Here is a 122,670-nt window from a genome sequence, read left to right as displayed (position 1 = left end):
TTTAGAGAAATAGGAGATTGAGAGAAATATATCTGGGAGGAATCTAAGGGAAGAAAAGTGAGAATGAGAAAGGTGCATGAGGAGGGGGAGAAAGAACTGGGAAAAGCATAGGAAAGATTTAGAATGAAAGGATATAGTCAGATGCATAGCTTAAAAATAATGCACTCAAGATGGCCAACAAGAAGTATGACAGAAAAGGGGAGGAAGAAGTAGAAGCCAAGAAAGAGTAGGAAGTCAATTCTACAAGCAGCAGATTTCATTAAGCCAAGTTTCCTGTGGTTTTATGACTTACAATGAAATTATCTTGTTTTCTTTTCTTGGCCTTTGTAGTAAAAGCAAAAAGGAAGCATAAATATAAGCACCCAGACCCCGGGTCTAATCAGAGCAACAGTGCTTGGCAAATCCAGAAACAGCAAGATTATTTCTATTCAAAAAGGAAGCAACCATTTTCATTAACTTATTTTTATATGTGTCTGTATGTAAATAAAGTCCTGCTATTGCAGGACAATAGCAAACTTTTACATTTGTTTGAGAAATTCTGATTTCATTAGCAAACTTGCAAGGTATTACTGAACATCAGGGAACAAATACAAGTACCTCCTTGTCTGAGGAGAAACCATGAAAGCCAAAAAAAAAAAAAAAAAAAGAATCTGAATTTCAGAAATAATACAGTCAAAAGCCCTCAGAATAAGAAATTTTAGAAATGCAACATTTAAATTAGCGAAACACAATTAACCCAATTAGTATAAAAACCTGTTTCATATAAAGAAATACTACAAATGATGAATCACATGATGAACTGAAAGAAAACAGAAATGGTACATGGCCTACTGTGTACTAGTGATAGGCAGCTGATAAGCTGATCTGCACATGTCTAAGAGAGGGCATATCCATGTAAATGAACTGAGGTGCAGCTCTGCCCTCGGTGGTAGGCTGATTGGTTTTCTACACTATGCTTGGCACCAGTCAGCTTGTAGGAATGTTGTAACACTGAGACCTTGATCACTCTGACAAAATTGGTTGAAATTTTCCAGAAGGTTCCAAAGCTATTGCAAGACTCAGCCTGACAGAATGTGCAACAGAGTAAACCTTGCTTCCTTAGGTAGTTGAGGCTGGAACTGTAGAAAAGCAAAAAGAAATGAGAGATTTGTTATATAGGTAGACAGTTGATTGGCACTACATTAAAGCTAAATACAGTTTAGCTTTATACTAATTTGTACTGCGAATTAGATTTGCTTCTTGGATGGCAGTACATAGCATTTCTAATTTGGACTAGAAGTCCAAAATAAAGGACACTTTCATTAAAATAAAGCCAATGACAAACTAAAGGTACAAATTGGGAGATACAAAACACAACATAAATCTGGACAAAAAAGACTGTACAACGAATGTGGCAGAAAACATTGACGCAAGTCTATGTTCCTATTTCAGTGTCCCAAATCCACAAATGCTTAAGAAAGATATACACTAAAAAATCAAGAATCAGAAGATTAAGAACTGATGACAAATAGTACTCAGCAATAAAAGTGGGCAGTTACGTCAGTAGCAATATATTTCAGCAGCCTCCATTAAGTTGGAGTTAGAAAACAATGACAAATAGTTTCGAGGAATCAAACCTCAAACAGAGAATGAATTCCTATAATGAGCAGGACTGATCTGCTCTGATACTGACCTACTGTGCCTCTCTTTCACATTTTGACAGTACCTATATGAATGAAATTTATGCTACTGAAACTGAAGTGAACTGAGGTTGGCAGAGGAGAGAATAACTTGGAGCAGGATACTTCGTCCATGGAGGAGTGCATCATTACTTGTGCTCAAACTGGTCTTATCCCACAACTTTTACTATTTTTTCTTTTTTTTTTTTCATGCGTTAAGGAAAAGTTGGTGTGCAAATCAGCATTTTTCATTCATCAGTTTGGCACACTTTTCCGATGCTTTCTCAAAAATAATAACTTTTATTGGCCACTCAAAATATATTGTACAAGCACCATGTCAGCTGCCTCTCAGATTAGTTATGTCATTTGCTTCACTTATAATACATCTCTTTGAACTATTGCACAGTTAATAATCACATTGCATTAAGCAGTATAGATATTAGAGAATAGTTCTGAACAAGTTAATTTGGTCTTTTCACTAGTCACTTTTCACTAGAACACGTTGCGTCTTCCAGCTTTTGCTGTCACAGTGGAGTATGTGACACAGACTGGCTCCCAGACAGCTAGTGAATTCAGTTAGTTACATGCAAAGGAGTAAGCTATAGCCCGTAGAGGACTGCAGTAGCCCTGGGCTATTACATAGCAAAGGAATAGTTGTTTCCATTAATTCCGCATTGATGTTAACTCATCCTGTATTATAAGAAATAAACATTGGAATAGCATAAATGCACTATTTTTATTTAGAGAAGAGGAAAAAAAGACAAGACAAGGATTTAACAAAACTGACTGTTTATCTTCAGTCCCCCCAGATAATGAAGCAAGTAATGGAAGACATTATTATTAAATATTTAGAAGCTAAAGGGGGTATATAAAGCCAACATATACCTGCTGAGTACAAATCATGTCAAGTCATTTAATTTCCTTCTTAATGAGTAATAGACCTTGAGAAAAAGAGAAGTGGAATCTAGCAGGATTTCAGGGAGGTTTTTGATGTTTTCTTTTGTGGGATTCTCATTCATAAACAAACTTATGTGTCTAGAAAACCACAAACAAAGGGAATTTATGGTTTACAGTCAAACTAGAAAATTATGTTAAAACTCTCTCCTGGATCAATGCCATTAAATACTTTCATTCATAACTTGGTATGTTTGTTAAAGTTCTAGATGATTTCAAGCTGAAGGATCTGCAAGCACACAGAAGGCCAGCTTGAGAATTTAAAATTATGTTGATGAATTCAAAGAGTAGTCTACAAAAAGAAGACATATTTCAAGTTTGGAAATGAGAAACTCTGATCTAAGGTAAGAACAGACACTGTGTGGGTGGCACACAGGCATTATTAATTTAAAAAATCATAAAGGGGAACAAGGTAAAGATTCTACCAGTGTGTGTGTGTGAATCTCCGTGGATTATATTCCTACATAGAAGTATAATATTAGAGCTACAGTTTATCAGATTGCCAGAATGGTGACAGTTATCACGAACTGCTGAAGAAGTTAGCGAGGTAGAAAATTATAATAATGAGAGTCTTCAATTATTTGCTGTCATGCAATTAAGAACCCCAGTATTCAGGAAGCAGGTGTGCACAGCCCATCTCCAGATGGTAAAGGTTATAGACAAAATGAGGTGAGACTTCGTCAACAGTAACATTCGAATTTTGAGAATAAAAGGAAAATTTGAATGAAGCAGATTGGATTGGAGATTTCATAGCAACATCATGTTACAGGTCAAGAGTCAAAGAATACTCTCAATTAAGAAGATAGCAAAAGCTTTTCAAACAAAACCGGCACTAGTATGGTCAAGCCACAAAGGAAGATATTGAAATACAGAAATAATTTCCAAAAATATGTAATAGTGTGCAAAAGAAGAAAAAAAAACAAAACGCAGCCAAAAACCAAAACAAGCCCAAAACAGAAGGAGAAGGTCTATGAAGTCAAATGGGAAATCACAAACAAAACACTGTTTTGAAGAAGCTAGCTAGATGTTCAACAGCATCTTAAACGCACTGAAAAGAAGCAGCTCACCAGACCATCAGTGGAACTGATCAGTGATCACAAGTGGCACTCAACAAAGATAAACTGTATTAGAAAAAGCTAAATTAATTCTTTACATCAGTTTTCACTAAAGAGAAGGTCAGGGCAGTTCTTAACGCCGTTCTTGATGAGTGATGAGTCTGAGGAACTCTGAATTCACACTATTAATAACAGACGTTTCAGAACAAGCTAATAAAATTTTCCAAACTAAATCACACAGACAAGATGGGAATCATCCCAGAGCTGTAAAGAAATCCAAACATGAATTGCTAAGTAGTAGTTCTGCCGTACATAACCTGTGGTTTAAATCAGCCTCTTAGGGCCAGAGATCTGGATACTGACAGTTGTGACACCAAGCTTAAAACAAGCTCCAGGAGAAATTCTGGGTACTACTGGCCCATAAATCTGATCTGTATTTTCAATCAGTTTCCTTTCTACATAATGAAGTACTATCCTAGTAGATGATACATGGATAAATATAACATACTGACATGGAGACAGCAGAACTTCTATTGGGATGTCATTCTTTACCAATCTATTAGAGATCTGTGAAGGAAATAACAAATGTCATCTGATTGATATGTTTTTCATGCTATTATCAAAGGCTTTTAAATAAGTTACTCTGAAAAAAATATATAAAAACAAGGTTAAAAAAAAAAGGTACATTTTGCAATGAGAAGAAACTACCAGTGGATACCCGCTAGGAATACCAAGTAGAATCTCTGGTGTGTAAAGCAGACATAACCATATAGAAAAGGAGTGAATTGTGAAAGAACAGAATTTTCAGGTGATGGACTATTATGCATGCTAGACAAACATAAAACTGCCTAAAAAGGAATCCAGAGGGATTTCAAGATACTGAAGGACTTTTCAGTAAAACCAACCAAAATTAAGTCATGACAAGTATAATACCAATATGTGAGGTAAAAATACCCTAATTATAAATACATAACGGCTGTCTGAAACTGTGATATCTATTATCTGTCAGGAAGAGGTCTGTAACCACCGGAGGTGGGAAAAAAAACAACAAACAACTAATTAAAAGCATGTTAAAAATTCCTAGGAATGAGAAGGATGAAACAGAAAATCCCATTATGTCACTATGTCAACTCATCTCGATCCGCCTTTTGAACACTTGATACATTCTGATTGTATGTTTTCAAAAAAGGTGTTATAGAATTTAAAAAATCCTGCAAAAAAGAGTAAGTCACTGAGATGAACAGGAGGAGAAAAAGCACCGAGACTTTCCATGCTTGGAGAAGAGATAATAGAGAGGGATGTGTTACAGGTCTATAAAATTGTAAATGTTTTGAATAAGTGCCTATTAATTATTTCTAACCTCACCAAAATTATCAGAACCTCCATGAAATTATTAGGCAACATGTTAAAAAATGATAAATCTGAATATAAGACATCACTAAATTGTTGCCTTCATTGCCACAGGATAGTTTGGAAACTGAAAGTACAATTTCCCAAAGTGATGAATAAATTGATGCAGAAGAAGTCTATTTGTAGCTGTAAAACATGATGGCCTTCAGTCCAGGCAGCTCTTAGGCTGAAATGATGAAGCAGAAGTAGGATCACTGTTAGGCTTTTTTGGGATTTTTTGAGTACTGGCTTCGGTTGTGAACATGATTCTGGGTTGCGCTGCCTTACAGTCAAGCATGGAGGCCACAGGTTCTTATGAAGTGCTTATGATTTTATAGACAGAAGTTCCACAGAAAAAATTCTTGGGGGTATAGCGTATGACAAGCAGATCAAGAGTCAGAAATGTCATACTTTTACAGAAAATTAAAGGCATCAAGTGGTGAAGTATAATCATGTATGTGAAGGAATATTTTTAGCATTTCATTTCAAGAGACATGGTCCAGAAGAAACCTGTGAGTGTGAAAAATGCCCGAAGACCTGTAAGAAACATAAAAGCATTACAGATCTTTTAGACTGAAAACTTCCAATACGTAAAAGGTAGTATCAAAGAAGGAAGAAAAATTGTTCACTACGTCATAAGAATAAATAATAAAACGTAGAAAGCTCAAACTGTTGCAGAGATTTAGGCTAGTCGTCCAGGAGGATTTTTAAACAGCAAGATCCCAAGCACTGGTGTAGATTGCCTAGGGAAGCGTAGGATTTTCATCATCCTAGGGCTGTAAGAAAGACATCTGCTAGACCTATACAGTTTAAGTCAGATCATTCAGACTTATGGGGGTTAGTGGGCTACATATATGTTCAACATCCATTAGAGCCCTACTTTTTTCTCACATTTAGGAACGTCTTATCTGAAATATGTGTGATAAATTCACACTATTTTGACTGCATGCTGGCATGCAGCTATTCATGCTGTCTTTGTGTATATTTATTTTCTTTCTCACTCTATCTCTAATCATCTTTAATTTTATTTACATGCTCAACAACTCTTCCTCCCAGTCAAATTTCTCTCCATTAACTTGCCACTCACTGCTTAGTGTTATTCCCTGTATTTGTCACATTGCCCTAGCTCATTTTTCAAACAGCCAGTAGTGATTTGTTCTTATTTGTATAAGGACAAGTTTAAATTTCTTTTTACTTACTTATTTTTAAAAGCACAATATATGACAATTGAGCATGTTATACTAAGATCAATACCATCCCCTTATTCAGTATTTCTCTCAGGAAATATTCCCTTGGTAAAACACTCAGGTCAAGTAACCCAAATATTTTGCTTAATCATGCTTGGTGGAGAAGTACTTCTTGCTTTAAATCTAGTGCAAGCTGATGGCAGCATTTAGACACTAAGGTTAGGCTTGCAGGATGGGCAAAAAAACTCTGACGCCTGGGCTGTGTCCACACTTTATTAAATGCTTACTTACAAACAAAATACCAAATGAGTATTGACAGATCACTGCAGGACAGTGTTTGTGTTGTTCTGTGTGCCCACATCCATTGAGCAGGTAGGACTTTTTGTAGATCCTGGGTCACTAGAGCAGAGCACACGCATCAGTATGCTCCAGGCAAGTGTACTTCCTATTACTCATACTCACAGAAGTAATAGTAGAGAAGTCCATTAGTAGAAGCAAGATACATAATGCATCAGAGGAGGAAATGGGCCTCCTGCCTTCCTTCACAACAAAAAACCCGAGATAACTTTTTCAGAGTCTTCACCATCAGGTACTAACTCTGTGTGCAAGACCCTTAAAGGTGATCAGTTTTTCAAAGGTATTTATCCCTGCTTTCTGAAAATCTAGCCCTAAGAGACCAAACAAAACAAAGGAGAAGGCGTACAAAATCCATATCTATGACAATTTTGATTATTCAAAGGAATAAGCATTCAGTCAGAGCTATCTGCAGAATTAAGATCTGAGTGGGCAATGTCATTTTTACAAACCATCATTTAAACCAGCAAGGCTGTGGTTTTGTGCAGAACTACTCGGTGGGTAGCAGTTCTGTACCTGTTATATTCCAAAGTGATTATTTCTAAAACCAAAAATATTTTTCTTTCATAACTAGACAAAAGCCTTCAAATGGCTTGGGATAAACTCATTTTCTAGACGCAGAGACAAGGAGTCACATAATCTTCAAGCACTGTGAATTAAAATAGGATTGGGCAGAGAAATGTGCTGCTTCATACTTCCCGTTAGAGTAAGACAAGATGTAGCAATTAACGGCAGAATAACTGTGAGGGAGTTTACTCATGCCTGATAGAGCAGATCAGGAGAAACCAGGCTAACTGCATCAGTATCATAAATGAGCCATCAAAGTTTGAAACTTTTTATCATTCCACCTAGAAATCTACTAGAGAATCAGAAGGACTTCTTTTATAGTCATCCCTCTCAATGAACATAATCCTTTGACATGCTTAATGCTCCTTGATTACGTGTTCTGTTTCTCCCTTTTGTTGATTGGCAGTGATATTGTTGTGCCAGAAGAGGTTTAGAGTTTTCGTAATTCACTCCGTTGTTGCAGCCAACTAAGACCAAGGTCTTTGACTGTCTTCTCTTTGATTCTCGGAAGTTGGGTTTATTTAACCTCATTGTTTTCGCCCCTTTAAAAAAAAAAATGCTTTTCACTTAGATTTCCTGTAGATGTTTATGGCACCCCTTGCTGTCCGGCTGCACTAGCCAACCCTGTGATCAGTGAAATACAGTATTATTAAAGAGCTGCCCCAAACAACTGTCTCATTCCTTTCATATGTGCCCAGGAAAATCATAAGTGTATAATCTACCCCAAACCAGTGTTCATGTTAACTCTAAAAGGTGATAAATATTTTAGTTATGTTTTTTTTCCTGCTAGTCCTGACAGGTTTTTAACTTCATTTGCTGTTGTTTAATTTTACATGATTTTAACAGACTAATAGTATGTCAGTCCTGGTGTTGCCTGATTCTGCAGAAGAATACTTACAAAGGATGTAAAAAGGTACCAAATCTTTCTCTGAAATGTCTGTTCATTGTTGGAGCTATGTAAATAGGCATTAATAAATAACAAGACTAAAAAAAAATGAGAAACAAAGGAAAATAAAATTGCTGCTTTGCTCTGTGGCTGCTTAACTTTTCCTCACTTATCATAATTCCATGTACTCGCTGCTCTGTGTAGTTAAAACTAAGAAAATTGTCAGAATTTTTTTTTTTAAGAGAAAAAGATACCTTTGGGTTTATAAGGTAGATTATAAAGTATGTATAGAGATAAGACAAATTTCAGAAACTGATTTTACAGTATAAAACAGCATTGCCTACACAGTAAAACATGTTATGAAGTTATTTCCCATAACTTCTATAACCTAAAATTATTCTACAGTTTAAAAATTAGGTTCTAAATATCATTTTCTGAAGTCCTGGGCTTAATTCTGCTAGAAGTACTACAGACAACTGCTGAAGATATAAACATAAAAACCACATTAAAAGAAGACTGGTCTTACAAAGCTTGTATTCACCCAGTGCCCATAATGCACTGAGCTCCTTTAATGACCAATTCTTCAATAAACTTTTTTCTCCTCATTGTACAGTGTAGCCTATGCCCTATATATTGTACACAGTTCAATTCCTGCCTATGGTGATTCCACAGGATTTCACCTACCTTACTTAGGTAAGCCAAGGCTACTCATCTGAATTCAGAGTCAGTGTAAAAGATCCAAAATTGTAATACAAACCCCCAGATTTCTTTAACTGCTTAAGATTATGTTACTTTTAACTGCTTAAAATCATGTTACTTATTCTCTCATCTTTCTTTGCATTTGTCTGTGCTCACTCACAATGCCAAGGACCTGTCATCACTTTTTATTCTGTGTTAACAAATTTCTGGAGGAAAGAGACAGAGCTGACTTTAGGTCCCCATGTTCTTGGCAGAAATGCTGAACATTATGGTAGTAAATGCTGTAAAAACAACACAAGCATAGTATCTTTTACCTTTCCTTAAAGATATAAAAAAAAAAAACCAAGACTCCGGACTTCTTTTTTTTTTTTCAGTGGCTGTCTTAGGTACCACACTCCAGAAATGTCCAGGCAATGCTTTCCTGCGCCCCTGACTTAGATGCACACTTCCTGGCAAAGCAAGGGTCTCAGGAACCTTCAGTTTAACTCTTTCATTCAGCAATCCAGTGCAGTGTGGTAACTGCTGTGCAGTCCAGTCTGTGGTGCTCAGGCTCTTTTGCACTGTTAAGCACACAGGGTATAAATTTTGGAGGAAAGGAAGGCATGTAAAAGTTAGCCATAGCTGGTTGTAAACAAGATTCACAAAACTACACAGGAGCAAAAATTGCTTACAATTTAATCTAAATGTGTCTGCCATATAAGTACTCTTTTCAAAATTGCCTAAGTCCCAGACAATGTAATAGATATAGTTTTGTTGCAACACTTGAAAATTAAGATGTTGTGTACCATAAATTAAGATTATAGTGTTTCTTAAGGCCTTATTCCAATCATCATTGTGATTTCTGTAAATTCATAGAAATCTGGGGGACTTAATACCTTAACTTGTGTACCTAATCAACTGAGTTCAAGAACTTCCCTTTTTAAAAAACCCTTGCACACACATTGCATCAGAAACAGGGTGTTCTTTCTTTTCTTCCTCTGCTCTTCCTAGTTTTTTTGGGGGGTGGGGGGGTTAATTCCTTTAGAAAGAAATTTTCCTCCTCAAGAGCACTTCGTCTTCTGGACCCGAGTTCTAGTTTTAGCTCTGATTAAGTCTTCTCTGCTATCCTGCAGCAAATCTGCCACTCAGCCTTCATTCTTCAGGAAGCTGTAGACTATAATATACACACAAAGACCTTCTCTCTCTCCATCTCATACAAAAAAAAAAAAATGGGCTTTTTCCTTCTAGCAGTAGAAGGTGACTGAATGCAACCTCCACTGGTTTCACAGACTGAATGCTACTGTGGGGTGGGGAGAAGGGCGCCAGAAAGGTTGGTGCTGTTACCAAGGTAAGGGGAAAAGGGGCACAGCAGCAGAATCTGGGTCTGCTTTAGGCTACAAAAGCAGGAAAGTATATTCAAATGTTTGGAAAGTGTTAGCTATACAGACAGCCTTTCCCATCCCCTCTGGGAAAGAAGAGCAGACATATGGAAATGTACTGCGTGGTAAATTCAGTTTGTGGGCAGTCTGTTGGATTACATTGATCGGGGACAATAAAACAGTTGCATATGTTTGATTTGCTACTTCTTGTAAAATACGTCAAAATGCTGACACACAAGTTGTCCTTGTCAATATCCACTAGATAACAGTAAGAAATGAATGGATATGAATAGGAGGGTTCTACTGCAACAGAAACAATAGTAGAAGCAAGAGCTGGTATCTCCATTGTCGTGTCACAGTTGTCATATCAGGAGGTAAAGTTTGTATGCACTATAATACCTCATTTTAACAGTGTACTCATAAATCACAGTTTTCCATTTAAAGGAATTTGCATTACATTTTCAAGTGAATCGATAAGCAATCACTACTTACTGGATTTACTCTTTTATTTTTTTTTAATGACACTGTTAAAGTTCTTGGAAGTGTTTCAAATGACAGATGGTGAATGTTTTTCAGTTCTTTGTTGCGCTCTTCACAGTCTAGCTCTTTGGCCTTCATTGTAGAATCAGAACAACTACTATGTGAGCACGAAAATGGCAGCAGAAGTTTTAGCTGCATAATTCAAAGAGAAGCAGAACTGTTCAAATATTTGATATAATTAGGCACTATTATTATTTATTCATTCAGATTTTAGTAGCAGGAAACTTTGGCTTGTACCAACCTAACAAAAATCAATTCCTTCCCAAAAAGAGATGAAAGGTAGTAGAACCACAAAAGAGGGGCTGCTGACAGAGACGGGACCAGGAAAGAATGAGCAGTGGTCCCAGCACACTAACCTGACTGTCCTGCCTGAGGAAGCTGTGAGTGCTTCATCCCTGGAACTGTTCAAGGCCATGTTGGATGGGACTTTTAGGAACTTGGTCTAGTGTGAGGTGTCCCTGCCACTGGAACTAGATGATCTTAAGGTCCCTTCCAACCCTAACTAGTCTATGATTCTATGATCCTATGATTCTATGATTATTCAAAATAAGAACTTTGAGAAGGGACTTGTAGCTGTCAGAGGGGTTCCAGATAGGCACAAAGATTTCCCCAAAAGCATGCAAGACAGCTGGATCATAACAAGTAAGGTGCTTCTCTGAAACCTCAATAAGCAAGTGCTGTAGCCTGCAGATGTAGATATCTCTATTTTGATAGGGAATATGAGAAAGCTGGCTGGAGAATAGTGCTAGCAGCAATAAGCAGCTTCTGAAGTAGGAGAAATGTGGAAAATAGTCACATAGCCAATGTCACAAAAATGTTCTTGTGAAAGAATGCGATCAAGAAAAGTCAGGATCAAGATTAGGAAAATAAAACAGTATCAGAGGGAAATCTGTGATGTTATCTTACAGTACAGTTTTAGCTGTGATGCTCACTGGTAGAGGATACACAGCAGACAGAGGTTTAAAGAAATAATATTGCAACTCATATATATAACAGTTGCATATGGAGTCAAAAAATGAGGTTGTATGCTGTGAGATAAGATCACAGTATCACAGTATCACAGTATGTTAGAGATTGGAAGGGACCTCGAAAGATCATCTAGTCCAATCCCCCTGCCGGAGCAGGAACACCTAGATAATGTTACACAGGAATGCGTCCAGGCGGGTTTTGAATGTCTCCAGGGAAGGAGACTCCACAACCTCCCTGGGCAGCCTGTTCCAGTGTTCCGTCACCCTCACTGAGAAGAAGTTTCTTCTCAAGTTTAAGTGGAACCTCTTGTGTTCCAGTTTGTACCCATTACCCCTTGTCCTATCATTGTTTGCCACTGAGTAGAGCCTGGCTCCGTCCTCGTGACACTCCCCCTTTATATATTTATAGACACTGATAAGGTCACCCCTCAGTCTCCTCTTCTCCAAACTATAGAGACCCAGTTCCCTCAGTCTTTCCTCATAAGGGAGATGCTCCACTCCCTTAATCATCTTAGTTGCCCTGCGCTGGACTCTCTCCAGCAGCTCCCTGTCCTTCTTGAACTGAGGGGCCCAGAACTGGACACAATACTCCAGATGCGGTCTCACCAGGGCAGAGTAGAGGGGAAGGAGGACCTCTCTCGACCTACTAACCACCGCCCTTCTAATACACCCCAGGATGCCATTGGCCTTCTTAGCCACAAGGGCACAGTGTTGGCTCATGGTCATCCTGTCGTCCACTAGGACCCCCCAGGTCCCTCTCCCCTACACTGCTCTCTAACAGGTCATTCCCCAACCTATACTGGAACCTGGGGTTGTTCCTGCCCAGATGCAGGACTCTACACTTTCCCTTGTTATATTTCATCAAGTTACTCCCTGCCCAACTCTCCAGCCTGTCCAGGTCTCGCTGGATGGCAGCACAGCCTTCTGGCGTATCAGCCACTCCTCCCAGCTTAGTGTCATCAGCAAACTTGCTGATAGTACACTCAATTCCCTCATCTAAATCATTGATGAATATATTAAATAATACCGGTCCCAGTACTGACCCTTGAGGCACTCCACTAGTTACAGGCCTCCAACTAGACTCAGCCCCATAGACTACAACTCTCTGGCTTCTCTCCTTCAGCCAGTTCGCAGTCCACCTCACTACCTGATCATCCAGTCCACACTTCCTCATTTTAGCCGTGAGGATGCTGTGGGAGACCGTGTCAAATGCTTTGCTGAAGTCAAGGTAGACCACATCCACCGCTCTGCCATCATCCATCCACCGTGTTATTTCCTCATAAAAGGCTAAGAGATTGGTCAAACATGATTTCCCCCTGGTGAAGCCATGTTGACTGCCCCTCATAACCTTCTTATCCTTGATATGCCTTAAGATGGTACCAAGGATAAGGTGTTCCATCACTTTCCCAGGGATGGAGGTGAGGCTGACCGGTCTGTAGTTACCCGGGTCCTCCTTCTTGCCCTTTTTGAAGACTGGAGTGACATTTGCTTTCCTCCAGTCCTCAGGCACCTCTCCCGTTTCCCAAGACTTGGTAAAGATGATGGAGAGTGGTCTAGCAATGACTTCCGCCAGTTCCCTCAGCACCCGCGGGTGCATCCCATCTGGACCCATGGATTTATGGATGTCCAGATTGCTCAACTGGTCTCTAACCCATTCCTCATCGACTAAGGCAAACCGCTCCGTCGACCTGACTTCATCTAAGGTCTCAGGGGTACAGGGCTCTTCAGGACTGCCCGCAGCAGAGTAGACAGAGACAAAGAAGGCATTCAGTAACTCTGCCATCTCTTTATCTTCTGTCACCAGGGCACCCATCCCGTTCATCAGTGGGCCTACATTGCCTCTGGTGTTAGTTTTGTCTGCCATGTATTTAAAAAAGCTCTTTTTGCTGTCCTTGACCCTTCTTGCCAGGTTTAATTCTAAGGATGCCTTAGTCCTCCTAGCTGCCTTCCTACATCCTCTAGCAGCAGCCTTATATTCCTCCCAAGTGGCCAGCCCCTCCTTCCATGACCTGTAAACTCTCCTCTTCCACTTGAGCATACCCAGCAATTCCCTATTTAGCCACGCAGGTCTCTTGGCCCTCTTCCTTGACTTCCTACGTGTCGGGATGCTCCGATCTTGAGCACGGAAAAAGCAGTCCTTGAATGTCAACCAACTATCTTGGGCCCCTTTACCTTCAAGCAGCCCTGCCCATGGGATTTCCCCTAGCAATTGCTTGAAAAGGCCAAAGTTTGCCCTGCTAAAGTCCAGGGTTGCAATTCTACTTGGTATTCTACTAGTCCTGCCACACAAGATCCTGAACTCCACCATCTCGTGGTCGCTGCAACCAAGGCAGCCCTCAACCCTTACTGCTTCAACCAGATCCTCCTTGTTAGTGAGGATGAGATCCAGCAGCGCTCCTCTCCTGGTCGGCTCATCCACCATTTGCAGGAGGAAGTTATCATCCATACACTGGAGGAACCTCCTGGACTGCGGCTGGGTTGCCGAGTGGTCCTTCCAGCAAACATCAGGGAAGTTAAAATCCCCCACGACGACCACGGCCTGTGACTGTGAGGCCGCTCTCAGCTGCCTGTAGAAGGCCTCGTCAACTTCCTCACCCTGATCCGGTGGTCTGTAACAGACACCTACAACAGTATCCCCCCTGCCAGCCTGCCCCTTAATTCTCACCCACAGACTCTCAACTCGCTCATCATCTGTCCCTGGACAGAACTCGGTGCACTGTAGTTCCTCCCGCACATAAAGAGCAACCCCACCACCCCGCCTGGCTGGCCTGTCTTTCCTGAAAAGGACATAGCCTTCCATGACTATATTCCAGTCATGTGAGCTGTCCCACCACGTCTCTGTAATTGCCACCAGATCATAATCTCCTGACTTAACACAGGTTTCCAACTCCTCCTGCTTATTTCCCATGCTGCGCGCATTGGTGTACAGGCATTTCAGGGAGCGAGCTGAGCACACCGATTTCACCCTAGGATTGTAGGAGGCCTCCCAGTCTTCATTAATTCTGGAGCGCTGCCCCACTGGGTGTTGATTACAGGGGGTACAAACTGTAGAAGAGAAAAAGTTTGGGGGAAAGACTAAAAATCTTGTTCAGCTTGAACTATCAGTCCAGTAAATACTGCAGACATATCCGCTATGCCTTAAACTGTAGAACATTGATATAATGATGAATGAGCTCCATATTGAAGCTTCCTGTGCTGAAAATAATTATTTAAATCCAGTTAAAGAGAGGCATTACCAAAACACCTAAGAGATTAAGGAGAAATATTACTGTCAAAGTGTCATCTTCTAAGAGCTCTGGAATATCTCCTCTAAGTATTAAAAATAATTTCTAGTCATGAAACAAATGCTGAAGGCCTAATTTTGCATGCCTGTTTCAAGCCAAGCTCATAGACATCAGGAAGATTAAGTCAGTGGAAAAGTGCCCAGTAACATTTTAGTATAATAACTCTTGTTATAAAGAGCCAAAATGTGTATTTTTAATCGCCTGTTTTAATAATCTTTTAATAAGATGTTTTACTTGAAATAAATGTGATACATAATGTTATATGAAGCTGAATTAACCAGCATCTTTTAGTTACAGTTGTGCTGGAAGAGGAGTTCTGAGTACATGTTTGGTATCAGAGCTGTAATTCTGACCAGTTCCAGAATATAACTGGAATGAATGACTTGGAATGAGCCCATTGCTGAATATGCCCTGCATAGGCCTGGGAGTATGCACAGGTAAACTATCTGCAGAGTCAAGACATAACAACTGTCACATCGTAGTGGCCACCTTTGCTGAAGACTGAATAACACCACCTCCTGAATATGCTGCTTTTGTGATTTTAACTGTCCACAGTAGAGTGCATTGCTGCTCATAGGAATGCTTAGTAATTCCTGATAGTTGGAAACGTTTTTAGAATTAGACAGTAACAGCTTGCCAGATAATTAGTGAATGTCAGGTTCACAATTAATATATTGTATTTTTAGAACATCTGAAATCTAATGTTTGTCACTTACGTCTGCTCCAAAGGGAAAGGTAATTTATGTTAACAAAAGAAAAAAGTAGGAAAAAAAAAGAAAAACATACACAGGAAGGAAACAGAAGATAATCTACAAGTAACTGTGTTTTCTTGTACATCACTGTGTACTGGGATATTGTAGTTTACCAGCTACTGAGGCAAACAGAAGCACTCCAGAAGTTTGTTGCTTCCAGGCCTAAATAAACATAGTATCTCTCGAAAAAATGAAAGCAAATCATCCAAGAGGCACCTCTTATTCATGGCATTGCTGAAACACTCTGGAGAGATTCAACATGAACATTACAGAGCAAGGACAAATAGCCACCCAATTCCAAACCATTTTAAATATAACTGTACACTATAAAATGGCCTATCTATTTTGTCTGGCTTTCATTTAAGGTCACTGTCAGATAGCTTTTTACCACTCTGTATCTGCATGCAGAGACTGGACACAACTGCAGGCCTTATGCTTCGCTGATCCACTGAACATACAATACCAAGCTGAGTGGAGCAGCTGACACACCTGAGGAGCAGGATGTCATTCAGAGGGACTTGGACAGACTGAAGAGGTGGGCCCATGCAAACCTCATGAGGTTTAACATCAAGTGCAAGGTCCTGCATCTGGGTTGGGGCAGCTCTCGGCATCAATACAGACTGGGAGATGGAGGGATTGAGAGCAGTCCTGTGGAGAACTTGGGGATGCTGGCCAAGGAGAAGCTCAACATGACCTAGCAGTGTGTGCTCGCAGCCCAGAAAGCAGACCATGTGCTGAGCTGCATCAACAGGAGCGTGACCAGCAGGTTGAGGGAGGTGAACCTGCCCCTCTACTCTGCTCTCATGAGACCTCACCTGTAGTACTGCATTCAGCAATGGAGTCCTAAGTGCAGGAAAGACATGGACCTGTTGGAGTGAGTCCAGAGGAAGATGTTCAGGGGGCTGGAGCACCTCTCCTGTGAAGACAGGCTGAGAGAGTCGGACTTGTACAGCCTGGAGCAGAGAAGGCTCTGGGGAGACCTTTTTGCATCCTTTTAATATATAAAGGGGGCCTACAAGAAAGATCAGGACAAATGTTTTAGCAGGGCCCGTAGTGATAGGACAAGGGGTAATGGTTTTAAACTAAAAAAGAATAAATCCAGACATGTCCTAAATATAAAGAAGAGATTTCTTGCAAAGAGTGTGGTGAAACACTGAAACAGGTCGCCCAGAGAGGCCCCATCCCTCGAAACAGTCAAGGTCAGGTTGGATGAGACTTTGAGCAACCTAATCTGGTTGAACTTGTCCCTGCTCATTAGAGGGGAGTTAGACCAGATGACCTTTAATGGTCCTTTCCAACCCAAACCAGTCTATGATTCTATGACTCCATGATCCTGTGAACAGAATACTTGTTGGAGGTCAGTAGTGGTGATGCTCAGAGCTCGAAAAGGATTGAGAAGCAGGAAGACAGAAATCCTACCTCCTATCCACACCAGAGAGTATAACCAGCTGGCATAAAGTATGGTATAGTAATATACACTGGAAATGGTAGAAGTAGTATAATGCACACGTATTTGAGCTAGGCTTAGCCCCTGTACCAGGGGTGGATTTCAGAAGGCGGTTTTTGAAGGGGAAAATCTTTCATTACCTCCACCCTCAGTTATGTGGCGCAGAAGAGGCTATGTAGCCCCTGCCTGTACTGCATCGTCCTCTGTGCTGTGCTAATAGTCACATAAGAGGAACAGCAAAAACCTTAAGGATCCCTGGGAGTCATTGTAACAGGGTAAATATGGTGGTGAAGATCCGCACAGTTCACATTGCAGGTCAACGTGTGTGTGCTGTAGCACATAATGTCTTCACAGATAAAAGACAGCTGATCGTGTATTTGCAAACTACAGATTTTTTATGCATAAATACATTAACTGACATTTATGCCAAATATATTACATACTCATGTCAAGAGAATAGAGCCCATCTGTACTGCAGAGATGTAATTAGCATTAATTAATATGTTCACATTGTCTGGTGTTAATATATTTTGCCCTGAAGTCATAAATATGGCATGGCATTTAGTAAGGCAGTATTCATGAGCCTTCATCTGAATTCCAAACATTTGGATTTTGTGATACTTTTAGTGCCCCTGTTATTAACTGTTTCTTGGCATTTGTGGAAAGGGAGTTTTGTTAGTTGCCATGTTTGAAAAACTGCTGTTCTTCATAAGATATTGTTTACTCAGCAATTTACACTAGCATAAAGGTAGACAGTTACAATTATCTTGTGGTACAGACACAGTAATGGAGAAACTTGTATTTTACAATCATGGAGCAATTAACAGCAAATGTTTGAGGAGGTTATTAACAAGCTAGAATAAAACCTGCTCATCCGAGCCATTTGCTAAACAACAGCTATGTATTAATTGAAAGGATGTTGCGAGTGATTTGGGAACGAATGTACATCATCTACAATAGCACAGGTTTTACCACCTGCAGAGATCCTCAAACCAGTGAACCCACTTGCATGCCCTGTTCATGACCAACATGCATGTGTGTACAAGGTGCTCCTGTTCTCAACAAAAACCTTCATAGGCACATGAGACTCTCTGTTACAACTTCTCTTTCTGTCCCTGCAAACCTCACTTCTGGTTTTAGTCATTCTGACTATTAGTTCATGAAAGACATCCAGAGTACTTAGGACTGAATTTCTTTGGTGGATATCCTTCAAGTGAGTATTAATGCCCTTCAACAAGTCGTATTGTGTGGAGCCACATGTACTTTTGCATAATGTTCTATAACATTTCCTCCCATGCCTCCATTTCTCGAGTCCTCTTGTCACTTGTTTACTTTTAGCTGTAATCATTTTTTCCCTTTGATGCTGCTGCAAATATTGACAGTAGTTGAAACTGCAGGATAGGCATTGAAGTGGATAGCTTGCACAGAATCACTGGCTGATTGCCCAGGTAACTGGAAGTACCTGGTTCAGGTACCTCAACGGTAGCAGCGTCCATAGATCCAGCAGAAGCCATGGATATATGAATGGGTTAACTAGTATTTTAAGCTGTCCAAGTGTTTAAGAGCCACAAACACGATTCAGCCTCTAGAAACAATATGGCCATGCTCTAGCAGTGACAAATTTACCCTTGGATGAATCAAAGGTAATTTTGTCACATTTTAATTGCATGCCTTTCAATATACAGCCTGTTTATTTCTCATGCTTTCAGATGCAGTTTACTTTATGGTAAGCAGCTGTCACAAATGTGATTTGATCCAGTTTTATACATCAAGCCATTGTTCATGTGTCCATTAGTGCCATAACCTTGATGGGATTTGGCTGAAGCTTTTGAATGGTTATTTAGGGTGTGACCCCCATGCAACTTTTTCTTGGCAGTAATGAGGCCTTCACCAGCATTACACATTTATTTACTTCAGTCTTAGTTGCACTGACCCAGTGATTTGTAAGGCTGCTTGGAAAACTGGACCAGCTCACTGACAGAAATTAATTTGGCAAGAAGAACTAGTCTGGTTTACCACAAGAATGCAAAGAAATTATCAGAGCATGTGTGAAGAACCAACAGAGTATGGGAAATCATTATATGGATACACTGTAAAGGATTAGGTGCCCTAGTAAGTCCATGCAGATATACATACTGAGGTGGTACCAGCAGGGACTAGTTTAATCCAACCACTAAGATTTTGGCCTTGCTAATCAAACCACCCCTTGGAAGTGTATCATCAGAAAGTGTGGTCACTCTTACTTTAGCAAGACTGGTGTAGGTCACTAATCTCTAGGCAGAGTACATAAGCTGCCTGGAAAAATGTTAGCTCAAATTTATCTGAACTGGCTCTTTAAGAAAAGGTAAACATTAAAACAAAGCTTCTGAAGAAGGTCATAGGAAATGCAAGACTTGATTTTTCACCTCTTTTTTCATTTGTGACACAATATCACATTTAGAAAGTATAACAATTTTTTTTTGCAAATCATAAAAAGTAGATGGGAAAGACAGAGACAGGTTGTACCTTCAGTGCAGCCAACAATTTTTTTATATTGGAAAAGGAATCTTTGCTTCCTCTTAGCAGAATCTTCACCATCATCATCATCATCATGATCTTTATCAACATCTTCACATCATCCTCAGGGTTTAAATAGGGAGAAAGTCCTTAAAAACAACACTATTTTCCTTCTGTCTTGAACAGAGTCCACATGGGTAGCACTTGAACTTAGTGACAGTTCAAGCCGTTGGACTGGGAAACACCTGTGGTGTAATTTTATTGTTGTAACATAGCTAAGATACCTCCCGCATGAGCTATGTTAGCTTAGCTGCTCAGTATTATTATTGGCCTCTCTGTGCACAGTTATGATTCTGTCTTGCATCGATATGTTGGTATCAGTGTCTGCGAAATCAAGATTTGAAGATATTACCAGGAAACCACATACTGAGTATGTAGAGTGTGTCACATGCAGAGCTTGTATATGCAGAGCTTGAGGATTTTTGCCATTTGAATTTAATTTTAGTAAACCCCATATTTCAACTTAGTAATTTTGTTTTTGCCAAGTTTGAAGTATCGTGTTAAACGGATTTCTGAGTTACCCGAGAAGAAATAACAAGTGAGCAATTTTCTGAAAGGATAAAACCCACAGGGTTCACACAGGATTCAGATCATTAAAAATTAACTGGGTGGATTTCCTTTCAGCTTTGGAGAAATGTTCACATCTGAGTGAGCAAAAAAGAATTTTCAGCTTATATAGTCACATTCTGGAAAAATTAAATCACTGAAAAAGAAAGAGTAAAAATCCAGGACACCTTTATTTAAAGGTCGGTAAGTGCAACACAAACATTGCAATAAATCACATGCAGAAAATGAAATGCTGCATATCAGCTATTGTGAGTAGTCCTTTTTCAGAAAAAGATACATAAGCTTGTGCATTATTTGAAGCTTATGGTAAGAAGCTACTGATACTTACATATGCAAGTGTATGTGAACTGCTGCTTTTACAAGGAGTCACAACTATCTGGAATTTTATTCAAATGATCACCTTTTAGTTGCGTGTCCACTATTGCAAACAGTGATTTCTACTGTAGAACATCAAAATCACCAATGTAATTGTAAATGTAAATGATAGAAAACACAATAAAAATAAATTTTAAGTACATCCATGTGCAAGATGTTTACCAAAATATCTTCAAGTTTCTGTCCTGATAACCAACAAATAGGCAAAGATGTTCACAAATGTGATTTTGTTTGTCTTACACTGCAGAAGGCTTATACTGGAAGTAACATTCAATCTTTACTACTTGAGTAGTAAAAACTATCTGCTATACAGGAAATCATTTGTTTAAAGAGTTTTCAGGGCTTTTGTTTGATGCTTTCAGTGTAGAAACAGCAAAAGCCAGAAGTTTCTTTGCCAGAGAAGATGAGTAATTTTGTGTGTGTTCTTTTAACATCGTCTCCTAAAAATCAAAAGCTATATGGGTAATAACAGGCCTAGACTTCAGTGTTAGGCACCAGGCCTCCTTGAAAAAGATGGTTGAAAAAGGTACATGTTAAAAGAAAGAAGGTAAAGGGCTTTTGGGTTTTGCCAGTTAAGAATGCATTTTTTCCCTACATTTTAAATGACATTTTCAGAAAGGAAGCAGAGAGTGTGCTTCCCAAAGGAAAAGCCTTGCTTGACAATTTTCCAGGGCAGTTGGGGTCTTTTTATTAAACAGAAAACAGAACTGGTGAGGAAAGCGCACAAGCATTGTGTCATTTGAGAGTGAACGTCTGCTGCCCCTCTGTGGCTGTTAAGGGTCTCTTGGGGTTTTCAAACAAATGTTGTTAATATCTAACTAAATTTGCCTGATATAAAGAATTAGCACAACACACAACATATACGTGTCATGTAAATCCTATCTAATTTCCCAAAGTTGAGTCTAGATCATAAACAGGTCATGTTAGGACTATTTCAAACGTAATACATATCATAGCAGTAAGCAGAGCAGCAAGAAGCAGAAGCTGTAGTTGTGACATCCTAAAGTTAGTGAGTCTCTAAAGCACAGGGTGAAGTAATATCATTCTTTGGTTTTGAAAGATGCCTGCACATTTCCAGCTAGTTTGTATTTCACATCTAAAGGGGAATTTGAACACCCTAAAGCTCATTTGCTTTTTCAGCTTTATGCACTAATCTAATAAAAGTTATCTTTTCCTATAACCTCGTCCATTAATACATAGACACAGTTTGCGAGATTTATTTAGTCCCTGGCATTTCCTGTGTTGGAGTAGGGATATTACCACTATATATATATTGATAGATAGATATATATAGTATAGATATCCCCCTATGTATCCAAAGAACAGATATACACCTCTTTGCTAGCCTAATTTGCACAAGAACAGTGGAGGAACCAAACTGTCAGCAAGGTGTGCAAGGGCCTAGGTGGCTCCTGCAAATCGCTGCGATTGAGAGAAGAACCTGGAATCCAGACAACCCTTGAGACAAGCAGAGTCCTGGGACATACCCAAGAAGTACTCTGCGTGGTCACTTGCAATATGCTTGAATGATTACCTCTGGTTTATAACTCGTCTGTGAAAAAGTCTCTCACAATTACTCATAGTTCACCTTAATGAGATTAATTCCTTCACTGCTTTCTGAATGTAATGAGAATCAAAAATGTTTTTCATTCTGCAAGAAAGGGCTTGGAGGCTGAGACAATCCACTGATTGTTTCTGCCTACAAGCAGCCTCTTTTCCCCTACTACAACGTGCAATGTGCAAGGCTCAGACAATACCAGACACAACATGACTCCAGGCCAGCTGGCCACATTTTTGTGCATATCCACCACAGGAGTCAAACTCATTCTGTGGTGGGAGCCAAAAGGACATTTCCCATTACAGTCCATAAATCAGGACTGCAAAGTTAAACATAATTTGAAGTTTATGGGGCATAAACTCTTACACTTGGCTTTGCCTGGAAGCAGGTCTTGATGTATTCCATGGTGTTGTGGTTTAAGCCCAGCCAGCAACTCAGCCTCACACAGCCACTCACTCACTTGTACCCCAGTGGGGTGGGGAAGAGAACTGAAAGAGTAAAAGTGAGGAAACTCATGTGTTGAGGTAAAGACAGTTCAACAGGTAAAGCAAAAGCCATGTGCACACAACCAAATCAAAACAAGGAATTAATTCACCACTTCCCATGAGGAAGCAGGTATTCAGCCATCACCAGGACATCAGGGCTCAATCACATGTAACAGTTACTTGGGAAGACAAACAACGTCGCTCCCAACATCCCCCCTTTCTCCTTCTTCCCCCAGGTTTATGCTGAGCATGACACCATATGATGTGGGATATCCCTTGGGTCAGTTGGGGTCAGCTGTCCTGGTTGTGTCCTCTCCCAGCTCCTTGTGCACCCCCAGCCTGCTCGCTGGTGGGGTTGTGTGAGGAGCAGGAAAGGTCTTGGCTCTGTGTAAGCACTGCTTGGCAGCAATGGAAACATCCCTGTGATATCAGCACTGTTTCCAGCACAAATCTAAAACACAACCCATAGTGGCTATTATGAAGAAAATTAACTCTACCCCAACTACGCATAGCTGCTGCTATCATCCAGGAAAAAAATCTTCCAAATTTTATTCTTTCAAGGCTTTTCTTAGTACTATTTTTCCAAAAAGCTGGCTTACTTTGCTGATTTTACCTGTGAAAAATCTAGAAGGTCTATCCTCAGCAGTATAGGCTTGGAGTTACTAGCACCTCACATCTCAGGACTATCTGTAGATATTCCTGTCTAATTTTTAAGATAATTATAATATAGAAATACTATTCTCAAAAACCTGGGTGTGAAAAAAGAACCATACAGAAATCCTAGAATGCTCTGTCCTCCTGTGCAAATGCAACAGTAATATTTTGAATGATGGGTGATATTATAGCTCTCTTCAGGTTCTTTAAAATCATACAATGTGTTCTTATGCTGAATGCTGGCATAGTTTATGCTTATTTCTCATATTTAGCTGCCCAGCTGAATTTGAGCCATATAAAATCACCATGTGCTTTTATGAGAGCGTCGTGGTTGAAGCCCAGCTGGTAACTCAGAACCACACAGCTGCTCGCTCATTCCTCCCCTTCTTCCACCCTCCTTCAAGCAGGATGGGGAAGAGAATCAAAAGAATGTAACACCCATGAGTTAAGAACAGTCCAGTAACTAAGGTAGAGCACAAACCACTACTGCTGCCACCAATAATAATAATGATGGGAAATAACAAGGGAAGAGAATATGAAACTAAAAACAGAAGGGAAAAAAAAAACCAAACAATAAACACAAGTGATGCACAATGCAATTGCTCACCACCTGTCCACCAGCTCAAACCTGCAATCTGGGCCCTCCGGGTAACTGCCCCCAGTTTATATACTGGGCATGACGTGCTGTGGTATGGAATACCTCTTTGGCTAGTTTGGGCCAGGTGTCCTGTCTCTGCTTCCTCCTGGCTTTGCTTGCCCCTCCTTTCTGGCAGAGCATGAGAGACTGAAAAGTCCTTGTTTGGGGTAAACATACTGAGCCATAACTAAAGCACTGATGTGTTGTCAGCATTGTTCTCAGACTAAAGCCAAAACACAGCACTGCACCAGCCACTAGGAAGGAGAAAAATGACTGTTAGTTACATCTGAACCCAGGACAGAGTCACACACAGTTCTTGTAAGACCATTTTCTGATTTGCTACTGTATTTCTTTAAAACATGCAGCTCATAAAGGTGTTTATTGCAGACAACATAGATTTCACAGTCAGGTTCCAGTCTAGGACAGCTCCTGATCAATATCCAGGTAAGAAAGGTTTCACAGAGCCTTAGGTCTCCCTGTCTCAGATTGTATTGTCTAGTTTCTGAAAAACGTCAGCATCCTTTTAAAAGCCAGTACTGCAATAGATTTACAGAAAAGAACCTGCACAGTATTCAAATTGCTATCCCATACCATGAGCATGAAGATAAATTCCTTTAATCTGTCTAAAGCATGTGAGACATTCCCATCATAAAATTCCATTTGCTCTTGCTTTATGGAACATCTTTTTAAAAGAAAAACAGGAGGAGCTGATAGCTTTAGAGAGCACATCTGTTGCTGAAGTCACCATAGCAAAGATACTCTGCATCCTCTGTGCTTTAGCAGCATAGGGCTGTGTGACACATTCCTGAGTTAACACAGAATAAGGGGCCCATAGAGAAACAGCAGGGACTATTAAATGCCAATGAACATCTGCAGTCATTATGTTTACTTTTCAAACACGTGCACAGAGAACATCTGTAGTGTATATAGAGAAGTGAGAACATATCATGTCATCCTGGTTATTTATCTAACACCACAAAAGGTATAGCTACAACATTACTTGGGTGTTTTGACACAAGCCGTCACTCTTTTACCTCACTGCTGTTGATGATAAGCATTACAAATCCAGGGAGTGCGATGATTCCTAAAAGACCAACCTGTTTCCCAAGCCTGAGTGACCAAAGAGATTCTGTCCCAGAAAGGTGGGTAGGCTGTTCCTTGATGATTCTCCAAATTCTTATTCAAGAACAGTATTCTTGTGGTGTGCAATAAAAGCTGTGCAATTTTTAGAATATGCTCTCTTCCAAAAGGATAAGCAATTTTTAATTTTATTGCGTTTTAGTAATATTCCACTTAACTGTATATGAAGCTTTATAATCACTTAGATTAAATCCCAAAATAAATGTTTTGGCTTGGAAAGTTATAGCCTAAGGGATAGATACACCATGTGTGCAACTCAGGCCATTTTCATTAGCTGCAAGAGGCTGAAGTGCTTACAGCAATTCACCAGATGTAAGAAGCAGTTCACCTTCCTTAAGGTATAAGTGGATTCAGTTTCGCGTGAACACAGCCAATACCAGTGATGCACTAAAGAGCTGTCAGGCTGAGTGAAAAAGCAGAATACATGATTTGTAGGTTCTTAATTACCACCCTGTATCCCGCCTTCTCAACTGGTGAGCTTTTTGTCAAAACTTTGCATTTTTCAGAATCCAGAGGGAAAGAAAGATTCAGTAACACTCTGCGTTTCCGGCAGTAAACTTTGCCTCAGCATACTATTAGACAATACAATCTATAGTAGAGCTTATACTTCGGGATACAAACAGTTTTTTTATTAAGCAAGTCTTTTGGCAAATACCCTCCAGCCCTTTAATTAATAAACCATGCTGAGAATCAAGCATCATGTTCAATTCTATCAGCATAAAATGGCCTTGGCACAAAAGCAAAGAAATTAGACGGGTAGGATTTTTTTTTTTTTAATTAATAAACTATTCCATAGCCAAAAGGACAATAAGGCTTTGAAATAAAAAAATTCAATACTTGCATTATTTATAAATGCAATTATACCAATGGAATAACAGGCTGTAAAGCTCCTGTAAAAAACAGTCTTTCAGAAGAGTGTATGGAGTTACAGATTTCTAACTATGGTACCCCTATAGCACAATCTTTCTTTTAAAAGTCTGTGATGTTTCAGAGCAGTGGGCTTGGCCAGTTCATCAAGCTTTTCACTGTATAAGGAGAATATCCCATTAGTTGCTACTTAGATGACATATTTCATATAAGTTTGCTGTGTGTATTTATGTCTCCAGAAGGCTCCAAACTTCTCTTCCCAAATGTGTCCTTCACAGGGCAATCCTGCATCTCCTTGCATTCCCCTTCCTTCTTTATTATAAAAGGTGTCTAAAAAGACAAACAGAAATAGAAATCAAGAATTACAGACATTAAAAAAGAAAACCCCATACAAACTCAAAAACGGATCACCTACCTCAGGAATCAGCCCTGCAGCAGCTGTTTTTAAAATAGCCTAGACTCAGTATTCAGGGTTAAAGGACCTGGTCTCTTGTTCCTGCTTTCTTCTGTGCACCAGGAAAGCAGTTCTTCACAGTTCTTACTTTTGTTGACATCATATGGGTTTTTTCAGCATGGAAATTTAACCATAACAAGTGCAAAGTCCTACGCCTGGGTTGGAGCGATCCCAGGCACAGCTACAGGTTGGACAGAGAAGAGATTCAGAGCAGCCCTGAGGAGAAAGACTCGGAGGTGTTGGTTGATGAGAAAATGAACATGAGCCAGCTTCAGTGTGCGCTTGCAGGCCAGAAAGCCAACTGTATCCTGGGCTGCATCAAGAGGATCATGACCAGCAGGTCGAAGGAGGTGATCCTGCCCCTCTACTCTGCTCTGATGAGACCTCACCTAGAGTATTGTGTGCAGTTCTGGTGTCCTCAACATAAAAAGGACATGGAACTGTTGGAACAAGTCCACAGAAGGGCCATGAGGATGATCAGGGGACTGGAGCACCTCCTGTATGAAGACAGGCTGAGGAAGTTGGGGCTGTTCAGCCTGGAGAAGAGAAGGCTGCGTGGAGACCTCATAGCAGCCTTCCAGTATCTGAAGGGGGCCTATAAGGATGCTGGGGAGGGACTCTTCATTAGAGACTGTAGTGACAGGACAAGGGGTAATGGGTTCAAACTTAAACAGGGGAAGTTTAGATTGGATATAAGGAGGAAATTCTTTCCTGTTAAGGTGGTGAGGCACTGGAATGGGTTGCCCAGGGAGGTTGTGAATGCTCCATCCCTGGTGGTGTTCAAGGCCAGGTTGGATGAGGCCTTGGGTGGTATGGTTTAGTGTGAGGTGTCCCTGCCCATGGCAGGGGGGTTGGAACTGGATGATCTTAAGGTCCTTTCCATCCCTAACTATTCTATGATTCTATGAAATTTTCTTGTCAGTAGAATACACCAAACCCCACATCGTAACATCCCGTGGTGAAAAGTCATAGAGGTTTTATAGCAGAAAGGCATTTCCTTGTTTGCCTTTATTTTTGTCTTTGAAGGCAGGTCTTCAAGTAGTCACTTGACAGGACCAAGTGAGGAAGGATTCACACAGCAATTGTGTTTCTGGTCACTTGCAATTCTTGCATAAGTACCATTATAAACTTGAAGAAGTCTGATAACCCAAAAGCAAAAATATGGTGGAAAGTATCCACCTGCTGGGAAACATGGGAGATCCACCCAAGCCATACGAGATCATAGAATCATAGAATGGTCAGGGCTGGAAGGGACCTTAAAGATCTTAGGTGTATGTAGATGTTTTATATTTCATACACAGCAGTCATAAATTTACTTTCAGTGTTACTTAAAGGAAGATGCTTGTTAACTGAAAGTACTTGTGTCTTCATGAGGTTACATGTGTGTTGGTTTGACTTAGGCTGTCCGCCAGGCACCCACCCAGGTGCTCTCACACTCCACCTCCTCAGCAGCACAAAAGGGTGGAAAATAAATGGAAACAATAAGGTGGAAAAAACAATAAGGTGGAAAAAAAAATGCTGTTGAGTCAAGATAAGGACAGGGAGGTCACTTACCAACCACCACCACAGCACACTCCACTTACGGGAAATTAGTTTAGTTGATTGCCAGTTAAAACAGATTTGAGTAGTGAGAAACAAAGACAAATTAAAATGACACCTTCCCCCCCACCACACCTTCTTCCCAGGCCCAACTTCACTCTTTCATTCCCAACTCTCCCATCCCCCATAACCTTCAAATAGTGCAGGGGGGTGGGGAGTGGGGTCTGTGGTCAATCCAGAACAGCTCCTCTCTGCTGCTCCTTCCTCTTCATACTTTTCTCCTGCTCCAGCCTGGGTCCTTCCCAGGGCTCCAGTCCTTCCAGAAATATCCACCTGCTCCAGCATGGTCCTCCATGGAATGCAGAGGAGTCCCTCTGCTCGTTCACTGCAGCACATCCTCCCTTCCTCCTTCTCTCACCTTGGTGTCTCAGGGCTGTTCCTCTCACATTTCCCCTCACTCCTCACTGCCATGCAGTGCTTTGCCATTTCTCAAATACCCTTTCCCAGAGGCCACCACCTTGTCCCAGGGTCTAATCTGTGTCCTGCAGTGGGTCAGTTGGAGCCAGCTGGAACTGCCTGTGTCCTGCATGGGGCAGCCCTGGCTGCTCTCACAGAGGCCCCTGCAGCCCCGTGGGTACAGACACTCAATGCGTTACATTGAAAACTTATAGTTTTGAGAATTAGTAATCTCTTCTGCTGCCAACAGGAGTAGCTTCCTTGTTTTCTCACAGGAATACAACTTTAATTCAGATGGTGGCACAATGAAAACAGCTAGAGAATTAAAGGGCACAAATAATGAAAGATGGAAATACCAGGCTTCACATCATGTTGCCTGACAAGATTAACAAAGGAAAGTAATGAGGAAACAAGTTGATGTATGTTGTTTTGAAATCATAAGAAAATTATATGGTTACATGATCTAGACATTTATCAACCAGAATCAACACTGCTAGAGTGAAATATGAAAGCATGAAGCACAGTTCTGGTGTGGTGGAAACCAGCAGAGAATTTGCAGGGCCTATACCAAACTGTAGTCTGGAGCTTGAGCAGATTTGCTCCTGCCAGCAGACCTAGAACAGGAAAGAGCCATGGATGAAACATCCTACAAGTGGGTCCATAAGAGTGCAAGTACACTGTGTGTGACAGCTGGTCCTGAGAGTCCTAGAGACTGGACTTATCTCTCATACATCACCTGGGAAAAGCGCAGGAAATTCCAAGATGTCTGTGCTAAATATATGACTTTTTATTTTAATTTCTATCTAAAAGAAGAACCTTTGCAGTCTTTGTAACAGTGAGGCACAAGCTGTAGAAAGGCTTGATAGAGAACTGCTCACCGAGCACAGAACTGTGTTTCTGTTCATGGACACAAAAAGCTGTGCAGCACTGGGCATTTCAAGTCTGACTGCAGCTCTCCATCACAGTCATGACACTCTAATTCCCAGCCTTTGCTTCAACATTCTGCAGGTATTAGGAGACATTCATAGGAGTTTTATATGAATAAACACAGCAGGCATGGGGCCATCATATTAGTAGTGATATAATTTCCCAGAGGGAACCTCTGCAGATATCACTGCTATTACAGGTGAACAAATACATAGTGAATAAACGGACAAGCATCTTTCTGTTCAGGGGTTGTTGAAAAGTAGCTTACAGTTTGCTCAATTATATTTGTTATTTAGAGTCACCCAGTCACTCGTTCATAATTAGATGAATGAGTTTTGCTGTGAAGGTTGTTCACAAGCAAGCAGTTCATACAACCATCTGCAGTTTGAAAAGTTTCCATTAGTTTTCACTGCTCATGTGGGTTGCATACTAATGGATGTGACTCCTGCCAGTGTATCACTCTTAGAATCCAAAATACGACATGAAGATTTTCTTACCAATTCAAAACATAGATAGATCAAATATTCTCCAGTATTTTGCACTTCAAAATTAACATTTTTGTGAACATTCCTGTGTTCACAAAATACTGCAGAGAATGATTCCAAAGCACCAGCCACACAAATTTCTCTTAGTTTTTTTTGCTTTTTAGTGTCAATATATATTTAAGGATTGAATGTGAGGTGCTTTTTGAAACCAAATGCTAAATTTTAAGTAAAACATGGCATAAAAATAATTTAAAAATATCTGAGCAGTGGTGTATTTTCACTGCACTCATTATCTGCATGCTGTAGACACAGTTAAACCCTGATGCACTCAAATACAGTGCTTTGACAATTAAAATGATCTATTTTTTCCCTCCCACACAGTTTTTTTGAAGCTGTCAGATGCCTTTTTCTTCAAGACTACGTGATGTCCTATGTTTAGGAATGAACAATTTGAAAAATTTCTGAAAGCAGGGAAATGTGTAGTTTTTAAGGTCACATTATTTTCAAAGCTTAATATTTGAAGTTAAAATCCGGAGACCCTTCCTCCTTGATGTGAGTCATCAAAGCAAATCAGAAATGTAGATGAGGCCCTAACCAGACCTAATGTTATTACAATATGATGGGAGAAAATCCCTAATCTATGAAGTAATGTAAAGTACAGGTGCTTTTCATTTTCACATTTGTCCTTTTCCATGATACAGAATAATCCATCTGTGGTAAGAGCAGAGGTGATATCTAGGAGAACACCATTAAGAAAGAAAAATAAGAAATTCAGCACCCAGTTACCAAGGAATGAATGGTCAGCCTCTCCAAGAAGACCGAGGATTAAAATACATCAAAAGTAGATTCCATGTCACTGCTCTACTATTCTCCAGAAAAGCTCTGGAAACATGTTTTCATGACATCAAACAACATTGGCAAGAACCTTACTAAAATGAAACAACTGGCAACATCAAAGCAAAGATGAAAATGGTGTTAGCACAAGTGTGGTGTAAGTTCTGCTGCTCCGTACACTCACGCCATCTGTCCAGGAAAAGTGAACACATAAACAGCAAACCTAAGCCTGAAGAGGAAGTCACAAAAGTCAATGAATGTTCAAACTGCTGTAACTTGTGTCTTCTCTTATTCAAAAAGTACCCTCAGAGGGACAAGAGGTTTATCTCACAGAACTTTCTGTCCCTCACCTTCAGTATGGAAAAACATGGGGGGAAAAAGCAGATATTCAGCGCTTGAACTAACAAGCCCCAAGATCTGAAATTAACTTCTTTAAAAACAATAGCAACAGAAAAGTGAAACAAAAATATGGTGCTAAAAAGTTCTACACTATGGTTGAATATATTTCTCAATAAAACAAACTTGTGCATGTTTCTTGTACAGAATGAAAGGTAGGTGACAGAAACTGTTTTCTTTCCTAGAAAATAAATGCTCAAAGAAATAATACATTATAAATTAAACATATTTCCTTTTAACTCTGGTAGAGACCTTAGGAATGCATCATATTCTGGATTACATTTTGCTTAGCTCTACTGGGTCAAAAACATAGTACAAAAATGTTCCCATTCCGCTTTCCGTTTAGTGATACAGCTATTTCCAGGGCTAGTACTAAACCTGGACAGAAGGAGCCTCTTACGACGTCTTATCCTGGAAGAGGGCAGCAGTAGGCAGAACAGGTCCGTATGTAAGTGTTTTCAACAAATCATTTGGGACCCAAACAGACAACCTAACCAACCTAGTTCTTTTAGCAGAATCAACTGTGCCTAAATCATTTCTCACAGTTGTTTAACCTCTTCTTTCAAATCTTGTCTAACTTGCTTAAACCTCTCAGCCAAGACATACTTAAAAATCCCTAATACCACAACTGCCTTTGGCAAACTTTCTTGGGGTTTATGTATTCTGACTGCTAAAAGAGATCCTCAATGTTAAATCTAAATTTCCCTTGATGGCATTTTTGCCTATTTCTTGTCCAGTCTGCACAGGACATGGAGGATGCTTTATTCGCTTCCTCTCTACTTGTTTTATATTTTCTCTTTTCCATGCTGTACGACTGCTTTCCTTTCAGACTCTGTTCTTTAAGCTAAAATGTATCCCCCAAAAAATTAAAGGGAGAATTCCACCTTCCAGTTCCATCAGAAAAAGAAATGTAAGTCTCAAGAAAAGCTGTGATGGCGTCTTAGAAGCTTTAGCACTTTTCAGCTGGCAGATTGTTATGTCTTGCATCCTGGCTGGTTGCTTCCTCCGTTTGAAAAGCATTTGTTATTTTAGAAAATAATTTCTTTTATTTCTTCATAAGTAAAAAAAATTTTTTAGTTCTCTGGCGAATTTATTTTGTGTATTATGCATCTTTAATTAGCAGCTCTCTGCTTCAAAACATATGTTTCTTCAGATTATTGACGTTAATAGACCGGAGTATCAAGTTTGTCATGTCACAATCTGTAGCCATGAAAAAAAAGTTATTGTATCACAAAGGATTATACACTCTAAAAATAGTCAAGATTAAAAGACTTGTCAAGAAAATGACATTCACCAAGATACATAGGAAAGAAAGCATCTCAATTATAAACAGGTTTAAAAACCAGTATTACTGTTACCTTCTTTCAGTAAGAAAATTAATCTCTAAAATAGATCTCATCTCATGGAAAGTCTCCTAAAGCTGTGACCTATTCAGGTGACAGTTTAATCTATAAAGACCATATTTAAGCTTAAATAAACCATTTTACTGCCACTGTAATAGACCAAGAGCTCATGACCATGAGTTATGAATTATGAAGGAGAATAACTCACTGGAGAATGAACCATAATTTCTTGAATTGCATTAACTCTACTGCTTGTATTTGTGCAAGTACAATTCTCATTATAGACTGTTCAGCACAGAGTCAATTTCCTAGCACCTAAACTTCATATTTTCCATCACACTTTTCTGTATAACCCACAGCCTGTGACCTTTTGCATTCTCTCAGTAGGTGGACTTAACTCATTTTGAGAGCTGTGGGTGCGTTACCACCTTTGGAGGACTGCTACTGACATTGCATTTTATAGCAGCAGGTTGGAAAGGACCTTAAAATCATCTAGTTCCAGCCCCCCTGCCATGGGCAGGGACACCTCACACTAAACCAGATTGCTCAAGGTCCTGTCCAACCTGGCTTTGAACACTGGCGAAGTGGCAGGTAAGAGCAGGAACAAATTGTTGCTGCTGCTGGAGACTTTGAGGGCTGGTAGTGAGGTAGGCTGCAACTGAGCTATGGTTTATGCACCCAGTGCTGTAGATAGAGCTATACCCTGTGCAATTGGCCTCTGGCCCTCACTAGCAATGATTCTGGGTTATTTAAACTGTTATCCTGGAAGATTTTAAACCCTTATTTTCAGGGTATTGCTCTTGGCATTCCAAATTAATTTCTTCTTTTTTCTCTTGTATTTCTTCACAGCCAGTTCATATTGCCTTTGATCATTTACCTTTCTTTCCTTGATGTTTTCTTTAAGTTTTACCCAGTAAAGGTTGCTGATTACAGCCTAGTAACTGGACAAGGTTATTGTGCGTGTTGTGCCACAAGGGGAGCTCTGGGTAGGACAGCCGACTCTAAGAAGGGAAATTCAGTCCCTCACCTTACGTTGGTAATAATATTGTATCTCATTTCCTAGTAGAGTGTTGTGGTTTAAAACCAGTCAGAGGGCTCGTTCACTCACTTCCCCCCCTTCTTGCCCTCTCCCTACTCCAGAGGGACGGAGAGGAGAATCGAAAAGAATGCAACTCCCATGGGTTGAGATAAGAACAGTTTAGTAACTAAGGTATAACACAAATCACTGCTGCTACCACCAATAATAACAATGATAAAGGAAATAACAAGGGAAGAGAATACAACACCTCACCACCAGCCAACCGATAACTCGCCCCCCCAGCCTGACCAAGCTCTGACCGATACCTCCTCCAACCTCGCAGTCTCCCAGCCCTTCCGGGTAACTCCCAGTTACATCCTGGGCATGACGTGCTGTGGTATGGAATACCTCTTTGGTCAGTTTGGGTCAGGTGTCCTGTCTCTGCTTCCTCCCGGCTTCCCCTCCTCCCTGGCAGAGCATGAGGCTCACAAAGTCCTTGGCCAAACCAAAACATCGTTATCAGCTCTGTTCCCGGGCCAAAAGTCAAAACACTGCACTGCACCAGCTACCAAGAAGGAGAAACATGACTGCTACTGCTGAACCCAGGACACAGAGTGATGTAAAAAATGCTCCTATGTAAAATGCTCAGCTATGGCACTAGATATTGAGTGCATATTCCCCAATAGATTGTGTATTTAGGTAGTATTTGGAACCCTAAAATAAAGAAAAAATCATAAAACTTATGCTTTATCATCTTTTATGTTAATATTAATCATCTATACTAACCATTTATACTATGCCAATCATCTTTTATACTAATATAATAAAATAACTTTGGTGTATTTTACCTTTGCTGAGCATTTGCTATTTTGCATAACTTCTGCTGAGATTAATAAGACTGAAGTTATATATGGCATTTGATTTTTTTTTAAACATCAGATAAAGTGTGACATATTGCAAGTACTGTTGCCATCTTTTTAAATTAAAGTTGAACCTACACTCCTGCAGTTTGCTTCAGCATGTCCTATGGAATTACCATCCTTCAGAAGAAGAGATGTGACATCTGATATTGCAGAAAGGATGACTTCAGATGGCTGCAGACAGAATGTCTTGCTATGACAAACCAGTATACAACCTTCACTCATTTTCTGTCATAGAAGAGTGACAGATATTGATAAGGACCATGCCTTCACTTATCAAGAGCACTACTTTTTTAAGTGACAGAAATGGGGGGGGGGAAGAAGGGAGACAGTTTCTAATGAATTCTTCATGCCCTGCACCCTCTGTCTTGATTAGCTGTATTGGGTCTGGCTTGGATAGAATTATCTGTCTTAGCAGCCTGCATGGTGCATTTGATCTGTGACTGAGACAGTGCTAATAACACACCAGTGCTTTGCCTATGGCTGAGCAGTGCTTGCACAGTGGGTAGCTACTGGCAGGCAAGAAACTGGGAGGGGACAAAGGCAGTACAGATGGCCTGACTTGGCCAAAGGGATATTCCATGCCATGTGATGGTGTGTTCAGCAATAAAAGTTCAAGGAAAAGAGAAGGAAGGGGGGACACTTGTGTTCACGGTATTTGCCAAGCGCTGCTTTCTGGGAAGTGAAAAGTAGCAAATAAACACTTATGCAGCTTTTGCTTCACCTATTAATTGATGTCATAGCGACATCAACTTGATGGATGGACCACTCGGTGGATAAAGAACTGGCTGGATGGCCGCACGCAAAGAGTTGTGGTCAATGGCTCAATGTCCAGCTGGAGACCAGTAACGAGTGGTGTCCCTCAGGGATCGGTGTTGAGACCGGTCTTGTTTAACATCTTTGTCCCTGACATGGACAGTGGGACTGAGTGTGCCCTCAGCAAGTTTGCCAATGACACCAAGCTGTGTGGTTCGGTTGATACACTGGAGGGAAGGAATGCCATCCAGAGGGACCTTGACACGCTTGTGAGGTGGGCTGATGGCAACCTCATGAGGTTTAACCATAATAAGTGCAAGGTCCTCCACCTGGGTCGGAGCAATCCCAGGCACAGCTACAGGTTGGACAGAGAAGAGATTCAGAGCAGCCCTGAGGAGAAGGACTTGGGGGTGTTGGTTAATGAGAAAATGAACATGAGCCGGCTTCAGTGTGCGCTTGCAGCCCAGAAAGCCAACCGTATCCTGGGCTGCATCAAGAGGATCATGACCAGCAGGTCGAAGGAGGTGATCCTGCCCCTCTGCTCTGCTCTTGTGAGACCTCACCTGGAGTATTGTGTGCAGTTCTGGTGTCCTCAACATAAAAACGGCATGGAACTGTTGGAACAAGTCCAGAGAAGCTCCACGAGGATGATCAGGGGACTGGAGCACCTCCTGTATGAAGACAGGCTGAGGAAGTTGGGGCTGTTCAGCCTGGAGAAGAGAAGGCTGCGTGGAGACCTCATAGCAGCCTTCCAGTATCTGAAGGGGGCCTATAGGGATGCTGGAGAGGGACTCTTCATTAGAGACTGTAGTGACAGGACAAGGGCTAATGGGTTAAAACTTGAGCAGGGGAAGTTTAGGTTGGATATAAGAAGGAAATTCTTTCCTGTTAAGGTGGTGAGGCACTGGAATGGGTTGCCCAGGGAGGTTGTGAATGCTCCATCCCTGGCAGTGTTCAAGGACAGGTTGGATGAGGCCTTGGGTGATATGATTTAGCGTAAGGTGTCCCTGCCCACGGCAGAGGGGTTGGAACTAGATGATCTTAAGGTCCTTTCCAACCCTAATGATTCTATGATTCTATGATTATCTCTTTATCTCAGTCCACATGTCTTTTCACTTTCTTTCTCTTTTCTCCCTATGCAAGGGGAAAGGGGAGTGACCAAGCAGCTGGGTGGCTTCTTGGTTGCTGCCTGGGATCAACTCACCACATGAGCTCTTTTACCTAAGCCAGAGAAACTCTTGATACTGGGCTTCAGTTCAACACTGGGTTTATTTCTAGCAGTAACGTGATAAAGCAATAGGTACCAGTATATGTGCTCAGCAAGACACTTGCAGGTGTGTCACAGAGCCAGCATTTAGATGACTAATTTCTTGCTAATCTTAGCAACAGTGAATATTATACTCTCATGAGTTAACTTCTGCTGAATTCTTTTTCTCTAATGAACACAATGCAAATATGCTCTGCATCAGCAACAGCAATATAAATCTGCTTATTTCACATACTTCTTCACAATCATATACACTATGTTTGTGTAAAAATTTTTTGCTACTAACTTCTACTGTCAAGTTCGCCTTTTTCACAATGTCCTGTAGCACTGTATCTGAGAATATGTATTCATTTACTTTACATACATATGCCACATGCTCTCTACTTCTCCCTTTCAAGGTGCCAATTCAATAGAGCACTATGCAGTGCATTTGCATATTTTGCTACACTGAAGTATCAGGTGCTTTTTAATTCTTCACAGCCATTGTATACAGCATCAAGTCAGCATGCTGCAGCAGGCACCTGACATGCAGCAATGATTACTTAGTTCCCAGATACAACAGTTTTACTGAGGAAGGCAATTTTAAGTAGATGTCTTACTATTGTGTGGTTATGCATTTCTGAAGGGAAATAAGGCATCTTTTCTGCTTTGCACTGTGTTGTTTTAAGCATGCTTTTCAAAACGACAAAGAAAAGCTTCAACAAATTAGCAAGTGTAACCCATTATCTTTTAAATCATGGTTTTAAGACAAGGCTTTTGGGGCTCAAACTCTAGTATTTGAACAACTGAGACTGTCAGTACAGTCCTGCATCACACAGCTGCATAAATAAGGAAGACTTAGTGACAAATGCATCATTTCACAGATTATAATCTACTTTATGTAGTGCCACCAAAATATTGCCTTTATGCAGAATGCCCAATTAAACTTTCCTGTTTTATCTCCACTTAGGGTTTTCCAAAGTCAGTCTTGACTACCTTAAAGGAACATGTCCTCATGTTTGGTTTTTTTTTCTGAATAGTACTCCCAGGGAGTGATAAAACTTGAAAAATGAATAGTACCCTGACTCATCCAGAGAGAAGGTTGTAAACTGCCTGCTGGGTCATAGCAGATGGGACTAAAAATGGGGAAAAGTGGCTCAATACAACGTGGAAGTAAGGGGAAAGTTCCTTTGTTCTTGAAAAGGAGAAAGATAAAACAAGAATGACTTTTCCGTTGCATATATGCAACCCTGCTAGGTTGATTGAGGATTTAGACATACTGACACCTAATCTGTGATTTTTGGAGTCTTTAGACAGACACAGATGCTGAGCTGTTCTGCTCAGATAAAATGGGAGTTCACCTTCTCTTATCTATTGGAAATGTACATACCAAACCAGGTTTTTGCTACAAATCATAGTTTGTAGTTTGTATGAGGCATGTTTAAGCTCAATAAGGCAAATATGTGTAAACCCTATCCTGGGCTGCATCAAAAGGAGCGTGACCAGCAGGTCAAAGGACGTGAGACCTCACCTGGAGTATTGTGTGCAGTTCTGGTGTCCTCAACATAAAAAGGACATGGAACTGTTGGAACAAGTCCAGAGGAGGGCCATGAGGATGATCAGGGGACTGGAGCACCTCCTGTATGAAGATAGGCTGAGAAAGTTGGGGCTGTTCAGCCTGGAGAAGAGAAGGCTGCGTGGAGACCTCATAGCAGCCTTCCAGTATCATCCCTTTAGGGATGCTGGGGAGGGACTCTTCATTAGGGACTGTAGTGATAGGACAAGGGGTAATGGGTTCAAACTTAAACAGGGGAAGTTTAGGTTGGATATAAGCAAGAAGTTCTTTACTGTAAGGGAGGTGAGGCACTGGAATGGGTTGCCCAGGGAAGTTGTGAATGCTCCATCCCTGGCGGTGTTCAAGGCCAGGTTGGACAGAGCCTTGGGTGACATGGTTTAGTGTGAGGTGTCCCTGCCCATGGCAGGGGGATTGGAACTAGATGATCTTAAGGTCTTTTCCAACCCTAACTATTCTATGATTCTATGATTCCATAATATTTCTGAGGAGGATACTAAGATTCTTTGTAAATCTGTTATTTATGGGCTTAACTATGAATGTAGATCTCAAGTTTAGACACCACTGTTAAAATATTTTGGCTTTGATGCTTGAAATTGACCCAGCAAATCTTAGTCCCATTACATGTATCATATGAATTTCACTTAAAAGTCACTATCAACAGTTACTTGTTGTCACTATTAATAAAATAAAAGGTATTTACTTGCTGCTCTACAGAAAATAGGGAACAAGGGCTTTTTTTCTATAAAAAGTAACATACTTAACCATTTTCCCCTGAAGGATCAAGTCAATAAACTCTAGACAATTATAGCCCTTATTTAAGAAGAGCAAAACTGCCAATACTGCAAGTTTCCTTGCCATCAGTCAGATTTACAGTGCTTCATATTCTTCTTTTCCCAGGCACTGACATTATGTAATGCTGTATTGCTAGCTGGGCTTTGTTTCATTTAGCAATCTGCAGTATGAAATATTCTCCTAATAGCCTTCATTACCACGACCAGGAAAAAAGCACTTCTCTTTGTGGCAGTCCTTCAGCACAGGATGCGTTAAAGCTATGTGTATAACTGTGTGTGCGGTGTGTCACTACTTACTCATCTGAAGCAAAGATGTCCAGAAAATCAGAGCAGAAGCAGACCCTGAACAATAAGAATATGCTACAACACTGACACCTGTTGGTAACATGTGTGGCAAACTGTAATGACATCTTTACAGTTCCACATTTTCAGAAGACCCAAGAGCTCAACCTAAATTAATACACCTCTATCTGCAAATGTAAGTCACCTGGATATGAAGATCAGCTCTGAGGCAAAAGCCTGAAGACTTGATCCTCAGCCTTTCTGGAAGTATCTGCTGGTATCTGTATGAAGATGAGGTCTAATATCAGCTACAACAAATCAATGAGCACCAGTGAGGGTGGCATGCCTAGAGGCTGTTTCACCTCAGCATATCACCTGTAGTAAACAACACATTGAACACTGAACAGTTCAACACACTGAACTCCACGTCAGCATATCACCTGTAGTAAGAAACATGTCCTGCGAAGCACTGAAAATATACCATAATTTGTGTTACTAAAGTTTTCTAATTTAGATGGCTGTAAATGTAAGATGGAACCTCGAAATGAAATACCAGTCTTCAGGAAAACAGCAACTGAAATGACAGCTGTTTAAGTAGCAATGTGATATCTTTTTTACTGCTTCTTTCCTGTACAAAAGTGAGATGAGTTTGACTAGAACAATAAAAAAGTGAATCTGTACGATGGCATTCCTCCTACCGCAGCAGTGCTCTGCACTTCTATGTGAGCTTTTTTATGAGGAACTGCTAAATGAGGAGATAAGCTCTACAGAAAAACAGAGACAACTGGATCTGCTTGGGGTCTAGCATGGCTCCTCTGGATGTCCTTACAGAAGATAAAGACAATAATCAGCTCCTATAATTACTTTCCAGAGCAAATATGTGTGATTTGAGAACTAGAGCTTTCCAAGTTCAGCACCTAATGACAAAGCCAACCTTCATGACCCTTTTCCCCAGTGTTTAGCAGTGGTACATTAGTAACAGCCATCTAAACTCTTGCTGACCTAAGAGGCAATGTTTCCATATGTGCCCTCTGTTTTCTACTGTATGACTCCAATATTTCTAAGAAGAAGCAACATCAGCAACAAATTGAATGCTCAACTGAACTGGCAGCAAATCCTGTAGACAGTCAAAGTTACAGAGTAGTCTTGTTTTCACTTGTCTGGTGATTGGTAGCCTCCTTTTCAACAGTTAAATAATTAATTCAGCCTTTAGCACATTAAAATGCAATTCCTCTTCCAGGGTAAATAGGAGTTCAAAATCCCCTCCAGTTCCCAGTTGTGTCATGTATAGGCTCCCATGCTCTCTCAGCTGCCTGTTGGCTCTTCTTTCCTTGGAGGAATGGTCTCTTGACCAAAGGACATTACCCGATCTCCTCAACACTGTCTTTACTCTTAGATGTGCACTTCTGTGATGCATTTACAGGAAAGAAAAGGAGGGCTAGGATCAGCATAGATACTCAAACCTGCAGAAAGCAAGTTAGACTTAGTCAAACCGAACTGTCTTCAGAACAAGACCTATGCCTGATGATCCTTGAGGGCTGTTTATCACAGCTAGGTAATGCTTTACACAACGGAAATTGCCTTTGCCAGTCATTTGTATCTGAGATGCAAAGTACAAAATGGGTAAGATTCACCTGCATGCGAGGTAATGAAGACTTACACCAAAATTTTCTCTGTTGCAGTTCAGCCTATTTCACAGTTCTGGAGTATCGTACCTGTGAATGATACCAGGCAGTGAAAATGCTGAACTTTATTAGGTTGAATGGTGAAATTATGTAGCCACTTTTATTTTTACTTTCTTTACAGTAGATATATTCAAGTTAATATGGATCCAGTGTGGTCTGAGTCACAAGGAAATGTAGGATTCTTACACCAAATCACAGGAGTCAGTAACATTAAACCTGCTACTCTCACCTTTCTCAGTAAAACAAAAAACTTCATGCAGTGGGTTTTAGCTGTGTGGCTGCCATGTCCTCCAGATCTGCTGCAAGGATTGCAATGATAAGTCAGAGCAGTTTCCAAGAGAATGCTTTGCTCCCCCAAACCCTTATGGCAATGCAGGCTGGCCCTACCATCTCTGTTTACCCTGAGATCCTATTTACCTCTGTGCAAGACTCTGAGTGTAGAGCTCTTTACATTAGCTCCAACATCTATAACCAGAGAGTTGTTTCCTGGGACTTCATATAGCTCTTGCACCAATAAGGGGTTGAGACATGAGCCAGGAACAGTCTCAGATCATTTGTTCAAATCTGCCTCTTTTGGAGAGGTTAACTTCCTTGCTGATGCAGGCCAACAGGTTAACAGCAGCCTACACTCTCTCCTAATTGGTATGTGGCAATTCCACACAAAGATCTTAGGGTTTATTCTAGACACCTCTCCCTAAGGGACCATCCCCATGTCCCTATTATTCACAGCAGAATAAGCATTTAAAATGAAACAGGGAAAAGATAAAAATACCCTCCACCCAACTCATAACATCTCCCATTAAGAGTACCTGTGGATTGTTTGCTGAGAAAACACCCTCAAATACCCTGACAATATTAGCAGATTTTATGCTCAGCAGTATTAGTACATATTTGCGAAACAGCTACAATCATAATTCATCTACAAATCTAATTGGGGAATCTGGAGATTAACCCACTGAAAATATTAAAACCTAACTCTTCTGTAGTTCCTGCACAGCCTGCCAACTTCCTCCAACATATTACAAACAATTTAATGTTAGTCTTTTGCATAACCACTTTTACCACATTTTATTGCCTCAGGGCTTTGGGTTTGGTGTTTGGTTGTTGGTTTTTTTAGTAAAGGAATTATGCAAGTGCTGTTGTAAGGCCAAAACATGTAGTTCATGCTGAACTAAAATAATTGACTTGTGAGTGACAAAATAATTATATATATCCTAAGTATTTAGCTATTTTTATATATTATAATTACTGTCTTTGCTGCATCAGGAAGAATGCAGTGTTCTCAAAGATTAATAACATCAGGTGAGTGGATATACAAGAATGCAACTTTCTTAGAAACATATTCTCCAGCAAATTAAAAAGTTGGCTGCCCCTAGTCAGTAAACTTGTGTTGCTGAGTGTTTGGTGGGGTTATTAACCTTACTTATTTTAAACTTTTGATCAGTCTTCTTCACAATCCGTAGCAGTTTTTTGCTAGTGATCACTCCAGTCTTTAAGTCAGAATCATCATTTCAGAATATAATATTAAATGTCATAGAATCATAGAATCGTTAGGGTTGGAAAGGACCTTAAGATCAAGTTCCAACCCCTCTGCCATGGGCAGGGACACCTCACACCAAACCATACCACCCAAGGCCTCGTCCAACCTGGTCTTGAACACTGCCAGGGATGGAGCATTCACAACCTCCCTGGGCAACCTATTCCAGTGCCTCACCACCCTAACAGGAAAGAATTTCCTCCTTATATCCAATCTAAAATGTCAATGTTGTTTTGTTGTTGCTATAAAGCCACAGCTGATAATAGCAATGAAGCAAGTTGAGGGTGTGTAGGTGCTGCCCTGGGATAACAGAGATAAATTTTGCATGTATACCTGCTGCATCATGCAAATTAAAAATGAATTTGATGCAAGCACCAAAGAATTTCACATATTTTGCAGTCATGGATATTGTAGAAATTGGGGCAATGGATTTACAGAAAAAAATCAGGAAAAACCCACATTGAAAAGTGATATGCCGGGATTTATGAGATCAGGTTTACAATCTGAAAAGCAAGGTGAAAGGATATTAACTATTTAATACTGCTAAAATCTTGGCTGCAGATACATTGTAAGAGCCATTCAGAGATTTGGCTGATTCCTCATTTTATGAAATATAGGCTCATATGGGCAGAATAGTATCCTACAAACATTTCACCTCTTTCAGAAAAATCAAACAAGGCACAAAAATATTTTGTGAATGCTCTTACATTAATTAAACTATCCAAAGCAATGAATAGAATTAGCAGTGGTGATCAAGCAATTACCTGATTTAAAATAGATGAATCGTGTTTTGAAAATGGTATAATCATGTCAACCTAAAACATTGAGTCAAATTTCAATGAACAGATCCCAGCTTCACTATTATATTATTATATTAGTTTTAATGAAATGAAAAAGGACTAAACTCAAATAAAAAGAGGCACAGCACTGCCTCTTTTTGCAATAAAACAACTACAAAGGTGTGGGGGTGTCAGCTTCTGATCTTCTGCATGAGACCTACTATTGATAAGAGGAATAGTCCTTTCCATTAGAATTGAAATAGTTTCATATCATGAGCCAGAGGAGAGAATACTGGGGACCTTGGGGAGGTTTCCATAATCCAAATTCACATATGGACCACAGCTGGTGGATCCATTTGTTTCCAGATATAGATCCTGCTCCCTCAGTGGCAGCAGTAGTAATTTCTGCAGCTTCTGTACCATAGCAGCAGTTCTCTTCAGCCTTCCCTGTTGCACTGTAACAAGAATGTTGGATGAAGGAAGGATTCCTGCTCCTTTATGATGCATGTTTCTTTTCCCTGTAAATGTCTTTCCCTTGTCATGATATACACTGATGCTGTTAAAAACCCTCTTCTAGTTTTAAAATAAATACACCTGAATTTAAGTAACAGCAGTGTGTAAAGCGTTCATGGAACACCCTAAATACCCCATGACTTCATCCTAATGTACACCTTGAGAAGTTTGTCCTTTGCTTTGAGTTTCTGTACCTACACATGCAGTTTGGCACAAATCAAAGTCAAGCAACATGGCACAAACTGCTCTAACAGCCCTTTTGCTATAAAACCACAAGCATACCTCCTGTTCTGGGGCAAAACAGCCTCACCCAGAAGCTGGTCTTCAAGAACCTGGTGCTAGGTGCTGCTTTCCCAGATCTCCTCCGCACAGCAGCAGGTACGCTGGCCAGGAGCCACTGCTTTTCAGTGCAACAAAACATTGCCAAGCAGCTAATTAGTGGTACCTTGCTACTGTAATGGACACTGCCTACTCCATCATGCTTTTCAAGGTGGAATGAGTGGAGCAGAGGCTGAGAAATTCTGTTTCGCATATAAAAGACATGCCTCCATGATTGGCAGCATGTTCTGTTTTGGGTGGGATTTTTATTACTCATTTTATTTTATTATATTTTATATATAATATATAATATTATCTTGGTATGTCTAGGTTTACCAGAAGGAGGAAACTTCGCTTCCCTTTTGGTAACGGCATTCTCTCTCTCCTCCTGCTATTCTTGTAGTGCATTCTGCAGCGCCACACCATGGCTACTCTCTATCTCTCACACAGAATCACTATGCTGTTGTTATTAAAGATTTACAGTATTTATAGCAACGGGATTTACCTGACAAAACAAGAAGGATTTGGGTTTTCTGAACCTGCTTTTTTGAACAGTTGTCTCACTAGTCAAGTTCATTGGCATCGTATCTTCTCTGGCAAAACTGCAGTCATTTTGCCTGGTTGAGGACCTGGCCACAGTTAGCTGCATCTATGCTGTTGCCAAATGGGATTACTGCAATACATTATACATGTGGCTAGTTCTGAAGACCACCTGGAAGCTACAGCTAGAGCAGTATGTGGCTGCCCATGAGATTAACAGCATCAGCTGTGAGGCACATCGACTTTCCAAACACTGCACTTTCCACCTATTTGCATACGGCTGCAGAGGCAGTGAGATGGCGCTCTGTGAAGTCCTGCATGAGGCAGTCGTAGGCAGCCTGCCTCTGGCTCACAGGTAGCATTTTAGAGGAACAGAGCTGTGATAGCTCTGTGTCTGAAATGGGAAAGATAGGGTACTCTCACTGCAGTCTTTGACACAACAGTGTTCTCATCTATCTGGCAGAGCCCACAGTGGAATACACAAATTTTTCTCTAGCCTCTACTGTAACAATTGATTTTTAAGCTTTACGTGCAGAGCAATTATGATCCATGTATACAGCTTGACACAGACTGGTGGAGTGGCGTATTAATAATGCCCCTAGTAGCAGCAGTAGTATTGTTCATTGTATGTATTTTAAAGACACACAACATTTAGAGATCAGGGCACAATCTATTGTGCTCACAAATGATAAACACCACTAAGCAGCAAAAAAAGAAGCCTAGCTTTCTCTACATTTTCTTCTATCAGAGATCAAGTAGCTGGGCTTCTTTGGCCCTGCTCCTCATGTGTCCCTGCCACAGCTCACATAATACTTTCCTGACAAGCCTCATCCCTTATATCACTGATGGATTTATATTCTGCTGAGCTCAGTTGAGTACTTAGATAGATAGCCAGAATCTGATCTCATTACAAGTGTCTCAGCATAACTAACTCCAGGGAAGTCAACGGAACCAAGTTACATTTACAGACTCGGAGCCAAATTTTTAATTCACGACCCAACATCTGTCATAACCTCCAATTTAAACCCTCTATGGACATGACCTACATTCCTAAAGCTTACAGATGGTATTTTAATATTTCTATAAAAAGCAAATTCTTGCATGCCAGAGAAGTGTACTCAGATCTTCTCATCTAAGATATCTGACACACACCCAAATTCCACAGGGAGTGTTTATAAGGGCAGCCAGTTGGAGCTAAGACAAAATGAAAGGGAAAAGAAAAGAAGGCAGCTATGACAACTTGAAATGTCAACATGCAGGCTAGCACAAAGCTCAGTTCCAAAACTAATTGGAAAGGGGAACTCAGATCTTTTTTCCACATTTCCACCAATTCCTGTCTATTAAACCTTTCAGTGACCTCATCAAACTGTGCTTGTCATGAAAAGTCTGGCATCATCAATCCTTGCTCAGAACAGCTTTGGAATGATTTTCCATGCAGCTTTTCATGATGGAGTCTAAAATATGTGCTGCTTCACATTTAAACACAGACTGAGTTCTCCTGTTTGGACATACTTTTTCCAATTTGGCTTTTTCTCCCTGCATTTTACACTGCGAAGAGCATTGATTAATGTGAGTGTTTTAGCTGTAGTTGTTGTTTGTGTATAAACTTTTGTTAAAACAAGTACTGCAGAATAAATGACCTTTATACAGGCACCTATTAAGGCACTAAAAGGCTTGGCTACATTCATCCCAGACGCTTATACATAACGTTTGGAACAATAAAGGGATCAGCAGCTGCAAGGGGTTTGAATTGAATTCTTTAACAATAGAAAAGTTTTTCAGGCCCAAATACCAGCAAAGAGAATTTTTTGCAGATAATCCAGGAGAAAGAAAATAATAAAAAAAAATGCTAGCCAACTTTGCAGCAGTTAGCATAAGGGTGCCATCTGAAACATGTCAGCTTAAGAGTTCCCCATAGCACCATTCTTTTACACAACCATAGTATTCAGAACTGTTTCCCCAAATAATCCCAGATGGCATGCCACAAAATTTCAATTCATTTTAAAAGCCTTCTTTGCTGTTATTATGTGATTGAAAGTGCAAAAGCAAGTTGCCATTCTCATGGCACTATTTGCATTGGCTATTATCCCCTAAAATCCCCTTTAAACAGCTACATTGTCAGCCCATAGGACTCATTTAGAACTACAAAAAAGCCCAGATTAATTCGATCAAAGGGAGAGCCAAGTACAAAATGCACTTTTCAAACTGTATCAGAGTAGGTTCCTTTTACAGATCTCTGCATGGCTAGAGCAATGCAAAAAAAACCCTGCCTGAAATAAAGCCTGAGCACTAACAGAAATAACAGCATGTTTCACATGAAGCTTCTGGGGCTCTTCCAGGGTAAATCTCTCACTACAAATGATTAGAATAAAATATATTTAAATATAAGTCTGTAAATTAAGTAACAAGCACCAGGTCTTGCCTGTTTGGCTTTCCGCCGCCACTTTCAGGAAGCACCAATGTATTGCTTGGATAACTTAGCCAGCTAGAGACATTTCTGAAGTGTGTGTGCAATGGAATTTTAATTAATTAACAGTGAGCAATAAAACCTCCAAAAGGTGCAGATAATGCACCCCAGAATTATTTTGTGGCTATTGCAAAAAATCATCATCATTGGTGAGGCAAAGGAAAAAGAAAAAGCTGCTGGTACCATTTCTGCAAAATACTCTGTTTTGTAACCTAAGGTGGACTCTTTTGAGTCAGGCATAACGCAGGTCCATAGACATACAGCCAAAGAGTCTATAGTGGCTTTTCAGTCTCACCTGGGGTTCTAATGACAGGCAGCAATGCTGATATTTTTGTTTCTCACAGGAGCTCCTTTGGTGTCTCTGCACTGTCTCACTCTCAGTCTCTACTGGAGCTTGCTTAGTGGTGCTGCCATCAGTTTTCTCACCCTCGGTCTGAAGCAGTTTCTTCAGCAGCTGCTTTTATGTACAGAGGTGAACATTTTACAGAGTAAAGAACTGCAGCACAAAGGTAGAGCAACTGAACATGTGCAGCAATATATGCCATTGCCTCTTAAAGGACACATCAGGCCGAGAGAGAAAGGCTGAAAAGCTGAGCAGCTGCAACTAACATTAAAGTCATTTGCTGTAGGGTGAAACTGGATGAATGCTTTTGTTAGCCTCTTCCACTGGGGTTTAGATTTTTGAGCAGTACCATTTTAATATAGCAGTTCTGTTTGTTTATTTACTTCTTGTATTTTATGGAATAAGTGTCTGTGTGGTGTTAGTAATAAATGCTGTGTAGCAAGAAAGTGTTCCTGTGGAGACAGAAATAGCTCCCACAGTGAAAAAAGGCCTTGAAAATCTGTGCAATAAATGTATATTTGTAAAAACTATTAAAGCACTGACATACAAACCTTTTTTTACTGCTTTTAATTATGAAAAATATTATTCTTATTTGTGATCTTGGGAACAAGGAAAGAGAAAAAGTTAATGTAAAATCAATTATGTATTTTAAGGGTGCCCATATTTTAAAAAAGCATGCAGTTACACTGTGAAAGAGTACATATTCAATTAGAGACACAGTTTGAGGATTTAAAATCCTGTTGGTTTTAAACATTTGTATGTTGTTCGACATATTCAATGGAAATAACTGCCAGATCTTGTTAAAGTTAGTCATAATGATGTGCTCAGGTACAGAGAAGTGCTTCAAATAGGCTGCTTTATCCCCCCAAAATAAGATAACTTCAATCAGTATTTGTCCCAGACATCTCTTTAACATAAGGCATATGAATTACCACACTATTGCAACACTCCCAGTACTAAAAAGTTGTTTCAGCCTGCAGAAAAATATAACAATTTTATGGAATTAGCTGCTAATCCTGTAAATGTGTGTTAAAACTCATTAAAAACCATGAAGTCTTAGAAACGTTTTAGGATCAGGTGTGCATGGCTGGATCCAAAGACGCTTTTAGATATCCAACTATCTGTAAATGGGTGCAGAATCCCTTCCTGACACGAGTCAGCAATGAGTGTTCACAGTGCTGAGACAATCTGCATGGGCCCAGATCAAGTGTGTACTCAGAAGGTGTGGTGTGTTTGTTCATATACATTCAGTACCATTTGTTGGTACTGAATGCCAGGGTAATTTGGGAAAAAACACCCAGCTATTGCACACATGTGAGGAAAGTCTGCTTCTCCAGGCTCTCCGATATCAAGCATTGGATTTCATTGTATATGATGGGATGCCAGATCTTCCCCCAGTCACAGTTTTGGCTGACAAATCTCAGGCATGTGGAAAGGATACCTCATGCCTTACCACAGTACCAGTATAGTTTCAGATGTTCCCATTATTTACTGCTTTTATTACAGAGACAGCACCCCTGCATGAGCATCACCTGAACAGTGCAGCTCAGGTGCAAAGAGCAGGTACCAAAATATTTACTATAGGCTTTTCAAAAAGCACATGCAGTTGATCTGCCTCTGCTTTGTCTTGAAATCTGTGATAAAACTTGCTCATAGGAACATCAGGGTTTTCTGGTGTGGGTTTTTCTTTTTTTTCTCCATTTGATGATAAAATGAAACCATCTCTAAACACTTTTGAAATATATTTATGTTTCAAAAGTAGACCTAAAACATCACCTCAAACAGTCTTTGGAAAGGGAGATGCAGCCTTGGTCCCCTGCGGGGCGTGGGCTCAGACCTGAAATGCCCCTTCAGCACCTGGTTATGGTGTATATTTACACTCTGATTTTTCAGGCTGATTTAAAGCATAGTCTCACCTCAGGTACCTTACAATAAACCAATGTATTGAAACAAAAGTAAAGCTGCTGTGAGAGGGTTCTCATTAAAGAAATTACTATTTCCTAACTAAAGTTCTACAGGGAAGGAGAACTTGTCTTACCACTGCTGCTATTTACTTCTTCTTAAGTCAACTTCCTAGTAAAGCACTTATGGAGCAACAACACCCTACACTTCTCAAAGAGGCTGATACCACAAGAGGATGTGTTGTGGATCTCATGACCTGGTTGCATTTCTCACCTGGCTGGAAAGCCTCCATCATGCACATACTCCTTTACACAAAATGCCAGCCACCTCCTTGTACCTCTGGGGGCAGCTGAAATAAGAGGAAATTTGCCCCTTTCTCTCTGTGCTTCCTTCTCATTCTGGCCAAAAGACTGCTGTGAGCAAAGCTGGCTACTCTGTGGTGCTGTGAGGTGTCTGGAGCTGTGGCATCACAGAGCGATATGCCACCTTGTTGAGGCACATGGCTTCACCACAGAGCAGCAGCTATCTCATTGCGGGGGAGGGGGGCACAGCTTCAGTATCCCTACACAGCCCACAGAACACAGGCTGTAAGGAGCTCCGCACAGCCCAAAGCACATAGGAGATGTGAGGATATGGAGGAGACGGTTGCCGCTGTGAGGCTTAAAAGTTAGGGAGAGACTTTTTAAAGAGACCAGGGAAACTCCAGTTGACACTGCTAAGAAGCCTACCACCCAAAAGCAGGTGGCCAGCTGCTTGTTGAAGAAAGGACTGCAAGCATGTCATTTGGTCAATTAGCTCACCACAGCTGCCAGCACATTTAAAGTAGCTTTATTTAATCAGTAAAACATTGCAGGTGGTGTAAAAAGCTGTTTCTTGGCAGAATTTAAACCCATCAGCAAAGGCAGATGAATAGCAAATGTGTAATGTGCTCCTCCTTACCCCTGGTAGGTGTCCAACAAAAGCAGTCTCCAGTCAGTAGCTGGAGAAAACAGCCACCAGCAAGTTATACATCTGAGGGATGTGAAATAGCAGCACTGACAATGGCTCAAGTTTCCTAGCAGTGTAATTTGCAGGGATTTCTGTTTCTGCAGATGAGAGCTGCAGCTTTAACCTGGGGCAAAACATCCTATTTTTCTGATTTTGCTTTTTTGCCTGAGATGGGGGCAAGGGAGAAAAATCCAATATAGCGGAAAGCAAAGGAGAGCGGGAGTAATCCGCTGAGGAGCACAAGTAGAGGCTAAGCCAGGGCAACGGCATGAAAAACATAAAACATGAAAGAAAGCTTTTACTTATTACATAATCTTGATGACTGTGTTTGTGCATTTGATTATTATGATATTAAGCTACATTTATTGTATTTACTAGATAATATTCAGACGTTTGCAAGTTTATTTTCATAAGAATAATTTCAGTCTATTTATGGTGTAAGGACAGAAGCACTCCTGCCTCTGCACTTAGATACTGAATTTAGGTAAATTTATATAGCTAGGTAATGAATAGAAATTATACTAATAAATTAGGTATGCTTTACATTTTATTCGGGGGGGTATTTTTTTAAATCCAAATTTCTTATTTTGAAGTATGCAATAAGTAAAGATTCTATAGATGGCTGTGTTATATTAAAGAAAAACTGTTGCTTTGGTTTGTTTGTTTTTTTTTTCCAGAAATTGGCAGAATCTGTGATGTGGTTCACGTTGGAAATATTCCTGTACAAATATAAATCTTTGTAGAACACATACCCATTTCCTTACCAGCAGCTGTAAAACCCAGCACTTACATAACTGATCTGTGGGGTTTCATTAATGACTTATTTTCTGTCTTCATGCTAAAGCCCTGGTAAGGGAGGGGTTCAAAGGAAAGGTAGAGAGGGGGTCAGGTGGGAACAAGTCAAGCCTGAAAAAAGAGTTTAGTGATGTGAAGAGAAAGAAAGTAAATGGGGGTAAACGAGCATTTTATGCTCATTAGCTTCAGAAGTAATTTCAATCAAAATCAAATAATGCAATAATAGAAAAGCTGAGAAACCTTATGACTTTAAAAAAACTTAAAAATTAAAAAGAAACTTCTTCTCTGGGCAGCACAATGGATAACAGTATTCAATTAGCAGAAGGTTAATGGGCTCCAGCTGGTGTGTCCTACCAGTCTGTGGGCAGATAATAAAGGAAAGGGGAAGAGGGGTTTGAAAGGGTGTGTTTCCTTTCTGCCTGTCCTGGTTGCTCTGTGGTTTTTACTTTGATTGTGTGGTTCCCTGACTGCCTTGTGGACAATAAAGCATTCTCTGAGGAAAAGTCTCTAAAAGAATTTGGGATGGAAGTTTACTTTCTTTCTCTGCAGTAACTCACGCAGACTAAGGGCTTCTCGGTGCATTGAAATATCTCCTAATGGCTGCTGCTAGAATTAGATATTGGACTCCAGTAAATTAAAGGGCCTACTATGGAAGTTTATTTGTGTTTATAGCAGCAAAGGCCCCGGCAGCTATACAGGGTGTTGCTGCTCAGAATTTATTTCCATAGTGGTGGCTTCTTTTGACCATGTGTGAAAATTTAACTGACTACAGTTTAAGACTGAAAGTGTAAACCGTACCATTTGCAAGAGTTGTGTTTTGCAATACAGACCTACTATACAACACATGCGACTGAAGCAACTGTCGATGAAAACCGACGGGGCGAATAAACTTTGTGTTTGGCTGGGGCAGAAAGAGGTTAAAAATCTGACCTGGAAACAAATCTGGTGCTAGCTCTAATTCACAACCACAGTTTTTGGTATGGGAAAATGTTTAATGCAATTTAAATGCTCCCTCCAACAAGGCATCCATTTTAGTAAATCACAGACTTTCTGACCAAATAGCCCAAACTATTTCTCAGGTTTGCTTTGATTATAACATGTTTTGGAGCTGAATTTAGTTGGGGCTATTCAGCCTGGAGAAGAGAAGGCTGTGTGGAGACCTCATATCAGCTTTCCGGTATCTGAAGGGGGCCTACAAGGATATTGGAGAGGGATTCTTCATCAAGGACTGTAGCAATAGGACAAGGGATAATGAGTTAAAACTTAAACAGGGGAAGTTTAGATTGGATATAAGGAAGAAGTTCTTTTACTGTAAGGGTGGTGAGGCACTGGAACAGGTTGCCCAAAGAAGTGCTAAATGCTCCATCCTTGGCAGTGTTCAAGGCCAGGTTGGACAGAGTTTTGGGTGATATGGTCTAGTTTGAGGTGTCCCTGCCCATGGCAGGGGGTTGGAACTACATGACCTTAAGGTACTTTCCAACCCTAACTATTCTGTGATTATATAATTTATTCCAGAAGTATCCATGAAGTTAGAAAGGGGCCTTCAAATGAACTTTTGCCATAGAGGAGATGGAGATCTGTTTAGTGGAAAACAGTGCATCCATAAACATACAGACACCTGTGTGGTACTCTGTGCATGTGCAGACTGGGCTGGCAACACAACACACAACCAGCCAGCTCTGGTACATTGTCCAAAGTACCAGAGCTGGCTGGTTGTGTGTTCTGCTTTAAATCTTTCCTCACCTCTTTCATCAAAATCATGGGAGGGTGGGGGTGACACAGAAAGGTGATGGATCTTGTCAGCTGGCACAGTAAACACAGGGATAGAGCAATTTCCTGTGAGATTTTGCTCACAGGAACTGAGACCAGCACACCTGAAACACTTAGGCCCTGAGCAGCTGTCCTAATTTGAAGCCATGTCCATCTGCCTGGGATTGCATGAGTTACATCTCCTATTCACAACAACAGTCTGGGCACAGCATGTTCAGGGCCACCTTAAAACAATCCAGCCAGCGTTACAGCTATCAACCCACTGTGAAAAACAGAAGTGATCTTGTCACAGGGGGCACAACAGGCTGAGGGTATGTCAGTGCCCCAGGGTAAAGGGCAAGCCAAGGTCATTTTAAACTAGATAACTCACATTACCTTAGACGCCTTAGTTGCAATAGCATGTTTAGGCTTGGCTGATTTATCCCGCTTGGAAGTAAGTGCTAAGACTGCAATGACTTCTTATTCTGGCAGGTTGGTCTCTGTATCCCAGCTATGACCTGTCCAACACTTAAATGAATATAAACCAGAGGAAGAGATAAGTTAGGCTAAGGGAAGAATATAAACCTTTGGCAACCTGAAAAGAGATCAGTCACAGGATGAGTGAAGATATTGTAAAGGTACTTTACTCATGCTAGGTATGGATTTGTTTAAATGATTCAAACTGAGCCTAAGTGATTTCTGCTTCCAAGGGGGTCTGTAGCGTACGGGTTGATCAATGTATTAGTTAGTGGGCCACGCTAGCTGTGAGCTGGAGCTCGTTGCATTCACGCTGTTTGTCCTGGCTGCAAGGAATGTGAGCTGGCGCGGCTCCTGCAGGGGCGCTGCACAACACCACCATCAAGTGGTCTCTGCACCACAATACAGCAGTGTGCCAAACCCTGCTGCCCTTTCAAAATGGGAATAATGCTGCCGAGTTTTCCAAAGATACAAAAATCAAATGTCTCTTCAGCTCCAGATGGGACTTCATTGTAAAAGAGTGTTGGTGTTTAACGTCTTGTCTTTTATGGCATACTCCTTAACCGTTGCTCTTTCAACAAACATGCCAGTGAGCTTATTTCTCAGAATATTTGAAGAGTAAAACTACTTGTGATTAAACCAGCTTCACAGAAAACTTTCTATTGATTTGCACATATTCTAATCAGACAGGTGCTTTCTTAAATTATCGTTTTTTCTCATTTCCCCATTATTTATATCAAATTGCCACACTTAAAATTAAAGTTAAGAACGTGTAAATGAATGAAAGGGAGATAATGCGGTCTCAAGACATGGCAACCCGCAGTTTCACTACTGACCCTTCTGTGATTTCCTGCAGAGAAATACGGCTACAAAATTTATCAAAGTTTTTCCTATAGAAGCCTATCCACTGGTGGCCCACCCAGAATTATCCTCTTGCTTTTTGTATTTGAACAGGCTTTGAATACACTGTTGCTGCTGCTTAGTGCTGTGATTTTTTGGTAGCTCCAGTTTCCTTTTTACCTCTTCCCCTGTGACAGTGCTTTTTTTCTCTCTGAAATGTATAGCACTGAGCAAGTAATTCAGAATATTTCAGATCCGTGCTAAATAAATTCCTGATAGCATGCATAGGAATACATATTAATATGACTCCCCTTTCCAAAACTTCCTAGCTTCTGTCTTTCCATAGGGTAGAATACCATAAAAGGATCTATGCAGCAGTTTTGTTAGGCCAATTAAAAATCCATATATGCCAGTAGGAATCTAGGACTTGACATGGTTCTGCATAGCCTAGATGTTTTCTTGGAAGTTAGCTGGAATCTGTTACTTAACAATTTTCAGCAGATGGGAAAGTTGCCACCATTTTCAGTGTAGATTGCCCGCTCCTCCTGGTGTTTCACTAATTTGGCCTTAATGTCCTGGTTTGAATCTGTAACACATGCTGAAAACAGATATAGAGATTATTTAAATGTACGTCTCTAAGCTTCTTGAGTTGCATTCTCCACCATTCCCTCTAAGGTTCCTTACTGTGGTGGGTTCACCAAAGCTGCTCTGTCACTTCTCTCCTCAGCTGGACAGGGGAGAGAAAATAAAATGAAAGCCTTATGGATCAAGGTAAGGGCAGGGAGAGATCATTCACCCATTACTGTCATGGGTAAAACAGACTCAACTTGAGGAAAATCAATTTAATTATTACAGATCAAATCAGAGTAGGATAATAAGAAATAAAACCAAATCTTTAAACACCTACCCCACCCTTCTCTTCTTCCTGGGCTTAACTTTACTTCTAATTTCTCTACCCCCTCCACTCCCGTGGGAAGGGGAAATGGGAGCTGCAGCCAGTTCATCACATGTTGTCTTTGCTGCTTCTTCCTTCTCAGGAGAGAACTCCTCACACTCTTCCTCTGCTCCAGTGTGGAGTCCCTCCCACAGGATTCAGTCCTCCACTGAACTCCAACATGAGTCCTTCCCATGAGCTACAGTTCTTCCCAAACTGCTCCAGCGTGGGATGCAGTCCCTCGGGTACAGATTGCTCCACTGTGAGTCCCCCACAGGGTCACAAGTCCTGCCATCAAACCTGCTCCAGCATGGGCTCACCTCTCTTCGTGGGCCCATAGCTACTGCCACGACCCTGCTCCAGCATGGGCTTCCCATAGGGTCACAGCCTTCTTCAGGCATCCCTCTGCTCTGGCATGGGGTCCTCCATGGGCTGCAGGTCTATATCTGCTCCACCATAGACCTCCATGGTCTACAGGGGCACAAGCCTGCCTCACCATGATCTGCACCACAGGCTGCAGGGGAATCTCTGCTCTGGTACCTAAAGCACCTCCTCCCCTCCTTCTTCACTGGTATCTGCAGGGCTGGTGCTCTCACATAATTCGCACTTCTCTCTCCAGATGCAGTTGCTGTTGCACAACAGTGTTTTCCCCTTTTTAAATAGGTTATCCCAGAGGTGCTACCACTATTGCTGGTGGGCTTGGCCTTGGACAGTGGTGGGTCCCTCTTGGAGCCAGTTGGCATTGGCTCTGTCAGACAGAAGGGAAGCTTCCAGCATCTTTTCACAGAAGCCACCTCTGTAGCACCCCCACTACCAAAACCTGCCATGCAAATCCAATACATTTATACATGGACAACTTCCATTTTGTGCAAATTTAAATTTCTGAATAGTAGATCAATTGGTCTAAAATTTCCTGGGAGTTCAGTATGTCCTCACCTAGACATCACAGAATTATACAAGGGAAAGGATTAGAAGGGATTCTTTTAGCCAGATGCTGAACTGAGGAGGGTCAAATATGTACCAGCTATTCAGATAGTTTATCTGAGTCACTCCAGTAGAGAATTCACAGCATTCTTAAGCTCCAGTGCTTTATCATTCCAATTAAACAGTTGCACCAACTTCAGCACAAGAAAAATTAATTTTTTACTCTTCCTGTCATCTTCTCTACTTAAAGCTGTTTTGCACAGTGGATTATTATCATATGTACTCTGTTAGATTTTTCTTTCTTAGAGTAAACTATACCAATTCCTTCAGGTTCAGTTTTTAAACATCTTTATATTGTTCTTCTTTGGACTCTCATGGCTTTGTTTTTCTCCAAGCAGGTACCTGTAACAAGGCATTATCAGTGTTTTTTAACATATCACTGCTGGAGTTTCAACATGGAGTCTGTGTGAGACTGTGAGAACCATTCATATAATATTCTTGATGTAATTATTTTAATATTTGAACGATTTTTTTCTTTGGTTTAGGTGAATTGAGAAATTTTTTTTTTCTCAGTTGTGCAAGAGTGGTGATATACTTAAGCATATAGCAGAGGCACATGACCTGCTTTGTGTTAGGCACTATATAAAGACACACCAAAAAGATGATTTCTGTCCCCAAAACTTACAATCTAAATGTAAAAAAGGTAGACACAGATCCCAGATGTAACAGTAACTGCCAGTGGCAGCTGAAGACTGCAGTAAACAAAAGACAGAAAAGAAGGGAATGAGGGTTATAATCTCTGCAAGTATGAACTCATTATGAGAAGTTCTGAATGTTTAATAATTCATTCAGAATTCAGTTCATAGAATCATAGAATTGTTTAGGTTGGAAGAGACCTTTAAGATCATTGAGTCCAACCATTAACCCCGCACTGCCAAGTTCACCTCTAAACCATGGCCCTAAGCATCACATCTACATGTCCTTGAAATACCTCCAGGATTGGTGACTCCACCACTTCCCTGGGCAGCCTGTTCCAATGCTTGAAAACCCTGTCAGTAAAGAAACATTTTCTAATACCCAATCCAAAGCTCTGCTTGTGCACCTTGAGGCCATTTCCTCTTGTCCTATCACTTGTTACTTGGGAGAAGATATCATTACTCACATCGCAACAATCTCCTATCAGGCAGTTGTAGAGAGCAATAACGTCCCCCTGAGCCTCCTTTTCTCCAGGCTAAACAACCCCAGGTCCCTCAGCTGCTCCTTGCACGACTAGTTCTTCACACCCTTCACCAGCGCCACTGCTCTTGTCTGGACACACTCCAGCACCTCAGTGTCCTTCTTACAGAGGAGGGTCCAAAAGTGAACACAGTATTCAAGGTGCAGCCTCACCAGCGCTGAGTACAGAGGGACAAACACGCCCATATAATATACCATAATGAGACAACCCACCTGCTTCTCCTACCCACTCAGCCAAGGGTATTGCCTCATAATATGTGTAAAGTCTAATCACAATTTTGTGCCTGTCTTAAGCACAAAGATGAGTAAAGTAGACAGGCAGGAATATAATGAGTTTCACGTGCTCATCCCATGCGTCACTTAAGCAAAGAAGAAAGACTAAGAAATTATATCTGCTCCTCTCCTATTACGAAGTCAGAAAGACCACAAAGTACAATCATTCTGTAAAAGCTGACATTATATTTGTTTGAAAAAATGGGGAGCTTGCCAGATGAAATCTTTTAATCTTTTTTATCTTAAAAGATGGCTTTTCCTTGTACACAAACATTTCCTGCTCTTAATACAGCTAAATTGCTCTTATCCATAACTAAACAAATATTCAATGTGATTCCTTTTGTATGAATATCAAATATTTGGATTTCTTTTTCTGTTTTTGAAGGGCTATGTTGGGGTTCAGGGTTTTTTCTGCAAGAAACTATCTGTTCATTAAAATTGTTTCTTTAATGGCAGGAAGCTTTGATAAAACAGTGTAGGCGCACAGAGTATTCTATTCACATTTTCTAGCTGGCAGTTTTGGAAGATCTTAACTCATGTATATCAGGTGATATATTATCAGATCAGGCTTTGATAAGTAATAACTGTAAGGCTCTATCCTTACATACATCTATTAATTAACTGTCCACTATCATGCTATCCTGAAGGAGTCCTTACAAGCACAAGATCAACCACTTCAGCTGGCCCCATATGAGCAGCAAGGTTCAGCTGATCACCAGTGATTCATTAAGCCACAGCATCTTATCCTCCACCAGTAGCCTGTGACTGCCCTTAAAGTAACCTGATGGGAGAGCAAGTGGCTGAAAACTTTCAGAGAATCCGGTCATGTCAGTCTCTAAATCACTAGCCAGCTTTGAAAATGTAGGGCCTGTGAAGTTGATCCCTAATTCTGTCACAGGAAGACAGTGACAGAATAAGAACAGAACAGACTCTTATGTAAAATGTGAGAATATAAAAATAAGGGGACATAAATATTCAGAGCTTACAAAGTAGTACCCTCTCATCATATTCCTGGAATTCAGGGACCTACAAAACTGTCTTCAAGTTGGAAAAGACAAAAAATAATTCTTAAGTCAGATATTTCCTGGGTTTTGCTGAAAAATTAAGTATTTCTTCTAAGCAGTGTATATGACAAGGCAAATAAACATCTTTCTTACTGCCTGGTGCAAGTTTATGTTCGTTCAACAAGATGTTGTGGTAGTATTTGAACAGCCATCACGGACCACCTGGTTCACCTTTACTTATTTACATCCCTGTGAATAAAGTGCAGCTGTTTTAATTTGGCAGTAACTGAAACTCACTTTCAAGCATGCAAAATGCAAGATAAATAGAAGAAAGCAAAGCCGTGATTCTGATGTGTAATAACTGTAGTTTTAAGACTTATACTCAAGATGGCAGTATGGAAACAGAAAACAAAAGCTTCGGAAGGGACTTCCCAGAGCTAAGCAGGATCTTCCGATTCTTGCTTTTATTGCATTCTTAATCAGACTGAACTGTTTAAACCACATCAAAATTAAAATTATGAACGGTCAGTAAAGAGAAACACCCAGAGAGCAAATATTGAAGAAGGGGCAAAAATCATTAAAACATAAATTATTAAAAATAATGATTAAGTAATGAACCTTTTGACAGAATTTCATTAACAAAATGTAGAGTTTCCAAACACCAAATCAGAAAAATATTAACATATAACTAGATCCTGGTGAACTACTAGCGAAATTTTAAGCTGCAATGAATTAAATGAGATGGGCTTCTCCCATCAAAATGACAGCTGTGATATTCAAAAAGAACATCTTAGATTTTATTCTGAGTGGCAACACTTCCCTGCATTTAAATCTACTCCATACCACAGATGTCTTCCTTCTATCCTTTTGCCCCTCTGTATTGTATCTCCTTCCTGCATACAAACATGTGCACCTTCCTGTCAATGCAGATGCATTATGTGATTGGTTTATGTCCCTAATAAATATCTAATGTGTTTAACTACAAACCAGCATAACCTATCCTTTGCTTACAGAGCTGAAAATTATTTAATTTATGACTCATGGAGTATATAGAGTTTGATGCCAAGAAGTTTTGGTACCATTAAACTCAGATATGTTGAAATGTTTGTGTCAGGTATCATTATGAAGGTATTTTATTTTGTTTTGTCATACAGAAGTGATGACTACATAATAGGATCTAGGCTAAGGTAAAACAGAAACTTTACAGTAAATCACTGACCAACATTAGGAAATATTAATAGTGTGAGACAACACAATTCATCTGGAGCCAAATAAATTCTTATGAACTTCCCAAAAGAAATTCCTGCAAAAACACAATCCACACAATTAGAAATTGGGATATGTTAAATTTTCATGGCATTGTAGCAATATTAGGCTAACAATGCTTACAGGCCCCTTTTGTATCTCTAAATCATCACCACAATAGCATTTTTTTTTGACTGCAAACTAAAACAGTGTGTGAGAGAGGGAGAAAGACGTCTGGTATTACAGGCTATGCTATGCTAAATCATCTTTTAGCCTTTCTGTACAATAAGAGTCTTTTCTGTTATGCTTATGACTTACAGAAGATTATGTGAGGCCAATGTTTTTCAGGAATGAAAAAATTGGCTGAAATTCTACGAGTTCCTGATACGTGACTGGAAGAAGCAGTTGAATCATTACCTTGTCTTTGAATGTAGCTGGAAAATAAGCTGGTGGAGTGAATCATCACCATCCTGTAAGTTCTCTCTCTTACCGTAAACAATATAGTGTCTGGAAAAGTACTGTAGAAGAAATGTTACAACTGTTTCGTAATTCTGGTTTGGGAAGAGATGTTACTAACGAATGGCAAGAGCATTAGTTCTTTTTGCACCTTTGTAACTGGAATAAGCTTTTATACAGAAATTCTCTCAAGAGCCATGATTTTCAAAAGATGTGTTTGTCTGTATGTTATTTGTCTGCATGTCATCTGTTAGGTGGTTAGTGCACATGAGTGTGCCTTTCCTTATAAGAAATAGATAGCTGCAAAGTTGGTCAAAGGGAGAGCTTTTAGAAAGGGAGTAGGTGGAGCAAAGTTCACTATATTCCTGAAGATAGTGTAATATTTATGTATTTTATGGCAATTTCAAATTTAAAATTGTCCCAAATTTGACAATGTAAGATATATCAAGTAAGTAAAGAAGTCATAATTGGAAAATGCTTAGACTCTGGGTCAGAGTGGTTTTGGTTTCCTGAAATGGGAAAATTATCTGCAACCCCCCAAAAAAACATCTACCATTATTTAATAGAGGGGATATAGTATAGTAATCTCCACTCCCTATTAATAAAAGTTACAGAAAAGAGAGGGAAGTGTTTGTAGACTTACTTCGGTTTTAGTCCCCGTCTGCAGCAGCACTTCCAAAGAGTCACATGTAGCCATCTGGTTACCATCTGGGTCTTATCAAACAGTGTGGGACATTTCCAAGTAGTTATGCAGCCAAAAACTGAGCATCCACAGCTTGTGCGTAAGAGTACCTGAAAGAAATATGCATACTATATCATGGGGACCACGCATACTGAGCATACGATTCTCTCCAGCTCTTCATCTAATACTTTCTTTGAATATCTAAGGCCACATTCATTTTGATGACAGCAACTACTCTGACTTACTGCAGACTGAGTCTGGCCTTTGCTTTCTGAGCTCCAACCGTGCTAGCTGAAATTCTGCCTTCTGGTATCAGTGAGAGAAAACTCTGTGACACTTAATAATCACAGAGAACTTACACATCAGTTGAAGGCAGCTGTAGAGACTGGGCTTCATGGATCTTCTGCTGAGGGAACTTTGCAACTCTGATATGTTTTTAGTGTGCTTCACTGGAGCTGTAGGTTACCTGGGGGAATGGGGTACTTCTAAAATTAATTTCCTAGCCATATGCCAAATTTCAACATATAAATATAACAGGAGTGCAGTAAGCCCAGCATGAACATTTGAGCTTAGAGCCAAATGAATGATTACATCCCTTTGCTGCTGTCATGCTTGGACAATGGGCCATCTCTTCAGATGAAAAGGAAAATAGAAATTTACAGCACCTTTTTGTAGCATGCCTTGATTGCAGTTGCTGGTCATTCTGCCCTTCCATTCTTAATCTCTTGTTGAACGCACAATTAAAGGGCCCTGAATATAGCAATATAACACTAATCCTCTAATCCCCTAACTGGTTCTGCTGAGACTCTACCACGTGAAAATAAAACCCAAATCAAACTGAAACAATAGAAAACAGACAAACCAAAAGATCAATTAATGAAATAGATCAGATGTCGTGGCTTTGGTAACTCCTGTCCTTTCTCCACTTATTTGGGAATTACTTGAAAGGCACTCCGGTGCTATTAAGCTACTATTTGAGAGAATATAATGGACTGCTTCTTCCAGTTTCATAAGCTGGTGTAGTTTCATTTAAGTTAATGATTCTGCACATTGCATCCAGTTGAGGCTCTAGGTGAAGGCCTACTATGACTTCCAGAAGTTTTCCTGACGAAACAGAATGGTAGCATCCCTTCCTGAGACCAAGCTGAAAGTGCCTGTAGAAATGGCCCTGTTCATCAATTTGGTTTTGGCTGTTCATCTTCCTTCATGACATTTGTTGCAGTCATATTACTCCCCTGTGGGATTTCACAATCCTATGTTTGTATTTGTCTTGAGCTCCAGAAACCATAATTCTTGGGAGGAAGGTGAGAGAAATATTTCTACCCTTACAAGCAAAACATCAATGAGTTGTCTGGGCTAGGCTTAGACAAACTGATACATATGAAAAAAACCAAGCTAGCAATATCATTTTTGGTCATTTTATGTTTAGCTGAAGATAAAAAGTTGAATGTATGACGGAACGTTTAAGGAGGGTTCTGAAACAGAGAATTTCTCTGTCTTCCTAATTATCAGTTTGGATTAAACACAAAAATTCCCCTGTTTCAAGGAAGGATATCCATCCACATATGATATTTAAGGTCAAAACTAAAGATAATTAATGCCTTCCCATATAAGAAGAAAATAGGAGACAAGCTGATGGAACAGCCCTCAAAAAAGCAGAGAAGAGTTCTGCTCTGGAAAAAAACTCAAATCTGAAGTAAGTGTGTGGGGATTTGTTTCTTCCTCCCTTGATAAAGGAAACGCAGGTTGTGGGGACATTATAAATGAGGGGATTAGGGAATTGGGGCATAAAAGGAAATAGAATAATGGAACTAGTCCAAGTAATTGCTCTGCAAGAGAACACCCAATGCTCTTCTGGTATCCATCATGACCAAAAAATGATAAGGTAATGAGATCTCTGGAATTTGGCGATAGGGTAGGTGACACTGGCCAATAGGGTAGGTGACACTGGCACGCAAAGTAGTTTTGCCTTTACAAAAAAGTAATTGCATGTTTCCTTAAGACAAACAATAATCATTATAATCTAACCAAAGCTTCAGTTTCCAACTAAAAAGCCATCAAACTACCATGAAAAAAATTTTGTGGAAACTGGGTTTTTACATTTACTAGCTTAAAGGAAAGAAAAAATCTTTATACAAACAAGCCTTGTGCCAAAAAAGCATAGTCAAACACACTCAAGTTGTCTCATTGATTTATGAAAGATTATTCAACTTCAGTAAATCCCTCTTCACAGTTTTAGAAATGTTATGTTTGAGTCAGTAGAACATTCTAGAGTATTTTGCTTTTTTTATTCACTCACTGGCCTTTGTCCGTTTCAGGTAACATGTTTAAAGCTCTCAGTTCTGGTTTTTTGGAATGTTCCCAGCTTCTCAAATCACAACTTTTTCTTTCATGAGTAGGATTGAGGCATTGCAGCTAATGGTGTTAAAAGAGCTTCCTGCTTTTGACTGATCACAGCTGAAAAAGCGCTAACTGGGAAGACTCACTGAGCTGACAGCATCGACCCAGACAAAAGCTCATAAATATATACAGTCAAAACTATGGAGGCTAACCCAGGAGAATTTTCTGTGTTTCTTTAAATCTGGGAACTTGTAAAGAAAGACAGAAATGGTGGCTAAGCCTTCAGTGAGTAAAGTCTTAAGATTTGCCGAGACAATCAGGATTACTGGATGCAGAATTTTCAGGGTCTTCCTTGTCCTTGAGTGGAAACCTCACAGAATCAATGAATGAAGTATCAATAGAAAATACTCGTGAGAGAAGACCTGAGTGGTACAAACATAGGCAGTGATCAACACAGAATGTGTGAGCTTGAGTATTTGTGGGGAAAATGCCAGAAGCATGAACAACTTTTGATTTTCAAACACACAGAACCTGAAGAACAGACATAAATGTAGGGGGTAATGTAAAGACCATGGGGACAGAGGGACATGAGGCCAGGGCAAGAGAGACTGGGACACTGACTTGCCACATTAGAAAATTAATAGAAAAAACAAGATGGCAGTAAAGAAATTAGAAACTGTTTTCACTAAAGGATCATAAAAAGGGCCAGGACTGAGAGGCCAAGGGAAATATGAATGATTTTCAAGATGTTGAGAAGAAGAAGGAAACATGACTCTCAGACAGAAGGGGGTGGACTAAAGACTCTTAAAAGCGTAGTGAAGAGGCAGATTTTTATTACCCAAAATATGTCTTTGAGCAGATCCAGTAGAAAACGTGTTGCTTGTCAGGATGTATTTAGTAAGAATATGAATTAGATGAGACTGTGAGGTTAAAGAGTCTTCTGATAAGAGCCAGAAGAATGGACTGATTATCTTTCATGTTGGGACAAGTGACACAGGTGTCCCATTAGGTGGGTCTCCTGACTGAAGAATATATTCAGTTGCTTAAAAGCTTATAGTAATCACTGAAGTTTTTCAAGTCCTTACGGAAAAAGAAAAAAAAAAAAAGCATGGCAAGATCAGGAAGTAAAAGATAGCAAGTCCTATGGAAAAGCTTAGAAGAAAGAAGAGTCCACAAGGAATGCATGAATGTAGTGACAGAAGGAAGGGAATGAGGGTAAAATGTCTGCAAACACAGGAAATGTAGAGAGAAAATGAAAATGAAGCTGAATAAGACCTGGCAGAGAATAAGAAGGTACAGAAAGCAGTCTTTTTTGAGCCATATACATGAAAATTGGAGGGAGGGAAGGGAGAAGGAGAAAAAGAGACATGCCATTAAGCAATAACAATCTCAGTTTCTCTGAAAACTGCATGAAGTAACCTCTCCAATTTTCACTAATCACAGTAGCTCAGAAAGCAAAGTGAAAGGCATAATGGCTAACAGGAGTTCAAGAAAAGAAAAGCATAGGGGCCTTTTTCTGAGAACTTAAGTGATGCAAAATTGGAAAGTACTTGCCATAGAGAGAAGCATCATGCTATGATGCAGTGTCAGATGGCCCTGAAGACAGTCATAACAGTAATAATATAGCAGTTAATGTTTCAAAATGCTGCAGATACAGAGCGATAACAAAAGATCTCTACTATAAATGCAAAGAAGTAGCTGGTCAGCTGAGGCCTCTGAATTGTTAACACAGAGAGGGCTAAGAACCTAAGACAGAATAGGAAGTATTTCCAAGGACATCATATAAACTTCATGACTTTGAGTGCTCTGTATAGTACTGATCAACTGTGTTTCAGAACAATAAGCTCACAGTGTAAGAGAAATTCTACCAAGTTGCTGCAGAGCTTAGAAATAGAGCTATGCGAAGGGACTTGTATTAGGCAGTATATATATGTGCACATGTGCGTTGGTCAGCCAACTTTAAGAAGACTAGCGAGGAACAAAATAAATCATACCTGGTTTTACATAACGTTTGAATTGAACTGCGTTATGTAGCTATCCAAAAGTACTAGAGTGAAAGTAACCTCTCAAATTACTTTCTGCTTTTTGCTTCTAACAAAATTTGAGTTAGTTTTAAGTGGATTATAATGGCATTTACAGAACTGGCACTGCATCTTTACAGTTCTTTTAAGTTAGTGAATTTTCAAACTGTGGAAGTATTCTGATGCTTTTGATTTGTACTCCATAATGGAGGCAAAGCAACAGTGCAGGTAAAAACCAAATAAACTGAACTTTAAAGTAAGTTTATTATACAACCACAGTAAACTAAGCTCATTCAACACAAATACTTACTTGCTTTGTCATTCGTCACTGAAATGTGGTTTTCTTTCTGCTGAGTCCATTTAGTTTTCTACACTGGACCTTCAAGATTCATTTAAATTCACATATCTTATCTACCAACCTCACTCCAAGAATTTTGAGCTCTCTTGATATCTTTAGACAGCTTTTTATCTGATATTAAGAGCATGAAAATATGGGGAAGTGGGCTCTATTGATGATAGATCTAAGGCTGAAAGTCCTCATGCAAGGAATGCTAAGAAACAACTCAATATTCATGCCAGATGAACATGTAAAACAGATTCCCTTTGCTTAGCTTTATGACCACAAATAGGGGAAAAACCTGTGCAAGCTTAAAAATCAGAGCAGCTGTTGTGTTAATATTTTTAAGGCATGTGGATACAGCTGTGAAAATGTGAAATCATTACAATTTTAAATTACATCTTAGTGCTGTAAGAACCTCAGCCTGTTTAGTACTATAAAAGCCTCGATCTGCTTTTGCATAGGTCCCAGTCTTCAAATCCCCACATACTGTCATCAGTCAAAACATTTCACTTATTAAAGGTTTCAATAATTGTCTTATTTTTAATAATATATTAAATTCTGATGAGGTTGATAGGCTTCAATACACATTTAAAAGTTTCCATTCAGACAGAAAAAGATGTTCAATTTCTCAAAGCTAAGATGTTCCTTGGCTGTACTGTTTTCCTCTACTTATTGCCCTCTTCTTCACTAAAACCACCACTCCGACACTGTTATGTTTTTGTTGCTATGCTCTTTCTTGCTGTTTGTACTGCAAAGATGACATCTCTCCAAGCTATGGATCAGAATGGTACTTTGGAGGAGAGCTCAAAGCTATAACCTTGGGATTTTTTTGGAGTGCTTGGTGTAGAACTTTTCTGTTTCTCACCTTTCCAGTCTGACCTTCATTTTGAATTTGGAGATGTGTAATGATGAACCCCTGCACAGGATGAAAGAAAGGCTGCTTACTGTTGTTAGCATTTGCTTGACTGGTGACAGATGTTCATGACAGTGATAATTTTTTTTAAGTCTTTGCTGCTCTGATGTACAAGGGAAGGAGATTATTAATATTCTGATCAGATACCATTCTTTCCATGAATCCATTTTTCTCACTGTTAATGGCAATCAGTCTTCACACATTTTCACAACATGTTATCAATTTAACAGTAGCTTCCATTCAAATAATTTCAAAATCAAGAATAATCCAAGGGAGCATTACTAGAGTCAACATCTGATCTCTTTTAATTCTTTCTCTATGGTCTGTGTCAGTTCAAGTGTTATAGTCTATTCAGCAACAAAAAACAGAAAGCAACTTGTGATTTTTCACTCTCAAGGACACAGCAGTTCCACTGAGAAGGATCTTTCCTCTCTCACCCCTGTAGAAATCTCTGCACCTGTGCTTGAAGTCTTTGAGGTCTCAGCTAATGAAGTAGGAGCTATTTATAACTCTCCAAATCTCCAACAGTTTTTGATGAAAAACAGTCAGACCTGAAAGCATCTGTGCCACACAAATAGTTCCTCACGCTGGAACTTTAGACTGGCTCAGCTCAGAGAAGACAATCTGCGCTTTCTGCCTTCTCCTTCTTTATGTCAGATGTTGTCCACCAAGAGACAGTTTCATGTTTATACTTAAAAAAGGGAGGAATCTGAGCCATCATGTCAACTGAAAACTCAGAATCTCATCGTTACTCCTGATCGAGTTTCTGTGGCCTAACATCTTCTGCTTGGCTGGCACGCAGAGACTGTCAGCCTACACCGAGGAAGCTTTAGGTGAAGTCATGCAGATTTAGTTCCATTCACACAGTTACAGCAGCTCAGTTCGCCACAGTAAGCTGTTGAAACACAGTAATTTGACTGGAAGCTGAGTCCTAAACTTTCATACTTCAGTCAGTTTTCCTCCTATTTGGGGGATTGTAACAAGCAACAAATTTTTAGAAGATACAGGCTGAATACTGCAAGTACAAATGTGTAATGCCTTGGCCTGCATTCTCTGTCAAAGAGTAGATCATCATGGTTGTAAATTTTCCTATGTGGGCATACTCATCTCTTTTTCCTTTTTCAGTCATCAATAATTTCAGTCACATAAATTGTCTTAAAGACTCTACAATCAAAAGTAGTATCTTCCAGCTGCAGGCCCGGTCTTATTCCACTTGTTTGTCAATGACCTGCACAAAGGACTAGAGTGTACCCTCAACAAGTTTGCTGATGATATGAAGTTGAAGGGCTGTGCTGCCATTCACTGGGACATTGGTAGGCTGGAGAATTGGGTGGAGAGAAACCCAATGAGGTTCAAAGAGGGCAAGTGTAGGGTACTGCACCTGGGAAGGAATAACCCAAAGCACCAGTACAGGCTGGGGGCTGACCAACTAGAGAGCAGTTCAGCTGAGAAGGACCTGGGAATATTGGTAGATGACAAGTTGACTATGAGCCAGCAGTGTGTCCTTGTGGCCAGGAGGGCCAATAGTATCGTGGGGTGCACTGGGAGGAGTGTGGCCAGCAGGTCAAGGGAGGTGATCCTCCCCCTCTACTCGACCCTGGTGAGGCCACATCTGGAGTGCTGTGTCCAGTTCTGGGCTCCTCAGTACAAGAAAGACAAGGAGCTACTGGAGAGTGTACCATGGAGGGCAACAAAGATGATAAGGGGTCTGGAGCACCACTCCTATAAGGAGAGATTGCAGGAGCTGGACCTGTTTAGTCTGGCGAAGACTGAAAGGGGATCTCATTAATGCATATAAATATCTGAAAAGTGGGTACCAGGAGGATGGTGCCAGACTCTTTACAGTGGTGCCCAGTGACAGGATGAGGAGCAGTGGCCATAAACTAAAACACAAGAAGTTTCACCTCAACATGAGGAAGAACTTCTTTATGTTGAGGGTGGCAGAGCACTGGAACAGGCTGCCCAGGGAGGTTGTGGAGTCTCCATCTCTGAAGACATTCAAAACCTGCCAGGACACGTTCCCATGTAACCTGTTTTAGGTGGTTCTGCCTTGGCAGGGGGCTTGGACTAGTTGATCTCCGGAAGTTCCTTCCAACTCTAATGTTTCTGCGATTCTATGACTGATAGTGGGGAATAATTTAGATTGTTGCCATCAAAATTCCCTGAGGAGGCCAGATCCAGGCACACTAGACCTTACCCATTTTCCTGTGGACATACTTGCTCTGCATGAGGGAGGGGAGAGAGAGGTGAAACAATAAGAAAGAGCTAGCTTCCAGAACTGAGCTTCCTTCCTGGATAGTTATCCAACAGCTAGCAGGACTCTAGTGTGTCTCTTAAAGCAATGTTACTGGGAACTCTTATCTTGTTTTGTAAAATGGAGAGTTGGAGCTCCCATTCTCTCCACAACAGGAAAAGAATATTGGATCATTTCCCAAGCCTCCATTTGGAGCATTACTAAGGAATTTTCCTCACGTTAGCTGAAAACCAAAAAATAAAAGGATCTTTTCAATTTCTTTGGCTGTATGCACAGTTCTATAGAAACATGCTGTAGTCTCATTCTTTTCTCCAAATAATATACTCCATGTATTCACCTCAGCAGCTCTGCTCATAGCACACTGTGGCACCAGCCTGTTACAGCACTGTGGAAAGACTGAAAGAGTCTATTCTAAAGGGCATAAACTTCAAGACTCAGCCCTACTGTCACTGATTCTTTGATTTCAAGTGAGGGAGAAAGGACTACTGTGTGGGCATGAAAATGGACAGCCAGAAACAGCCACCTGCTAGCAAAAAGGAGAGAGAATATACTCATCACACATGATGTAGTAGCAGCTATGTTACTATGTATATGCCTCACATACAGTGCCAATGGGTAGTCTATGACCCTTGAAATAAATCCGTCCCATATTCCCTGATTGAAGAGAGGACAGAAGGCTGAGAAGTAAGAAGCTTATTTTAGCTGACTGGGTTACTGGAACACAGACATAATTGACAGTTTTGCTGATACAGCAAATTTAAACTTATTTGGCTTATGCAACCAGAAAAACAACAGTGAGCAATGAAAAATGAGAGGTAGCCAGGCAGACTATCTCAAGAGAAGCCTAAATGACTCATGCCAATTCATATGATGGTTCCAGTGTTTTGCATTAAATAAATACTTTGTTCTGTAGCTCTATTACCAGTTAAGCCTGTAAAACCTTTCTGTCACAGAAGCAGGGTCTGGGATCATCCCAGACCATGCAGCCTAGAAAGTGTTAATAGGAGGTATCCTGATGGCTCTGCACAGAACTAAACCTGCTCAGACTATTCACTTGGTACTTGTGTATTCCACTCTCCAGTGCTACTGATTTAGGGAATGCTTCTTAGCTCAGAGCACCACATCAGATTTGCTCTAAGTACTGTCATGGTACTCAGTTCACTCTCAAAAGCGCTCTCAAAATCTGAGGCTATAAGGTTTTGCAAAATCAAGTTTGATTCAGTAGTGTCAGCTCTGAATGGGAGTTAAGAAGCTAAATTTGGCCCAAGCCACTCCAATGGGAATTGGTATTCCACAGAATGTAGCAGGAATAACAGACACCCACACCATATCTGCACGTAGCTAGGTCAGGTTTACACGAGTTATTAGTGTGGGGTTTGTACCACATGAAAGCTGATGGAATGCATCAACTGCACCTAAATTAATCCAAGCCAAAAAAAAAAAACAGCTGTGCAGACGGCTAGCTCCATTGTCTTGCATCTGCAACATAGTTAATCTTCAACCTGAATAAACAGCCCTTGGATAACTGAGAGTGAAGTACACAATATACCACCATTCTCTCAGCACATTCAAGCACTGACACATCATTTATTTCCCATAGACTGTGCGTACAAAGCTGACAACAGAATGTGTGACTTTCATAGAGAAACTGAGGAAGTTTTTCCATTTTTATGATAAAATCTTCATACCATTTTGCCTGTGCATACCAAAACAGTTAATTGTCTTTTCTTAGGGACAACCCCTATGTATTGTAGAACTGATTCTGAGTCTATGTCACTCCTCACCTTAGCTCACAATATAGCGTGAGCAAGAGGACAAATAAATTATGAGGGTTTGAGTAGTTAGCTAAAACCTGGAAAAAACATTAGTTTCTAGGCTCAAGCTGTAAGGTTTCCACATGTATACTGCAAGAACTTTAAAGACAGGCACCCCTATGTGATTTGCAACAGACATAGAACTACTAGCTTCAGCTTCTTTCTCAAGCCTTCACTAACTCACCTTACATCGAGTCACTTTTATTTGAATTTCAGAGCTGTCATAACTTCCCACACCAAAACTATCTTTTACCACTAATATCTAAACCCTCTCTACAGATTTCCAATTCCCAGAGCCTTCTTACTGGGATTGTTGATTCAGCTCAGCTGTGCCCTAAAACCCATTTGCCCCTGACACTTGTGATCCAGTTCTCCTTCAGCTGATCATGTTAATCCAGTGCTTTCTGAGAAGAGATAGGTAATTGAGTTCCCTTATAATCAATCTCTGCTTTGGGGATAAAAGGGTTTTTGGAGCTCATAAGTCTAAATTCTAAGTTCTTGTGCCCAACATTTCATATTGCTTGATTCCTTGTCTAGCTCTTGGTATCTTATGTAGGTGCTCTGAAATATTCCTGTACTGACAAAATATTAGGGTATAGGTAGAAATTATGCTGTTTAAATATATCCTAAAGTGCCAGATGCATGAGGATATTTCAGGACCTAACCTCCCACTGATTTCAGCAGATCCGGTATCCGCTTCCTACTTAGAAAATTAGTCACCTATGTATTATGCAGATAGATTTTAAAGGTCGTGTCTTTCCTCTGCCCTTAGCAGATTGCCACACCTGCAGACAAGATAAGTCAAAAACATGAGCCAGCCATGCCAGCACAGTCTTCTTTTATACTTGTTGGTGTGGCTTCCATTTTGGACTGTCTACCTTCTTTTAAAATAAGAAGATTAATTTGCTAGTTCTTGTAGCCCAATTTTTTGAATCTATCCCAAGTCTCTCAAAAGTTATGAATGCTTGACCAGGCTGTGGCCTGGTTTATTTGATCTGTCACCTATTACGTCTTGGGGCATAATCAGCTTCACTTGTTCCAGTTGTGGCTAGTTAACATACTTGCTAGTGCAAACAAGCCAAGTTAAGCACCTTTTCTCCCCTGTTGTGGAAGATGGAGAAGGTATCACTGACTTATTTTCAGACATCGCTGTTTACAGCCTCAGAAAAACCTCACATGAATGTCTGCAGCCACTGACTTCTATCAGAGATGTGTATGCAGCATAGTCATAATATAGTAACAGCTAACCTTACTGAAAGAAGAGTATATTCCTTCAGCTTTACCTGTCTGCTCATTTTTCTGCAAATCCCAAACACCTTTTGTATCATCATCAAGAGCTGCAAGATTTCTAAATCTTATTTTTAGAATAAATACAATACCTGCAGTAGGCAAGCTGTGGTTCATGGGTAATGCATCCATTTTGCATTAGCCCATCAGACTGAAAATAATAGGGATCAGAGATTACAGGTTGAAATGCAAATGTTGTACTTATTTACAGTCTTTAATATGTCCAATCTACTATGTTGGAAAAACAGCATGACCATGCATCGTTACATATCCAGGTATCATATCTTCTAGTGTGAAGCTACATCTGTCTACAACTAGAATAATAGTCTAGAATGAATATTTGCTATATAAAATGAGCTGAATGTTTTCTTGGACAATAAAAACAAACTTATTTTTCTTCAGAGGTCATTTTTTTCTCTACTATCAAGATATTTGATTGACTTAGTTTGTATATTTGCTATACAAGACAGACATGTTTAAATTCCTCAGAAATTCTGTTACTTTCTCAGAAAGTGGGTGTTGGTCTCTTCTCCAACCAATAACAAACAATAGGAGAAGAGGAAATGGCCTCAAGTTGTGCCAGGGGAGGTTTAGACTGGATATTAGGAAAAAAATATTCACTGAAAGGGTTGTCAAGCATTGGAACAGGCTGCCCAGGGAAGTGGTGGAGTCACCATCCCTGGAGGTATTTAAAAGACTCGTAGATGTATCTCTTAGGGACACGGTTTAGTTGTGGATTTGGCAGTGCTGGGTTAATGGTTGGACTTGATGATCTTCAATTACTTTTCCAACCTAAACTGTTCTATGATTCTATAAATGTGTTAAGTCCTCAGTACTCACAATCTTCTTCAATTTCATTAATTTCTGTATGATCTGTTTGAAAACACATTTCTTGTACTTCAATTTTATATGGAGGATAATACTGTCTGTATTTCTATAACGGGTCAGAGCTAACCTGCTTTGCCTGAGTTAATCAAGAGTCATTAAAGACATAAAGGGTATTAATGGCTGCTATTACCAGAGAAAAGACAACCTTACATTTGTATTTTTCCCACTATACTGGAATTTATTGCATGGAGATGAAGATGGAAGCTAAGGTAAATCTCTTACATTTTTTTCCAGAGATCTTCCACTAGTAATAAAGGTAGCCTGTCAAAAGGTCCATTTGTTTTCAATTTCCGTAAACATGGTTTTATCTCCTTGAACTATGACAATAGTAAAGAAAAAAAATTCTTTTTCCATTTCAAAAATTCTGTAATTGACCACATTTTCCATTGCAATAACTGAAGGCAGAACATTTCAATCTGGCTTGTCGAAAAAGTATCCTTGAGCATTTCTGTAAATATTGGCATTATATCTCATGAAGTTACAAGCTTCAAATGATAATGCTTTTTTAAGTCAAGTGACAGTTTGGTGCAGATTTGTTAGCTCACTATGAAATGGTGTGCAGACATATATAGTGAGCCCAGCCACGTTGTGACATATCGAGCTAAAATGTAAAGGAAATGGGTCACAGGAGCGCTATCAATAAACTAGTATTTTTTTCTTTTATTTTTCTCTCCCAGGGTCCTTTTCTGCAAACACATTAAATTCCTAACTGCCTGACAGAGGATGGTATCAATCTGTGTGGTAGTGCTTATTGATTAGGTTCGCTAGGATATGTGCTGCCAGCTCCAATAAGCAAGAACATTTTGAGTGAAATTGATCACATCAGTCCTGAAAGTAGAAACATTTTTGTGGGAAGTCCTCATGCAACCATCTGGTTTAAAACTTTTTAGGTTTGAAATCAATAGGCTCAGAGCACAGCTGGAAGAGATTGTTTCTAACGGATTTTTTTTTTCAACTTGTTGGTTACTAAGTACCAATATTGACAGGGTAGAAGTGAATTTGAGGCCATGTTGGCCATACTTATATTGTTATTGTTTTACAAAACCTAAGATTTATCTACATTACCAAATAATTTAGCATTATATAAACAGATTAGTAGATCAATGCACTTAATGCAGTGGCCACAACATCTGCATGTTGCAAGGTTTTCGGCACCGCAGGCTAGATTTGGGCTGGTCCCCACCACCAAATGATCCAAACACACATGAAATTCAAGGCAGTCTAAAAAGCCATTCATCAGTTTCAATCTTTGCTTTCCTGTTAACGTGTAGACTACATGGGATGCAGATCTCAACTATACTTTCTTGTTTAGTTTTCTCCAAAAGCGATCTGGTTGACACACCAGCATAGCTCTGCAAACTAAACCAATGCACAGAGTGAGTGAGGAGGATCAGGGGTTTTGCTTCAAAACTGTTTTACAACTGCAAACCAAAATGTTAATGCCTTTATTCCTTTTCTCAGCATTTTAATGCCATAAGCATAAAAAGAGCAGAGGAAGTAAGATACATATACTAGCTTACTAAGGGGAGGGTCTGAAAAGTACTGTCAATGAGACTTTTCTTTTACAAAGGAGGAGTGAAAAATCCCCATCAGAATCACACAAAGAATCTAAATGTTCACCCAGAGTTATCAAGCTGTCACCATACACCTACAAAACATGAAGCAGTTCTCACTCAATACCACATACCACCGCATCATGAATAGTAAGCATTTTTTTGGTATTGGTGCCTGTATTACAAATACACAAAAAGGAAAAGAGAGGATGTAAGCTGCTATATGACTAAATATAGGAAAATTACTTTGGGAAAGCATTTGATGAGAGAGCATGCTATCAGTGGAGGAGGAACTAATGTCTGAATGCTCTATCAGTAAATGGTAAGATAAGGCAGCAGCACACAGCAAACCAGAAACCAAGTAATGAAAATATGTAAATATGCCAGATTACAAGTCTTCGATAGCATTACATATTTCAAAATGAAACAGGAAACAAGAAAGGCTAATTAAAATTATATAATGGCACGATCACGTGGATATTGCAAACTATAAGCAGAATCATAAACTCAGTCCAAGGTTCTGGAACCATTCGATGGACTCTGGGAAAATACAGTGAATTTCTTGTGTTCCTCTTTGCAAAGGGGCGTACCATTCAGTTGGTAGTTATTTGAGTTATGGCCTAAGGCTCACCACAGTGTAACGTGAGTCTGGTTTTTCATAGAGGTGCAAATATGTCCCATAGATTGTCTGAATATGGTTTTATGTCAGCCAGAATAGTCCAGGCAAGTGTAAACTGGCAGTTTTGGTGGTACCACCAACAGGATTTCCTTGTTTGGAGCATCACAGACCACTGCTGCACTGATTGGAGACCTTTGAAACAGCCTACCCCAAGGAGACAGTTCCAGGAAAAAGGTAGTACAGAAAGCCCCACTGAAACAAATGAATTAATGAACATATTGACACTATGTAGGGAACAAGCAATTCATACAATAGACTCATAAAGAAAACAAAAAATGTATCCTGGCAATATATTGCAGCATTCTCGTAGCAAGTTCTATTCAAAGGTTGGGACATCTTCTGAATATATTTTACCTGGAAATAGGTAAAAACAATTCACCAAGCACACTGCTGTCTCATACCTTCAATTCTATTATGAGAAAGAAGATACAGGAATAATAAGTGAGTGGGAAAAGGAGGTATGGCTGCTAAACTTAGCTAAACTGCACTTAGCCAAACTGCCTACTTACACATACTAAAGCATTGTTCTCACATGCCTTCAATTAAGTTAAAAATGACCCTTCTCTGTGCTGTTGTTGCCAAAGTCAGGAATTACAGGAGAAGTGAATGGGTAGTTTCCTTTATCTTGCACAGCACTGAGTAGTTTTAAACATTTGGGAGCATAATCTCAGATCAATTTACAAAGGAAAAATATCAGTTTCACCAGTAACAGAGACTGCTAGGATGCATGGAAATCCAAACAGATGCACAGCATTCCAGTGTATTAGCATGGAGACAGCTTTGAGGAATCTACGACAGATAGCTATGACACCCAATGTTATGATCAGCAACACCAGGGAAATAAATAGCAGTTTCCCCAGCAGAACTGCAATTGACTGCAGTTCTTGGGACACTTGGGAAGAGACTCAGCTTATCTAACTTCAGGCATTTCTAGAATGCATACACTTGACCTATTTTGGGTGTCTATATTAGGATGAGATGAATCACACATTGGAAGTGTCTGTTTCTCACCACTGACTTTAAAAAAGCCTAGATGAGTGGCTCAGAGGATTAGGTTAGATGAAACCTATTCTACTGCCCTTCCAGGCACTCTGACATGATGCAAAGAGTAAAAGCAACATAGCAGGTGCTTGTGCTTGCAAAAACACAGGAAGACCTCAACAGCCATACATATTCCAGCTTCAGCAACAAGCCAAATTATGCAAGAAAAATTAACGAGTGCCTGTAGCTATGATTTTTTTCAGAGGCCATAGAATAAATGCTTTCATCTTTCCAGGAACATGGACATAATAGTTATCCAGTGTGTCCCAAAAAGCAGTTTCAGATAACAGATCCCGGAGACGTGTAAGATTTACCATGAAACAGAAATTCTACCACACTGTCACTGCATCACAGTCACTTAGGTGGCAAAAGCAACCCAATTACTAAAATTGCTAAGGTTGAATTAAAGAGTGCTGCAAAGAAGGAAAAGAATGGGAAGCCGTGTCTGTGAGGAAAACATCTGAATTCTCATGCTGGTCTCCTGGTGATCCAGTCTGCACAGATGCATGTTTGATGTCTTTTTATGTTAAGACATGCATACACCCACTTCACTGCCTGCTGTATCAGCTGTTCAAATTAATGTTCAACTAGCTCACCCATTTTCTTTGAATAAATTGTGTGCTCAGGAGGAAGCCAAGTGTTTCGAACAATGGTGGAACTCAGCAAGGTAGGTGGGTATGCACAAAAGCTGCAGACACTTTCATTCACTAGGAACACAGGTCATAAACATCTATGTGGAGTTGGATGAAACTTTCATTCCAGTAAAATTTGATCAGCAGAGGCAAAAGGAACTGTGAATACTGAGTGGCTGACACTGAATGGAACCTGGTATTAAACTGCCTGCAAAGTATACACAAAACTTACTTTATAATAGAAAGCCTGTAAAAAAACCTCTCCCCAGACCAGAGGAAAGTGCCTTACAGTTTTGATTCATTTTCCTTGTCACATTTAACTGCAATAGGCTAGAGAGGTGACCTCCCCCACAGCTAGAGCAGTAACTTCTTCAGCTGCCACAGCACAATCCACCAGGGATAGTGAATCAGGTGTTTTAACTGCTGCAGTTCACAGCCAGTGAATTAACTTAAACTGCCATTGATTTTTAGGTTATGTAACTAAATCAGACGTGAATTGTAGTAGCTAATGAGAATGCTACCCATTTTCATCTTTGCTACATAGCACCCATTCTGCCCCTTTGGCAAACTATAAAGGAAAGGGATGAACATCCAGGTAAATAGCCTCTTCAAACACTGCATCTAAAATTTAGGGAGGATTGTGAATTAGAGCTCCTTAGCTGCCAAACAACTTAATAAAATAAGAAAGATACTGTAATGTCTGAGGTGGTATTGTTTTTATGAGGTGTAATAGAATATTAAGTAAGAAGTTTATGATATTCCTGCTTAATTTTGTTATCACCAGAAGCACAACAAAAGACACATTACCTCTGGCAGCTTCTCAAGGCACGAGTATGTAATTCCTCTGCAAGGTGCTTCTAAGCAGCAAAGAGGATTACTTACCAAGAGTAGGGGTTGTTAAAAACTGAGGCAAAACTGGCTCCAACTCTCACGTGGAAAACAGAGTATCATGGTCTACTGACTGTTGAACTATATCTAACCTCTGACAACACTTGATCCAAAAAGTGTTAAGCCCCAAAGCTTTATCCATAGGAAAAGGAACTAGCTTGGAAGGATGAGGTAATAAATCAAGAGTCAATGAGTCTAGAGGGCCTAATGTGGAAAATGGGGAAACACAGTCGTATGGCTGTAATTGAAACACAGTTGTGTGGCTGTAATTGTGTCACATTACTCAGACTTCCTGTGCTGTATAAAGCAGTGTTCATGGAGAGCTACAGTCCCCTTAAGATTCACCTGTCCTTCTTTCTGGCCTGTGGCTTGATACCTCCAAGGTATACTGCCAGTAACGTGACCTAGCCTCTCACCAGTGGTTGTACACAGATGGGCAACTGTCACAATCCCTTTCCCACTCCTCCCAACAAGGCAGCCTAAGAAGATTCCAAATGGGAGTTGGACCCTAAAAAACATTCACACCAGAGGAGTTCATACACCAGATGAAGTGACTGATAGGCCTGGTACCAGGCAGGGAGGTCCTCACTTACCTCTCTGGTTTAAGCTGTTGTTGAGCAGTCTCGTTTGTTTGCTACTTCTCCTGCCCATTGACTCTTCTTGGCATCCTCCTGGTACTGCCCACTCTTGCCACTATATTTGCTGCCCACCACCTGAAGCTTGTAAATCTTTATGGCATGAAAGCATAAAGAAGATTGTGGTGTTTCTTTGCACAGCAATTTACTCTTTTATGTTATGTACCTGCCGAATTATCTTCCCCTCTGTATTTTCCATAATACTGTAGTTACAAGCACACATTTTACACTCCCTGACTTGGAGACCTTATGCAAACAGCTGCTTTAGTTGCCAGTACCTTGAGTCCAATAGGAAGTATGCTGAAGTTTGTTCAAGGCATTGCTTTACTCAGTGCAACCATTCATGTGCCAGTTGGGTGCTCTGACACAGTTTGCTCATCCTGTTTCTTCAGTTTACAACATCTTAGAGAGGGATCTCTCCCCTCTGTTCATCAGGACCTTTTGAAGATTTTCAGGTCATTCTTTTCCCCATCCACTGCAGACGTTAATAGCACGCTCCCTGCTTTTTAAGGGCATTTCTTGCAAAATGAATGATTTAAGGTTCCTCAAAGAATCACCATCAAAAGTATTGTCAAGAGACCAAAGACACAAAAGTGTAAGGGAGAATCTCCCTTTGAGTCATGAGATTCAGAGTGAATACCTTTGCTTTCTAAATTCTTGATGGAGCTTAGGTGCAGCTAGGTTCATTCTTAGTCTAAGAAAGACTTGGACAACAATTTATGTCTAATAGAAGAAGCACAGGGAATAAGGAAATTCTCCTGTTGTGTCACACAAGGTTCAGAATAGACTCCCTTGCTTTCTGAACTCCTGGTGGAGCCAAGGTGTGGCTAAGTCTAGTCCGAGTCCTAGACTTGGTCAACAGTTTATATCTAAAGGGTTACAAGTGCACCAATTCACCACAGGCTTTTGCCTAGCAGCAGTCTGCAGTTTTAAGATGGATCTTAACATTTACAGAGTGAGTCAGTAGGATTTACTACACCTGCTATATCAATTTGCACACGCACAAGCACACACAGACATAAAGACATATAAAGGTATAACTGTTAAAAATTCCCCAAGTTCAGTGAAATATTCATGTCAAATGTCTGGGCATTTCTCAATGGGCAAAGGTGGAGTCTTAAGGAGTGGGGAGTCTTCAGCCCAGGTGTTATCTTCAGCTTTCAGCAACAGTGCTACTATTACTGCAAACTTGAAAGTTTGTGAGCTCTGAGAGGCATCCCACTCAGAGGGAGATGCTGGTCACAGTCCACTGCACATCAGGACTGCTCAAAGGGCCTCACTTAGGACCTCTAATTATGGCCCACAGTATGATTGGCTTTAATCATTAGAAAATTTCCATCCTGGCCACAACCCAAGTCGTTAACCACTAGAAAATTTTCAAAACTCCAGTAACAATGGTACCATTCCAGTTGGGCTACGATCAAGGGAAGGAATGTTCTGAGGCTGTCAAGGGATGACTGATTATCTCCATTACTGCTTCCCACCTTAGACAGGGAACAGGAGTCCCTGGTAAAATCAGTCCCTCCCTTCTTAGCCATGCAAGTGTTCCTGGTACAGTTCAAGGAACACTTTACCACCCAACTCATTACGCAAATGCCAAGGCCTGACAGCAATTCCTGGGACTGTAGAGCAACTGAGATGAGGGGGATGTGGAGAATGCACCCCTACAACATCAAATCACTGACCCTAGAATTCATGTACAGGAATTAATTCCATTCAAATGAACCACCTGGGTATTGTTGTAAATACTGCATATTAGAGAAAAGAATGAAGACCAAACACCCTAGGAAGGACTTATTTACATACACACTGAACATTGTGTAAATTTCCTCTTTTTCCATACACACTGAACATTGGAGTGAAGGATTACCCTAAAGCTGATCATGTTCACCAATGACACTTTTAATGGTCAACATGCTAGAAGAAATCTTACTACTCATGTTATATTGTGATAGACCATGTTATACTCAATAATTCTTTGAAGTCTTTACTTTCACTGGTTTGATCACAGCATTCTTCATGACTAAAGAAGTTTATTGAAGATGAAAGTGTCCCCCTTACTATCTCAGGCTTCACACCTGGCGAAGCATGGCGGTTGTAACTATAGCCACCTTATTCATGGATGAATTATCTCAGAGGGAAATTCAGATCATAAACATACTCCATGGCTCTCTGAATGTCCCTATCTTTCTCCACTAGGTTGGTATGGTACAAAGAAATCTTGTTTACTTACTAAGCCCTAAGCCAGGAAAGATGAATCGAAGCCAAAATTAAGATAAATTCCAAACTACTGCCCTGGAGTCCCTTACAAAACATGTTTGCGTTACTATATCTCCTTCACCCACCCAACTGCAACTACAAACTTTCCTGACAGTGTAGGCTACACAACAAAAACCTTAAAAAAGTTTCATAAATAATATTAGAAGTTTATTAAAGTACATACCAACAGCCATGTAATATATGTCACATACATGGAACAGTCACCCTTCTCACTTTTCTACTCCAAGATTCACCTGGGTTGGTCATACAAGTGAGACCCAAGGCATCCCAGTATCTCAATTTCAACAGTTCTTTTAACTTGCTTCCCCTCTGAGACAGAGATGGGGATTACACAAGTACAGCCCTGGGTCATGAAATGCATCCCCAGTTTGGAAATCATACTGGAGCTCTTTGTGAGTCACATGTGGCCCAGGAGTCATTGTGGCCATGTGCTATTCTGTAAATGCAACAGCTGTGATGGACATAGAGAAGTTAAGTAAAAACACATTTACTATACTTTCTAGGTTTTTCTTTTCCCAACTGAGATGGAAGCATCGTTGGCTGCAGCCCAGCAGCAGTAAAACTGTTCAACTTCCAACCTCACTAAAAAGAACTGTCAAAATGGTATTAAGTAAATAGTGAATGCCCGACCCTGTGAGAGGAAACAAAAAGTAGTTCACAGATACATGAGTGACTTTATTGACAACTGTGGGATTCACAATACCCTGACTTCAGGGTCTCAAGAGTGATAAATAAGCAGCCAGAGTCAACTGTTTGGGTATGAAAGAATAAAGAACATGCTGGGGGGGAGGGGAACAATTTCATTTCAATGAAAGAAGAGTCAACTGACCTGCATAAGCATGCAAGTGTTGTATCACTGGGAATCAGAAACTGGAATCCAAAATGGGAATAAGGAATGAGGCTGGACCTCTAAAGAGAGCCAATAGTTCAAGAGACATTTGAGATTTGGCCCTATATAATTCTTTAAAAAGTAAATGAGCTGCACTGTGTCCAAATGAACTGTCAAACCCTATGCTGAACAATTTCATCTACATATATTCCTTTACCAAATGTCTTCCAGATTTAAGCCAGGACCTTCACCCCAGTGTTATCACCTTGATCTCCAATACTTTTGTGCAACTTTTAAGAATCCCAGCCCCTCTTTTCCTTCTCTTCACACACTTTACCCTAGCTCCTCAACCCCATGCACCTTATCCTCCCAGTTCTGTCTTGCCCCACACATTTATCTGGAATACCAGCCACGTGGTACCTAGACCATGTCAGCTTTCCACTGCTCAGGGTATCACAGATCAGAGGATGGATGGTGCTGGATGGGCAGGGCAGCAAGGGCCTGCAGGAGACAGATGAAGAATTCATTCCTCATTGGCCAGAGCAAAAGAGTGTATCAAAAATCTCCCTGGGGGAGTAGGGGCAAGAACAAAAACACAAGAAAGCTGGAGGCCATAAAGAGGCACTCCAATCCTCCTACGTCAAAACCTTTCTAAGGAAGCATCGACATTTACAAGGAACTGCTGATGGATATTACATGGATGTAGGAAGATCGATGTTTGTCTGTGTTATAGAAGAGAGTCCTTGGGGATAAAACCTTTTTTTCCTTTCTTCCAGAATTTTAAATCTTTAGCTAACACCACTAGAAACTGAATAATCAAGAACAAATCCATTTTATTAGCCAGATGTGCGACTTTCATTCTTGGCAGCCGGCAGCTGAGAACTTGAAAATGTGCATTCACCTACATCATTTCTAAGCAACATCATTGCCAACTAGCAAATTTGCCCTGACACACAGTAATTTCTTTTGTCCATCTTCCCACATCTCTACCTCAACAATCATTGCAATTTGTTAATTGTTTTTGTTTTTTTTTTTTCTTTTCTATTCTTTTAACCATCAGGAAGCTGCTTTCAGAAAGCCATCTGCACTTACTCACTGCCAACACTCAATACGATTTTAATAAGCCTTGTGTGATTTTGACTTTAACACTTGTTTCCCTGTGCATAAAAGCCTATTTCCTTAGCTGTCACACAGTTTGTCACTTCAATAAAGTTTCCCAGTTGCCTTCTAAGCAGGCCAGTTTTTACCCTTGCTTTCTTAAACAACAAGTTAAATCTGAGGATAACAACAACACTGATAATAATCCAAACCAGCCGATATCCATTTCGTTGAGCATGAGTTTCCCCAAACTAGAATACTTCAGAATAGGTGCAGATACCTAGAGAAATACTTACATTTTGAAAAACGACAGCAGTCGTACCTTAGGGTTCAATAGCTGCATGTCTGAATGACTTCAGGATGAAATAGGCTCCTTTCACAAAGTGGTTTAATGAACTTCCATCTCTACAAAACTCACCTGGGACTGGAAATAAAGCCTGGTTCTTTTCTTGCTCTCATACCATCACTAGCAGTGATAATTCTCAAGAGAGGGATTTCTCCAAAGCTAATGATAGATGTCAGGAGGGACAGCTGGGTGTTCTCTTTGCTCTCCTGAGCAATCGTAATCATCATTAATAATAGCAATACCAGAGAAGTAAAAATTAATTAATGCCATAATTTTGGTGATGTTTGACAAGGAAGATGGAGCTGCTCTAACAGCTTTTCATTGCCAGTTTTTCTAGGCTCTTCTGCTCTTCCACACATCTCTTGTACCAAGGTTGATGTTTCCCTACCCCCTCAGTGAGACAGCTCAGTCACCCTCCTGGCTAGAAAGCAGTCTGTGGAGAATAAATTTCTGCCATCTTGGCAGGTTGTGCTGCCTTACAGGTAAGTTAGATGATCTCAAGAGAATGGGAGAGACTGTGCCACTGGAAAACAAGAGGTGAGAAGGAGATGGGAAAAAGAAAAGAATAAGAAATTATAGGAAACAACACAAAGACACTTTAAGCAAATTGCTAGGTAATGTACCTCATTGCAGCCTTAGTTCTTCCCCCCAGCCTCCGGGTTTTGCTTTCATATTGTGCTTATTGTAAACTGCTTTGGTCAAGGACTGTATGTTGTTAGATATACTCAGAAGATAATATTTTCCAGTGAGTAAGTCCTAGAGCTGGAGGCAGGAGACCTGATTGTTACTCCTACTTTGGACCTTCTGCCCCCCTTGCAAGACACAAAGCAAATCATTCCATTTTCTCATGTTTCTGTTTTCCCCATGTTTATATTGTTTATTTAAACCTGAGGTCTCCCAGGCAGATACTGGAACAATGAAAACCTGATCCTTGATTATTAGCACGCAATCAAGGTGCTAATAAGTACACAGTACTTGCAAGTAGTACAAACAAACAGCAGCAATTCAGAGGACAGATCAAGCCCTGCATTTAACAATGCATTCATAATTGTAACAATACAGGAATGCAAAGAAAATCAAATTACTTTTCTGTACCTGAGAAAGCTTTGCAGCAGAAACAGGGAGAAGGCTATGGTTAAAATTCTTAATCTCTAGAGCAAACATCAAACAGGTGCCGTATTTCATATTTTCATACACACTTTTCAACCCAGAACCACACTTTAATCAGAAACATTTTATAGTCCAGAGCTTCCTGCAAACCTCTGCTTAATGTAAATTTTAATACCTTTGGCATATTTTGGCTTCTAGCCTATTATTCACTTGATGCACCTCAAGCAGGTTTTAAATCATGTTATTAAAAAAAAAACAAAAAACTATTTCAGATGTAGTAGACAGTAAAATGATTTTGTAAAACAACTTTGCAGGAGCCTGCAGTTACTGTTGATATCATTTGGTTCTAAGATGTGTTCAGTTTATAGGTAAAATAATGGCTGGTTAAAATGATGGCTGGTTGCGTTTACTAGAGCGACTTCGGCCTCGCTCATCACAGACCTGGAGAACCAGGAAGTACTTACATATTGTTTTTACAGCAGCTCTACAATAAGGAAGGGGTGTAAATGATGCTTTTAAGCTGAATCTTTCCAGAAGACTGTTTTACAGGGAAGTCATGTAAAAAAAAAAAAAAGACAAACTGGCCCAACTGGTGGGGCACCAACTCTTACCATAAGAAAAGGGAGACAAAACTGAGGGAAAACAGAAGAAAGAAACCTCTTAAAATTATTTGCCATCCAGATAAGGTGCATCCCCAGTCAAAACTTGTTCTTCCTCTGCTTTAGGCTCAGACCCTGGCCTTTCTCTCATAAATAATTGTGTCTTGGGCATTGAATCTGTGATACTGAAAGGCAGAAAAAATATCCAGGGAGAAGTAACTTTTAATGTGTGAGAATGGAAACAAAGTACTGAATAATGAGGATTTTCTGGTGTTTCTCTAGTTTTGCAATTACATTGCTACTGCATGCACCTTATCATAGTGCATAGGTTTAATTTAGAAACAAGATGAGTAAATCTGCTAATAATTAGCTAGAGGGAACGAGCTCCTGTATCTGCCCCACAATACAGATTGTAAATGAAGAAGCACAAGGCACATTCTGCCGTGTGTTGGCTTTGCAATGCACCACGTATCACAGATCAGCTGATGGATGGTGCTGGATGGGCAGGGCAGGAAGGGCTGTCAGTGGGCAGGCAAGCAACATTTACCTTGCTTGCCTAACCAAGTGTATCAAAAGTCTCCCTGAGGGAGGAGGAACAAAAACCACACAAGAAAGCTGAAGGCCACTAACTGAGCATTTTAATCCTCCTATGGGAAAACTAAGCACTGAAATTTATGTTGAGTTGCTCACATGTATCTCTCATGCTACACGCGTGGGAGGATTCATGTTGGTCTGCTTTAACAGAACAAAATAATTAGGGATAAGAACTTTTTTCCATTTTTTCAGATGTTTTACATCTATAGCTATCACTGTTAGAAAAATACAAATAATGCATTTATTAGCCAGATACCCATTTTAAACCAGACCAGCTACTTGGCCCTAGGGATATGGTGGTCAGTTGGATAACCACTTAGGTAACGGGTGTAGATTCCCAAATCCATTCATGTTGAGCTAAACAAACCTCTGCCTTGTTTGATGGGCTAATCTACCTCATTTTCAATTTGTAAAGGTTGTATCTAAATCCCCATGTAGGATTAAGATCGCAGTCATGGTTTCATGACACAGAACAGTTCTGTAGCAACATGATTTAAGACAGTTGTGGCCTCACAGGCCTTGTCACATGCACCATGTTTTTTATGGGACCATGCTGTAACTGAACAAAAAAAAGGCTAGCATTAAAACTAAAAACAAAACAAACCAGACCAAACAAATGAACAAAACCCTGCAAAAAAAAAGGGGGGGGGGGGGTGTTGCACTTTTTTACTTCTTGGTTTAGTGAACATTCAAATTTATGTTTATTAAGTTAGTCACCTCAAGGTCCTTTCATAGCCTATATAAAGAAACTGGCATTTCTAGGATGCATGTCATCTCTTTGTAATGTAGATGTAATCTAAAATAAAGCAGATAAATCAGGCGCTGAAAGTGTGTATTTCTCTCCATTGGCTATAACAGGAGCACCGGCTGGCTAGCTCAGATGGAGACGCCTACGCTCTGCATGTCTAAAGATAGGTGAGATAAATCCTGCCATACAACTGTTGCTGTTCCTCATATGGAGTTCCCCTCTTTGTTGGTCTTATGTGTGAGGTTTCAGTATAATCCTGAAATGCTTGTAACTCTGTAGGTGAGGCATACACATATACATGCAGTCTCTCTTGATCTCTGTCTGCAAAAACAGACACTTTCTCTAGTGGCATAGTCAGTTTCTGAAGTCTGCATCTCTTGTGCTGAATGCAGATGTTTGTCAGTCAAACTATTTTTAAGTAGTGTTGTAGTGCTGAAAAACTCACTTCCGAGTAGGATGGCGAGTGAAGTGTTTTTGGGATATCAGAAGAGCACTCCTGGTATTGTCAGACACAGAGCTTGTTCTGCTGTGACTGTTGCCTGGCATTTCAAGCTGTGACTAGATGACATATTCCTGCCTTTTTGAATCATGTTCCTCCAGCTGTCCAGACCAGGGCCTGAGGAAGGATTTCCCTGCAGCTCCTCTGCCACACACAGATGGCTAACAACATCATCATTGCCCCAACATGGAACAGGGATGTGGCTCAGGCCTAGGGAGCTGAGAGTTCCCAAATCTCTGATGATTCCCTTTTACATGGAACTTTACCAGACTTGTTTCTGATTCACTGAAAAATGGTGAGACCTTCCTCTCTACCACTTCCCAGAAAATGAGTGTTAGTGGCCTCCTTCAATGCCTCAAATGTTGTTAGCATTGCTTAATACAAGCATAGCTCTCTCCTTCCTATCTTTGTGTAAGCATCAGTGTGGTAGGAAAACGCTACTTTCCAGGAAATCCGGAATATGTTCAAAATTAATTAGAAATGGGGAAGGGAAAGAAGGGAATTTGAAACCACAGAAACCAATGGCTTTTATTAAAATCTGAAATGTGGCAACACATTAGAGCACGTCTCAGCTTTGTACTTCAAAAAAATGCACCATAACTACCAGGATTCCAGCTTTCTTGTAGTTTATGCTATCAATCTTCTAATACTAGCAGACTTCCAAAATCTCCTGCTGTTACTTGAAAATCTGAAGCTGTAGTGCACTGCACTCTATTCTCCCTCTCTTCTCAATTTCATATCCTGGCTCTGTCCCCAGACTGATCAAGAGCTAAGCATCCAGTGTTCAGTCTCTTTTAGTTACATTGCTGTAGCTGTGGTTCATGGCTTGTTAGCTGGCCCTGGCAGGAAAACAAGGTAGCCCTAACAGGTTTTCATACGTCTTTCTCTTCCCCACAAAACTGGAATGCTTCCCTGTATTTCATCATCAGGTTCATGCCTGTGATCAGCTCCCAACGTTCTATTAATACCTCTCAGTTTCTCTTACAAAGCTTTGGTAGCGGCTCACACACACTGAAAAGGGGCATTTTTGTCTTTGTGGAATACCCTACAGATCAATATTCATTCCTGCTGTTTGGTTGGGTTTTTTTTCCAAACTAATGAATACTTTTTGCACAAGTAACATGGAAGCATTTCCATAGTCCCGACACAACAGTTTTTCATTCCAAGTCTGTAGGAGCTCACCCCATAGGGGCAACATTTCTTCAGGTTACTAGAAATCTTTCTACAGAATGCTAATGTTGATTGAATTGTTTCCTTTTTTAATTTGCTCTTACATTTTCTAACTACTCACTTCCAATACCCAATTAACTGCATGGCCTTCACTGGTCGGTGTTAACCTTTTCTAGGTAATAAGATATATTTTTCTCCATATTTTCTGCTGATTTCTACTCTTCCTGCACTGCTGTTTACTGCAACCAGGGCATGAGTTTGTTAACAGAAATGATAACTTAATAAGGTAATATAGTATTTCCCACTATTGTGACAGACACCATTTGGCTATTCTGGGTAAACAGCTTGAAGTTGTCATTCGCTGTTTACTAAAGCATATGTAAAAGCCAAGAAAGCCTGAACAAAACTGCTATTTTCCAGGCTACCAAAGAGGTGAATAGCTGGGAGTGGCAGCTGCCCTCATGGCTAGTATGTTATTTGGTCGGCTTGCCCATTAAGAGGCCATTTCTGACCCACAAACAGTCCTGCAAGGTTCTGAATTCTCTCTGGGAAAAAAAAATGAATTAAGAATTTATTACAAAAATAACACAATTGCATGTTTTCTGGGGAGCCTTCTCATTTCTCCTTGCAAAACCTAAATATGTCTTGAAACATAAATCACTTACTAAGTAGATGTTTTTATCTCACATGCTCAGCTGTGTATATGCTTAAATCATATGTAACCTGTCATTTACATGTTATACCAAGCTCTTTGCTCTCTGGGGCAAGCAAAGCAAAAGGTGATGTTTTAGAAGATGTTACAATACATGTAGTTGCCACATACATGCCATCCAGAGTGACTCAGACAAGCTCATGGGGTGGGCCCAAGAGAACCTTATGAGGTTTCAACAAGGCCAACTGCAAGGTCATGCACCTCGGCTGGGGCAACCCCTAGCATCAGTGCAGGCTGGGGAATGAAGGGATTGAGAGTACCCCAGAGAAAAAGTACTTGGGGATGCTGGATGAAAGATTGGATATGAGCTGTCAATGTGTGCTTGCATCCCACAAGGACAATCATATCTTGGGCTGTATCAGCGCATCCAGCTCTGGAGACCTCAGTACAGGAAAGATATTGACCTGCTGGAGAGAGTCCAGAGGAGGTCCACAAAAATGATCACAGGGATGGAGCTCCTCTCCTGTGAGGAACAACTGAGGGAGCTGCAGTTATTCAGCCTGGAGAAGAGAAGACTCCGGGGAGACCTTATTGGAGCCTTTCAGTTCTTTAAAAGAAAGATGGGGAAAGACTTAGCAGGTCCTGTTGTGACAGGATGAGGGGTGATGGTTTTAAACTAAAAGAGGGGAGATTCAGGCTGGATACATGGAAGAAATTTCTTACAGTAAGGGTGGTGAAGCACTGGAGCAGGTTGCCCAGAGAGATGATAGATGCACCATTCCTGGAGACATTCAAGGCCAGGGTGGATGTGGTTCTAGGCAACCTGATCGAGTTGAAGATGTCCCTGACTCATTGCAGGGGAGTTGGACTAGGTGGCCTTTGAAGGTCCCTTACAACCCAAAGCATTCTATGATTCTATGGTTCTGTGCCTTGCTGTAGCCTCATTTCAGTAACCTAGGACATCAACTGATACTCATCTTTACTTCTACCATATCTATAGCTAATGCAATCCTGACTTCATGACTGCACTGTAGATGAATTCTGACTGTGTACATATAACCATGGTTGGAGAGATGGCATTGCAAGTGATAATTGCCTGGTTGCTTCATGGAAATTATTTGTTTTACATTGAGCCTCAGGAGGCTTTGGGAAGGTAGGCTGTCTCTTCTAATCTAAAATGACCTTACCAGAAGTTACCTATTTTCAAAGCTTTTAGTCTTCGTGCTTTATTTCAGACTGTTACCTTACCACTTTTCCCTGGCAAATATCTTCTCTCATAGATGTCAGTGAAAGAAAATAAAGCTGTATTTCTTGTTCAAATACGTGTTCTATATATAATATATACATATATGCGCACACACACACAGAGTTATATAAATCAGAAGAAATAAATTAAGGAAATTCTTTTATGTTTATTGATGCTAAAATTAAATGCCTTGCAGATCAAATGCAGAGGCATTTCTGACTTCTTTTTATCTCTTTGCAGAGAGAAATAATGTGTAATTGTTTACCTTGAAATGTTTTAAGTTGTACTAGATATTGATTTATGGTTCTTATAGTGTGGATAATCAGTGTAACAGAACCACATGCAAAAATATTCTGCTTTGGTGCTATAAAGTATTACAGCTGACTTCTTCCACTAGGTCATAAACCAGAATGAGTTATATGGCTGTTAGTAGCATCCTTCTATTTACAGAAAGAAAACAGAAAAATATAGCAGAGGCAACAGTCAAATAATGAGACCACAGACCTTACTTCACTAGTTTAGAAAAAACTTCATACTCTGGATCTGATCCATTGTGCATCACTTTAACATCTTGCTTTACTTTCTTTGATTTTTGTCAAACTTCTTGTAGTGCATTGGTACACATTTTGAGGTGACAGGTATGATATCCCATGGAGCCTTCCAAATGAGACACAAGAGTCTGTGTTTGCAGAAGAGCTTATATGATGACCCAGGTGACGTATGAGAGTCTATCAGCCTTACTTAGGTCTAGAGGAGCACATGGTCCTGCTTCATAAAGAAATTATATACAGATATTAGGACACAGCCCTGACACCCAAGTTCAAGCTTCTGCATTTAAATAGGCTTCCAAGTCAGAAGAAGGGGAGACATTTAACTTCTGACTTTATAAAGAAGGATGAGGACTTGAGACTGAAAAGCTGAGCTGTGTGAAAGAGGATTTTATTTATTTATTGTTCTTTTGAAATTAAAAAATCTAAGAGGTGTTTGTAGTGGAGCTGTTGCAATGCTTGATTCTGGCAGGAAGCAAGACCAGCCTATGAAGGGTTCTCTGAACAGAATGCTGAGTGAATGCACTGATTTGGATAGACGCTTCCTGGAAAGCGTCACTGGAAAAACTGAACAGTACAATAGTACTGGCATGCTGAAGGGTACATAATCTACTTAAAAATCACATTTCCAATGTTATCTTTTGTTCCTGTCGTATCCAGTGTGAACTACTGCTCTAAGCAATACCTGAAATTACTGTTATGGGCATGAATTTAAAAAGCATTCTTTTATTTAATTATTTTCCTGCTATGCTATGCATTTGGTAGATTTTTATTTTGCTTCCTGCCTCCAGTGTTAGTTGGAACACTTCTGTCATGCACTGCTCCAGGGACAAATACAGTGATTTCTTCTGCCCACACAGCTGTGAAGATGTGGTAACTCTGAGTCCAGCAGGAGAAACATGACCTAGTATTTAAAGCACTAAGCCTAGCTTCAAATATCTACCCTGATAGAAACTCCCTGCAGGCCCATGGAGAAGTTACTCAACTTCTTTTTAGTTCAGTTCTCCTTCAGTAAAATAACAATAGCAGTGAGTCCCTGTCCCTCAGATGTAATCTTAGGGAAATCGTATCACAGGTTAAAGGATACTTAGGCATGGAGGTTGGAACTAACAGCTTTCTTAGGTAGATGTAAGGCAAGGGTCTGCAGCTTCCATCACATTTTAATGCCCACATAAGCTTTAAAAGGAGAAGTCTAAAGATAGCTGTAGTTTTATCCACTGCCAAGTCTTTTACTGCTTTTTGCTTATAACATCTTCCTTGTTTGCAGACACTTCTACCAATTTGCAAAGACCAGATCTTGCATTAATAAAGTTTTGCCACCAATTAGTGTTGAAACAGATTTTGTGTGTGTGCATCAGTATCATATTTAAATGTTTATGCGCACAAGAAGAAAAGCCTGAAAGAATCACCTGAAAGAATCACCTGAAAGAATCTAATTCAACGTCTACAGGCAGCTTTCTGCAGAATATTGCAAAGTAGGTCGGTAAATCAAATCACCAATAACACATTGTTTTTCTGTGGATTGTTGAAAGCAGGCAAAAATAACCTCTATAAAGTATTTGCACCTTTATTTCCTATTGATGAAGTCTGTTATTGACAATCTAATTGCATTTCTTGCTGAATCCTTCTTAGTCATCTATGTCTACCAAAGGAAAATCATACACTGGGAGAAGTTGTGTCTTGACAAAGCAGTAGACTTGGTTCTCTGCACCCTTAAAAGCATGGGGAGAGAGAGTGGGTGGTTTGGCTATTATTATTATTATTATTTATTTCTTGTAGAAATGACCAGCATGGTACATATCTGAAAAGTTTTGATATTAAAAAAAAACAAACAAACACAAAAAGAAACCCTAAGAAATCTTGCAAAATCACCGAGTTCACGGTTCTGTCTTCATTACCCATCTTGCCAACTTTAGAGCTTCTGCCAGAGTGAAACCCAGACTCAAGCTCACAGCTCAGGTGGGAAGTGACAGCTATGGAAGTCAAAAGTCTTAGCAGTAAAATTCAAGCCTGGAAAGCAAAGGTTGCACCATATGTTACTGAGGTCTTCTTTTCATCCACCCCTTGTAGTAGCAACTTCAAATTTCAGGAGCAATTTGTAGGAACAGGTCAGCTTAAAAGAAGCTGTGGCTCTTGTGAAAAGCTTTCAATATTAGAGTCTAAGTTGAGCATTTCATAAGCTAGATATTTGTAGGAAATATTCTTCCTCTTTAGTTCAAAGTATTAAGTCTTCTTGGGGTGAAAAAAAAAAATTTTTTTCTTTTCCTCTAGCTGCCTTCACCAGAATAACAAAGTATGGGGCATAATTCAGTGGAGAATTCCCTGAAACAATTTGTTCTTCTATTTTTAATCTTGTTGGGAAAATAACATTTCTAAAAAACAACATTTCGGGTTGCTTTGGTCAGAACCAAGCAAAAATCTTGCCTCTGGAAACTCATTTTTAAGACTTTCAGACACTATTACATTTAGATGAGCTTGTTCAAATAAAGTATGCACCTCACCTGCTTGCACATCTCTGCCTTCTTTTTCTACCTTGCCTTATTTCCCTGAATTACTACTTCTTACAGCCTCATCAACTGTAATTTTGTACCTTTGTATTTGCCCTTTGTTTGTGCCAAAGAAGTTATTCACTTAGGACCATTGGAAATACAATTTGTTTGCTTGAGAAGTAAGCAGGTGTGATGTAAGAAGGAAGGGACTGAGTTTTGTTTAAGGTATTTTATGAATGTCAGAAGATTATATGGAACAACAAATAGCTTTTGTGAGTGATTTAATGCCAAAACATAACATTTTATGTGTCTCCAATGTAGTTTGTCCTTTATGCTAAAAAATAGGAGATAAATAAAGAATTCAGAAACAAAACCAGAAATAAATAAGAAGCTAAAATTGTTAATTTGCTTGCTCCTGTATGCTTTTTTTTTTTTTTCTCAGTGTGAGCAGAGGAGTGATAAAACTAAGAGTGCATAAACTAGCAAAAGCATGATGGCAGATTGGAGGCCTGCAACGTCTGAAATGATACGCAGTCCAGGGAAAGGCAGAGCAGTCAGTAACAGAGAAAAGGGGCAGACAGGAAAAACTGGGGAATATGCACATCACCCCAGCTGAAACTGGCAAAGGAAAGACAGCACAGAATGAACAAGCTGGGAGGAAATAAGGGGGAAGGTGAGAAACAAAGAGATGGAGGAAGTGAGTAGCTAACCATTCTAATCAGAGAAAGGCAGCAAGTTTCCAGCTGGTTCAAAGCATCTACCTGCCTCTTCAGATTATCAGCCTATGATGGCTGCTGTCTTGGTCCCATTTGCTTACAAATCCTCCCTCCCACTGTTGCTGATGATCAATCTGTGGAGTTCTTTGGTGAAGGATGTGCCATCTGGGAAAACTCCTCACTCTGTGATTGAAAAGAAGACTGCCTGTGACTTGGATATGACTGTTCACAGTTTGTACTGAGGGATGCATGTACTCTGTGTACCATACAATTTAGCTAATGCAAACAATAAGCAACCAATTAAGTACGTCAAACACTGCATGCTCAACAGAGAGTTTCATAACAGTACTGTTCATCTGTCTGTTTTCTTTCCATAAGAAGCAGCAGGCTTTCTTTGAGGGGAGGATTGGCACTGTAGGGTCCACCAACAAGGTAATGCCAATGAAGAAAAATAATTTTAATGACAATTCTCACTGTGGTGTTTCAGTTTAAGCATTACTGCAATTTGAGATTAGTCTTCCAAGAAGTATGTAGGCAGAGTCTTGTTAAGTGTCTGGAATTCTTTGAAGTCTTGAGTGGAAAGAAATTGTTAGGCTCTGTAGGTTGTTCAGACCTGATCCATTTCCTTCAACTGAATGTCTACTAGATTTGTTTTTTGTTCCTCTATTCTGTAATCACAAAACCATTTATTGCAAGAAAAGCCAAAGAGCAAGGATGATATATATTATTCTACATTACTCAGAAAGAAGTCACAGTATAAGAGGTAGTGTGGGTTAGTTAGAAAGTATGATACTTTCTCTTTTATTTGCATATGATTTGTCGTTACCTGAAAGTTAGTGTTAGTTCCTCATTTTTGACTCCAGTGGGGTTTGGCAGTACATGCTAGGGCGTGCTAATCTCTTCCACATTATTCATGTGTTATGTATTGCATGAATTTTAGGAGGTTCTTAGTAGCTTATATGAAGTAAAGGAGTAGTCTCAAGCCATTTACTCAACAAGTATCCACATTAAAAAAAAGAACAAAATCAATACTTGGTTTTGTTACAAATACAAATACAAATTGTTACAAAACCAGTACTCCTATACTTAGCAGCTGGAGGTCAGTCATTAAAGCTTCTTGGGAGAATGAATTTGAACTGCCTTTCAGGTCAAGGTCTGTGTACTTTGGTACCTCAAAAAAAAGACAGAAAAGTCTTTTTCTGCTATTCTTGCTCAGAGATAATGAAAAGCTTAATTTTTAGAACCAGATCTGCATCTTTCAACATTACATGATCTTGAGATCAACATACATGCTCTTGCAAGGCTTTTATTAACTGGGACATAGAATACATTGGAATGATTAAAATATCCAGCCAATTACTACTTAAAAAAAAGAAAAGAAAGAAAAAAGGTATCTAATAAGAACAGATTTGTAAAGTGATTTAGAGAAATTAGGTGACAGATGTCTGTGCATTTTTGATGCTATCATGTTTTAATATGATCGAGAACAATGTTAGGAACAATAAGGGAGGTTAAATCAGCATCAGCCTGCATGGCACTGAACTGAAGTGGTTGTTGGCTCTCTTCAGCACAGTTACGCAATATTTCTTCCTCCACCTCTGATACTTTGCTAACCACTATGCAACAAAGAAGAAAAAAAAATCAGAAAATGTTTCTGAATTAATGATAACTTGAATAAATAATGACTTCTGAATTTTTGCCAGCCTTTCTTTGTGAGGAAGCTTTGTGTGCTAATGCTTTCTTCGACACTGTTTTCAAGACAGCACAAGGAACAGAAAGTCAGTGTTTTTGCATTCCCTATTAGACCCAAATTTTACCTCAAAAGTTGTCAAAACAAACTCTCAGCTTAATCCATTTTGCTTTTGAGTCACTGTTTGCACTCAGTTTCAAGTAGTCCTGACTTTCATTTCCTCCAAATTCAGTTTCAACACATCACATGAGTAACGAGGAAGACAGTAAAATCACATGCCCAGAATTTTAGAGCTCTTTAGCTGTATTGTAGTTTATTTTATCTCCAGGACAAATATTATGAATAACTCAAGTTCTGTCTCAATTTTTATGTTATAGAAAACCTGTGAGATAAAAAAAAGTAATAAAAATACTGTTTAATGACAGAATGTAATTCAGAGTGCATATGTGTTCTTTCTGAGAACCTTGCAGACCAGAGGTTAGAGTGGGAGAGATACCGTTGCACAACTGGTTGATTGAGCTTTTATGAGTGTGGTTAAAAAAGAGTGGGAATGCTGCACAACAAAGGATTTGCCGGGGGGGGGGGGGGGGAATATCATTGGCAGAATATAGATGATTTGCCCAAAAATATGTGGTGATGGAAGGCATAGAACTGTTACAGTCACATTCAGTACATCTACTTAAGGACATAATGAAATTGCAAAACGATCTAGACATGGTTGGATTTTAAACCCTGCAGCACTGAAAGTGCCCTTGCCATCCAACCCCTATAAAATAGCATGTGATCTACTAGGAATAATATAGTGCTGAGAACCATGTGGCCTGCTTCAGCTTTTACTGTGCCCAATAATATCTTGCAATTAGATATACTTTGGAAAGAAATTAATGGCAGGATGATCAGAAGAGCTTCCCGTGTAGGTAACTGAAGTAGTAGAAAGTGGTGTTTCCTCTCCATGTTTCCCTCTTACTGCATTGGGTTGCAGTGCAAAAGTCAGCCTGAGAAGACAGCAAATCACACACGTATGGTCTAAAAGTGCCTTTTTCACAGATACCTCTCCTGTGTGAAATGAAGCTGCTTTTCACAAAAGCACAGGACTGGGACCAGGTAGTACAAAGTCCACCTCATTTTTATTCCCTTGAGACAAATACCTGAGAGGTAAGGATAAATCTCAAACCAACTTCCCTCTTACCAGTTCTGGCTTGGTGAGAGCTATTCATGAGATTTACTTTAATTATCAGACTTTGGATGAGTAAATTAGAAGGCCCTTCTCTATTTGTGGACAGAGGTGGGCTACTCTAAGGGGTGATGTAGATACCTCCCGCATGACATCAGGCACTTAATTGAATCACCCTGATCAATGGAGAATTAGGTATCTAATCTCCAGAAGGCAACTCAGATGGCAAGGCACAAAAGCTTTATCTCACAAGTGTTCTTCTCCCCCCCCACCCCCAACCTCTCTGCTTCTGTCTCACTCTCTCTCGACCCTGCTTTGATTACTTAGGGGAAATAGGACAGCTCTGCTTTCTGATTTACCCAGCTTGCTTAAATGCCTAAGTCAGATGAGATAAAATTGGGTCCAAGCCCCTAACTTAGAGATCTAAAGGTAACATGCTGAAAGGAAACAGTGTAAATACCTGCCATACTAGCATGTGATAAACATGAGCTCCTCGTGTAGTAAGGAAATATCATTTTCTTATTGTCTTTGGCCATCTGCACAAACAAATCTTCATAAATATTCTCAATTAATGTATTTATTGCCTAGCTAAATTAGCAGTACTTTTATGACTGGAATATTTCAACCACCAGCTGAGCTCTTTGTACTGTGTGTTCCTTTGTAACAGGGAGTCTATTGCTGTCTTACTGATTTGAGTAAATTGGAGACTCAGTTGTGCTGTAAATATAAACAGAATTAATATCAGCAACACAGATCTCGAAAAGCTTTAAAACCAGACAGGGTGGTTAGACATTGTCACGCAGCCCAAGAAGATGGTGGAATATATGGCAATGTAAATTAGGGCTCAACTGTGTGAAGCCCTAAGCACAGCCAATACTTCAGTGAGCTACTGTGGTCACCACCTGGACAGCAAATGCAACCATGTAGTTTCTTTAAATAATAGAATTGGGCTTCTGAATCTTGGTGGTCAAATTTAGTATTTAGAAGCACAGTGCTTCTAATTATATGTGAAGCCAGGTTCCAGCCAGTGACAGGCCTTCAGAGGACTACCACAGTGCCAGAAACAGAAACCTCACCTAGTTGCTCATTGAAAATTTAAAAAGCAGAAGTACTTGGTTGGAGGTAATGCAAGAAAAAATGACAACGTGTTGAACTGAGTAACAAATTCATAACATGCTTTATCCTTTATGAAAACATACTTTGTAAAATAGTAGGGAAAATGAAGGAATGCAAGGGGAAAAGGTTATATGTCTATTTTTTGTGTGTGAAAGTATGTGTGGTATGTTCTCAGGGTGACTGCAAGAATTTTAGTCCTTTTTTAGCTGTGTGACTGCAGCATCACAAGTTTGTTCTGCTTCACAAAAGTTATAAAACTGCTCCATCTACTCAGGAATATTTCTGACTCATTTACATAGAGCCCATGGCTATAATTTATGCTTCTCTCTAGATCATTCAGAAAGAAAAAGAAATCCCATCACTGTGTAAGTAGCATCAGGAAGAGTTCCTGCGCTGCTCCTGACTGAAGCAAAGCATGAAGGAGAGCACTTGCCTGTCTCCTGAGAGCTTCTGAGCCTGTCTCCTGAGAGATCCGTGACTGAGAAGAGCATCAATGAAGGTCCAACCTTTGAAGAAGAGACAGCCTTCTAGCTTGGTACGGTTTGCAGCAAATACTGAGATTTTGGATAAGCATTCGACTTTTGTCACAAAACCTGAATTATGCTGAGTATAGTGTCAAGGGCTTCAGCTTTAGAGTTTCAGAGGGTTTTTGAAGCATAGCCAAAAGCTGAGACTGAGAGGTTACTGGGTTTGCCTCTCTACACATTCTTCGCTCTTTCATATTTTCCCATTAGTTAACCCATCCCGTATTACCACTTCCATGTGTCATGACACTTACTGCAAAATTAGCCCTAGCACATCCCTTGCAGCAGACCAGTAATTGAGGTCAGCTCTGAGCAAATCAATCCTTTGTCACTTCTGACCTGCCTCACTACAAATATATATATACATGTATGTTGGCTCATCCTATGCATTGCTAATGCCGTCTCACTCTCTTCCATAAACGAAAACTAATGGACAAATTAACGGACAACAGAATTTGTAAGTTTCAAAAATCACGAGAAGGATACTGGTGTGAAAATTATGAGGCAAACTTCAATGTGAACACAAGACCTTGCTTTCACATCGCTGTTTCACAACTGAAATATTGCTTTGGATTGCTGAATCACAGTTAATAATGAGGGCTAAACTAGTTAACTAACACAGTTAGGTAAAATACCCTTATGGCAGTTTATTCTTCTTAGTGGTTTGCACACAGACCTGATGAGCAATGCAAAAGTCCTAAGCAAGGAGACTGTCCAAAAAGAGCAGCTCACAGCCACCGTACAATAACTTGCCGTGGGAAAATGCTTTGCTGAAATAAAAAATATTACGGATAACCTATTTTGAAAATGAAATAATTGCTAGAATTAGAAATAATTCCACAAGGCAGAGTCACTCCAGACAAATGCTCACACAATTGTCCTTGCCACAGTAATGAATTTGGCTCTGCACAGGCAGGGCCATTTTGGAGTCACAGATGAGAATCCAGTGAGCAACAAACAGAAGCTGAAAGAATCTGAGATATTCCAGCCAACCCGATCATCATTTCCAAGGTAATAGAGGGTAAAAATTAAGAGAGCAAGAGGTGGTAATGCCCCACTCAGTTGTTCCTTTTTGATGAAAGAAAAACAAGGCGAAGGAGAGTTTAAATAACTCACAGTATAGCTACTAAACGTATGCCACAACAACACAGATTTTCTGACTCCCATCTTGCACTTTCACTGTCAGCTAATATTCTTTGTTTAAAAACTTCAAAAACATGTTAGTTCAAGTATATTTATTGGTAGGCAAGCTTCTATTTCACTCTGGTCAAATTCCAAACTGAATAATTACAGCCTGTCTGCTGAAAACTCCCACCATAATTTCATTTGGCTCTACTGTTCTAAACTACCGTGCAGAATGGCTGCATGCTAAACAGCTTCCCTTGTAGAAGTGGGCAAAGCAATTACATATGCCAGCAAAAGGGCTCCCCTGATCTGTTTTAAAGTTTGAGAAGCACTTCAGATTTTACCTGAGTGGAAGACGAAGTCATCAACAAAAGAGGCGATGTATGCTGAAGCCTGTGTGCATACATATACAAACATATCCTGAACCTACCAAATACACTTACAATGCACTACATGAAAGCAATGTGTCAGAAAAAACCACCACAATAAATTATTTGTATTTGAATAGAGAGGAGAAAAATCAGGAAAACGCATGCTTTTCATTATTTCCTTATTGTATTCTCTACAAAGATTCATGGACTATGATCTCTTTAGAAAGCCACTATTCCACCCATACCCCTTCTGTATATGCCAGCTGTGAATATCAAACTCATCACACGCTTTCCCAAGAAATTGCCTGCACTAACCTTTGTTGATAGGTGTCACAGTATTTCACAGTGAAAAGCCACAGCATGTGTTGTAAATAGCAATAAGACTCAGTTTTGCAGATATTTTTCTTTTTATACTAGACTGGGAATTCTATCAAATGAAATGGTCTGAAGTTCACTGCTTCTGTATGGTTTATCAAGTGAACCGGATATAAATACCTCTGCTGCATTTATCAAAACACGAAATTGAGCAATAAAGTGAATGTTAGTGATGAGAAGGCACACCATTGATGGCCTTTCAGTACAGTGCCAGCTGCAGGAAAGGAGCTTCTCAATTATTCATCACTGCTCATCCTCAGGAGCCCAAACAGGAAATTTCACCCTCGGATTTTACCTGCTCCCTTGACAATATCTGTGCAGTCTGTCCACACAATGCAGTCATTCTCTTCCAGCTGATGAACTCTGGGTATATCTATGTCAAACAGCAAAGTATTTTGATTGCAACACAGGCCTTTGAACTAAAGCTCCAGAGGAATGTTGGCACAGGACTAACAATACCAAGCAATTAGTTTAAGTGCTCTCCCACTGAAACGTAATCACCCTCCCAAATAAACCAGCTCCTACTCAAGCGAGCAAAGAGAAGGTGATTTTGTCCAGAAGTCACTTGGTGGGGGTCCTCCTCACCAGGAGGACTAAAGAGGTGCCATGTTTGCCTTCTGGTGACCAGGTGTGAATGATCTCTCCCCAGCTCACAGGTGGTGGCCAACTGCATCAGGGAATCTCCTGGCTTCTTGGTAGGGGTGTGGAACCTCTCATGCCTTCCCCTCTGAGTAAAAACAGGAGGCCTAGAAAATTGTGCAAAACTTGTTTGCTCTTGCATTCCGCAAGTCTCCTGAGCCTGTGGGCATGTCAGCGTTGGAGGGGGAGCCAGGACACCCAGGAGAACTGCAGCTCTCAGAGTGGCTCCTAAGGGAGCCTGAGACTGGAAGCTAGATCAGGGCCCACACAGAACAGAGGGCTCAAAGCACCTTGAGCATCTGTATCTGAATTACAGGCTGGTGAGTAGTCAACTGGAGGCTCCTCCACTGCATTTTGTTGCACTGTTACCTTTCTCATACACTCAAAAAGCTCTGTTAACCTGAGGCTACACTAAACACCAGCAAGGGCAGAATATTATTGCATCCTACTAGATGCTGGAAATGTACTGATATCTTCCTATACAGTCAGATGAAGTCTTTGGTGAGAAAAAGCTGTTGTAAGGGTTTTAGTGAGACAAGCTGACAAGTAAAGAGCAGGATTTCGTGTTACACTTTGTGGCACTGGTGCTTATGTCAGAAGCTGCCACTTACAAAGATCTTTTTCTATGCTGCCCAAAGATGGGGGTTATCAGAAGCTGCCACATACAAGGATCTTTTTCTATGCTGCCCAAAGATGGGGGTTGTTGGGCCCCACAAAAGATAAGGAAATAGCAAAAATTTCCAAATAACACCATTAATAAAAACCTCTTACTTCTGATCTGGAATAGTTTCCCTGATGATACACCTGAAAGCATGATACTAGATGCAGAGAAAGGCAGGGTGAAAGGATGAAAGTGAGCCCTCCTTCAACTGCCTTTGCTTTAGAGAAAATGGCAGTCAACACCATGCCCTTGGCAGATGTGCACAAAGGCTGACAGAGCATGTGCCAGCTGGTCCTCACAAATAAGAAATGGGTAATGGTAAACTGGACCTAAGAGAGCAACAGCAATGCAAAGAACTTGATGAAAGGCAAGAGCCAAGTGCCAAAAAATGTTTTGCCAGTTCACTTTGGAGAAGTTAAATTGGAGCCTATGTACTGCATAATACTGCCTCTCTAGTTTCTGTGAAGAGGCATGTCCAGGTGATTCAGACATTCATCACACCCCGGGTGTGCCTGTCTCCAGTCCATTCCCTTACACTAAAACAGGATTAACAGTAATTTGAACATTCATGACAGATGCCTCTTTAATACCTTAACAACAGCAATTTTACACCCTTCCCATAACCCACTACCCTTACAGCAAATAAGACAACAAATAGCAAAAACAGTCCCTGCTACATAACTGAGTCTTTCTGACACAAATGAGACGCACTAGTGCTTGCCCTGTACTCAGCAGAAATGGAAAAACATCTAATTGCTATTTTGTTTTGTAGAATGATCTCCTGGTATCAATATATCACAATCTACTCTCTTCAGGACCAGAAAGCAGTTCTCTCAGAATTAAGCCGAGGATGTTTTTCTAAGCCCTTGTAACTCCTCTCTGAACTTTCTTCATTTACTCTCATTTTAAATGTAGGACCCAAGCTGCACATGTTCCCTCAGACGTGGCCTTCTGATGCCCAAGAATAAAACGCGACAGCATTAATTAAGCTTGCAATTACCCTCTAGTCCATTCTGCTGCCTCTTGCTGTCATGCGTTTGTGAATTATCTTTTACTCTCTAAGCATACCATTGTGTCCTTCTCTTCATTGAACTGCCTTTTACCATTTTAAACCATTTGTTTGTTTACCAAAGTCATCTTGAATTTTGATCTTGTCTTCCACAGGGTATGTAATCCTTACCATCATGTTTACATCTATATAGATTTCTTCTCTCCCTCATTCACTGCTGATTAAAGTAGTGGAGGACTAGAAATATTCTTACCTCCCACTTTGAGAAGAAACCATTGGTAACTTCTCTGAATGCAGCCTTTAACCTTCGGTGTAAATCCTCCTTAATCCTGTTTCTCTGGGTTTTCAGTCACATGATTTTGTAAAAATCTTACTCTAAAATCAAGATATAATATACTACTTCTATGGCTTCCCTTTATCCTCTAAGCTGGTTAGACTGTCAAGAAAGGAAGTCTGATTGATTCACCGTTATGTGAGTGTTGACAAATGGATGTTGGTTGTTTCTTACAAATCTAGAGGCCTGGAATTATTAATAATTTGCTTTGATATCTTTCTTTTAACTTTATAAATGTATTTTTTATCCATTCGTTCCCTCTTCACTATTTCCAGCTTTTCTTTTTTTCATAGTCAATAATTCATGATCACAGCTATGGGGTTTTTCTAACAGTGAAGACAAAGAAAAGCACTGAATGTTTCTGTCTTCCTCCTATTTTGTCCATTAGTTGCTTACTTCCCCATAAATAATGGAACTACATCTTCTCTAATCCTTCCCTTACTTCCATCATAAGGCTATTGATTAATAAAGCTGTGGCTGCATAACAACCTTTTCATGACGATAAATGTTCTGTGTTTCTCGGCATTCTATAAAACTTTAAATTGCTCTCAGCAGAATTTTTCAGCCATTGTGTATTCGCCTTTGTAGTTCAGATGAACTTACCACATTTCTCAAGTTTGCTTATGAGAATGTCATGTGAGGCTGTCTGAAAAGCTACAATAAAATCCGGACAGTGTACAGCTTCAACTGCACCTTCTTTAAAGAATTTTTTTCCATCCTCATCCACAATGAAAAACAACGGTGGTCTATTGCTGGTGTACACCTAAAATTAAGTGCTCCAAAAACAGAAGGTTTTTGAAATGATCCTAATGAGGCTAGCAAAGACCCCTGAATGACTGTGCTACCCTATAGCTTCCACCTCTTACTCAAAATGCAACACAGGTGCTCAGAGCCTTTGCATTCCTCAATGCTTACGCAAATTCTGGTTTTTAAGTTGGGTGTCATTAGTGGTAAGCAACTCCCATCAAATTAAAGACAGATTATTAGAGAGAGGTGCAGCAAAGCTGGGCTGCAACTTTGATACTTGTGACTGTTAATAAACCTGCCTTCCAGCAACCATGCTGTGCAGAACTGTGATTGCAGAATATTGGACTGTGTACATCAGAATATGTGCATCTGGTTCTTGTGTGGCGTCTGATTACATACGTCTCAGGCATGAATGTGTCTGTTTACATGGTTATTTGGCCCTCTCCAATGTAGTGTTTTCCACAATGACACTGGGCTAAGGAAGCAGCTGGAGAGCTGAGGCACAATGGAAAAAAGTGTGCAGCCACACTGGCTGAGGCTGAGTGGGCAGGCACTGCAGTCTGGCCTCATAGTGCAGTCAGCCAGCATCTCCCCAAATGGCCCAGTTTCAGTACTTACTCCCTTCCGTTATTCGTGTCCAGTGGTCAAATTTGAAAGGTTACTGATGCCAAGACCAACTCATTAATTCCATGAGGTCAGTGTTCACATCTGTCCTGCACAGCCTAAGTACCAAGTTCTGTTGTATGAAATGGTCTTTAAAATGAAATACATTTGAAACTACCTACATCTGGTTTTATTTTCCATTCCTCGTGATTCTTTTGTTCTCCTTACTCTTTTTGCTTTGTTGTTTTGCTTTACTGTTTTGTCTATTTGGCTCCCTGCAAGTGGATAATTATTCTGTCTTCATCCTCTAGGTTGTCTTCAAAATCTCTCTAAATCTTCTCTCTCTAAACAACAGATCCTCTTTTCTCCTCTCTCCTGTGCTGCTGTCTTCTGCTTTACCTTCTGTTTATTTGCTTTGGCTTCTTTTCTTTTTACATGTCAAGCTCTCCATACAAGGACAATGCTTGCATGTGTAAAATACATCATAATTCTATGATGCTGCATGAGAAACAGGAATATAAAGAGAAGGTTGTTCTTAGAATCAAACTAAGCACGTTTCTTAACTGTGCTGCTAGAAAGGAAAAACAAATGAACAGATGATATGGCAAGACCCTGTGCCAGCACCTGACCAGTTCATGTTTTCCTTTCCCCAGCTGAGCAGGCAGTGAACAGCCACTGGAACTGCTTTTTTTCCAGAGGCAGAGTGAAGGCAATGCCTTTGGGAGACAGAGATCCATGCTCACTGACACATGACTTGTCTGAAAACCAAGCCAAGAAATATGCTGGTTTGGATTATGTTATTTTATTTCACTTTATTCTTATCAATGCTAAAATTTGGAGGAGCAAGGAAACAGCTGCTGCTTGCTCCACTTTGCCCAGCCATTCACCATAAGCCCTTCTTAGCTTGTCTTCCAGGCACAGACCTCGCAGTACCTCCATATCTGACACTTTACTGTGAGAAGTTACTTTTAATACAAAAAGTGTATTAACCACGAGTACGTGGTTGGGGATGACAGATTGATTTTGAAGCTGGTTGTCTTTTGAGAGTGACATTTATTAATATTAATCCATAGGATATTTCTCCCAATATGCAGTTTTAAGCATCAAAACCAAACACAGCTGTCTTCTTACCAATAAATCTATGTCAGTAGAATGAAGAAGACTTGAAATTCTGGTAAGTGAAAACTTTCTGGCTGACTGGCCACCTGCATATCTTCAATACTAGCGAATCTCAAATTTCTGCATAAACAAATCACAATTATTTTCCCTGTAGATTAAACTATTTTTTTTAAGTATTAGTATTACTCAGCTGTGCTTCAACACTTCTTACTTCAATCTAGATGATCCTTAATTTAGTTTCTAGGAGATAGTCCTTGAAATAGTGGTTGTCTGAAGTGGTAGAATTATCACATACTTTAAATGTCAGCTCTGCTGAGATAGTGCAATTAGGTCACGACTGATGTGGTTTTCTAAAATTCAAGCCTAAAATTTAACCCTAAAAGGGGCTCTGTCCAAAAAGTTCATCTCACTCCTTCCACACTAATGAAGAACACTGTGGCAGGAGGACTCATTTGCTGCATAATGCACACATCTCTGAACGCTACAAAACTAACTTTAAAGGAACATAGGAAACACAGTTTGGAGTTGCAGTAAGTTTTGTTCAAAATTTCAGTGTATGGGCTGATCATTGGTTAAGTAAACAAGGACGTCTCCAGGCAGAAAATTCAAGTTCAAGTCCCTGATATTTCTTAACAATAATCAGATGAAACAAAATATTAATGGCAGAGTTGCAAATCTTCCTGGGAAATGCACAGGAATTCAGAACTCTGTTTGCCTGAAGAAATAATAAGTGAAAAAGCAGTTGAAAGTCACACTACTAAACAACTGGAGCCACAATCATGTGCTGTTTAAGTGCTTGTTTGGGATCCTTGTTCACTCACAAAACCAGTTTCGGGCATCCAAAGTGCTAAGTCAAAAACACTGAAGCCACAGAATCCAAATGTCTGGATCAGAGTACAGTTATTCAGTAGGCTCAAATCAACTTGGAAAAAAACAGTGGCTTTGTACCAGTAGATATTGCAAACCAGATATTATCTGTGCATACTGCAGTCTGGCTTTCCCACTGTTGCCTGTAGGCATTTTCTCCAGTTTTTCTGACCCTTCCTTCTTTCTTCAGCAAAAGGTCATTTTCCACATCTGATTATTGTTAAAATGCAAATTCAGGATCTGTTTTCTCTGTCTCTTTTGATCTTTATTAGAACTGGAACGCTCATCTTAAATATCATGCATCATATCACTCTTCCAGATTTTGATTTTGCTAGAAACTCCAGCACCTGATGGGACCATTAGTCACAGCCACAGGCTTTTGCTCTGCTATCAGCTCTGAGCTTGCTGTTGCATGCTGCTTCTACTCATCACAGTCCAATTTGGAGTCAGATGGAGATATTGGTTCTTCCAGGTTTCTAGGGAAGAAGCTACTACAGCAATGCACAATGGCAGAAGTCCAGCAGCCCATGCAGGTGAGAGTGGCTGAAGGTGAGTGAGCCAAGAACATTTCTATCCTTCCTTGCTGTGACAGCCTTGACTGAATCCAAGCAAGACAAAGACTAATTGTATTTTCTGTAATTTTCCACATTACTGAGGGTGTTATTCGCAGAGCATCTTCGCTTCCCCTTAGCTCAAAGGCAGCTTGCTACCGCCAGGAAAGAAGGGGCATCCAGTTGCAAATGCTGATGTACTGCGGGAGAGCAGGTACCAATGGAGAAGTGTCATTTCGGTTCAACACCTTTACACTTCAGTGGCACATCTAAGTTGATTCCACAAGCAAGAGCCAAAGCAGTCTGGCAACAATCCCGCTAAGTTCACACTATGTGTCCTTTACACAGTTTTTTTTCTCTTTGTTGGGTCTTGAGTACTTTGCCAAAGGGCTGTCACCTGTTAACAGCCATTCTCCTCCTGAGGCTAGCTGGGCAGCCTGCACAGTACATCTCAGACCCTAGTGCCATCTGAGCTGCCTCTCCAGCTATACGAGACTGTGCAAGAGCAGAGAAGGGGGAAACTGTATACATGTGTATTGAATTGCCATAGTCATGTCTAAACTATGAAGTAGGGCTGAATGTTTGTGCACAGCAAAGGGATGTTACTCTGGGTACATGAAATATTGTAGGTTATGATTGATTTCTAAACCTAGAGTGTTTTGTTTTTTTTTTGTGAAATCACATCTATAAAATGAAAAGTACTGAAGCAGCAAAGTATTTTGGCCCATGCATGTTTTACATTTCTACAGTAGCGTGCTGGGATTAGCAAATTTGGGGATAGCTACAGTTGGAAGTATATGCAAAATGTTGCAGCTACCACAGTCATGTTAACTCAGACACATTGTACACATACAGCTCCCATCACCACAAATGTGTGCAACAAAGGGAGACTTAATTTCATTTCCACAGGGTGGGCGCCTAACTTGGCCCATCACAGCTCAACAGGTGAAGCACCAAGGCCCCTGGAGCAGTCCTGGATTGACTGCTACTTTCTCAACAGGGCATACAAAGACTGAAACAATGCACTTCAGCAACTGTTTTAAAAGTGCAGTTGCTAATGGTGACCTAAAGCAGCACAGGAATCTGTGGCACAGCTTGGACGTGCAATTTAGCCTGTTGAGCATTCTGTATGGCCAGATTACTGTTCAGTACAAATTGGACTAATGTGTGCACCATCAAAGACCTTTTTTTATTATTATTATTATATCCTCAGTTCTTAGCATTTTGATTCACGATATTTATATGGTAATATTGCAGTACTTGGAGCTTTGATAGTTTGATAACAAACTAATCACTGCCTTTTTCTATTTATCATGCTGTTATCACAAATAAAATCCTAGCTGAACAAATAATCTCTCACACACTAAACATAACAGAAGCAGAAGGAAGCACATTGGTACTAGTGTGCAAGCTCCATTTTTACTGGAACTAGTAACGTTTATAATGAGTAGATTTTCTTTAGAAGGCACTAAAAAACATTCCAAGGATTGCTCAGAGTCATTTGAAATGGTCTAAAATGACAAAGACTCCACAGAAACAAGCAGCACTAGAAGCCCACTATTAAAAAAAAGAAAAAAAAAAAAAAAGAAAATCTAAAGCTTCCCAACAAATCTAATAGCAAGGAGACCTTGTTGTTGACCTGAGTTGCACAGATTTTTCCTCTTGCTCTCTTGCTGCCATTGTGCAATGCTTCCTTTGGGGAAAAAAAAAAAAAGGAATGATGGTAGGGAGGAGAAAGGGGGGGGGGGGGGAAAGCTTTAATGAAAAGATTGCCACTATTTCTTGTACCTGGTACTTGTGCATTCACATTGAAGTGATTTTGTCCTATGAATTACAAGATCACTCTGAAAAGGTCTGCTATTCACTGACAATACTCAGACAACTAGCAAGCAGCACAGCTATACTCTTTTATGTTAGAAGAGCTCCCCATGATCTGAATTATCTTTCTTGGATTGATTTTGTCTTTTAATCTATAGAATCATAGAACAGTTTAGGTTGGAAAAGACCTTGAGGATCATCAAGTCCAACCATTAACCCAGCACTGCCAAATCCACAACTAAACCGTGTCCCTTAGAGATACATCCGCATACCTCCAGGGATGATGATGCAACAACTTCCCTGGGCACTCTGTTCCAATGCTTGACAACCCTTTCAGTGAATAATTTTTTCCTAATATCCAGTCTAAACCTCCCCTGGCACAACTTGAGGCCATTTCCTCTTCTCCTATTGCTTGTTACTGGTTGGAGAAGAGATCAACATCCACTTAGGTACAACCTTCTTTCAGGTAGTTGTAGAGAGAGATAAGGCCTCCCCTATGTCTCCTGCAGGCTAAACAACCCCAGTTCCCTCAGCTGCTCCTCACAGGACTTGTGCTCTAGACCCTACGTAGTGTTGTGTGAGAGGGTGTAGGAATGATACTTTATGTATGATTTCTGTAGCTAATCAGAAATTAACTGGAATCTAGCTGCCTTGGACAAAAGGTTATAGATTGCTGCTGTCAGTGGCTTAAATTAAACCCAGAAGTTAGAAAGTCATCCAAATGCCACTAAATATGCACCCTATCCAAACATAGAGAAGGCATCATGGTTTAGATTCAAACCAAGAACAGTTCCAGTCCAGCTTCCCCTATATCCAGAGGCCACCTGCACACTCAGTGAGGATGTTCACATAAAGTATTGATTAAGGATCACTTCTTCTAATGATTGAAAGTGATGACTACCCTCCAAGAGTAATCATATAGGTCTATGAAGTGAACAGATTTCATCCTAGCTCCTAATGGGCAGATAGCAAAGTCATAGAAGAGGACATTCAAATGTCCTCTCAGCCCCTTGGGCAATTTTTGCTTGATAAAATAGAGACTGAAAGGACAAGGGGAGTCAAAGTAGTTCAAAATGCTGTTATACCAGTTCAAACAGTAGGTTGAAAACCTTCCCTTCCAAGGCTTCAAGTTCATCTTCTTCTTGTCACTTCAAATCTGTTTTGTAAGACAGTTACTGGGTGATAATGAATGCTATCCATTTACTGCTCTTGCTGAATATATTGATTCATTGTGCACAACACTTTGAAGATACAGCACTATGTTGTTAATAAACACAATCTAATGATTCTCTCATGTGTTTTTTAGCACTCCTCTTACTTTGTCCAAGGTGTAAATACCTCATCGCAGCTATGGGCAGCCAGGCTAGCTGGCTGCATGGGCCACATGCTGATTTCAGCTGAAGGCTTTCACATCAATTGTTCCGTGGCTGTTCCCCTCCATTGCCAACACATCATGCTATCTCCTGCTCTTGTTTCCTTGCTTGCTTGTTCAGGGCCAGGATAAGGGAATTTCAATGATTTCTGGTGAAAAGGGCCCTTCCTTTACAGCAGGCTGTCATTTCCCACTGCCTAATACACAAAGAAGGCAGCCAACAGGAGCACAACTGCTTTCATTGGCTGCTAACAGCCTTTGAGTGGAACAGAATGAGGAAAAAGGAAGAAACACTAATTTCCTCTTCAGTCTCCTCACCCTGCCTGGGAGTAACTTAAGGGGGGCAATTTTCTCGGAGGAAAGAAAGAACCTTCCTTTTCCTGGCCACAGGAGTGTGGCAGAAGAGGCTGCTGAAATCAGCTGTTAGAACAGATTGGTATGTTTTTCACACGTAAAAAGACCTTTCATTTAGTTTTCTCTCTCAGACTTCTGCAGCACATGTTTTGGAAAGACAATGAATATTGAACTCACATGTTATTGCAGTCATGCACCAGTTTAAAAGTATTCAGAACTCAGTAAAGCACCACGTGAAAACAAAGAAACAACGTGAAAATTTAGCTGCTAGCATGAGTGGTCAGTGAGAATTAAAACTTCTGCAAGGCACCCACATCAACCTCACCTGAATTAAGAGAGCTGCTCTGTTAGCTGATAGAAATATCAAGCTCCTGGGAACTGATCCTGCCAACACTTCAGCATGTGCTTTGTTTTAAGCCTGTAAAAATACTCCCATTTGGACTATCAATATGCAGAGTTAACAACATGCTGCAAATATTGGTGAGGTCAAGACCTGAGTCCACTCCTCTGCCAACCACCCCAGGAGACCAAACCTGCAGAAGTTTTCAGCATGTCTCATATCAGACATTCAGAGGAAAACAAGATTGTGGTTGTGAGCTCTTGCTGTTGTGAATAATACCCAAAACAACTGAAAATGAAGCAAAATGCCTCTTTCATTCTGGGTAATGCACACAACAGTCACTTTCCTGCTCATAGGGATATATCACACAGAAAGAAGGATAATGAAATTATCAAAATCAGTTAGCTCCTTTGATGATCCTATGGCTCTTTTTCAGCCTCTAAAACTTCTACAGCAACCATTTGAACCCTTTCCCATGTCTGAAACACACCTAAATCTCTGCTCTGTTTTAATCCCTTGATGCTTAACAACCTCACTGAGATCACATTTTTCCTTTATGAGGACACTGATTTGGCTACTTCTACCTCTATTTTTTTTACAAAATCTCCAGGATTTGAATATACATGAAACCTGAAATTAGGTTGCGGTTCCAAATTTATCATGGGGCAACAGATAAAAACCCAAACCATCCCTGCATAAGACTTATTTCGTTAGGAAAACATGGTAAAAATAAGAATGTATGTCAAACCACAAAAACTGCTAAAGGATTCAAGAGCAACTGCAGTACATGAAGTTATTTTTCTTCCTACCCTTCCTTACCAAACTAGATTTAAATGGGCTGTATAGCAGTACTTATCATAAGCCTGTAATACAGCACTGTGAGCCACAGTAGTAACCATTTTGAATACGATGCTATTAACACAGAGAAGTCATCTCTATGTTGAAATTCCATCAAACTATTCTATTCTGAGGTCAAAAATGTTTTTCCCTTCTCCATCTGCTACAGTTTTGGAGATTTATTGAATAAAGAAAAAAAGATCCCAACACCAGGCAAACCTATTTTAACAAGTATATCTATCACAAATGTGTTGGGTGACTAATAACGTTCATGTGTGCACTGCACTTGCCAGAAAATATCAACATTTCCAAATAGTTATCACATTTACAATTAAAATAATGTATTTGCCAAATGTTTGGTTGTTTTCCTTTATTCAAATGATGATTTCTCTTCTGGTCAAAGTGCAGAACAAAATTTCCTGAGTATCAGAAGTAAAACATTAGGGAGAGATTCTAATGTCTGATAGAGCCTCATTCAGCTCTCAGCCATATAATATTGCTTAGATAATATCAGGCTTGTCACTGTTGTAGGAAGCCTAACAGCATCCTAACAAGGAAAACTGAAAAGAAACTTAAAAATTTGCCTCTTACAAGTGTCCTGCTTGTCAGTTGCAGTTCTCCAGCTATTTCTCATGCTGCCTGATGTCTGGCTTCTGCTGACCCTCCTGCTGCCTTCATCCTTCTACAAGTGATGGAGGCAGGAGTGGTGGCTGGCAGCAGGAGTTTGCACACACAGCTTGCATGCCCCATGATAACTGGTGTGCATTAAGCTTAATATGTGAATGTTTCTACTGCATTATTTTCATCTGCTCTGGGACTGGCTGGGGCAGAGATGGGGGGGATCTTACAGATAAATAGAAAAATAGATGATCAACAAAGGATCAAAACTGCTTTGCCTTTTAGTAACATTCCCTTCTCAAGCCTCCCACTTACTTCCAGCACAGACAGCTACAACTTCAGAGTAATGTAGGAGCTGATTTCAGAAGAGAAAACACCTGCTGATTGCTTCCCATGACTTCTTTTCTGCTCTAACAGCAAGAAGGGATGCTGAGGGTGATTCAGTGGTTGATCTAGTGGTTTGCTGCCTCCATGTCCCACTCCCTCAGCCCATTCCAACCTATGGGCTGCTGCTGGCACCATCCTGATCTTCTGGTAAGCTAGCTCTGGGCTCAGTATCATCAGGCATTCTGGAAGAAGGAAATAATAATCACTTTTTTTTTGTTGATTTCTGGTGGTTGGCTCCCAAAGGAGGCTCATTATGGTATCACATAAGTACAGGAGCTGGACTAAGAGATGCTGAAGGGTTACATGGTCAGAAGGGGATGGGGACCATCAATCATGGAATAGAAGAGCTTAGCCACAATGTGAAACCCCTCCTGAAGAAATTAATTATCAAGGATATGCTGGAAAGAGAAAGACAGTGTAACAGAGGGACAAGGTGTACATTATCATCATTTGCTACTCTCAGTGTTCATTTGCTTACTTCCATGTAGGACCATGCTAAGAGTGCAACTTGGGAGGGGCAACAAAGGTAGTGATAATGCTGTTACAGGGAAGGTTTGGAAGATAGGAGTTACCAGATACAAGCTCCAGTTGCTGCTTTAGTATGTCTGTAGATGAACTTGACTTTAGACTCAATCTCCCTGCTCAGGTTTCAAGCTGTTAGACGATGCCTGCCCCAGGAGTCACATCACTGGAATAGTTGCACTGACAGGGTATTTTAGTTTAGGCATTGGGAAACTAAGCAGGAGCTGGTTTAATTCCATCATGTAAAAGGAATATATCTTTGTCTGGTTAGACCTCTACATATACTTTTGGCTACTTTCTCTAACGGCAATTTATCCTCCTGGACACTTATTTTGCTAGTTAATTTTTGTTTTATTAGTTTTATATACTTTTCCTCCTCACTCAGGGGAAAAAAAGATTAAATGCAAACCAAACAATTCCAGCAAGACTAAATAATATCTTCAGGGGACTATAGTATTGGCATTGATCATTTAATCATAGTAGGTTTTACCTTCACTAGAAGCATTGCCATACTTCAAGAAGCAAAACCACTTACTGCAAGGCTCTACTCTTCCATTTCAGTGCATCATTTCCCCATCACCCTTTTAGCTCAGACTTCCAAGTTTCATAAAACAGCAGTGCAACTTGCAGAGCACCTGAGGTGATTTCCACTGTATTCACTGCTGGTAAGGGTTCAGCTGAAGGATCATGTTAAAACCTGCATTTCAAGGATGAAACTGTTCACTTGCACATATCCAGCAGAAAATCAGAGACCTAGAACATTCAGCCTACATGAGAAGTTTAAATGAATGGGGGAGAAGGACTGTAAAGAAATAAAAGCTTAGAGAAGGTAAAATCAGTGCTTTCAAATCCATAAAGGATTTCTGTGAAGGGGCAGGAACAACCTACCTGCTTTCAGCATCCTTGTTAGCATAAAAAGTAAAGTATTTCATCTGCAGCAAGGAAGATTCAGACAGGATATAAGGATTACCATAACACTTAAGTAGTAGATGGATGGTCTACAGAATGTTCAAACCTCCATCAATGGAGATATTTAGAAGACACAGCAAAATTTACCTATAGGTGTAGATGATATTGCTCCATGTCGGGGGTATGTACTAGACGCCCCAGAGGTCCTTTCAAGCCCTCTGGGTCTGTGAACCTTGAGGCTGCAGAACAGATATGGCTCCAGCAGAAAGACCCACATGTCACAGAGGGCTGTTGGTACTGGACCTCTGCACCCAAAGGTGCCCCTTTATGTGGTTGTGGCTGGGTATTGCAACATTTTCTCCTTTTTAAAAGAAACCTGTATTTATACTGTAAAAGTTTTCTTGAAGGGAAGAAACACACAGAACTATCTAAAGGATGATCAAATTCCCGGTTTTCCTCAGCCACCACATGACATTTCTGTAGTTGATTTGATGTGACTGAATTTTGTTCAGCTTTCACTAATTTTATACCGGGTTTTGTGTCCTGCCTTGTCTCAGAGGAGCACAGTCTCTGCAAGAATTATTAGAGTGAAATATAGCTGAAGCCTCATCTATAGTGAAGACCCAGGTTTTGTTACATTGCATCCAGTGAAGGAATACAAGCACAGTTTCGATGCATATACATATATATGTGTGTGTATATATATATATAAACAGACACATCATAAAACTGAGCATCTGCATTTTGTACTTGCAGAAACCTACACAAACCCTCACAATTCACTTCAGATTGCATGAGTTCGTTATCTGATATGCCTGTGATAAACAGGGGTTATTACATCCTGAGTCATTGTCCAGAAGAAAATAACTTAATCTTCTTATAAACTAAAACATGAAAAAAAAACCAAAAAAAGGCATTTTTGAGACTAATGCATAGATAACATTGAGATTTTGCAATATCCTGATGAATAAGGTCTGTTTACTGTGGACAAAAGACAGCAACTGCACTTTGGCCAGTCCTTTGTAACATCTCTCTGAGGACAAACACCACTTTATTCTGGCCTTGGTCCAAGTGCCTTCATCAAGAGCATTTCTTTAGGTACTCTGACACAGTGGCAAAAGCACTGCAAATGTGATTAATGGCAATGGGAGAACATAATAAAGGTTAATGCTTGTTCAGCTGTATGCCACTGCTCTTAAACCAGAGGTTTGGATGTATACTAACCAGCTATTTCACCTATTCATGCAGGGCAGTTTTCAATATGTCAGATTGAGATTTTGCTGGAGTTTTGGTAGGAAAAAGTAACAGAGATGGGCAGTGTAATTGAAACTCTATTAATCTGTTATCTAACCAAAATCATGTGAGTTGGATGTCCGGGGCCTCAGTACATACCTCATGATTTATGTATGCCAAAAGCTGCTTTCAAAAGTACTCATCCTTTTACCATCTCCCATGAGCATCAACATGTCCAGTGTTTCTAGCAGGATGCCATGTATTTATTTTTCACGTTGCTAGTGAGGAAAAGCTGCTTTAATAAACCGACATGGGGTGGCAAGCAGTGTTAAGTAACAGGAGTTCCCTGTTGATTACCCCATTCCTTCTCCTCCCTGTGGCAGAAACAGATAAGACAAGATTTTTCTACCAATTTCATTGACATTAAAATACCCACTTTTAAAATCAGGGCTAACGAGCTAGAAATGTACAACCAAAAATTGCTGAAAACCTGTAAATACGGACACTGAAATGCAGCTATTTGACATGCCGAGCCACAACAATGACACATGATTTATTGATTAGTTGCCATCATGTGATGGATGCTCAGCTAGTCATTTAAAATATTATCTTGGAAATCTTCCTGTGAATAAAAAGGTAAAATACAGGCTTTATGTTAGTAGTCAATACTTTATTTTTCTATCTTAACGGATGTGTCATTGATGAATTCTGGTTGGTCTCAGTCTTTAAAAATGATAAATGCTTCTCTAACCCTGTTGTGCTCTATTAATCTCCTACTATTTTAGCTGTTATGTTTAACTACTATTGTCCAGATATACTTGAATACTATAAACACAAAATTTCTGTATGTTCAGAAATTATTTATTATAAGCTATCTGAGGCTACTGATGTAAAAAGATTCGTTATTCCCAGCATAAAATAGTTTAATCTGATTTTCCACTTCTGAACAGAACACTGTAATCATGCACTCTCACTTGTAATTGTCTTCCCACAGCCAAGCTCTCTGTAATGAAACTAGTTCAAATATTAGTAGATAATGAGAGTCTAATTTTTTTCTACAATATAGATATAACAGCATGCATGGCAGTCAACTAACTCTAACAACCAGTTCTCCAACTGGTTGCAGAATAAGCAATACCACCAAGTGTAATCATATTGGCTGTGGCTAAAATGAATGGTTACTTGGTGATAGCAGAGCAATGGCTTTGGAACTTAGCTAGGCAGCTGCCTTAATTACAGTTGGAAATGCTGGTTTGTCTGGTCTGCATACATACAGGTGTGTGTGTGTGTTTGTGAAAGGTCTCTTTAAACAAAAAAGGAGGAGGAAGAAACAGGGCAGGGACAAATATTGTCAACATTTTACATTCATTTTAGCTATGTTTTGAAACACCATAAAACTTTCTGTTGAAATTTCTTATCATATTTTGATTTTATTTTTTTTAATTAAATTACCCAGAAAATTCATGATAGCATTAAAAAAAACAAGCACAGCCTGTGTGAACCTCTCCATTACCCAAGGATCTCTTAACCAGGCTCACACGCAGTTGGGTACAACCAGGGCAACGTCAAAGCATCAAGTCTTGACTGTCAGGGCTGCACCTTGTTATAGTTGTACTCATGCATATAGACATCACACACATCCATATAAGGCTTTCTGTGGATTCCACATGGAAATTGTATCCAGGGCATGCTGGTTTTCTCATACCTTGGCGCAGCAATTTATATCTGTAGCAAAGTACATGCAAAACGTCTGCTAAACTAAATAAAAGCAATGTTTGACTGGGTAACATTTTGCACACAGGTAAACAAATGTATCATTTGAGGGTCAGAAAACACCAAAACCCCAACTATTTTCCAGCATCAAAGGGAAATAATGAAGGGAATTGTGCAATTAACCTTAGGTTATTTTACCTTTTTCTGGATTGTTGGAAAATGGGCACTGAGAAATCCATCAACCAAAATACCCCACCCCCCAGATATATACAAACTGATCTGCCATGTGAGTTTGGTGCAAAGGGCATGAAAGTCAGGATGTGTACAGTGACATTTCACAAATCTAATAATAACACCTTAGATTTATCTGGCACTTTTCATCCAGAAAAAAAGTAGATCCCAGGGTGATTTATGGACTGTAAAAATATAAATATGTATATCCAGGTCATTTCAGTCCCCAGTGGAAGATGATGCAGAGTCCTATCAGAACCAAAGGCATCAGATGGAGGGTGAAAAAGTCTGCAGAGCCCTTGTTTACGCCTTAACCAAGAGACTAAAGCCGTTCACGTAGTGTCCTCCTTGCACTCCTGTTACTGATATAAATTTCTTACAAAGCAGGCAGCAACAGCGGTGCTAGGGCAGACTGAATCTCAACTACAGCTGTTGTCTGGTACAGCAGACACATTGCTGCTTACGTGAGAAAGAATCCTTTTCCCTTTCTTCCCCCTCCCCATCCTTCAGAAGAGAGCTGAGATGGGGACATCCTCAGGCAGGATATAAGGAGGTTGCTCAGGCATTTAAGCATGCAGACAATCAAAATTTCCTGCATACAGAAAGTGCAATTTTAATGATTTTAAAGGATTTGAGGTCCTTTTTCAGCTGTTTGGGCTGCTCTCAGGTTATCTCCGTGACCACAGAGCAACAACCTTCCTTCCTAAAGGCTGATAATCAATCATCTGGCTGTTCATCTGCCCATCAGTCCCTCATAAAAATGTCAGAACACATTGGCTACTTGCAAACAAATGAATAAGAGGTAGAAGCCTCAAACATAATTAAGTTCCCAGGGGTTTTGTGAGCATCAGTGACTAGAGACTCAAATTAGTTTTCCAACAGAGAGAGAGGCAGGAGGAACTGGGCTGTTGAGGGCTGTGCTTGGCAGCAGCCAGTCACCCCGGCAGTGCAGGCAGCATGCACACTGCTCTGGATCTGCAGCAGCAGCTGCTGCCCCTCGCCACCGAGAAGAGGTGTCACATCGGACATGAAAGAGAAATGGGAGATGAGGTTATAGCAACGAGTGAGTCAGAGTCGAAGCCGAAGGAAATCCGGCTTCATTAGTTCTGTTCCTCATGGAACGAGGTGTTTTTAATAATGACAGCTGGAAATTTGGCTCCTTTTTACAGGCCTTGAAGGTCTCTGTGGGAGGAAGGGTACTGTGTATTGGTGCCTTAGATAGATAGAATTGAGAATTGACAGCACTGGGAAGTAAGCAGGAGAGAGGCACCGGCGTCACATCAGTGTAAAAGATAATAATGAGCAGAGAATAAAACACAAGGATGCACATAATGACATATGGGCAATAACAAGGTGAGGAGAGAAAGAGGGACTGCAGAGGGAGGAAATAAATAGGAAATTGAAAGCTGCACTAGACGCCTATTCACATGCAGCCCCATTATCTGTGTCCTTACACAGGAGATGGAGAGAGCAAGGCTTTCTCCTTACACTGGGCATGTGTAAGCACACACCGGCAGTGCAGATCCCCAGGAGCCTGGGGAGCTGTTAATCATTCAGTCCTTTACTTGTTGCTGTTTTCTAAGATTTTTTTCATTTAGGATTTGATTTGACCTCTTCCTTTTATCTTTTTTGGTGGGTGGTGATAAGGGAGGGGAATGATCCTTGAGCTGCAAATAGCAGGTTTTGATGTGGAACTGTTTATCTGTGTTCTTTGGAAAGGTATCTCCCTGTATCACCTACTTCTCCATGGGGGAGAAGGATGATTTGCTGGCTGCAGTATAAGACAGGGTGGGTGGGAGGCAGAAAACCATGTTAGGAACACTTTGCACCTCTGCAAGCGGGCCAAGTGCTGAATTCAGCACTGAATTTAGTAACAAAAGTGCTGTGGCACCTATTTGTGCCCCATCTGCCAGAAGCACAGGCTGATATGCCCTGCTGCTGCTTTAGCACATCCACATGTGCCTGGCAGAACAGCACCTTATGGAGGCTTAGCAGAGAAGACAGCTGTCCTGGGATGGGATGCTGTGTGGCCACCTCGAGCTGTAGTTCAGCTTCATAATCCCTGTCACACTCTGCAAGGTCAAATGCACAGCAGGTAATCGTTACAGACTGGAGGAGAATTCAGCACAGCTTCAGTTCACCAGCTCCTCTTTTGAATTAAATAAACTGTCACCATTGCTCTGGCTCTGTGTGTGTCCGTGGGCAAGTTTCTCAGGAAAAAAAAAACAAAACCAAAACACAACGAAACTGCTATGGGGCCAGAGCAACAGGACCTGAGGAGATGGAGGAAACTGTTCCAGCCAGAGGGAGCTGTGTGGTGTGCCAGGACTGGGCTAAGGCTTAGATTTAGCCTGGGGACATACATCATGAGACAGCATGAATATGGCAAATAGAGCCCTGGCCAGTGGCCACTGGATGGAGCAGGTGAAAGCTCACACCTGGGGCTTCCCCCCTCAGTGGGCTGAGCAGATCGCTAGGTTTGGAGCAGGCAGGGCTGGGGGACAAGTAAGAGTCCCCAGCAAAAACCCCTGGGGCAGAGCATGCTGGGAGGCAGGGATTCACAGGCCAGGGCAGAGGGAGAGCCGCCTGGCCGGTAATTCCAGGGCATTCTGCCAGAAGTTTGGGCACCACCTGGCCATAAACCCAGACATTGAAAAGCAGCCTGGAAAGTGAGGTCTTACCAAGCCCATTAGCAACCTTTGAGTTTCTCCATCCCGGATCTCTCTCAGGGTTTGCAGGATGCCTAACCCAATTTTCCCTAGGAGATTCCTATCTCCCTCCTCTTCAGCTTCACCTTCACTCTTTCAGCAAGCAAAGGGGTACAGAGTGGGGATCCAGGTCTTCTGAAACAGTCCACAGTTATGACATTCTTTCTCATCTTAAGAGTGACTCAGCCCAGTCACGTGAAGAACCTTAAGGAGGCAAACAAAAAAGAACAAGGACCTTCTCGTGAAGGTTAGTACAAAAGCTGGGCCAGACTGGTGAGCCCCAGTCAGCACAACCTGCCTCCCGAGCACAACCCCAGAGGGAAAACCCCACAAGCCACCATGTTCTGTTTGAACAGTCCCAAAACCGCCACTAACTAGGAGTGCAGAGGCACTTTGCACAGCCAAGGTCTGAAAGCCAGTTTTAACATCTCCAAGTCTCTCACTTCTTACTCTTGCCCAGGCTTTGGAGCTGATTTTTATCTATTTGGTATTGTTGCCATTCTGAGATGCAGGGGCAATTTTTCCACGATTTCCAGGGCTCTGTTTGAGAAGCATGGCTTTCGGACCAGCTCTCTCCTGTTGTTTCTGTGGGAAGCCCAACGCACACAGCATTTAATGGAGCTGCGCTCCAAGTGCCAACAGCAGCTAATTAATTACTCCCTGCAACATTGCTGGTCCACATTTGACCGATGGGAAGCTACTTACAAAGTCTCAACAACTTGCCCAAAGCTTACCTGAGCCATTCTTCTAAGACATCCCTCTTTTTAATAGTTATCTCTACATTATTTACAGTTAAGACAAATTTGGCACCTGAATGTGAAGATATACGCTAAAGAAAGGCGATTCTGTGTGTCCACACCGGCAGGAAGTGGGCTGTGCATTATCTCCTGTTGTCTTGGACTAGGATGAGAGTAATTTGCACACAGGAGAGGGAATAAAGATCTTCTGAAATTATGATGACAGAGAGTTTACCTGAGAAGGATAAACCCCGGAGTTGTTCGAATTCGCTAAAAATGTTGCCAGGGGCATATTTCGGGCCGCACAACGACAGAAGTGAGGCAACCTCTGGGAGTCCAGGAGTCTCCGCTCAGGGAAAGAGGAGTGGAAATTTCGCTGTTCCCTCTATACCAAGGAGTGCCCCAAGACACCACTGTAATACGACGGGTACCCCAAAGGCCTCTGGCTACGGAACGACAGGGGCTGAGGCTGGCAGAGGCTGCCCGGGGCGCCGGCCAGCGCCGCGCCGCCAGTGCAGGGCAGTGCAGTCCTGCCGCCGCCGCTCCGCACCCTGGGGACCCGCGGGGCTGCGCTCCCTCCCTGCGGCGGAGCACTGGCGGGCGGCTGGGGCTGGAGCAGCTGCCCCGACCAGACGCAGATCCAGATCCGGCCCCGGCTCCCAGCGCGTTCAGGGGCTCCCCGGGAGCGCTCGGCCCGCGGGTGGCCCCGGTCCGCCGCGCCGTCTCTGCCTGGCTGCCGGGCAAAACAAAGCGGAGAGAAGGAAAGGAGAAGGGGGAGAAAGTGCGGCTCCTGCCTCCTCCCGGCCCTCCGCCTGGATCTCGCTGCATGAGACAGCGCTGCAAGCGGATCCTGACCGGGGGCAGGGGGTGGAGAGAGGAGGAGGAGGAGGAGGACGGAGAGGGAGGGAGGGAGGGAAGGAGGGACGAACGGGAGCCTCTCTCCTTCCCTGGGCTGTTTTTTTTCAGTTTCCTGTCTCTCATTGTGCTCACAGCGGATATGTGCTGCGCCTACAGGTGTGTCCCCTCCTCGCAGCTTTTCCCCGGCTCCCCAGCGTAGGCTCCGCTGTCGGGGGGCGGCGGCGGATCGCGACCGTCATGTGATGATTAATTTCTGTCGGGGTGGTTTCTCTCTCCTCTCCTCTCCTCTCTCTGTGTGCTTTCCCCTCCTTCGCTCCCCGCCGCTCTCCTCCTTTCTCTCGGAGGTGGCTGTAGCCGCTGCCGCCTTCGCTCTGACTCTCCGGCTGCTGTGGCGGCGGCGGGGCCCGCCGGGAGCATGGGCGGCCGCCGGGGGCTGCCGTAGCGCCTCTGCCCAGCCCCACGCCGCCCACCCCGGGCTCCGGGTCGCCGCCGCTCCCGCTCCGCCAACTCGGACGGTCCGTGCCCGCGGGGCTGCCTCCCGCCGGCGCCTGCACCTGTTGAAGGTAACGCACCCCCCAGCCCTGCGCGGCGCGCCCCGGGATGCGGCTGGGGGGCGGATTTCTCGGCGGGGTCCCCCCCCCGTGTTTCCCTCGCTGAATCGCGGGCAGAGCAACTTCCCCCGCCTCGGCTGCGGGCCACGGGGTCGGGTGGCTGCGGGCAGGGCGGTGGGGCCGGGGCGGAGAGAGGGGGGGCTTCCGCCGAGCTGCCCGGCCCCAGATGGTTTTGGTTAAGGGGCTCTCGAGCGGCGGCTCCGGACCCGCAGCGCCTTCCCCAAGCCGCCGCGCGGGGCCGGGACCGGTTCGGGGCGGCGGCTCCTCCCGCCCGGGAGCGCCCGTTCCCGGCGGAGCGTCCGGAGCGGAGCTCCCCGCAGCCGGAGCGCGGCCCCGCTCGGCGGGGATCGATAGCTCTTCCTGGGAGTTTCGCAATCCCTGCAGGCGGGCGGCCGGGGTCAGCAGCCCTGGTGCCGCGCTCCGCCCGCATACCGCCGGCTCGGAACCTCCTTCGGGCTTTCCTGGAAGCGCATTTTGTCTCCTGGCGGAGGCAGCTTTAAACTTTCTTTCCAAACTGTTAATTAGCTATGCCGTGCTTTGCGCGTGTTTCGTGCAGGCGAATGAAAGTGCGAGGCTGGAGAGGCTTGTGACTCAAGGCATAGTTATTCGGGAGCTGCAGAACACCTCTGGTTTCCTTGTCTAGCTGGGCTGTACCTGTGACTTGTGACTTTGCCTTCTCCGAGACTGCGCCAGTCTCGGTGACACCCCAAGAGACAAGGGATTGATAACGATGGGTTCTTTCTGGGTTAATAAGACACTCAGGTGAATACACAAAGACGGAAGTGTAAGTTTATCAAATCTCATGGAAAATAGCATTGCCTTTGTTGTCTGTGAATTACAGCCCTACGGTCCCGTCCTTATCAGTGAGCTCCTCATCGAATGATAACTTGTTTCTGAGGGAGCTTGATGCTTTTGTAACTAACGCTGTTACCTTTTATGTGATGGTTAGCTTATTGAACACCAGAGGGAACTCTGAATAGGTAGTTCATTTGCAGGAGATACATGCTTATTTTACTGTTTATGTTCCCATTACAATGGAATCTAGAAGGAAGCAAAGGTTGGTAAGCAGTAGGCTGCTGGTATGTACCTAGGATTGGCTTCAGCTTGCTTCACACTTCTGAAGGCGTCAACCCCAAAGCTGGGCTGAAAAATCTTTTTTTTCTCCTTCCAGGGCTTGAAATATGTAACTGGCCTTGCAGGACCAGGGTTGTGTACCATGCTGTAGGCTGGGTGAGCCATTCCTTGCAAGGTAGGGAGTGAGGTTATACACAACCTTACTGACCAGCCTGCCTCTTGGGCTGCAAGACAGATCTGATGCAGTTTTGGGTACAGGGGCTGCTGCCTGCAAAAGCCAGAGCAGAGCATGCTTCCAGCCAAAACAAAAGGGAGGAAGTCTGCTTCCGAGCCTGGTGAGGCTTGTTCTTCTTGCCTTGAATACTTGTGGGTCTGAAGCCCTGGTGGGAACCTAGTTTGATTGCACATGAAGTAGAAAATTATTTTTTTAGAACATATTACTTAAACCAATGCAGAAAGTGAGTGGTAGTGGTGTTTGGGAAAAGAGCTTAAGTAGTGGCTTCCACCACCAAAAACTTTCTATATGATCTGACATAACTGTAAGAAGTTAGGGTCAACCCACCAAAATGGGATGCTACATTTTGTAGT

The 122,670-nt window shown here is 40.8% G+C and overlaps 1 long non-coding RNA gene across 1 annotated transcript; it reads left to right on the top strand.

The window, feature by feature from the left end:
• Positions 1-53,147: 53,147 nt before the first annotated feature.
• Positions 53,148-93,168, top strand: LOC130602702 (uncharacterized). The gene is made up of 3 exons (XR_008972966.1): positions 53,148-53,231; positions 59,829-59,980; positions 92,582-93,168. It is a non-coding gene; the product is annotated as an uncharacterized LOC130602702 (long non-coding RNA).
• The last annotated feature ends 29,502 nt before the right edge of the window (positions 93,169-122,670 follow it).

This window comes from Pezoporus wallicus, unplaced genomic scaffold (assembly GCF_028554395.1).
Source record: "Pezoporus wallicus isolate ANWC-B61680 ecotype Strahan unplaced genomic scaffold, APGP_CSIRO_Pwel_v1 contig_6966, whole genome shotgun sequence".
NCBI lineage: Eukaryota > Metazoa > Chordata > Aves > Psittaciformes > Psittacidae > Pezoporus > Pezoporus wallicus.
This window is presented reverse-complemented; position numbering and strand designations above follow the sequence as displayed.